A 144179-nucleotide genomic window follows, 5' to 3' on the forward strand; every position below is an offset into this window, starting at 1 on the left:
CAGGGAATCTCCCCTGCTGTCTTTAAAACAGCTGCTGTGGGTGGAGTGGTGGCGAAGGCGTAGTGTACCCAGCCCAATGTAGGGAGGCCTCAGTCCTCGGTGTAAGTCCAGGCCCATGGGCCTTTGTCGCATTTCTACTTCCTCTTTCTCACCCCCATTTCCTCTTAGCCTATCTTCAAATAAAGGCAACTAGTGCCATAAAAAATGAAATAAAAATTGCTTCTGGAGAAGAGAACTCTTGATCCCATTGCTTTATTAATTACAAACCTATACCTAACTTACTACTTTTGAGCAAAATATTAGAAAAGCTTTCTTAATTTTTTAAATATATTTTTATATTTTAATATAAATAAATATCTTTTTAAATGACACTGACAAAGTATCAATCTGGTTCTGGGATGAACCACAGCACAGAGACAGCCCTATAATATTGTTTATCATTTAAGACGTAATCTGGATTCACACGAGATTTCAGTCCTATTGCAGATAGGACATTTAAAACAGGCATGGATACATATGCCTCACGGACCCACGGTGTCCCCCAAGGCTTTATTTTAGGTCCCATACTTTTTCAATTGCACTTTCACAGCTATACTGTTGACACACAGCCATATGTCACTGTGTCTCCTGACCCCCAGCTATTTGATACACATTTTAATCGAATTTTAGAAATAAAAATGTGGATGTCAGAGAACTTTCACCAGCCCAACCAGGACAAAATTGAAGTTTTAATCATTGGACCTGAGACAGACAGAGAAAAAAAACCTTCAGAAATTACAAACCTCATCTTTTAATCCTTCCAAACAAATCAGAAACCCAGGATTCTTTTTTACTCTGAGTTTACATATATTCCACATATCAAGCATATAGTAAAACAGTATTTTATCATTCAAAGAACATAGCTAGAGTCCACGTTCTTCTCTCTCGGGCCAAATGCATGCTTTTGTTTCTAGCTGTTTAGATTATTGCGATGCCCTGCTTTCTGGTCTCTCTAAGGAACATATGTCCAGCCTTGAACTGCTACAAAGCAAAGCTACTTGTGTACTGATCAAAAACAGGAAGCATTCACATATCACACATTTAATAAAGTCCCTGCTTCGGATCCCCATTTGTTTCAGGATCCATTTTTAAGATTGTTAAAATGGTATTTAAAAGTCTTAATGGTCTTGGGCCTTCCTATCCTGCTGGGCTCATTGTGACTTATGAATCCCTGCAGACCCCGAGGTCCTCCAGCACTGGCCTGTTAACAGTCCCAAGAGTCGGAATACATACTTGCAGAGAGTCTTTCCAGTATTATGGAACCTATCTGTGCAAGGGTCTGCTACTAGTACCTGAGAGCCATGGATGATGCTGAGGTTTTTAAGAGCTGGCTCAAGACCCATCTATTTAGCAGTGTTTCCTGACCCCTCATTCTGTGCCTAGTCCACACATTTTACATGCATATTTATATTCTTTTATGTTTGGGAGGGGTGTGGGGTGACAGCGGGTTCATAGTTTTTAATTCTGTACAGTGCTTAGAGCTGCTTTTAGTATGACTCAGGTACAGTTTCTTCCCCAGAGCTGTGAAAGCAATTGCCCCCACGTAGTCAAACGCTCACTCCTCACACATGCACCCCCCAGGCCACCATCCAGCCACACACTCTCACCTTCTCGAACACATACACACGCACACCTCCTCAGACACACACACACACACACACACATACAGGAAAACACCCATGCTGATGATCAAAAACACCATCAGCCAATTTCATACACTGGATTTGCACTAACTGCACTTTATTTACATGTTACATTTCCATGGACATATTTTTTGTGTAACAGTGTTCATATTTTGTCTGGTCACATTATATGTGTGCCCTCAAAGCCGGAAGTGTGTAAAGGGCTCTTGACTGATTCTTGATTCTTGAAGGGTGCATCGTGTTAAAGGCGAAGCTAACGTTTACAAACAGCATCCTTGCCTCAGAACCAGGTTGTTCTCGATGTGGAGGGGGGCAATGGTGGCATTATCAGTTAATTTATTGGCTCTATAAGCAAACTGATGCTGGTCTAAATGAGGAGAAAGTGAGAATTTTACAGGTTGTAACACCAGGTTGTAATAAGCCAGCACCAGCATGACCAGAGCCTCTTTCTGATCTGGAGTGCCATTGACTTTGATGAATACCGTGCAATTTAAGGTCCATGTGGACTGTGTTTTATTTTTTATGTGTTTTTGTTTTAAAAAAGCTACAAACAGGAAAGTGGGAAAAAAAAGATCAAATCTTTACTCTGATACTCCTAAATAAAATCTGGTTCAACAATTACTGCCCAATATAATCTAATTAGTAAATAGAGTCAGTTATGTGTGATTAATGTTGTAATAAATTCAGCTCTTCCCCGAAGTCCTCAGAGGTTTGCTAGAGAACATTTGAAAACAAACAGCATCATGAAGATCAAGGAACACAGATAACAGGTCAGGGATAATCTGTTGAGACATGTCTACCATACCGGACTGCACCTACTAGGCTGGAAAATGAGGAAATTACACAGAATAGCTGGGAGGAATAAGTGGGAGCATATTCTGAAAGGTGTAAGAAATTGTAATTTATCAAATAGGCCACCGTACATTTCTATTATTCATTTATGTTTGTGTTTTATGTTGCTCAGTCAAACTTTACCAAAACTAGCCAGCCACGTACACTAATTTATGGCCGGCACTTGTGTGTTGCTTACATCTAAGTGGAATCCATCATTCCACTTAAATATAGGTTTTAAAACTGTGTGAAGAGAACAGATTTGTAAAAAAACAAAAACAAGCAAACAGACAACAATGAGAACAAGCCAACTCAAAACAGAAAGACCGCCAGAGGAAACACACAAATAAAGAATGAATCTTACTTTTAGGCAACAGTACAGTGTTAGTAGTCTGTTAATAATAAATATATTTATATTAGTTTATGTAGGGTTATGAGCTCAACATGGATCAGATAAAGATGGTAAAAGCTAGAATGGTTATTCAAACAAAGACAAATAGCAGTTTATGAGCTTGATTTTGCTTTAGAGGTCATTTAACACCACTCGATAAATAATTAAATATTAACTTTCCAAAAGGTAGTTATCAGACATAGTTGTTTAGAAATCTCCACAGAAGAGATGAGGTGACACAAGATTAATCTTAAAAATGAACGAGGAGAACCCCTGAAACTCATGTAGTTCCAGACCCCAAATAGAAGTAGGTCTCTGTTAGGGTAGGAACCCAACCAAAACAGGAACGACACCGTTGCATGATGGAAGCTCTCAGGAGCAGAAATAGAGCGTGCCAATACCAGTGATAATAAAAGGGTGTTGGTTTAGATTTGATCTTTGACTTCTTTGTCTTCTTTCTTTAACTTAAAGGGCAAGACAACAAGGGATGATGGAGAAAACTCACTCTGTTCAAGTCACAGCAGGTGTATTCTCACAGATAAAATCAGTAGCTTCTAATCTTCACAGTTATGCAAGCAAGTTGTATCCGTGTCACACACGTAAACATCTTAATGACTTTCATGTCAAAACACAGTTTTAGTTGATAAAGCTAAAATAATTTGCACATGAGACTTAAATTAAGGTTAAAAGTAAGGAGGGCAGCAGCATTTTTGAGTCATGGAAACTAAATATTGCAAAAAAACAAAAACAAGATACTGTGTGATATATAATCACAACAAAGACTTAAAAATCATGTGGTGTTTTGGCTTGGTATAATATTCAATGTTAGGCTGCATAAATATATATCTTTGTATATATAATTTTTTTTGCATAAATATATATCTATGTTTCAAGCCAGAATGATTGACTTCCATTCATAACATGAGCTGCATCACAGTAATAGCCCTTTGAATCGTCTTGTTACTGCAAAGTGCTATGTAAATAAACTTGGCTTGCCTGATATTATCTGAGTTTTTGACATGTTAAGGCATTTGCTGGGATTTTTAAAATGGTAGTTAAAATACATGGAGACTAATGGTTTAGAAGGATTTCCTGTTAAGACTGTCCCCTGTATTTTCTGCAGAAGTCACATAAATGTGTGTTGACATTCATATGCAGAAGGCATGCAAAATGACATCAATTTGAGGTCACAGCTGAGTGTCTCACTTATGTTAAATAAAACAGGCCTATGTAATTTCAAAAAAAATATTTTTACATCACCCATCTGGCTTAAATGGTGTAAAATGCCTCTAAAAAGGTTTGTGCTCAGGAAATGAATCATGAGACTTTGAACTGCAAGGATGATGTTTCTCCTTGTTCGACACACCAACCTTTTGACAAAGATTTATTCATCTCTGATTTAAAAGAACATTCCATTTCTACAAAGAAATCCGCACAATGGGCAACTTTTTCTGCTATAAGTGCCAGTGGGCTATTTGGTGTGTATGATTTATTGTATATGAAGAAGAATAGTAAGTAATCTACCACCATCACAGTTCATTTGATTATCTAATGGAAACTTCCATCTTACACATCTGTAAGAAGGAGGGATATTTTTTCCTGGTGTAAATGAACCCAGTCTGGTATGCCAAACCGGGTCAAGGCACAAGCGGACTAAGCGCTGGCTTAGGGCCCCAAAGCCACTAGGGGGCCCCCAAGAGCAATCAAAAAATATTTTTTTGTATTTTTTCCATGTATAAATGGTGTTATCTATATGATCAAAGATATTTTGCAAAAACACTATTTCAATTAGTACTGCCTAGTTATTCTTACTGCCTCTGTAACTAAAGCTTTTTTGCACAGGTGCCTCCTGCCAAGAAAAAAAGAAAAAAAAAAAGTGTACACCGGCTCCCGCCTCCAGACATGTGTACACACTGCACATCTAAAACACAGGTGGTTAGACGAAACAAAAAAGAACATATCCATCAGGGACAAAGAAAATAAAAAGGAAGGAAGGGGGGTAAAAATGCCAACATAAAGGTATGTTTGAATCTTGGCTTGCTTGGTAGGCTAATGATTATAAAAGAGATTTGTGTAGCCATGCTGTTAATGGCAAATTAGCTAGTTAAAAACAAGAGAAGTTTACTTAACAAACCATACTAACATGTTTGTATATGTGTAGCTTTACCTTTTGATTAAATTGCTTCTCGGGGTTGGCCCTATATATTGACTGAAATAGTGGGCCCAAAAAATTAAATATTGCTTAGGCCCCCATGGAGGCTTGGGCCGGCTCTGCTGGTATGTGTGCTGCCTCTTTTAATTGCTGTCTGTTCACTTAACTGAATCTGTCATGACCAGCAACTCCAAGGTACACTTTCAAGAGGTTAACACATGTGAAATATTTCATTTTATTTTATCTTATTTAGGCAAATACAGTACGTTATACACATGTGCAGTATGGAGTCTGTCCCACTTCAGGACTTCCTGCTCTTTAATAGCTCTGCCAGCAACAATCTGTTTCCCAGGATTCCCAAAATAAACATCACTGAACACAGAAAAGTAATGAACACCGCGTTAAAATCTGAATGCTCGTTGTGGTTGCTGTAATAGACGACAACAATTATATGGCCTTAAAATAAAGAATAGCTGTTATAGGCCTAGTTTAAATCTACATTGTCCTCCAAAACCTGTTTTTATCTGATGAATGTATAGCACTTTGGTGGTGAGGATTCTAAATCAATGGGGTCCCTATTGAGCACGTATCACAAAAAAAAATATCCAGGAATAATTCTAGACGCTCAGTTAAATATTAGGAGCCATGTTTACAAAATCAGCAAAACTGTTAGATCAAATATAAACTGCTATAAAATAATTAGAAATTGTTTAACACTTCATTGTGCTGAGATGTTTTTGAACTCTATGGTCCTCTCACATTTTTCCTATAGAGCTACGGTCTGGTCTCAGACTAGCCAAACTATACTCAAAACATTAGCAAGTCTTTATAATCGGGCTTTAAAGGTTTTATATCAAAAGCCAATCAGATTCCACCACTGTCACATTTTGGCAAAATTTGGCATTTTGGACTTTCCTAATGTTATAAATTACAATCTTTTAAAATAGATTTTCAAGTGTTTAAATGGACATGCACCTGCACCATAAGGTAATTGCATACAGAGATTGCAGGGCAATAGCAGATCCACTAGAGAGATGGAAACTGTAAGGTCCCCTTTCGAAGAACCACTTTTGCTCAAAGTGCTCTGTCCGTGAGAGGATCTGCAGTTTGGAACTCACTTCCTGTTGATTTAAAGTCTGTAACCAGTTTTAGTATGTTCAAAAAACAAACAAAACTCTGGTTATGTCAAAAACAGATCTGTGCCCATTTTTTATGTTTTTATGTTTCACTGTTTGTTTGTAGATATTGTCAATATTCTGTTTTGCTATTTTAAATGACTATTACTTTCATTTTTAGAGGTACTTTTTAAAAGCCCATCTAGGCACAAGTGCTGCGAATTAGCTGCTGCTATTGCACAAACATGGGACTGCTGTTTTGTTCAGTTTGTCCATGTCGATGTGTGTCTGTCCCTACCAAATAAACTTTAAAATGAAATTGAGAACATGGCAACTTTAGCTCTTGTAGTTGAATAAGTTTTGTTCTCGATCCAAATGGCTTCCTCGGTTCAAAGCTTGTGAGAGAGAAGTTTCAAGCTTTAAAGGTGAAAATCCTTGTGTCTCAGTAGGTTTTCCTCCAAACACAACATCCAGGTACATCCACAAAGCAGTGTGGCGTATATAGTTCCGTACAAGGAATGACCAGACCTCGAGGGAGAAACTAAACAACTTCTCCAGACACACATTTTTTTCAACACAGGAGAGCCAGCTCCAACACGATTCAGAACATTGCATTGTGAGCCAACATCCCTCAGTGAGACAGGCTAACAACACAGAGAACGGCCAATTTAGACGTGGATTTTTTTTGTGTGTCCCGTCTGGCAATGTGACAATAAGAATTGTTGTCTTAATGCCAAAAAGAGTCCAACAGATTTTACTTTCACAAGCGGAGCCTTACCGTTTTCGCCACAGTGCTCCGCTTGATTTATACATGCAAGAAGCTTAATTATAATATATGCAGGGAATATTTCATGTTATATGGACACTGAAACAAGGAAGTAGAAGAGAAATAAAGGAAAAACGGTGAAAGAGAAAGAGGAGAGAAAGGGAGAGAACGATACAACATCCTCAGTCTGCTTCTTCACCTGCAAAGAGAGATAAAAAAAGAACATCACCACCAGCCGATAAAGTATTTACAGGTACAATTAAGTAACACCTTGATACCATCACTGAAGAATATACATTATTAGTTAGTACAACAGCTGCAGATAATAATAGGGGTTTTCTGTTTAGATGTGAATCTGTACCTGGATCCAAGCACCTGTGTTTAGTGCGCTTGTGTATGTAAGGTTTGTCCTTGAGAAAAATGCTCAATAGAGGTTGTGAAGAGCCAAAGACCCACCCCCCAGAGCACAGAGGCAGACGGCAGGTGAACCAAGAACCAAGACCCCGGACCATGTGGCCCACTCCTCCTCCAGGCCCCAGATTCCAGGTGGAAATCGGAGAACAGAGGTGTGAAAAAGACCCCAAGCCTGCCTCCGCCTGATCAAATGTCGTGTTGTTGCATGTTGTTCTCTTAGATGTGGATGTAAATTTGCAGAGCTTCCCAAACAGCTCCAAATCTTGGAACTTCTCCCTCAGTAGCTTTGAACTGAGTAACCAATTTGAATAATAAGCAAAAAGTTTTAAACTACAAGAGCTGAAGTCTTTCTAATCTTTATAATATCTATCTGTTGCAGTTTTTGCCTCAGGCATTTGTAAGAAAACTGAAAATGCTGGTTTTGCGCAGTCTAACTGTGTAGTTTGGTGCCTGCCACACGGTGGTGCTATCTATGTTTTATATCAGGTCCTGCATCATTTGTTTGCAGCTGCACTGATCCCAGATTTTCTGTGGTGTTTTCTTTTGTTTTACCATCTCCCATTAGTGTCCCACTGTTCTCTGTCTTCCCATTTAGAATTGAGTATTCAGTGTTTGCAGATTCATAAAGTTTTTGTTTACATATTTTCCTTTACAATTTTAAGTTACACTTTCAACATAAAAGCATATCATGAAAATTAATGAATCCCCCCCCCCCCCTAAGAGAGGTCAGATCGGTGTAACTGCTATATCCATGCAACAAGTTTTTAACCCTTTCAAAGACAAAGAAATGGTGCACCTATTATTACGGTAGACAACATATTGGATTTTATTACACTAAAGTATTTTACAATAAGCTTAAAGCAATAAAACAAAAACCTAGCTAAAACTCAGAGCAGGAGGGGAAGACAGTGGAGACCTTAGTTTATTATAAGGTCAAACGACTCCTACACTGCATTCCATTTGCAGACGAAACTTGGAAATCCCAGCTTCAAATCGGAAAAATCAACTGTAACGGCCAATACAGGGCAAGTCTAGGCAAGATTATTTGTATAATAAACATTTCAGTAACAAGGTGCTGTACATGAACGGCATACAGCATACAGAGGAAAGGACATTGCAGTGCATTAATAGCGACAGGTCAAGACATGAGACAAGTTGGACAACACTAAAACATTAACATTCAAACAAATAGGTTTTTAACGTTAATTTAAAGGAACTCAGGTTTTCAGCACTTTCACAGTCTTCTGGGAGTTTGTACCAGATAAGTGGAGCATGGGAACTAAATGCTGCTTCTCCATGTTTGGTTCTGGTTCTGGTTCTAGGTATGCAGAGTAGATTTGAGCCAGACGACCTGAGTGGTCTGGATGGTTGATACACTGATAACAAGTCTGTGATGTATTTAGGTGCTAAGCCATTCAGGGATTTATAGACTAACAGAAGTATTTTAAAGTATATTATCTGAGATACAGGGAGCCAGAGAAAGGACTTTAGAACTGGGTTGATGTGCTCTACTTTCTTAGTCTTAGTGAGGATGCGGGCAGCAGCGTTCTGGATCAGCTGCAGCTGTCTGATCCACTTTTTAGGCAGACCTGTGAAAACACTGTTGCAGTAATCAATTCGACTAAAAATAAATGCATGGATTAGTTTTTCGAGATCCTGCTGAGATACTGGTCTTTTAATTCTAGAAATGTTCTTCAGGTGATAGAAAGCCGACCTTGTAATTATCTTTAGATGCTTTTGGAGGTTCAGGTCTGAGTCCATCACTACACCCAGATTTCGGGCCTGATCAGCGGTTCCTAGCTGAAGTGACAGAAGCTGTGTGCTAACTTTTGATCTCTCCTCTATTGGTCCAAAGATTATGACTTCAGTTTTGTTTTTATTCAACTGAAGAAAATGTTGACACATCATGCATTGATTTCTGCTAAACATTACTCAGTGCTTCAATGGGTTCATAGTCACTTGGTGACATGGTGATGTAGATCTATGTGTGGTCTGCATAGTCATAACTTATGTTGATGTTTTTTTATGATCTGAGCTAGAGGGAGCATGTAGATATTGAATAGGAAGGGACCTAAATTGATCACTTGGGGAACTCCGTATATATTTTTTGTGGCCTGTGAAGTTACCTACTGGCACAAAAAAGTCCCTGTCATTTAAACAGGATTTAAACCCGTTGAATGCTATACCAGAAAGGCCGACCCAGTTTTCCAAGCACTCGAACAGAACAGAATGGAGCTATCGACAATATTGAATGCTGCACTGAGGTCCAATAATACCAGCACTGTGGTTCTTCCACTGTCTGCAATTCTATGGATGTCATTAAACACCTTAAAAAGGGCAGTCTGATTACTGTGGTAAGCACGAAAACCTGACTGGAAAACGTCAAAGCAGCTGGTCATTGTTAAGAAGGTATTTAAACACAGCTTTTTCAATAATCTTATGGATAGTTTGTCCAAATTGTTGATTTTCAACAGTGGTTTGAAAAATAACTTTCCCCTCAAGAAGTGAGAGAATTTTTTTTGGCTGATTGTCGGATCCAATATGGCAGCTTCTCACATAAACAACAGTAAGCTGTGATTAAACATATTTATTTAACAAGACACAGCTGTAAAAGTGTGTCTAAAATCAATGTTACATGTCACAGCTGCAACTCTGAACTGAAAAAATGATAAGTGGTGTTTACATGTGGAAAGTACAGATTTAAAGGATATAAGAAGTACTACAAACAAAACAACATATTTCCTGGCTGTCACCATATTGGATACCTAACTTTTTAATTTTTTTATTTTGACTTCAACTTTTTTATCCTGACTTCAACTGTGTTAATTGGAACACTTTTTACTTGGGTTTACCCCATTCCCAGCTCCTTTTTTAATTTTCCGAGGCAAACGGAGTGCAATAACAGTCAGTGCTTAGCTACAAATACACTTAGGTCTTGTACATACATAGCTGGGTGTTAAGTAAAATAGATATCTCCCCCACATTATTTTTAAAAATAATATCATACACATGGGATCATCTTCAGAAAATGTTTTCATCCACACAAACCAACACAAATATGCCAGTGAGTGTTGTTTTAAACATACCAAACAAATCAAAGTTAAAACCTATATCAGCCAATCAGAATCCTTCAAAGAAAACACTTAGTGCTTCCATATTGGCAGGGTGTAAACCAGGGGTCTGTTCTTCGTACGTCGCTAACTGAGTTAGCAGGATTTGATTGTTGACGATTTAGCATGATCTTGGATCGTTTGGTTCTTTGAAACTGATCCTGGACTTGCTGTCATAGCAACATGTGCGCAAGCTTAAACCTGCTCGAGAGCAGGCTTATTTCAGGTTTTCTTTAAGAAATGTTTTCAAATGCAACACCATATCTGGCAAGAATTTCAGGTCCCTTGACAGCCAGGTAGTTGTATTGACAGTATTATGTAGGTTAAGATTATATCATCAGTTATGCATTGATCAAAGCTAACTAATATAAATGCAGAAAGTCAAGTTTTAATTTTCTTTAAAGAGTAAACACCAAAATGCAGAAGTTCAAAGACTTCTGCATTTATTTAGACAAACATTTAATTGATGCAACTTCTTTACCTTGAGTATAATTCTTTGGTCAGAGAAGTGAGTTTAAGTGAATGAATTTAACATTAAAAATGTCATGTGGAAACAACAAATAGCATTTCAATGTTATATTTATACAATAGGATTGCCTATCAAAGTCTAAAAGTACAGAGCCCTAGTTTTTAATGAAAGAGGAAATGTTATCTGTCAAAACCATTAAATTGTTTGAGTTTCAATTTCACACACTTATCCTAAACAACGAGGATTGTGTGAGAAAATCTTACTGTGGTGATTAAGGCACAGTTTTCTCCCTCCAACAAAAAATAGCTTGCTCATCAGTTTACCTTGTAATACCAAGTATGAGTATGAATTTTCAGACTTTTAGCAAGTAAAGACTAAGTTCAGTTAGCACTTATGCCAGTTCTGATTAAAATTAAAGAATTTAAGATTTGCCTGTAAAATAAAGAAGGCAAAAATAATGCAGCTAAACGTTTTTTTCTGACTTCCTGCTTTTGTTTTTGTTTTTTTTCAGAAACATTTTCTTTGCAACAACTGCAAAAGATTTGTTATTAAAAGGCACAAAAATGTTTTGTTTAATACAGTCAAAAAACTTTATTTGCAGTAATTCTAAAACCATGGACTGGGGAATATAGACGACGACAGCTGGATAGTGATGCCACTGAGCTTGAAGTCGGGAGAAACTGGGAAAACTCCCAAAAAGGTCGGCGAGGTTTATGGGCCACGCTCTCCAAGGTTAAATCAACTATTAGTGACCAGTTGAAAGGCTTTCATAGACACAGTCTATGATAGTAAAAATCACTTTAAACTATTTGATGTGTGTTTTAATTTTCCAGAAGTTATGCTAATGTTTACAAAAACAGTTAGGAGACGCCTCACAATCATGGCGCTGAAATGTAAAGTACAAAAACACCTCTTATGAAAATGTTAAAAACAAATCACACAAGATATTGAATATTTTCCTGGGTTCTTCATATTACATTGTTAAAATTTTAAGGTATGGGAGTCAGACAGAAGAAACATGTTCATTGGGCACCATGTTAGAAAACCGCTCTATCAGATGTCTTCGCCCACAAGTTTACTGCTTGATGCCGAAACTTAACATCCACCAGAACTAACAAAATGGGATTTAGGCAACAGTGTAAGTAACCCAAAGAAGAAGTCACTGTCAGAGCTTTGGCCATAGATGAATTTTCTGCACAGGTTACTGAACTGCTGAATTTAATTGTGTCTATCAAAAGTACCACATTAAATGGCGTCCAGCAGATAAAGAAAACTGCGACCACAGCTATTATGACTTTAAAAGGTCTCTGCTTTTGGAGGCTTTGGGAGCCACACTGCAGCTGCAACAGGATGCAGGAGTAGCAGAAAACCAGGACAGCTGAAGGAAACAAAAAGCCGACAGCATGGTATAGCCATCGAGCTGCCATTTTTAAGGTCTCGTCTTCTGCGTTTTGTGTAAATTTGGAATACTTCCGGGTGCACTCTTTCCTGCTTCGTCTGTCATCAAGCGTTTCTTCTAAAAAGATCCAGTCAGGGACGGAGAGGAGCAAGGAGAAGATCCAAACCAAGACGCAGCAAGCATGAACCACCCAGGGCTTCTTCTGCAGGAACATCTTGGTAGAATGGACGACAGATAGGTAGTAGTCCACACTGATGCAGGCCAGGAGATAACTTTTACAATAGAAACTGATCTGAAAAAAAAAAGAATACAAACACTGACAATGTCTTGTAATTTCCAGCATGTTTCTAACTGTATAGTTCTTACCGTGAAAACGCTCCCAGTGATCTTGCAGAAGGGTGTCCCAAACGCCCAACCATCACCACTGGCAGACTGTACAGCCCAGAAGGGCAGGGTCACCAACACCAGGATGTCTGCCCCAGCTAGGTGAAGCAGGAAGTTGTCTGTTTTGCTCCATGTCTTTCTGCTCTTTCCCATTACTGCCAGCAGCAATGCATTTCCCAGGATTCCCACAACGAACGCCACAGAGTACAGAGTTGGCAACAACACTGCTTCAAACATTGTGCTGTTGTTCAGATCGCAAATATCACCTCCACTGAAATCATCTTCATCATAGTTATAAGAAAAGTAATCACTGCCGTTTAGACCAAAGTACTCTCTTAAGTCATCCAAATATGAATCTCCTGGTAGATCTATGAATTGTTCCATCATTCACATCTGTAAGAAAGAAGGAAGTTTTTGATTCAGTTTTGTTTGTTCTTAGAGTTGTTCAGTTTGGATCCAGCCACATAGAGATGATGTCTGTCATGCACCATTCAGACCACAAATGTCTGCGTCACAGTCTTGATCATAGGAGTTGTTTCTCACGCTTTTAACACATTGCGAGATTTTAGAAATGGGAATCTATCAAGAGCTGCAAACTACAAAGGTGAATGCATAAATCATAACGTATGCCCTTTTAAAACAACATTCTGCTTTATCATTATCCCCCAGCAGCAACTTTTCTCTGAACATCGCATTATAAAACTACAAAATACAGTCAGATTTCAACACGCTAGATAAAAGTATGTTACTATGGCCTCATAATAAAGTAACATATGAAAGAATTAGTTGTGTAAACTGACTGAATTTAGTACTCATTAAAGATTAGATGAGACAAAGCTTTTTGCAGCGAACCGTGACAGTATGAGAGGTGGACAATAGTCACCTCACTAGTCCATTTTAAGACAGGTGATAGTCGCACACAAATACTGTGTATTTAAAAATACTAATCCATTTACCATAAATGTTTGGAACTGTGGTGAGAATCCGGAATATGAAGAAAAAAAAACACAGTTTCACAAAAATAACAAGCAAACTATGGACATAAAAACTTAACAAATAAAAAGACACAACATTAAGACCTTCCACCTGTAAAATGACACGGTGAGTTTTTCAAAACCTTTCCTGTAACTTACCAAGCAGTAATCTTCAGATGCTGGAGGTCACAAATCAACACAACAACACAACACAGTCCAGTTTCCCTTAAACAGCATTTAGGAACTCCACAAGGGAACTGAAAACAAGGCTGGCTCAAACTAGGATTCACCTCAGACAACCTTTTAGTACCACTTTATTGTTTCACTTTTTTTTCTCTACCCAAACAAAACGTTACATTTCAGATTTTATTTACATTAACAAGAAAGAGCTAGTTAAATGGAGGATGGTTAAACTTTAACAATAAGGTATCACAAGTCTTAAAATACGTGTGGCGCAATGAGTTAAAAAACAAGTCCCACTGGCTTTAGACAGTTTAACTTCCACACATATTAATGTGACCATAAGTAATCTGAACTTGTTGCTGTTTGGGAAATTCCAGTTTTTTCTCCTCTCTGTGGTCCTTGATTCTGGTTCTTTCCCCTTGTTTGAAACCCCCTAATAAATTTACCAGCAAGCACTGATTATAAGCAGTACTAAGCACCATAATAATAATGTGTTTCCCTCAATTAAGCTTGAACTCATCTGCAAAAGGAGGCAGACAATGAACAGATTAAATGGTTTTAGAAACGGAACATGTTCTTTCGTACATTAATACAGCTTGAGCTGGCCACAAGTTGCTTTGGGCCCTTAGCTCAATTTAATTTAGATTGGTTATTTATTTTCAACAAAGTTACTGTAATTATGTTGTGCCCTGAAAAGGGTTAAGAATATAGTTTTGGCTTAGCCCGGGTTTGTAAAAAGAAAAAAAAAGAAGGTTTTGAAGCTGTTCTTACATCAGTGATAAAAAGTAGATTATTTATGAGATTTACTCTTTTACTCTGACATATTAGATACTCATTATTTCAGTATGATTTTGGAAAATCATACTGAATGACATTTTGTGTCATTTTCTTAAACATTTTTTTTTAGAAAATGACTTGTTTAATACATCCAGCTCATGAGCCAAGATTAGAAACATACTTTTTGAGAAGCCTGAGATGCTTTTAAGATTTCACAAATCATAACCTGTGTTTTAAGTAATCTGGAATCAGTGTAGATTCCTAAACTCCAAATATTGCTGTTTTTACCAACCATGATTTGCTAGGACTCTTGGCAGATGTGCAAATTTGTGTGACCACGCTAACTCTGTGTCCCAAGAGCAACAACGCAATTCCTATTCAGAGGGTGGCAGCAAACACACAGCAGAGAAAGCAAATGGTGAGTCATATCATGAGCAAAAAAAATAAATAAAAAAATTCATGCTTGTTTTCTAGAAATATAGGGAGGTAAGGTCTGCTGTCTTTTCCATTTGGAAAATGTTGCTCTTAACAATAACATGGATACAAAAACCGGTAACACTTTATTTGAAGGGGTGTACATAAGACTGACATTACACTGTCATAAACATGACATAACACCTGTTATGAGCATAAATGACTCATTATGAATGTTTAGGACTGTTGTCATTAATTGTCATTTGGTAAATTATGACACTATTAAAGCAAAGTTGACATTATTTAACATGTCTTTCAATTGCTTTAGGAATGAAATTAAACTTTTTGAACAGCTATTTCTTGCTAGGATTGACTAATCACACTGCCACCACCAATCTGGGGTAAAAGTAGGTTTCATTTTCATGAAAATGGATTATGTAATAACAACAGGGACTCACTGTAGGCGTGTTCATCACGCTCATAGTTTGATTCAGAGAAGCTTCTTTTTAAAGTTTTAACGGAAATTTGTGGTTAAGGATGTGCTTTTTTTCATTGTTTCCTTTTCTTCAAAAACGTTTAAGGACTCCAACAGAAACTGCAATCGTCTTCTATTTTTGCTTATTCTTCCTTTTCCCCCCTCCAACTGGAAACATTTTCAAATGGGTGGAAACTTTAAGAACCTTCCAAACATGCATCTAATAAATTGTTCATTGTCTCTGATAATAAAAACTTACAAAACTATACAACTTTTGAAGTTTTGTTTTCCATCATTTCTTTAATAGCATTTAAAAGCAGGTTTCTATTATGTGTAAAATTTTGAACAGAAATAGGAAAACAGCTTTTTTGCTGCAAATGTCAACCATCTGCATTCACTTTGAAGTTTTAAATTTTGTAAACACAATGCAGACAGCCTCCCATTTTCTTTGTAATATCCACCATAAAATGGAAAAACAAAGATATAAATGTTTGATGTCGTGTGATAATTGGTTTCTTAAACATACATTTATAGACTTCTGCTAATGGGGTAAATTTCATGACTTTATTTGGTTAAGGACCCAGGCGCAGATGCAGCCAAAAATGATTTAATGATTTAAAATGATTTTACAAAAAACTTAGAGAGATGAATCAGTCTAGAAACTCAAAAAATACAGCCAGGAGAACTCGGGTAGGAACCATAAGTTGAGCAGTCGCACCAGCACTGAGTAAAAATAAAATGCCAGGATTATAAATACACAGGGTGGAATGAGCTGATGAGGCAGAAGCCAGGTGAAGAGGCAGATGTTATTGGGAAGAGGGGTGATCAATAAAGGTAGGGAACAGAGAGAGCAATGGGATGGCAGGGGACAAGCAGTAAAACAGAACCTTACCAGAATGCAAAACCTACACTGGATAAACAGACACTAAAAAAAAAACAACTGAAAACAAAATACAAGCATGCAAGCAAAGACCTAACAGGGACAAGAGTAAAGTATCTAAATCCATAAACAATGCAAAACTAAAGAAAACATGATCCCCAAAAATAACTAAATTCAAATACAAGCACCTGGGGATCATGACATTACACTTCCTATGCAAAAACTGGATGCACAATGGACAGAAATAAGGAACATTATGTGCTTGATGGATCTAAATCCTTACCTTTTTAGCTACCGTACATCTTCTGAGGGAGGCTGAAGGCAAGTTAAATCATTTTTAGTCAACCCCGACATTCTTTTATCTTAAACCTAGCAATAATAAAACACATTTATTCTCATGAATTTTGCATATAAAAACAATACAATACAAAATTACATTTAAACATAAAAAAAACGATATTAGATTTCCTCTAGATAGTGAAAATGCTGAAAACACTCTTAATCCTAATTTACCAACAATTACCCAGCTGACCAGAGAAATATTTTTTTTTGGTTTCTTTGTCATTTAGCAGGTGTAAATGTGAGGCAGCTTCTCACTGTTGCCTTTCATATTGCGATGGAGTTGAATGTGTCGGCTGACTCAGACCCAATGAAGCCCCTCCTGGGAAGAGATTCAGATTTCACACTCATTTTAAGCTTGAAGCCCATGGACCTGAAGATGTTCAGCAGCTGATATCGGAACTTCACACCCACAAAGGCGTACAGGATAGGATTGAGGCTGCAGTGAAGGTATCCCAAACTCTCAGACACTAACCGAGCTTTATGCAGAGATGTTCTAGTTCCACATGCCGTTACACCACTGTCGTTTTGGTGAATTGTGTCCACAATGAGTGTGATGTTAAGTGGAGTCCAGCAGAGAAAGAAAGCTGCCACCACGGCTATTATGACTTTAAATGCTCTCTGATTTCGGAGACCTTGGGTGCCATAACTCAGCTGCCATAGGATGCGGACGTAGCAGAAGATCAAAACAAATGAAGGTAAGAGGAAGCCTATAGTGTGGTACAGCCATCTTGTGGACATTTTTAAGGTATAAAAATATTCTGGGCTAAGTTTAAAGTAGTTATGAACACACTCTGTTCTCCTTTGTCGCACATCTTCCACGGCTTCTAAAAAGTACCAGTCAGGCAAGGAGAGGATCAGAGAGAAGAGCCACACCACCAAGCAGCTGGCATGAATCACACGAGGATTCCTGCGAGTGTACATCTTGGTAGAATGGACGACGAAGAGATAGCGGTCCACGCTGATGCAGGCCAGGAGGAAAATCCCACAATACAAGCTGATCTGAAATAAAAAAAAATGCAAACACTAAGACATATTTTCACTTTTAGGTAATATTTCTCGCTAATATTCCTCACTCTTCAGGTTTTTGTAGAAGAAAGTCTTTATCGAGCTACATGTATAACAACACTGATGCAAACTGACGCTCTGGTTTTGTAAGAGTTCACTGCTACCTTTGATATAGGTTATCACGCTGTTATCCTGTTTCATTTAGACTTCCATGTTAGTATACATGGCACAGCTTTGCAGCTGCTTACCTGCTACCTGGCAGAACTTTCTTCATAATAATCAATAACGCTTCCTCTTCTCTCTCTTGTGGGGTGCCACAGGGCTCCATTCTTTGCCCTCTTTTTTTCCTTATATGCCGCCTCTTGGATAAGTTATAACTCAGCAGCTGTCCTTTGATTGTTATGATTTACAGCTTTCCCTTTACTTGAAGCCAGGTCATCATAATGTTTTCCACTTTCTCCTTAACTGTATCACCAAAATGTGCTATTTTTAAATAGAAAAGACTAAATAAATTTTATTTAAAGACACGTTTTACTTTGAACTGTTCTTTTAAGAACTTAGTAGTAATATATATTAATGATTTCAAATGTCATAATGTAATAGACTGAGTGGCAAACTCAAGCTTTTACCTTATATAACTTTTGGCCAAAGTTAAACCTTTTCTAAATAGTCTGACATAGAGAACGCCATCCATGTCTTTATCATCTCCAGAATTGATTATTATAATTCCCTTTATTTCGGTCTCTCTCAGTCATCCCTCAATTGTCTTCAGCTTGTCCAGGATAAAGCAGAATGAATTCTAACCAACACCTTCAAACGTGATCCCATCACATCTATTATTTCCTTTATACACACGGTTCCTGCCCGTAATATATTTAAAACTTTTATCGTTTGTTTTTAAAGCAGTTAAAGTTTTGGTCCCACCTTATTTGTCTGAAATACTAACCTTTCGTGTCCCTGGTAGGTCTTTGAGGTCTTCAGATTTTTTTTATTAGATATACCAAGAACTAGGTCCAAACCAGCTTTTTTCGGGTGATAAAGCTTTATCAGTGCCAGCTAACTCCACCTATTCTCCACCACTAAGCTAAATATGTTTTTCAATCAAACCACATAACTTATTTATTCAGGGCAGCTTTTAATTGCAAGTAGCACACCTACATTCTATTCCTGATTTGAATCTCTTTAATGTCTGTTTCTTTGGTCTATACTTTGTTATCTCTGCTATTGTTTTAATTGTCAAACACTTTGGTTATCTACACTGGCTGTGTAAAGGGCTGTATAAATAAACGAGTGACAGCACAACTCTTACCGTAAAAACAGCTCCAGTGATCTTGCAGAGAGGGGTCCCGAATGTCCACCCGACCAGGCTAGCGGACTGTGCAGCCCAGAGCGGCAGCATCAGCAGCAGCAGGGTATCCGCCACAGCCAGGTGAAGGATGAAGGTATCCATCACGTTCCACATCTTCCTGCTTTTTAGTAGCACTAATATCAACAATACATTCCCCAGGATTCCAACAAAAAACACTACTGAGTACAGAACTGGGATGAACACTGCTTCAAAATTGATACCCGTAGTCAGGTCACAAACATCCGCATCCTCATAACTGATGTCTTCATAAAAAGAATAGTTGTCATAGCTCTCATATAAATCATCTACAAGATCGCTCCACCACAGACGTTCATCTGGTGACTGCACAGTAGCTTCCATCACTCACATCTGTAAGACAGCGAGATTGTTTTAGTTAGTTTTGGTTTGTTGATAGAGTTCTGAAGTGACAGTCCAGGCACATCATATATGAGAACTCCAAGTGGTCGCCCTGCCATAGGTTAATCTGATAAATTACAGCAAATCAGATCACAGTCCACTGACTGACGATTGTGTTTCACATGACAAATTCCATCTAAATAAAACACGCTTTTTCATGGAGACTGTACGCTAAGGGAAATGAGGGAGACCAAGGTTTAGAGACCGTTAAAATTAGCCTTCAGGATCAACAACTAAGATCCTTGAGGATCATGAAGAGAGTAAGATGGCCCCCAATGTCAGCCGGTTCTTCACATGGGCCAAGAAAGTGGCTGCCAGGGGAACCAACTACTAAAGGGAGCACTGCTGTTACAGCTAAGAAATATGAAATATGTAACAGCAACAATGACTTTTTCCATGCTTTGTATTTAGGATAAAAACCAAGAAAATATAAACAACTCCTCTCTCCATGCCTGATTCTGATGGACCTCCCACCGTTGTTAATCAGGGGAGCTGAATGAAAATGTAACCCTCCACTGTGTCCCAATCCACTGAGCCATCATAGGTAGGTTAGAAAATGTTTAAAATGTTTAAATTGTTTGATTTGATTGTTTTTTTATGAATCAGCCATTTGTCAGAGAGTGACTGCTAACCTTTCTGACATATTTCTTAAATTACAGTCCAGCTAAAAAAACACTTTCAGGCAAGTTCTGTTGTTATAAACTGAAGTTGGCACATGATTTATTCACAAGCGGGATTGAAAGCTTTTAATCAGAGATTAGCTTTAGTGTTCAGTTTTCCACCTGACAAAGTTGTGAACTGATCTAAGAGCAGCCTGATTAAAAAAAAAAAAAGTTTGTTGAACTGTGTCACCTTTGTGAATAGGCCCAGAGAGGACTCATCAGATCATGACGAGTAATTTATCTAAATAGATGTTAATATTTTAGTTATTTTAATAAAACTCATAAACTTCTTCTTATTCCAAATCAGATTGTTATTATTTATGGTCGGCATTATTTGTTGCCTCGAAAATCTAAAACTTTTATCATTTTAATTTTAAATTTATGTTGGCTTAAGAGTGAACACAAAATGGGTCTGCCAATTTTTTCCTAATAATTTGTCCTTCTACATATAAATATTCCCTCCACTGGAAACAATGAATCCATTTTTTAATTTATCCAAAAAGATTAAATATTTAGTTTTTTTCCATTCGTAGTCTTTAGAGAATAGGCTAACAAAGTGTTGAATGAAATTAAATTTTTTGCCCACATTAAATATTCTTCAGAAAATGGTTACTGGTTAAATTATTTGGTGGTTGCTTTATAGCTGGTGAAGAATAGAGCTGCTCTAAATGTTTTTTGGTAGGAATATCTCACTCCTTGTCTGAATTTTTTGTATATGTATGTGCATATTGTATTGCCTAATAATGCCACTATAGAATTTGAAGCAGTTGTGCAACCATATGTGGGTTGCAACCTCTTTTATTTTATAGATTCAGGATCCCAACTAGATAATTTCCTGTGATAAACAGGCCAAGTAGTCGCTCAGCTGCAGCTGTGTTTTCTAGTTGTGCTATTCAGTAATAAATAAACCTAGTCTACATCTGTCCTGGACAGACACAGTGAGGACTTTTTTGCCACATGTATCCACACATGTTCTAAGAGTCAAATTTTACATTGTTAGTAAAGTAATTAAACCGGCAACATGTTTTTAATCTACATACAGACATAAAAAAACAATGTGAAATGTTCTATTCATCACAGTTTTGCCACAAATCTGACCTTCTCGAAAGGAGTTCAATATAGAAAACCAACAGTATCCATTGTTAAAAACTATCTTTCAAATGTCCTTTATTTTGCTAGAAGTTGTGAAATAAAATATATTTGATGGTAAATATATCTTACACAGCAAACACAGACTGCAACCATGGATATTTAATAACATTTTTAAAATAGCAAAATAAGTAAAAATTGACAAAATTTAAATATCTTGTCACCATAATTAAACTTTTAATTCATACAGTTTCTATAGGTGGGAGCAAAGGGGCATGATTTCATCTAGAGCACTAAAATGGCTAGAGCTGACTTTGTTCCCCAATGACATCTACTAAATTTAACTACTGGAAAAAAAGATTTTGCTGAAAAATAAGTTTGGAAGAGATAGGGAAGTGAAAACAGCCTACAAATTAAAAAGAAAGTATGGGTGTCCACTGTTAACTGAGAAATGTAGAGCAGTATGATGACAACAAAAGTCCAATAAATGTTTGTTCCATTAAGCAAAACGGTATCATTATTTCACTGATGCAACTTTTTAATTGAATAGTGATGTACTGCCACACAAACAACTGAACAAGTTTCCATACATCTCCTACAATAAAATGTACTATAAACAAATCTCTTAAAAAATATTTTAAGATACAGGCTGGAAGCAACCTTCCCACAGAAAGACAGCACTGCAAAGATTCAAACCTGAACCTTGTTTTACCCCTGCAAAAACCGCCATTAAGATTCACTGAAGTGTTTTAGATAAAAAAAAAAAAAACAAGATTAAACAAAAAGGACACTTGATGTAAATTATCTTACCAAACAGTTGTTAGATGTTGCAGGTTACGCAATGACACCACCAATGTCACTGAAAGAATTCTGGGTTGCTTAAAGCAGAATCTAAGGAGGAACCAGAAGCCCTTTCTAAACCAAAAGGGGAATCCCACCCTCGACCAGGACTATTACCAGGGAAATGTCCTAGTTTTCTCATTCATTTAATTTCCCTTCTATTGCTGCAGCAAATCCATTTTCAGATTTTCTTATTTATATTGGAACGATTACATAAGAATATTACCCAGTCCACGGCCAGAAAAAGTAATAACATTTTTTTTTTAAATGTACTTGTCAGCATTCAATCTTCAAATATTTTTAACGGGAAGAGCTGTGAGTATTTTAGAAAACTAGTTGGAGCCAGACCTAAATGAGGAAATCGTTTCCTGGTTTGTCTATTGTTGTTCAAACCACAAAAAGCCCAGAGCCACTGTTGTGCTGTCAAAGGTGGCTATCCATAAATTTCCCCATGTATGTTTTGTGTTGCTTACCTTGGGACAAGCACAGAATCGCTTAAAATTAATCCCAAAAAAATTACCAAATAAATAGAGAGAATAAATTTTTTCCTCAACATTCATTACCACATCTCAGAAAACGATGGCGACTTCAATAATCAGAAGAGAGAGAAAAAGTTACAACAAGACAGACAGCGGTAATGAATATCCCTTTTATGTCAAAGCTTCTTGAAAAGTAATGGCAGAACAGTTATTGTAATGCCACAGACAGAACTCGAACATTGAGCCGAATAGAGAGAGTCTTTTAAAAGATTTATTAAAGAACGTTTTCTGGTGGGAAACAGGAAACTGCCTGGAGTACTCTCATGAACTAGTGAAAGGGAAAAAGAGAAGTTAGTGGCTGCAGATGATTTGAGTAATGATGAGAAGCAGGCATATATATATATATATATATATATATATATATATATATATATATATATATATATATATGTGTGTGTGTGTGTGTATAGCCCTTGGCCAAATAGTTGTCTGGTGCGTTACTATATTTATGCTTATATTATTCAGCTCTATTGGTTTTTCAGGTCTGATGAAAAAGCTAAGATATACGAGATGTTTTGAGTTATATCACAATTCTATTGGTTGATATGTAATTCTATATACTTTTCAGTCATTTTTTTATGTCTTCACTATGTTTCTGCTATGTCGAAAGTAATAAAAAATAAGTGTCCAAACATTTAACTGGTAGTGTATCTTCAACCTTCTGGAGCCGTATGCCCCTTGTTGCAGCTGGGATCCTCCAGTCAAAGCTGTTAATGGTTCCACAAATTAATTTTATGACTAGAGGTGATACATCCTTTAGAACTGTGGCCCAAAGATTGTATAAAGCATCACCTCCATCTTTTTGTTCTCTTGATTCTTTTAAAAACCAGCTGAGGACTTATTCATTCAGATAAGCCTTTAAAGGAGCAATAAGTAGGACATTTTCTGTAATATTTAACCAAATCTTTCTCATTTGTCACCCAAGATGGAAGTAACATTCCCTATAAACAATTGATTTTCTCCATCAACAATGTCTTAGTCAATTTGTTTCTCCTTTCAAACCTTAAGGTATGTAAAGTCTAGGTTCTTTTATTACGTTTTTTCCCTTTAGCTAGTTTAATGTTATTTAATGTTACATGTTTGTTGATAAGAATTGATTCTGTTGCGGTTCTCCCAGGTTCTTTACCTGAAAAAATGTGGTGTTCTCTAATTGTAGACTTCAGTGACTTCTGTAGTAATAAATAGAGTCTTGAAACAGAAACTTCACTTTAACGCATTTAATCTAACTAGTTAATCTTTAATCCCCAGGCGCCGCACAGTGGCAGCCCACTGCTCCCTAAGGGGATGGGTTGAAATGCAGAAGTGAATTTCTCCATTGTGAGATCAATAAAGTTCAATTATTATTATTACTAACAAGGCCTCTGCCTTGTTTACAGCTTCAGTACTGGTCTCTCATACACAAAACAATGCAAGACAGGCAGATTTCCGGGCACAAGAGAGAGTCAACCTCTGTTACATCAGTTTATATAGATCAGCAAAGACCTGCTGAGGTCCTATTGGTTTGCTCCCTGGGATATACATCACCGTTAGACTGAAAGAGCTTGGCTCCAGGGATATCCACGTGCCCATTCTGTCCCAAGATAATGGTCTGTTTGTTTATGCATGCTACAAGTCCTTGGCATCGTGAGTTATCTACTGTCTCTCTGGTAACTGCTTTTGCAGCTCCAGCTTCTGTTATCTCATAATCCTTAACATTTTTATCTTCTATCAAGTTATGTATGTGTGTTTAATATGTGTCACATTAGGCACTTCCATCACCATATTATCCTCAATAAGATGTGACTTTGAAGGTAAATCTGTTACTGCTTCTGCTTTGCTTATGGGTAAGTTGTCCAAATCACAGTATCCTTCATTAGTAATTAAACATTTGGTGAAGTGCAGCAAAACAGTGTAAATGGCAAACAAAAATAACAATATTGGTCAATTTCAACTTCAGATAAATTGTTTGTGGAAACAGACAGTTATCCACCTCATTCTGTTCTTTGTGACTTGTGAGAGGGTATTTTAAATATCTTCTATCTCTTACCATCTATAAATTGCTGAAGGGGACCCACTGCGGGGATTTTAGAGTCAAATAACAAAGTTAAAACAGAATATGTGATGTTTAACATGGTCCCTGTATGTTTTTCGCAGAGGTGTGAATGGAGCCATGGCACCCTGTGAAACATGCTTGTTTGGTTAATTGGTCTCTTTCTATTTCCCTTAGGTATGTATAAGTGTTTGGGGGCTTTGCTGTGCATCTCTGTGTTGCCCTATCTGCAAACAGTGTGCAAGGTTATATCAGGACTCTGATGTGAAACAAACCTCAAAGTTTGAGAGCGTTGAGAACCATCAACCCTTTGTTTTCAATTTCATCCAAGATTTCAGTTTGGGTCATTATTGACATATTTTAGAACTGAGGTATTTTTTTTATTGAAAAATCATTTAATCTGGGGACTTGAAAAAAGGTTCATATTATCCCATGTGAAGACAGAGTAATCTGGAAATACATACTTTTGGAATTTTACAATAAACTTTGGGTTTATGTTAGAAAACATGTTGAACTGAATGTTAACAAGTGACTTTTATCATAAACTAAAAATTCTTATAGAAATCTATGAATTTAAGTTTTTATACAGTGCCCAAATTGTTGAACAATCGTTAAATAACTTTTTGTTAAAAACGCATTGAATCTACAGCCATTGCAATGTTTTTTGACCAGATATAGACATGTTTATCTAAGAATAGTATTTTTCTGAAAAACAATGGATGTTTTATTGATTTTTTTTATTCCATTTCAATACAACCCTTAGGCAAAATGCATTGTAATGGCCAGATTTTAAGTAGTCAGCTCTGTCCAGCAAATTCCCAACATTGTGTAGAGCTGGCATGCAGGACTGATGATTAACTGGGAGGGGAGTGGTTGCTGGGTTTGGCTTAAAACCTATTAATAAATGTTTGCAACTCTAGTTTATTTTCAACTTTTCGTAATTAGCTATTCAGATTACTCTTCAGTAGTCTTCGTGGTAAAGTGTGTTGTAAAAAAAAAAAAAAACAATAATGAAAAAAGATTTATTCTGTTATTCAACATTCAATATGAAAATAATGCAATGAAAGAATATGCAACCTTTCTATCAAATATATACAAATACACTTGTTTTCCTGACACTTATCGAACATAATCCCAAATTATTGTTTCTCACACAGCTGCCTGGCTATTATAGATAACAAACACGAGCACACACACACACACACACACACACACATATTTTTTTATATACATACATACATATGTAATATTTATGATACCAGTCAAAAGATTGGGCTTTCTACATTGCAGATACATACTGAATACATCAATGCTATGACTCAAAAGTATTAAGAATTATAGCAAACAAAAATTGTGAAATAATTGCAAACATTTTTCTTAATACCCCCGTTTTGATTACTGATTTGGTCACTCTTGGCCTTCTCTCGATGAGCTTCATGATGTTAGTCACCTGGAATTGTTTTCCAACTGCTTTGAAGGAGTTTCCAGTGGTGGTAATTAAAATAAAGAAGAAATAATTGAATGAGAAGGTGAGTACAAACTTTTGACTGGTTGTGTACAGTATACTTCTGTCTCTCAGATTGCAATGGATTTGGACGTTTCTCCAGACTCAGACCAAATGGAGCTTCTCCTGTTAAATGACTCTAGTCTCATGCTTGTCTTCAGCTTGCAACCCATTGATCGCAGGATGTTCAGCAGCTGACGCCGGAACTTCACACCCACAAATGCATAGAGGATGGGATTGAGGCTGCAGTGAAGGTATCCCAATGAGGAAGTCACAGTCAGAGCTTTGTCCAGAGATGAATTTGTTTCACAGGTCATGGAATTGTTGGATTTTTGAAATGTGTCTGCCAAAAGTACCACGTTATATGGTGTCCAGCAGAAAAAGAAAACTGCCACCACGGCTATTATGACTTTGAAAGCTCTCTGCTTTTGGAGGCTGTGGGAGCCACACTGCAGCTGCAACAGGATGGAGGAGTAGCAGAAAACCAGGACAGCTGAAGGAAACAAAAAGCCGACAGCATGGTATAGCCACCGAGCTGCCATTTTTAAGGTCTCGTCTTCTGCGTTTTGTGTATATTTGGAATACTTCCGGGTGCACTCTTTCCTGCTTCGTCTGTCATCAAGCGTTTCTTCTAAAAAGATCCAGTCAGGGATGGAGAGGAGTATAGAGAGACACCATACCAATAAGCAGCTCATATGAACCATCCAGGACTTCCTGCGGGTGTACATCTGCGTAGCATGAACAATGGATAGATAACGATCCACACTGATGCAAGCCAGGAGAAAAATCCCAGAGTAGAAGTTGATCTGAAGGTATACAAAGGAGTTAGCTAAAGAGAAATCTTTGTATTTTATTTAAGCACATAACTCAAAGATAAAAGTCTTACCGTGAAAACACTTCCGGTAATCTTGCAAAGGTCAGTACCAAATTGCCATCCATCATGACTTGCGGCCTGTGAAGCCCACAGGGGCAGCGTCAACAACAGCAGGACGTCTGATACAGCAAGGTGAAGGATGAAGGTGTCTGTCACACTCCAGCTCTTCCTGCTCTGAAACAGGACTCCCAGCAGCAATCCATTCCCCACGACACCAATAACAAACGCCAATGAGTACAACGTTGGCAAGAACACTGCTTCAAACATTGTGCTGTTCTTCAGATCACAAACATCTCCTTCGTCATCACCATACTCAAAAGAGTCATTGCTATAGTTTGCACGAAAGTACTCGTTTAAGTCATCCAAAAATGAGCTATCTCCTGATAGATATACGGACCCTTCCATCATTCACATCTGTAAGAAAGAAGAAAAGAAGGAAGTTTATTTAATTTGGTTTGCTCAGAGAGTTGTTAAATTTGCATCCAGCCACATGGGGATGCTGTCTGTCAGCACCAGCCTAGTTATTTGCACACTGATTTTGACTTTTTTCTGCTTATGAGAAAAGGTCATTTCTCTTTTTATGAGACACAAAAAACAGAAGGCAACACTTATGCTTAGATTCATAAAGTATGCTTTATATATAATTTGGCGATCACCACAACTTTGATCAGGCAGAGATTGTTAAAATATTCATTACTCTGTATTCACAGAAATGTTCTCAGCACCTCTGAAACATTTTAAGTACAAAATAAAAAAAAGAATTCTGTCATTTATTTTCTAGGATATGTATTTTTAGTCTTATTTCAATTCATACAGTTCAGTTTCTTTATCACCGTATCCCTTACTGTCAAAATGATTAGTTGCCATATTTTTATAGGCTTTCACTCAAACACATCACAACTGTCTGGAAAAAAATAACAAAATCAGCTGGATCAAAACTCCGCTTACTGAGTTTTATTTTAAAACATGGTCAAACATAAAATTAATCAAGTCATGCCTGTTACGCTAATAAAATAAATGTGTGCTCGTGAATAGCTTTTTATTTATTAAAGGATAAGGTGCGACTATTCTGAATAAAGGATGTAAAATAACTTACCAGCTTGTGACAGATATTGTAGGTCTGACAGCTGCTCAGCAGAAATGAGCTTGGCATGATCCAGTGCCACTATTAACAGCAAGCACAGCCCCCACCGAGGAAATAAGAGAGAAGATGCTGAAGAAAGAAACACCACAGCACGCAGAAAGGTGTCAAATGTAACAACTTTCAAGAGATTGGGGAGCAGCTTTGACACGCAGAGAGTTTCATAGCTGTAGGGAGAGGATTTAGCAATCTTACTTCTTAATAATTAATGAACTTTGTGTATTACAAAAATCAGTTAAAAAAGTCTGAAAAACTGAGGTAATTTAAAAAAAAAAAAATCAGCAACAGAACAACTGGCAATAAAAGGTTGGCACAGCATGTTTGTCAAATGAGGTCAAAAACTTGCAACCCAAGACTAAAACGTCTGCAGACCCAGATCATACATTTCCCACGATTGCAGAGCATTGAGGACAACAAAGCCACAAAAATATCCATTCCTCAACTGTGTTTTTGTTTGTTGCACCTTGGCCAAGCAATGAAGCCAGGGCACATGAACTTTTCCCCAACTTAGTTTTGATATTTATTTATTTATTTTGGCAGATTGACCCAACCACGTCATGCTTCTTATAGCTCAGCAGACCTGTGGCTGAGAAAATAATAGTCAGACTCTTTATAGCATGATGTATAGACCACAATTATATTTAAGAAGTTAGAGGTTTTAGTCTTCTCGGCTTCTCAAATCAGACTCTTCACACTTTGTTGAATGCCAAATATTCTGTCTGATAAAAATTGTTTTATATAACTGATTTTTAAGTTATCTGTACATGCCATTGTCTTACCTTGACAAAGTGAAAGAAAGCGGTGTTTAGGTGAGAATACTTAATGTCATGGTATTTCCCAGAATGTTAATACACTCAACCTGAAATTGACTCATCAGTTTCATTTGCTAACAAACTGTGTTAGGCTCTGAATAAGTTTAAAAGAAATGTCTTGAAGAGAAATGCCAAGTCCTGTGTGCTGACATTGTAACAGGGCGACTTTGTTAATCATTCATCACAATTTATTCTAGACAGTGCCAGTGAGTGTTCCTTTTACATTTATTAAATCATTGGGCCAATTTTTATTTTTATTTAAACATATAAACTTCTTTAATTTTTTTGCATCTGAGACATATTGACTTCAAGACAGTGGACCAGTTTTATTTGCAATACTTTCTGGAAGTGTAGTGTGAAACAAATTAATACTTGACAAGCTCAGAGCATTTTGTGAAGAGTTCTGTCATAGGAACAGTTCCCTTTTTTGTTTACATAACATTCAAAGATTACATACTCATTCTGCAAGATCTCATTTCACATTTATGTTGACATGCCGCTCTTCCTTTGTAGAAGTCAAAGTTTAGCAAGTTGTCAGCTTTATGTTATCATTTGTCGATATTCAGCAGTGGTTCGGAGAAAATTACCTTAAGATAAAATTACATAAGAAACAATTGCTTATTTATCTGTTGGACAACATGATTGCACAAATAAAACAACAAATTGACTTTTTGGGTTTCAGCGTGCTGTCCCATGAAGGCAGATATAATTTTTTTTAAAAGATTTCTACTCAATCGTCTTTAGGTTTGTAACTCATTATAGTCAGAATAATTCCCATGTGGAGAATCGTCTACTCCACTACAATGAAGGAAGGAAGCGATCACAGGCCACCTCAGCCCAAAAAAGCCAAAGAGTGATGAAATCACGTTTGGGATGCCAAACTTGTGGCTTGGTGCAAAATGCAGTAACTCGAGAGGAGACAAGTGGTAGTACAACCCCCAACTCCAATTTCAGATGATTAAGAAAAGATTCATATGGTAATTAATCTAGTGAGAATGAGCAAGTCAGAAGAAATGTGACTTGAGAGCAGGAGCTAGAGATCTAACAAACCCTACCCAGGGATTTAAAAGCTTTCTGTGGCCCAGTCTGCTTGTAACTCACCACGAAAACGATTTACCACTTTTTGATGTAAACTTTTATTTAAAACGCTATAATCCTTGCAGCATTTAAGCAGAGGTTCTAATTCCTGCTCCCATTCTGACTGGCTTTGTTACTCTTATGCACATGAGTGTCTGTTCTCACTTCTCTCCCAAGCACTGTATCACCAGAATAGAATACTATTTTTGAGCCAGTGTTTTTTTTTTATACACATATAATCAGTCAGTGATTTACTTGTGAAAACGGCACTACTGCAACATTAATAGTCAAAGTTATGCTCTCATACCCTGTCAAGGCACTGAAGCTTTATAGGTCAGTCAGTAGTTAGTTTTCTCACAATATGTGATCTGGCCCTTAAAGTCAATTCCAGCCAAAACTCTCCATGTATAACCTTGCCTGCAAGAGGAATTCTCGCGGTATTTGTTCATTCACAAATACATGAGAATCCATTTTGTACTGCTCACGTTGTTTGTGTCCAAACGAAAATTGGTTCGGGCCAATCACGTTACAGTGTTGTGGTTTAAGGCGGGACATACCGTTGCGATGAAAGCAAGAGCTGACGAGCCCACAACCGAACCAACATAAACATGGCAGTGCAGGAGGAGGCACGATTATCTATAGCTATCACATGTGTTTTGTAAGAATACACAATTTCTTCTTTGATAGAAGAACAGCAAGAAGTGCCTTGACTAGCTTAACTTCTTGTGGATTCTTATGACGTCTGCTGCTTACGTTTAAATTGATACAGTGATTGGCTAAAACCGATCTTTAGTAGGCGGACACTAGGTTTCGCTTCACCCAATCAGCTCAGAGAGTTCTGCTGAAATTCCCTCCTTTCCCAAAATGAATTCAAATGGAGCAGTCCCAGATTGATAATGAGCAGAACTAGAGTGCTAAATATCAATCTGGCTAGCCAGGTTAAACCATGTAATAGATGAAGGAAAGTTAAAATGCTGATATACGGATAAAATCTTGCATACACATAAGTACAGCAAACATGAAAAATACATTAGTCATAATGAAACCTGTCTTCAATGAAACCTGAATTGCTCACAAAAGTTCCAATTTGAAAGAAAAATATATCACAGTAGGTAAGAAGAATATGCATGACTGCATGATTGTTGTTATGCTATTTATCACTTTATCTGTATGCTAAATGTTAAAACCTACACCTGTTAAATCAAGGACTGCCCATTTTGCTTGTTCAGCTCCCTGGTTTAACAATGAGCTGTGACTCATTAAAACCAGCTGCACATGTATTGACACACTTTTTTCTGAACTCACTTTCCGCAAACAGGCCTAGTACCGTGATCATCAACCTGCCTATGTGAATGCCCTTTGTGAAACATGCTCCAACTTCTATTCTACCATCATCAAAACAGTTGTAGTAACCTAAAGCAGCAGTCCTCTACAGTAAACCACCTCCTTGTATCTCAAACATTTTCACTCAAAGAAATTGCAAAAGAACACTGCAACAACTTAATGGATTTTTTCAGCACACAAAGTAAGACCATTTGGTCTGCTCTGACAAACACGCATCTTCCCCAACGCCCCCTTCCAGGCTCAGATTCCTCAGTCGCTCCACTGCTTCACATCAACTTCCCAGCATAAAGTCACTGACACCATCAGCCAGATCATATCTTCCACCTGTAGACACCTGATTCCACTGCTCTGCTAAAACAAACATTTATTTAATTAGTCCCTGGATCACATTCATCATCAGTATTTCCCTTCAGGCTGAAACTGTTCCACTAGCCTTGAAAACTGCCATTTTCAAACCTCTCCTCAAAAAGCCCACTCTAATTTAAAAGATCTTATCAACTATAGGCATATTGGTAACTTTTTTCCAAAACTTTAGACCTCCTGCGTAAAGTTCTAGAAAAAGTCATCGCAGCATCACCTTGCTCTCAATGATGTCTATTGAGATATTCCCTCCCTGGCTTCAACTCTGCTCAAGGCATGGATACGGCCTCCTTTAGGGTCACAAATTACCTCATAACGCCAGCAGATGCTGGCTCTCCCTCCCTGCTGATCCTGCAGCATTTGAAAAAGTGGACAATGGCATTCCTCTCCATCAGCCTCAAATGGACTGATTGACACTGCTCTGGGTTGCTTCTCCTCCTATTCTTTTTTTTTGAGTGACTGGAATATGTCTCCATTGGTGAAACCATGTCCAGTCAACTGTTGGGTCCCTGAAGGATTAAGTCCTTGGCACAATGCACTTCACCCATCCATTTTCCAAACCGCTTAATCCCTCATGGGGTCGCGGGGTTGCTGGTGCCTATCTCCAGCATTCACTGGGCGAGAGGTGGGGTACACCCTGGACAGGTTGCCAGGGCAACACAGAGAGACAAACAGGACAAACAAACATTGACACCTAAGGACAATTTGGAGAAGCCAATTAACCTAACAGTCATGTTATTGGACTGTGGGAAGAAGCCGGAGTACCTGGAGAGAACCCACGCATGCACAGGGAGAACATGCAAACTCCATGCAGAAACACCCAAGGGTGTACTTGAACTCAGGACCTTCTTGCTGCAAGGCAACAGCACTACCCACTGTGTTCACTGTGCCACTGTGCGGCTGCACAGTGGCACAGTGGGTAGCCCTTTACATACATTAAATGTTCTTTTAATCTTGCTGCTATTAGGACTTGATTAAATTTATTTTCTTTCACCTTTTCTGTCATGACATGGGGATTTGTTTGTTATTGGACTGTTTGGCTGATCAGTCTCCACTCCATGCTCCACCCTTCCCAGTCACCGGTCACTCACTCACCCATAATTAGTTCCACCTACTGCTGCTTCTAATCATCCCTAAGTCATCTCACCTGATTCACTGCTTACCATCCTGTAGACCTGTTCACGTTCTTCCCTCGCTAGTTGGCTTCACTAGCGTTTGTGTGCGCCGCCTAGCTCAGGTTGTTCCTGGGGATGCTGTGTCTCGCTCTGCTCACGCTAGGGACACATTGGTTGCTTCTGGTCATGTTTGTCACTACTTGCATCAATGGATCAAGTCATACTCTACCTCCATCACTTGGTCCAGTCTGACTCTGCATGCATCGTCTAACCAAGTCTGTCTCAGCCTGCATCACTTGGTCAGCCTGCATCTGTCGTTTTCCTGCCATTACCAGCCATTCATGCCTACATGTCATCTACATTCTCTTCAATAAGTCTTTTAAAATAAAACACAACCTCCGTGTCCAGCCTGAATCTCGGGTTCCCAGAGCACCACTCATTACATTCAAATACACAGTCAAATATAAACGAGTGAAATTTTAATAATGGAGGTTATCTTAAGCTGATCAGACTGAAAGTGCTATCAAAACCCTTTTAAACTATTTTTATACCTCTTATCTGTGTTGCATCTCTTTTTAAAATGGTTGTCATCTTGGGCCCTTTCAGAGAGGCTGTCAGTCTCTTCAAAACCTCAAATACATTATCACACCTTTTTTTTCTTAGTATTGCTTTCCCCGTCTGCAAAGCCACAGATGCATGCAGCACGACACCTGTAAGAGTTGTTCATTTAAATGTCCGTTTCCTCTTCACTCATCTTATGTGCAAATGGTTCCTGTTTTTTCACACCTTTTGTCTCCTTCTTTGCTCTGCAGTGTTTCTTCAGTTTGCGGTGAGAGAGGCAGGAGGAGACTAAGTATTTGTCTGTGACAGTCAAAGCAGTGTTTGATTTTTTTTTTCCCCAAAAAGGCTTATGACAAAAGTATTACATTGAAAAAACAACAGACACAATTTAAGACAGAGTTTGAGCAAGGCTCTTCATATCTTTGGTACCATCACAGCTTTCTGGTGTTAGAGGAAGGCTGATATCCTCTGTGTGGTTTTAGATGCAATCACTGAACTGAGCGGTTTATCAAGATATGCACTAAAGGGCTTTTGATGCACTATGATTGAACTTGTCACACATGATTAACTCCCAAGATGCTGAAGCCGCTGGACTGCCCTTTTGCATCTGTGCATTCCTGTGTCCAATAACGGCACATTACACCAAAACAAAAGAAAAATAATACAATTCATGTATCACCTTTTGAAATGTAATGAAATGTGTAAATCACAAGTGTGCTCGTGGATTAATGTTTTGTTTAAAAATGAAGTTATGAAACCATGAAAATTTATAGTAAGGAGGAAGTGAAAGTAAGCAAGGCACATGGTAGTTTTGTTTCCTAAAATTCTGTTTCGTTTTTAGTCATTTTAGCAAGGTTAAAAATAAACATCTTATTATACTAGATGCAGCAGATAAAATCAGTGTTGCTCACTTTTCCCTATTCAACTTTATGACAATTTGGGGTTACATAATCCTTACATAATGTGAAATTTGCTGGAGGATTCAGCTAATGCATGGGATAGAAACGTTTTAAAAGATAATGTTTATTGTGCTATTACAGTTATTGGCAAAAAGTTTGTGTTCAATCAGACAATGCTCTTAAAAAAAGCCGTTTTTGGAAAAGAAGTGACTACAACCACATGCAGGGTTAAAAGTTACTTAATGTTTAATAATTAATATTGTCCGGTAAATATCAGCCCAAGAGCTGATATCAGGACAATGGTTGAAAGGGATGATTCGAGCACTGGTGATCGTTCAACAGCAAACTCTACACACACAATGAATAAATAATTCAGTGAATCCTGGTTCACTACAGATCTGAGTAAAACAACCAAAGTTCATCTTAAAGAATGCGTTTTGAGGTTAAATTATCTTAACTAATTCAGAACAACATTTGGTATGTTTTCTAACCCATTCAGATTGCAAATCTCGAGTTACACAAAACATTATTTGACAAAATAACATTTTAAAGAGTTAAACAACCAAAGTTCATCTTAAAGAACATGGAATGAGCTTAAATTAGTTTAACTAGTTCAGAACAACATTTGGTATGTGTTTCAACCCATTCACAATGTGAATCCTGAGATAAACAAAACGTTATTTGACAAAATAACATTATAAATAAAGATTTTCTCAGTAAAATCATTAACTTTAGGGACGCTAGATTTTATTAATGCAATTATACTTCCGGGAGGCTAGGGGTCGCTGTAGCGATCGGTTGCTAATCCTAAAGTTAAACAAAACGCCTTTAAATCAACAATAATATTCTATATTAATGCGGTAATACAGCTCATAGCACCATCGAACGATGGCGGAGCGAAACGAAGCAAACCTTATGCTTGAACGAGCCATAGTTGAATATCTGGAAACCGGGAGCTGTTAGCGTTTATGCTAGCGGGCTTTCGGCAATAACTTTAAAAAAAACGTAGGCTTTATTAGTCATAATAATTGGACCGAATAACATGAACAGTAATATCCCATCAATGTATGAAACCCTTGTGGAGATGTTATAACCATGAAAAACACTCGAATCATATTGGCAATGGCCTTAATTGGAGAAGCAAACGAGAGCTACCCTGTAAGCTCCATGTGTTTAAAATCAAAAGGGTTCGGTTCACTTTGGCCATTCAAGGGAGAGCAGTGGAAAGGGGAAAACTTTGGTCATTTCAGAAGCAGACATATGGCTCTGCGGCTATAAGCTAACCAAAACGTGGTCAAGGGGAGGCCAGTCCGAGATCCCGCAGCGGTCTCTGACCCGGTTGCAGTCAAGTCCCCGCCATGCTGCAGGCGATTTCAGCAGCATTTGCCCTCAGCTTGGGGATGTGGCTCCTGTGCCGGCTTTCAGCTCCGTCTGGAGCCCGCTGGGGATGCAAAACAAAGCTGGCATAGACGGATTCGTTCATTTCGGCATCTATTTTAAGCAGAAGTGAGAGACCTATCTTTGATTCAGCTGGCAGTTTCTCCAATGCCAGCAGGAACTGAGTTTCAGAGACGCTCATTTTTACTCAGCTTGTGGGTCTTCCGGGCCCCATGAGGCCCCACGGTGTCTGGTCAGCGTGGCTGGCTTCCCCAGCCACCCTGTCCTTCAGATGTCCCGGGCAGAAGAATGGGAGACTGAATGCCATGTGGCTTGCGGGGGGGAGGGTGGGGGACTCCAGGAATTGAAGTCACTGATAGTCTGTGGAAGCAAAACTTTTGTAGCACTGATGGAACCCTTCTGAGGTACGGTGGCCATTTCCATAACACCAAAAATGAGGACCCTTTTCAAGACTCAGCAAAGCTAGGATAAAAACCTAAACATAATATTAAACCTATAACATAGTAAGACTCTGTTGTACTCACCAAAGATGTGAAGGTCTACTTCTTATATTTGTGGCCTTTCCTGGCTGCTTCCAATAGTTTTTTATTTGAGTGAAAAGTCCGGTACATGTCTGTGCACTCCAGTGTGAAGTTGACCAAAATTTGTAGCTCTGCTTTGACACTTTCCACATCGAGACGATTTCTCTCATTTCTCCATGCTGAGGAAATCATTGAAAAGACGCACTTTGTATGTGCATTGCTGCATGGAATGGAGAAGATGTAGGCACTGACTTTTTTTTGGTTTACCAGTGGGACATCAGCTTTGGAAAACAGTTTCAGATATCGCTCCTCACTGTGGCAACCTTCCACTTCTGGGGAGCTGAGAATAGCTTCCACCATGCCATATTCCTCATACAGTCATACAGGAAAAGGAAGTACATCTCAGACACTTCAGTGCTGTCCTCTGCAAAGCACCTACACAAAATCTTAGGACATTCTTCATCACCCAGCCTCTGAAAATAGCTGGTCAGAGGCTTCCAACACATAGGCATTCGGTCGATGGACGGCAACAGAGACAGCCACCTTGTGATGACGTGCCGGAGCAGGTTGCACTCATCCACTTCCACAAACTCGCAAAACTCTTTCAGCCGCGCTGTTCTTCTGGCTGAGATGCTAAAAAGGCTGTATACTTTTAACACAAGATTTTCGATGTCTAGATCAAAGTTGCCAGCCGCATATCTTGTTATATTGTGCAAAATACAGTTGGCAGGAAGCACGTCACTTTGAGCTGCTTTCAGCTTTTGATAAACACTGTTGTGTTTTCCATAGTTCATACTGGCCTTGTCTGCTGTATATGCTGACATTTTTTCCAAATCCAGACCAGACATCTGGAGTTTTATCATTAGCTGGGTTGTTATAGCTTCCGATGTCTCATTACTGTCGCTGTAGAAATCGAGCAAAGCATGTTGCGCGCCAGCCTTAAAGTGGAAATATCTCAATAGGATGGGGAAACACTTGATCGTACCTTTGTTTGACGCATCAGTCGCATGGGGAATGCAGGTCTTTTTCTTTTATGTAGTCCAAATGCGCTTGGATGGAGTAAGGTGCCAGAACATTTTCACACAGAGCTTTAGCTTTTGTTTTTCCACAGGTTACCCCTTTGGCTATTAATGAGTCGTTGTAGATTTCTCCGTCAACTTTTACTCCACAGTCTACACTCAGGTATGATTGGAGATGTTTGACAGCGTGATACACTTTACAAAGTTCTGCAGCAGATATTTTGTCATCCTGCGGAGACGTGGCTTCATGGAAAAAGGAAAAAAGTGAAGAGGTTGCTCCTGTGCTTGTCTGTGCTAGCATGTCGATCAATGGCACCTTTACTGCTTACATCCACGTCACATCGACACAGCATACAATATGCATAAAAATCATCCTTCCTGCTTTTGGATAGAAATCCATAGTCTTTTATCCATTCAGGATTAAATGTTGTCTTCCGTTTAGGCATTTTTGCGGCCTGCAAGTGCGCTCGGTTCCCTTGGCCTACCAGCTGCTGAGCTGACGTCAGCCACGTACACATTGCTGATTTGATTACTGTTCAGTACCGTTGACCAATAAAATGTCTCATATTTATTTAACAATTTCATCCAATAATCTGCCACAATGGATTACGATGGAATTAATTGTTTATTTAAGTGTATATAATTTTTCGATTTGAACCTAAATATACATACTTTTCACGCATGGGCGTCCGTCTCAAAGCAATGACGGATGACGGACAGATCTTTTAAAAACCGGACTGTCCGTCTTAAAGCCGGACATATGGCCACCCTATGCTGTGGGGGTGGGTCCTTGGTGCCTGTAAAACTTAATCTTGCTTCCAATCCAATCTGATTTTATTCTTCTCATCATAGCTTTAACATAATGGCACAACACACGTAAGTTTATTTAGTTTCTAAATGCTGTCCATCTTAGGAATTTGTGTTTGTGACTGAAAAATCCGGTTGGTTGACGACCCCCGCCACTGTGACTGTGACTGTGACAGCGGTGGAGCGTTGGCAAACAGCTGCATCGCGTGTTGCATCATGTGTTGCAGGTATGCAGGAAGCTAGTTGTCCGCTGAGGTACCACGGTATAAAGCTGGATCCCAGCCTCATATTCCTGTGTCACGGAGCGGCAGGGATCTCACTTCCATAATCAGTCGCAGCAAACTCCCCCGCCGCGCTGCGGTATATGTGGCTTTGTATTTTGGCCCCTCAATGTTGAATCGCTCCAACAACCAGTTTGTCCGACAACCTGCAACACAAACACCTCAACAAGCCATAAAATCCTAATGGATTTGTAACGGAGCGTTGCAGCGAGAAGGGAGGCGTGGACGGAGGGGGAAAGTGGTGTGTGTGTGTGTGAGGTGATATGGTTGTAGCCAGTCAGAGTTAAGTCAGCTTGGTAGAGCTGCATATCATTACTGCACCCAACGATTTTACTAAGAAGGGACATTTGGCCTGACAAAACAACAACATGACATTATTGAAAGTCTTTGGATAATTTGCATATGCAGAAATATCAACTATGAAATGGTTTATACAGTGATGTCATGGGACCTTTAAAGTAAAAGTTAGAATTTCGAAAACAACATTTAATGGGTGTTGAATTTAACAATTAAAAATTACTTTATTTAGTCTGGACTGCATCTAGCATCAAAGTGAACAGGCCACATTGAATAGTAGGCTGTGTTGGTAGGACCTTCAGCCATATTTGTGTGTGTGTGTGTGCGTGTGTGTGTGTGTGTGTGTGTGTGTGTGTGTGTGGTTGGGGGGGTGTGGGGGGGCTGGGTGGGCATGCGTACATGTAACTGTGCTCGTGTTGTGGCTCTTACAGCACTACGCAAACCTGTCAAGATGAAAGGCTTTTGTGATGATGAATCATTTCAGCTTTAAGAAAAAACAGACAGGTTTCATAACTCCGACCACTGTCAAAAAGAATAGAAAACCGTTCCACCTGAATGTCAGAGCAAGATGCTGCCACCACAGTATTTTACTGCATGGAAATCTTTTGGTTAAGAGCAGTGTTGTTTTGTGCCAAACCATTTGCATATATATCCCAAAAGCATATGTTTGGTTTCTCATAACAGCATATTTCCAGACAAGGTTCTAACCGTCAAAGCTAAACCTTATCAGGGATGAATGTGGATAATGACTGGGAGTAGAAATGGTAGAAATGAGAGATGAGTGAGATAAAAGAGGCAAACATTGACCTGAGTTGGCCTTAACAACTAACTTGTATTTTCAACTATCTATAGTATTGTAGATAACAGTGTAGTAGAGGCTTTTATGTGATTTTGTTGAATTGTAGCAAAACCTACAATGGTCAAAACAGAGCTGAAAGCAAATGTGTACACTCATTTTTTCCACTCCAAATCATCCTCATAGACATTGACAGTGTTTCGGGGTTTTTTCTATAAAACCACAATAATATCTACCATAAATCATAACACCTACATTAAAATTGTCCCTGGCAGTACATCCCCATGTTTAAAGCAACACTAGAGGAATAAAAACTGTAATTTGTAGAGCCTCGCAGAAAGAACCCACAGCCGCCCTGTGGATTTCCTGTGAGACATTTTGTTCTGTATTGACTGCAAAAAACATTTTAACACTTTGTTTTAGCAAACACAAACCTGCTCTGAACAACTATAGTGACATGACAGCAAAACACAAAAGCCTCTCTCACTGAGTATGTTTTGACACGTTACAGCCACGATCAGTGAATAGGACTGGGATTTTATGTGACATATCAACACAAAATAGTTCATAATTGTGAAGTGGAAGGAAAATTATTCATGGTCTTTCAGTTTTATTTTAAAAATAAAAATTTGAATAATGTGGCATGCATTTGAAATCAGTATTGTATTATTCTAATAATCCTAAATAAAATTCCGGGCAGAAAATTACTTAATTGTGCCTAAGTGTTGACAGAGTCCACCCGAATGTAATTTTTTCTTATCTGTTCTGTGAAGTTTAGAGGTATGCTAGAGAATATTTGTGAATAATCGACATCCTAAAGACCAAGGAAGTTGTCAGAAAGGTTGGAAATAAAGTTATTCTGAAGTTAAAAGCAGGATTATGGAAAAACAAAACGTATGAATATATGGCTGTCCAAGAAATTCAAGAAATATGATTGGTCATAAAATTTAAGGGATTTTGACATTTTCACAGCAGTCCATGACAGACAAGGCATCAGAATAAAGAGTCTGAGGATTTTGCTGGAATTAGATGATATATTGCTGTCAAGTCTTCTCTCCATCCATTTCTTCTGCTTATCTGGAGTCGGGTCGCAGGGGTAAGAGCCTAAGCAGGGAGGCCCAGACTTCCCTCACCCCAGCCACTTGGGCCAGCTTCTCTGGGGGGAACCCCAAGGCGTTCCCCAGCCAGCCGAAAAAGTCCCTCCAGCGTGTTCTGGGTCTTCCTTCCGGGCCTCCTCCCGGTGGGACATGCCCGGAACAGCTCACCAGGGAGGCATCCTAACAAGATGCCCAAGCCCCCTCAACTGGCTCCTCAAAGTCTACTCTACAAAAGAAAAAAAAAAAAAACATACATGGGCTCATCCTACCAGACAAGGAAACAGCATAGAAAATATTAATAATTTTATGGCGGACCTCAAGGCTTCCATTTTATGTGTCTCGTGATGATGTCTGCGTAAAGTGCAGTGGTGGGCATAGCTAACCCAAAAAGTTACACCAGCTTCACAAGCTCGTAATTCTACAAATGGAAAATATTAACTTCCCGACTGTAAAACTAATAAATATGGAAATGATAAATAAGGAAATTTAGGGAAGCTGACGCTAGCCACTAACCAAAGGCTGTCATCTAGTCTGTCACACATCTTGAGACAAAAGATGCTGCAGGCAGGCACATGGCGCATGACGAACATGGACAGTGCTGCATGTTTGAGCAGATAGCTGTTTAGTTCAGGATAAATTACTTTAAAGTTATAAGTTTTACACGGCAGTGGAAGCAAATCCAGCACGAGCAGACTTAGAAATAACTTCTTCGCTAAAGCTGTAAGAGCCATCGCCCCCTACTGAGGAGACTAAGTCTGTACACATTACAACATCTCCACTGTGAATGAATAGTATTTGCACACTCTTAACCATCAGGAATGTTTCATTACACAGTTTTTATTGCACATTTCTGAATATAAAGGTTTAAGTATATTGCACAAGATTTACTGCAGGCTTTACATGTTACAATATCACATGTATACTTCTCTTGCACACTCTTAACTCATAACTATGTTATTGCACAGTTCTGCATATCGGGTTTAAGAACATTGCACAAGATTCCCCAAAAGCTTGAATGTATAATCAAAGAAGCTTCAAGTGACCGATTCATCCAACACAATGAATCATGTTTAGGTCGGGCGGACTTTCACAAGTGATTGCGAGTACTAGCAGACCACAGAGATCTGAAAAGAAAAACCTGTACATATTGTTCTCTATGTTATTATTGTTTGTCGTCTGTGTCCCAAGCCGGAGTATGTCCTCAAAAAAAAATCTCCATGGCTCGCGGTGACAATGAAAACCTTCTTGATTCAAAAATAATATTCTATTCAACCCTTTGTGCCCAGCAAGCAGCATCTAAAAATATGGTGCGAGTGTCGGCTTGACGCCAGTGTTGACAGTTCTTGTGTGAGAAACAAGCAACAAGCTCTATGAAAACGAACAAGCCCGAAACAAGTTCAACAGGCAGCCCACCACACTATAATAGAGAGGCCACTTGTAAATAGTATAAATTAAGTACTAAATAAAATTTGGAAAAGTCCGATTGAGCCACTCGCTACTTAAAAGCCCAGCGCCGAGTCTAATCTCCTTCCACTTCATGCTTTGTCGAAAACAAACCCAGAAAGCTCGGCTACCGCACTAATTAAATACAACCACCATCAGACTTCTGTCTGAATCATTCAAAACCACAAAACAACGTGCATGTGCATATAACATGCGTCTCTGTGTTGTAGAGCAATGGGAGCTGTCAATATTTAGACCACATCATAACAAGAACAAGAAAAGTGAGAAGAAAACAGCACAGCTGTTAACGATTTGTTTTTGTTGAGCCATGAGTGCTATTGCTGTAGAGAAGTCTGTGTGGATGTGTAGTGAGAGTCAGGGCAGTGACATTCTCAGCAGATGAAGATCTTGTGAACGTTGTTAGCGTACGTACAGGTATCAAAACCCAATATAACAGAAGCTAACCACTCTGCAAAAACTTTCTAAATTTTTTAGATAGAACGCCATTACCAGAACGTTAATACTAAAAGTGAGAATGCTAATGTGATGAGTGAAAAGTGAGCTCCTCAATTCTCTGCTTGCAGATTAGGAAGATTGTGCCCATCACAGGTGAAGTGTCATATAATATATGAGAGTCGGACACAGATAAAATTATGTTTTCCTCTATGCTGAAAGTGGTTGCAGACTGCAGTGTGTAGCATACCCTCCTCTCATTGGTCAGGCACCGGTTTGTTTACATGCACCAGTGTGAGCTATTTAGCAAGATCTCAGGAGCCATGATCAAGGTTAAGAATACTTTCATGGAACAATTAAAATTAAAGCAAGAGAAAAGGCAAAAATCCAGAATAATTCGCAAAAAACGAGGCCCAGCATGTCAGCGGAAGAACATCGCGGTGCTTAACAGCAGGTATAACAGAGGAACCAGCACAGAAACTACTGGAGCTTAAGTAGCAGGGAACACAGGTGGGTGTCATAGGGCCAAATGAGAAGATACAGGTGAAAAGGATGTGCTTAATTACAGTGGCAGACAGGGAGGAGATAAAGGGAAAGCTCTAACAATATATGAGTAAATTAACTGATAAGGCATGAAATAAAACTTAAAACACCTACAGATCTATTCCAAAAAAGTAAAAAAAGTAAAATAAATAAATAAAAAATACAGCCTACAACCTACAGATCTAGTTCCAGATGCCAAAAGCTGTTAGAGGGGGACACCAAAATACTTGCAATTCATCATCAGCAGTGAAAGCTGGTTCTACAAGATATGGACTCAGGGGGTGGTGAATGAAAATAGTAGAAAAAGACAATTATAATTATATAATTTTTTGTTCTACTTCACAATGATGTGTTGATCTATTACATAAAATCCCAAATAAAATATGTTAAATGCTTTGTAACTTAAGAAAATGTGAAAAAGTCTCAGGTGTTTGAATACATTGCCAGACATCCATATTTTTTTTATTTAATTACCTCAATGTTCTCCGCATAGTTAGTCCTATTCTAGTACTCGTACTTGTGGAGAGCAGCTCTTTCTTTGTTGTGTAACGTGGCTATCCCAAAAGAGTTAACATTTCTGATTTACTTGTTTTTTCTTCTTCGAGCATCCTGATAAATTCTGATGCACTACCACATTTAGTCTTTCTGCCACTGATGAGCCATATTGTAGAAAGCATTTTAGGACATTGTTAACTTACTCCATAGCTAAAAATAAAAGTATTCTTTAGATCTTGATGTGGGCATTAAAGCTATTATGGTAATATTTAAAAATTAAGAGGAATGAGGGGAAAAAAACCTGGTCTCAGATTAATGCGTTGGTGTAGTTTTTGAATATTTGCTTAAACTCCGTTGCTCGCATTTGATAACGGAAAATAAGGGGGTGTACATTATTTTGTATCTTCCTGTCTTCCATAGATATTTGACATGAGGTTTAACACATGAGAAATTGAAACTGTCCAAATGCCACAATTATCATCCTGTTAGCAGTCTTCTGCACAAAATACTGACATCAATAAATAAAATGGCTTCAGTGAGTGTTGGGGTCCTTTTTAGTTCCTCCAACTTATGTTTGTATCATTCCATATGGGACAAAAACATCTAAAAAAAATAAGGAAGTATCTTCTTTTAAAAAAAATCTATAATTAGACTGACAGGAGCTCTGCAGAAGACTCATTTACTGTAAAACTATCTTTGCATGAATCATTGTTGTTATTCTCTTATGTTGCTCATCCAGGTTCAGCTGAGGTGTTTCAGTACAGCTGTGTTTCATGGCTGGTTGTCCTTAAGTCAGTCCATTTAAGAAGATGTATTGGCTCTGTCCACACTTTTATCCATTAAATTGTCTTCCAACTTATAGCCTTCCTCCTTCATTGCTCGTCTTTTACACTGCCCTGCTGGAACTTGCTCCTTAGATTTAAATAATTCTTATTAGTTAATGTCCTAATTATAACTAGTTAAATCTTTTTATATCTTCACCAACACTAATACATTTTCAGTTTTGGGGATCCTAGACTATGACTTTAACAAGCAGGCTCTGTTAGGGTTCTTTAATTTAAGTTCTCAGCATGCAGTTATATAAGGGAGGATTGGTAAGGCTGGTTTACAAAAGGTTAGATTTAGAAGTTTAGTTTAAGTGTTACAAACCTGGCTTTGAGTTTGGTAGGTTTAACATGGTAGATTGTAATGAGAGCAACATGCACACAGTGGGATTTACATGTCACCCTAAATTATGTACCCTGGCCGCGACCAAAAAAGAACCACAACCGCAAAAGTGACACCATATTTCAGGTGCAGTACTCTGAATGCACAGCACTGCAAACATTGCACCAAACTGCTCTTCAGTCATCTGGAATTCGGTTTTGAGATGAATGCAGCCATGCATCACATGAAATATAAAACACATTTATTGCATGAAGCAATATAGTAGAAGCAGGTCTACGGTGAAGATGGCGAAAAGGGAACTTCACATCTGTCTTTTGCTTAAAGTCCCAGTATGACTAAACCTGCCCCTTGTTTTCAGTACTAGCAAAGAGTGGAAAATGTGTTCTTCTCTGCTTCTCTTGTTACTGCAGCTGGAGATGAAAGATGGTGCATGTAGGTCATATCCTCTTTGGTTGACAGATAGCTTGAATTGGAACACTTCCCCACAAAGAAGAAAAAGCAAAACAGGAAAATTTAAGAATGTCCGTCAGCCATGTCACAGCCCCGAGTCATGCTTTGAAACTTGAACAGCGGCAGAGTTTTGATATTTGTTAAAAGGACTCTTTCCATCTGTTGAACCCATGAGTTTGGGGAAATTCTGTCTGATTGAGGTGATTAATATTAATTCTACAGATAGGGAAGCATTAAAAAACCCTTCAAAAAACCTAAAATAAATTAAGTCTTGTTTTTTAAAAAAATTTTATATAGGTCTTATGTCTGTAGCAGGAAATTCATCATACTTAACAGAATTAAAGATTGAAAACATCAGCCTGTGAGATAAATCTGTATAATGTGCTTCACTTAGTGAATTGAGTTACTAAAATCAAATACCTTTTCAATAATACTCTAATTTACTGGAAATGACTGAATATGTAGCAAATGTCAAAAGGCCACTTGAACTATTTTTGACTGCAACCACAAACTTTTGATGTATTTTCGTTCTGAGACGCTCTAAAATAAAATGTGACGTCGAAAGGAGATGAATAATGGGTTTCACTTTTTTTCACATTTGAATCTTAAAAGTTTGCGATGCATGTGCATTGCGTTGTCTTTAAGCTGATAACCCTAAACAAAGTCTAATGTAACCAATCACCTTCAAAGTCACCTCATTAGAATCCACCTATATGTGCAATTTAATCTCAGTATAAATTCAGTTGTTTTGTGAAGACCTCAGAGAATATTGGTGGAGGCAGCATCGTCATACTGGGGGGAGGCTTTTCTTCTGCAGGTAACAGAAGAGTTAGATGGAGAGCCTCTTTACTCAGATGATCCACTTCCAGTATGACTGTGCCTTAGCTGTGTCACAAAGAGGAATTGGCCAGAATTTCACTTTCTAGATGTGCAAAACATGTACAGACATACTCCAAATGTTTTGAAGCCAGAATTGCAGAGAAATGTGGGTCAGCAAAGTATCATTTCGGGGGTGCTGATAACGGGGCCGGGAAGAGGGGGGAGGGGTGGAATAGAAAGGCACACCACGCTTTTGGATTTTTATTTCTATAAATAAAAATGTAAAAATATGTTTTCTTTTCTTTTTACTTCATGATGATGTATTACTTTGTGTTTTTCTATTCCATTAGATTGCAGTATGATACACTGAAGGACCTGGGTGCACCTGCTGCGGCCTGCTGGTTTCTGCAGTCTCAGCTAGGCTGAGGGGTCCCCCGGTCCTTGGCACTGACTGCGCTCGCCTGGCCTGGGTGCTCCCATGCTTTTCCCACCTGGGGGTTTCCACCCTGGTGGGGTTCCTCTCTATAATAACCAGGGAGCTCTTGTGCCATTATCTCCTTTGTGGAGATAATGGCACAGAGCTGGGGCCGGTTGGGGAGCCGGTTCCAGGGGACTGCCAAGGCGGCAGCATAAATCTCCTATTCATGCTGCAGCCTTATTTGGCACATCTGCTCCCACCTAAAAATATGCAAGACAACAATAGGATCTTTGGGTGTGGTCTTATTTAACTTGCTGTTATGAAGGGAGTACCTGGCAGTAGCCCTGCTTTCTTTGTTCGGACACATCCTGCATGTCAGTTTTAATGCATTTGAGACACATAAGCCTTGTGGTGGTGGGTTGGTCACAGCCTTCTTTTGCTCCTGCCTCTGCGCCTGTACTGGCTTAGCACGGACAATTTATGTGGGTAAAACCTTGGGGGGCTCTGACAGTGGGACCCACCCTCCTGGGTTGCAAATGTTTGGCACTTGGCTGTTTATTTCTCTTTGGTGCTGGACAGTTCTGCCATGGGGGATTGTGCAGGCCCCTGACGGGCAGAATGGCAGGGTTTGGTACCCTGTATATCTCCGTGTGCCTTTTTCGGCCTGGGAGCTGCTGCGCCTGTGTTTCATTACACCCACGTCTGGTGTATGGAGCCTCTGTGGGGGGGTGCCTGGTGTTTGCCTGACTAGGCTTCAGCCTCCGGAAGCCAAGGCTACCTGCCCCTTGCTGCTCTTGGGCTGTGAGTGCTACACTCCTCATCATTGTAATGTATATATATATATATATATATATATATACATGTGTGTGTGTGTGTGTGTGTATGTATATTTCCTGTGGACAAACTAACACACACACCCACTCTACACAAACACACACCCATACAAATAACCCAAAAGGTTGAAGGTTACAAACACAGAATCAGATTTTATTAATGCAACCTGCATAGAAAATTTACATTTGGCAGGTTATAATTCTCCTTTTTTTGGCCATTTATTTCAGAACAGTGTGTAAATCTGACTAGTGTTAACAATTAAAATCAAACTCAAGCATGTAACAGATTTCCAGGAGAAGGATTTAACATCTCTTGCCACTACACAGTCCATAACGTGTTAGATCTTTTTATAATATACTGAGCAGTTTTGGTTCCTGTTTACTTGGTCATAAAGATCTTTAGAAACAGAAGGACACACATCGACCATTGTATGTATTAAGGTGTGAGGATGTCCTATAACATTTCTGCAATTTAAACCGGCTTCTCGCAGTATGGAATAGTTGGTGGCGCCATCTGCTGGTTATAGTGGGGTCAAAATAAGAGAGACTCCTAAGTTTCACAAAGGGGTCTGATTTACAAATGTGTACAAAATGTTTGCGGAAGTTATGGTAGTTCTAAATAGGTTTCCCATTGCACATAAAAACACACACACCACAAAGTTAACTGATATTTGCATTTTACCCCCACATTTTCTCTATTAATCATCCAAATATGACAGCACTCACATTGAAGAAGCCTCCGACATTTACAAATATCAACTACATTGCATGAATGTAGCATGTGGACGGATACATCCCAGCACAAAATGAGCTTGGGTTTACACAGGCTCCTAATAGATCTAAACATACTTGTACTTCATGAGCAAAGTTTGCTTGATGTGTATATGTGATGTACAGCGCACACATGCAACTGTCTTACGTTGCACACTTAGGAGTCTATTTTTGTGATGCTATATCTAAATCCAAGAAAATCGTACTTCCACCTTTTGTGGGTTTTACTACAAACATTTTTTATTTTATTTTTTGCCATTTGAACCACCTTAGGATGTGTAAAAGGAAATAATATAGAATAGAATCTGTCTGTCTGTCTGTCTGTCTGTCTGTCTGTCTGTCTGTCTGTCTGTCTGTCTGTCTTCTCTATGCAAATGCACCATTCACCCCATTGGCATTTAAAATTAGTTGATTGACAGTTTGCCTAATTTTAGTTACGGAACATACCTACAACTTCAAATAAGTACTATTTTTTTTCATTGTGAGGCTCTCTCTCACAATGTATATATATATATATATATATATATATATATATATATATATATATATATATATATATATATATATATATATACATATATATGTATATATGTACATATATATATATACATATATATGTATCAGATGACAATGTGGACCACAAGGTAGACTTGAAAGATGGGCGAGCAGTTTCAGAACAAGTGAAAATATGGTAGCTGTTAATATTTTGTTCAAATAAAATCATCCACCCCTGTGGACACCTCACCCCTATTTAACAGATGTCCCGGCAGCATAATTTCCAGTTGTGTATTCTGCAGCTCCATTTTTAGGTACTCTTTTTTTGATTACACGTGTTTCTGTTTTCTTGTAAGTACAGCTGTACACTCTTAAGGACCAAACCTCTGTAAGTGTCTGTGTCTGTTCCTTCTCTGTGGCAGTAGACAAGGTGTCTTCATCATCATCATCATCCTATAATGAAAGATACAAAATTGAGTTTACTTTAATCCATTATAAAACCACCTGTGAGATATTAAGACTACAACTGCATGCAGGAGTTTTGGGGCAGAAGGCTCCACAAGAGTCAGTAGACCATCCCCAACTAAAGTGAAAGACTGTTAAATTACACATTTATTTCCGTGGTTTTTGAGTTTTTTTGCTCCCCCCAACACTGTTAAGGCCACTTGACATTTCAGTTGTCATAATAAAAACCACAATTGGCAGAGGCAGATGGCAGGCCACACACACCGGTGCAATCTTGAGTCCTCACAGCGCATTTGACAGATTTGTAACATTGTTTTGAAGATAAACATTTGAGCTTACCATAACAAGTATGATGATTTTTGTATTTGCTGCAACTTTGCTGTCTACTGGCTTTTAGGCTACTCATAGAAACAGCTTTCTTTGTTTGCATGAACAGAAATGAGTAAAACTGCAACATGTTTTGGGGGGAAATGACAGGAGGTTAATGCATTTGTGTGTTTACTTTTCAACAACCTGAAAGGTGTACAGAATGTGTGCATATTTTCTCATTTTTCTTTTTTGATTTTATATAGAAGATGAAAGCATTTTCAATACTTGTCTTTGAATTACACATGTATGATTCAATGCAATAATAAAACTATTTAATAGGAAACAAATCATTCAAATTATTTTTTTTCTTACCTAACACCTGTCAGCCTTCATTACCTGTGGCTCCCTAAGCAATTAAGTTAAATAGCCCTGGTCTAAAGATACACTCATTTGAATTTGTTCTGGCAAAATGGAAGATTATATCTCAAAACTAAAGGATCTTTATGTACTAAACATGGAATTCATATAAACATAAGGAATCATATAGAATTTTCAAATTTAATAAAAAAAAGAGAGATCCACCTACCGCCAAAAATAAAAAATTTAAAAGATCCAATTTTACCATATTTTAAGTATCATTTTGTTTTACTTGCTATCATATTGTTGAACATTATCAAATTTATTATATAGTATGAATAAAACCTTTTAAAAACTGAGGTCAAAATGTAAATATGAGATTTTTTTTGTGGGTTCACATATTTGTACATCCGACTCCAGAGGTGTCAGTCACCACACATCACCCACATCATGGTGCTGCCTGTGACACCAGATCCACCGCTGCATGAACGCAAATACACATTTTTGATAACACATATCTGTCTGAATATACACATATTCATACACATACACATATCTTTTATACACAATCATACACATATTGCGTTATATATTTGAATTGAGAAAGCTTTCTGGATGGGAAGCGAAATGTCTTCAAACTCTGGGGGAAAAAAGTCCAGTTGTTTTTTTGTTTTTTTTACTTTTTTTGGAATTATCATGACCTGGATGACTGAGAATCTTTACCAGCAATCATACATGTATCATTCCTATGCAGTTTTATTCCCAGAGGTGGGCTGTTATGTCTTTAATTGGCTTTTTTGCTTAAATGAAGACCCATCTCAGACCTCCAGAACCACTAGGGGGCAGTGTTGTAAGAACAAACCCATGGATTTAGTTTTTTGACAGTCATGAAAACGCGGAAATAGACTTTGTGAAAGGTAAGAAAGTTGGTTCGTGTTAGAACATTAGTTGTATTTTTTCAATTTCTCTCTGTAATACTCGTTTTATTTTATTTTTTTTACAGAGGCGTGAGGTTGTTAGGCGTCATTTAGAGACAGCGGAGTGTGTCTGCGTGTCTTTTCTAACATCGAAAGCAGACTTAAAACTGAGACTCATGGCTGAGAACATGGAAGAGGACTCCCTCCCTCTCCGGGAGGACCTGACCTGCCCTGTATGTCAGGGGATCTTCAGGGACCCCGTCCTGCTGCCTTGTTCCCACAGCTTCTGTCGGGAATGTGAGCAGAGCAACTGGAAGTTCAGCAAGAACTGCCCTCTCTGCAGGGAGTCTTACGAGCAGAACCGGGTTGTCGGTAACCTGGCCCTCAAAAACACCTCGGAGAGCTTCCTCCGGCAGCTCAACCTGCTGACTGTCCAGAACCAGCCCAACGCCGAGCTCTGCAACCTGCACCTAAAGCCGCTGGATCTGTACTGCGAGAAGGACGAGGAGCCTGTCTGCGTGGACTGCGTCTCCCAGCACAGCATGCATAGGCTGTGGTCGGTGAGAGACGGCACAGCCATTTGCAAGGTAAAGCCACTCTTTAGGTTTGGATTGTCTTCTTTATTAAAGAGCAGGTCACATGGGTTCCAGGTCCGTGGATACATTACTGGAATATTTAGATTAATAATAAATGGAGATTTAAAAAGTGCCAATGGAGCAAAACTCTTGTTTGCATTTTTCTAAAGCCTCCCACTGTCCCCTTTTCTACGCCATCTAGAAAAGTTTATTATTTATTCTAGTTCCTTTCATATCTGACTGGCCAATAAGGATGGAAAACGAACATTGAACGCTCCAGACTCACACCTGATTATGCTGAGGGTCACAGATGAAGCCACAGATGAGAGAGAGAAAACAAAAAACAGGCAAATATTGCAACTGATATTATCGTCTCAACATTTACCAACAGGATCGCCATCACAGGGTTCATGAGGCTTCGCTTACACTGTAGTGATTTCGTTTTATTACTATAGACCAGAGGTCTATAGAGGTCACCAACATGGTGCCTGAGGGCACCAGGTAGCTCCTGAAGACCACATGTGGTGCCCACAAGCCTGTTCTTAAAAAAAAAAAAAAAAAAAAAAAAGCACAATCCACCAGTGAACTACATCTAAAACTTTGTTTTATTCCTTTACTCTTCCTGTTTATTCACACTTGCACTTATATAGATTTTAAAATGACGATGTATAACAAAGCATGTACAATGTGTTTATTTTAGCTAAAGTTAAGGTGAACTCTGACTTGTTCAAAGGTCAGTACTGGTAGTCCATAATGAAGTAGCTCTCGCTTTATATGGTGTGTGTAAGTATGGTGCTTTAATATAATACGACAATAGCTCCCACTCCTTTAAACAACATATCTGCATGAATTAAAATTTTTCTTTTGTTTCTCTATTTTTGTATCATTAGTTTCCTATTTGTATTTTAAGTCACTCAGGTCTAATTTAAACTTTATCAGTCTGCCTGCAGTGTTTTTTCTTAAGGTAAACACAACATTTATTCCTTTTCTAAATGTCTGCTGTTCTCATGCTTTTGCAGAAGGAGCTTGGCTTCAAAGTCCAGATTTTTGAAAAGAAGGTGAGCTCATACAAAAAGCTCACCAAGAAGATAAGCAATACAGTGGAGTACATTAAGGTAAGGTTACTGTCATTTCTCAGGGGGCTCATGTTGCATTTCATGGGTCTAATTTTTGGACAAGGATTAATGAGGCTTAGAGAAAGAGGATTTCATAACATGGGAAATAGACTGCAGGCTGATTGAAATCGGGTGATTTGTTATGTGTCTGTGCCGTTTTAATTTGTCTTTCCAACTGAACACAGCATCAGGCAGGAGAAACGGAGCAAAAAATCAAGGCAGAGTTTGAGAGGCTCCACCAGTGGCTTTACCAGGAAGAAACCAAGCGACTGGAAGCTCTGTCGCACGACGAGAAGGACAAGATCGACTACATGCATAGGGTCATTGAGATGACTAACAGTGACATCGCTACTATAACGGAGTATATTGAGACCTTAAAGAAGGAGATGGGCAACGAGGATCTGCTGCTCCTGAAGGTAAGGGAGGGCCGCACTCCCCAACTTGTCTGACGTTGAGTTTGTCCTGTAAAACCTGCTCCAAGGCTAATTACCAACACAAACTCTCTATCCCATCTTCTTTTTGTTGCAGAATTTCCAAAAAGTCAAGAGAGAGTAAGTCATTGCTCAGTGAATGTGAATGTCTGTACAGTAATATCAGCATGTAAACACAAATTAACTTGAGCGATCGTGATTGTGTTTCTTTGACTTGTCTTTGTTTCTGTTCTAGAACCGAGTGGATTGAACCCGAGCAAGGCTTTCCATATGATGCCCTAATAAATGTGGGCAAACACGTTGGTTCTCTGGGCTACAAGATCTGGAAGGACATGAAGGCTCATGTCAAATATTGTAAGTATATCAACATATCATGGAAGTAAAAAAAACATAACTGACCCAAAGGTCCCTGGTGCAAAACGCATGTTTTCTCCATTGTTGCTTCGAAGACCAGAGATTTAAAGAGAATTTGGTCACGGACCAGAATCAAATGGTTTCCAGCACCCTTATTGAGTGAAGCGTCAAACCTAAATTTTAAACACCTTGTGAAATTATGGGGATGCAAGAAGTTTTTTTTCCGTCTTCTGCATATCTCTGTAAAAGAGCAAGAGAAAGCAAGCCTTAATGCAGATAACAGGAAGGCTGAACTGTTCAGGTTATAAGTAGATAAGAGCTATACATTAACTGATGTGCTGAGCTTTCTCATTTTCCTCCTTTACTTTATTTATGGTTAACCTCGTATACCCGGCCAACAACGGGCCACAAGTCTCTTCCACAGTGAGTTTATGGGTTGAAACTCTGTTGACCAGATGTATCGATTTGACCACATTTTTCATTCCTGTCTCTGTGTCCCACACATTAAAACAATATCTCACATTTGACTGGGACAAATTCTGAAAAGTCTAAAAAAAAAATTCAACAGGCGCTTTTCTGAAATGTAAAAGGAAGCAGAGCTGCTGCCATCGTCAATGAGAGCTGCGTAGGCTGTAAATTAAAACATGCAGCTTCGCATCTTAAAAATGCTCGTAAGAATAAAACGAAAAGGATTTTGATGCCGTTAGATATCACATGAAGCTACAGGCTGTGTACAGGATATTAAGGAAGCTACAGCAAAGAGAAGAAAAATGCTGCTAAGAAAGTTTTTTTTTTTGGGGAAGTTTGTCAAGACACGCGGAGGAAAGCTCGTGAAGCGACACTAGAAGTGAGTGGCACAGGAAACGCACATTTAAAAAAGCCTCATGCCGATCTATGAGCTCATCTTTACTCAAACCCAAATATTTCTGCAACAGAGAAGGCAACAGCAGCCGTGATTAACTTAAACAATATTCAACTTTATGCAAAAGTCTGAAAAAGGTTAATAATGCTTTTTGTAAACCCGTGATAATTCATTGTTGTGCACTACCAGGCAAAGCAGAAATTAACTAGTATAATGTGTAATCTGTGTTAAATTACCATGTAGGATGTCATCACGGTTTTGGTAATGTGTCCTGCATCGTCCCTCATAAGCATCCTGTTGTCCCACATTTGGCTTTTTTAAATTTGGTCACCATAGATGGAACGAAAAACCTTTTGCGTGTCACCGCTCTAGGGAATGCCCGCAGTCTGCCGCTCATCGTTAATATAAGTAACAAAAGTTAGTTAAATATCTAATCAAATATATATTTAATGCTGTTTGTTTATATCTTCCTATGCTTTTAAAGCAAAATTAGTTTTGGCCAAAGTCCGTCTCAGCAGATCTAAGCTCGACATAAACCCGAGATCCAAAGTTGGCAACACAACTCTGATCTACGCGCTTGTTTAAAGCTTTACTTTCTTAAAAGGCTGTTTTGCGTAATCTCTCAGAAGGTTGGATTATATGTTGTTTGTGGTCCGTGCAGACCCAGTGGTGCTCGACCCGGCCACAGCCTCTCCATGGCTCGAGTTGAGCCCCGACCTCACCAGCATGAAGGAGAGCCCGGAGCGGCTGGTGGTGCCCGACAACCGAGAGCGTTTTGATCCCATCGTCTTCGTCATGGGGGCGGAGGGATACAAAACTGGCAAATACAAATGGGACGTCACCGTCGGCGACAACCCCAAGTGGGTCCTGGGAGTGTGCAGAGGAGACGTGGCCCGGAAGAAGAAGTTCACCGTGTCGCCGAGTCGCGGCGTGTGGGCTATAGGGCTGAGTAAAGGGGTGTACACCGCCCACAGTGACGAGCGTGCCGATCTAAACGTGACGCACGTCCTTGAAAAAATACGCATCAAGCTAAATATGGATAAGGGAGAGGTGTCGTTTTGGGACGGGGGGAGGGAAAAGCATTTGATCACCTTTACGCACAACTTTGATACAAGAATTTTCCCTATTTTCGGCCCTGGCCTCCATTCTACTCCCATGGTTCTGGCTCCTGGAAAAATAGCTGTTCACACATCGTAAATGATCCTCCCAAATATTACAGAAAGGTTGATGTTAACCAGTTATGCATGATTTGAATCGCTGAGGGAAAAAAAATGCTTTTATTGCAAAGTGATGTTTGAAACCCTATACCAAACGAGATCGGCTTTAGGCCTAATATTTTGTGGAGGAGAATAAGAAAAACCAAAAATATGATGAATTTTAATTTACAGTTGCTGCAAGAAGTGCTTTAAATTGTGTTAGACATCTTTCAAGTCCATTTAGCTCTATAAAACATAACAGCATTAGAGTTTTCTTGATTTCTTGTTTCAGAATTATTTTTAGAAATGATTTGTGCTCACAGTAAGACTTTGGCTGTTTTGGGATCAGTGTTATGAATGAGAAGCAGTTTTTTTTTTTATACCTGTGTGCCTTTTGTTAAAGCAACTGAGTCTACTGCAAAAAGAGAATTGTGTTGGATTATTGGAAGTTTCAGAAGAGGAGCAAATTGCCCTGTTAATTCTGATCATAGCACAGCAAATTATTTGCTCTAAATATCTGTTAAAATTGTTTGTTTCTTTACTTTTTTTACTTGTCTTGGTGGGCTAATAGTTAGAGCAGGGCGCAGACTTTTAGCCCCGGAATGCCCCCACACACACACTTTTCTTTTCTAAATGTTGGTGTTAAGTCTGTGGTAGCTGTCCTTCACTTTATTTCCAAACTGACGACAATGTAGACTTTACTTAAAGTTGTGTGAACTGAACCAAGGCACTTGTCCAAACGTCAATAAAATTGGTTGCAGTCACTACACCCATTGTGATGTTATATTTCTGGAGATGCTCCTGAAACATGAGTTTTGTTTCATAAGTATTAGAAAAACACAGATATGATTATAGATTATCAAATTCTTCATAGTCTTTTATGCAGTGCGTTCCGAAAACAGCGTGTTACATGTTTTAATTGGATTATTTTCAGATGGATTTGTTTTCATTTCATTCCCTTAAACTGTAAATATAAGCTGTACCTCACAATTCTCGATGCCCTTTTGTGGACATGACTTTTTTTTTTTTTTTACAAACTGCTATGTCTCTAAGGCTTTCACTGTTGATTTTTTATTTATTTTTTTAACTTTGATGAATCAAAGATATCCATTCATTCATCATCTATACTGGATTATCCATGCTGGTGCCTATGCAGCGGACTAGAGGTGGGAGTAAACCCTGGACACGTCTTTCTCAGGGGGACGCAGCTCAAACAACAATGTACGAACAGACTACCTAAGAGCATTTTCAGAACGGCTGAATAATCAACGCGTGATTATCTTTAGACTGCGGGAGGAAGCTGGAGTCCCTGGAGAGAACCCATGCATGCACAGAATGTTCCGCTTGACAAAAAGTTATGCCTTGCAAGAAGTACTCCCATAAAGTGTCCTTTTGTTGGCGCAACAAACTACAGTATCTTGGGATTTTATGTGACAGACCAACACAAAGCAGTAAATGATTCTGGAAAGGAAGGAAAATGTTTTTTTGACATTTGTTCTACAAATACGAATTTGCAAAATGTGGCTGTTTGGTATCCAGTTTGTAGAGACACCTTTCGCCGCAATTACAGGTGCAAGTCTTCAGAGATATGTCTCTAACCAGCTTTGCACATCTGGAGACTGCATTTTGAAGAGTCTTTGCAAAAACTGATGCATATGTTGTGGCGTTTCTAAGGCTTATAACATATTCTCAATTTGCTTTAGGTCTAAACTTAGACCTGCCAATTCGTTCTTTTTCTTTTTTTATAAAATTTTCTAAAGGTGAGTCATGTAGAGTTACTCGGAAACTTTAGTTCAGACTGTTTAACATATAAATTATTACAATGATGTAAAGACGTTTATGGGTGTTAGTTACATGATGTATAAAAATAAAAAGAACTACTGTATTTTTCGGCCAATAAACCATGTAGGTTTAAGGTCATTACTGCTGGACAGTAAATCTCCACCTGACCACATGTTTGCTGTTTTCCATAAATATCTACATTGTTTGATGGAAAAAGGAGTTCTTATTATTGCTTTTTTTATCTAACACCTGTTTATAAAGGGAATTCAATGAGAGATTCAACTACAGTCAAATATCATAATTCGGGGTTTTTGGAGGCAAAAGCGGTATATTTATCTGTGGGTATAAAAGGAGGTTAAAACAAATGCAGGCTTGATTTCTACAAGAAAGGACCTACATGTTGGTTAAACAGCTGAGTTAGGGGCCAATGCAGAGAGCCAGGCCTCTGCACAGATGTTTAAACGCCGTCCTCCATCTCCGCTGGATGGCGGTGCTGCTGTTGCAAGCAACCTGCGGCTCAGTCTTTTGTGTTGGCAAACCTATGGTTACAGCTAGCCAGCCATAAACACCAAAAAACAAGGACGCTGGGGGTCTCTAACATGGGACTGCGCGAGTAAAGGCGTCCAAAACCTATAGCGGGTTCCCGCTTGGCATGTAACATCGCCGGACGACAGGTTTTCCTCGCAGAGCAGCACCGAGGAACGCCGTAATTATTCCTCCGAGGGATGATTTGTCGTGGTTCTCTGCGGCCACTGACGCATCTGGATTTAGCAGAGCTCCGTGTTGCAGCCTCTCGCCATCCGCAGGGAGTTCGACTGCGGCTAGCTAGCGGAGCTAGCTGTCAGGTTACCCCGAAAGGATAAGCCGACCCATGCGGTTGCTGGCCTTACGATAGCCGTCGACCATGTAAATTATTATGCGACCAAAGAGACGGGAATCGGTAAGTGTGGACATGAAATGAGATAAAGGAAGCAACATGACGGCCGCTGGAAGTTAACGGTCTCCCGTCAGCTAGCTTAGCAACTCCTCCCCGTTAGCTTTGTTATGCTAGCCTGCTGAGTCCCCCTTATTTATAAACCATTCTCTTTCGCCTTCTTCTGATTCCCTTAAAAACAAAAAACACATGCAGCGTAATACATTTAAGCGGTTATCATTGCATATGTATGAATTTATTTATTTAAATCCGAAATCAGATTCGTTACAGCTGTTGTATTAGCACGTAGCTACATGAAAATGTGTTATTTCTCTAGAGCCTATAGCCTGTACATCTTAAAGTGCAAAACGAGCGTCTGTCCGCTTCTGGGGCTGTTTATGTGAATGTCAGTGTAATAACCAGAGTTGAGACCAAACTGAAATCCTGCAGGCATAATAAGCCAAATAGAAATTGCGCAATCACGTAGGTGTATTTTGAGGAACCTTCATGAAATAACCAATCATGTTATTTCAGAACTCCTCATATTAGACTATCGACTATTTAATTAATGTCCATCACAAATCAGGTGATGCTTCTTGTGGGTATAAACCCTCTTTTAAATTTATGGTAGATGATGTAGTTGATTAGGGAAATGTAAAAAAAAAAAAACACGCCTGAACTGGTTTATGAATGATCATGTTTTGGTTAGGTCTAACACATGTGAACCTTTTGCCTCCTGTTATTAGGCAGTGCCAGAGATGGCCTCCCCTCTCCCTGTCTCCGTTGTCATTCTGGTGGTCCTGCTGTCAGCCCAGTTAGCCATGTGCCAGGCAGGGGACTGCAAGGGCCACAGGCAGGTGCTGAGGGGACCTCCAGGTTATGTCACAGACGGACCCGGAAACTACTCTGTTAATGGGAACTGCGAGTGGCTTATCAAAGGTAGGTTTATTCCATCCTGCGCTCATGTTTCACACTTTACACTCCTTTGCAAAGGTCATTTTAGGCCTCAAACGTTTTCACTAGGGGTGTGCAAAAATAATTGTCATGACGATGCATCGCGATTCTAATATTCGCGATCCAATGCATCGATTCTTGACGCCAAGTGTCGATTATTCATTTAAAAAAATTAATAAATAAAATTGCATGAATGCTTGGCGAACATCAGCCAACCATTCATGTGGAACAAGTGGAATACAACTTCCAGTCCAGTAGATGTCGCTGCGGATGTGTTGACGCCCGCTGCCTTGTGTCACAAGCATTTCCGTGCACGGGATACTGCGACGAGTCGTTCATAAACAAAACATGGAAGAGACTGAGAAAATTCGCCCGGCTCCATCACATGTTAAGGCAGATGTTTGGACGCATTTGGCTTTAAAAACAATGAAGGTATAAACAAAATTTGTATGACGCACGCAATTTGCAAACACTGTTACATCGTAATGAAATACTGTGGGAACACAACAAACTTAAAAGGCACACATGCTGAGGCGCCATCCAGAAAAAACAAGAGCCGCCAGCACCGCAAGCACTGATTTAACAAACAACATTCGATTGCAAGCTAGCCCCAACATCTACACGCGCAAACATTTGAATGTTTTCATTTCATTGGTTTAAAAGGACCACTGAGGCCATGTAAACTGCACTGATTATCGTTATTTTAAGTTTTATAAATCCTAAGCACTTTTTGTCAGTGCGTCCACTCCAGTAATAGTAATATTTGTGTCCATTAACAGTAATGTTTATTTTCAATAGCAATCCCTCCAAAAGTGGTTTCAATAAATACAGCTAAATACAGCTATGTATAAATTCAGCTGCTTTCAGTGATGTATCAATTGAAGACACTATCCAGATCATACACAGCCGGTCAGCCACTGGTAATGGCTGTATTTTAGTGTTCAGTGAAAATATCACAATGCATTGCGATGCATCGCAATAATTCAAGTATCGTGATGAATCGTGATACAAATCGAATCGTGACTTCTTTAGCAATACCCACCACTAGTTTTCACATTTTGTGACGTTGCCGCGGAACGCTTCAACGCATTTAACTGAGATTTAATGTGATAGACCTACACAAAAGTCATTTATGAATGTGGAGTAGGAGGAGAATAACACAGGGTATGGAGGTTTTTATTGCAAATAATATCTGAAAGGTATGGCATGCATTTATGCGTCCATCCAATTAGCATTAATTCCTTGTAAGCATAGAGCTGTTCTGCACAGGCACCAGAGGTTTGTTAGAGAACCTTAGTGAACAGACAGCATCATAAAGACTAGACAATACAGTAGACAGGACAGGGATAAACTTGTGAAGGAGTTTAAAGCATAGTTAAAACAACGTTCCAAACTTTGAACTTTTAATACAGCACTTTTGAAACCATTTTCTGTAAATGCAAAGACTATGGCATAACTGCAAATCTGCTAATACATGGCTTGCCACCTGGTAACCCTGGGGGAGCTGGAGAGAGCCATAAAACAGATTGAAACTACTAGTTGTGCACTCTCCAAATCTAGCATTTGTGAAGCTGTGGTTATAAGATTGGTTATAAGATGGCCGTTGTTTAAAGAAATATGTAAAAGGTCCAATTTGCAGTGTGAATCAGGGGAGACCAAAATCAAACTTTTGAGGCCTAAATGCTAAACCTTATTGTGTGGTGGAATGGGTGGCAGTCTTATGCTGTGGGGATGTCTTTTCTTCATCACCTTTCTCAGGGACGGGGTAGCTGGATGGGAAGATGGATGTTAAGAGTCTTCAAAAGACTAAAGATCGGGGCTGAGGTTGAACTTCCAGCAGGAAAACATACAGTCATATTCACTAAATTAGAATAAGAGGCTTGTTTGTCCAATTAAAAGTACCATTTGAAAAAAATAATAATGTTAAACCGGTGGTAAACATGCTTTTCATTAAGCCCCCATTTCTGCATGAAGAATTTGGGTTTTTTATTGGTCTGATGCAAGAATACAGTTTTAAATCCTGCGTTTTTTATTAGCTGGAGGTGGGGAAAATTCACAACAGAAATAAAGGCTTAAAAACATTACCAGTCTGTTTATCTATATAATCTGCTTCCCTTACTGAATATAGTTACTGAAATAAATTAACTTTTCAATAATCTAATTTATTGAGTATGTCTGTATAGCCAGAGCTACAATGTAATAGTTTAGATCAAAGCCTATTTATGTGTTAAAATGACTCAGTCATGGTCAATAACTGAATCCAATTGAGAATCTGTCATGTTCTGTACACGTGCAGGCCAGACTTTTCGGATTTTAATTTGTACAAACTATGCACTACTTTCTGTTGGTCTATTACAAAAAAGAAAAAAAAAACAACAACCCACAAATAAACAGGAAAGTTTGTGGCTGTGGGTTTTTGGGTTGTGGGCAGCTTGTAGATGAAAATATGGAAGGTGTATTTAGGGTTTCTAGGTGAACCATTTTTCCTACGGTAGTGAATATAAAACGGAGCGTAATTACAACAATATTTTCTCCTATCTTTCAGCTCCCAGCAGCAGTCATCGAATTGTGTTGAACTTCACCTTCATGGAAACCGAGTGTACCTATGACTACGTGTTTGTGTACGATGGCGACTCCTACCAAAGCCCACTTCTTGCCAGCCTGAGTGGCAACTCGTTGCCTGAATCCATTGAAGCCAAGTCTGGCAAGGTAACCAAACAGAAATAATACCTTACTTATTGTATCTTTTCCAGACATAGCAGATGATCCCATATCTTTTTTTTTTTTCTTCCAGATGCTTATTCACCTATTCAGTGATGCTAATTACAACCTGTTGGGCTTCAATGCAACATACACCTTCTCTGTTTGCCCTGGAGCCTGTGGCGGTCACGGCCGTTGTGATTCCTCCACATCCAAGTGCCACTGTCACCAGGGTTGGGGAGGAGCATCTTGTACGACTCCTCTGTGTTCCCAGGCTTGTTCCCTGAATGGACAATGCGACAAGGTAAGCAGGATTATTTTATGGCCACTCTAAGCAACCTGTTGTTAGTCAATTCTTCTATTATGCGTTTTATTGTAATTGGGTTTTATGACTGTTCCGTCTTCAAATGCGTAACTTGTTGTGTTTCAGAGAGGAGAACGCTGCCAGTGTAACCCGGGCTTCCTCGGCTACAGCTGTCAGCTTGGTCTCCGGAACGATGACGGGGCAGGGCAGTGGTGGCGTGTAAGTGAGGGAAACCCCAACGCACCTCCGAGGACAGCTTCTGCTGGCGTGTACCTGTCCTCAACTGGAGCCATGTACTTGTTTGGAGGTGGGTGTAATCCACTGTTGACGTTCATTAATAGGATTTCAGTTTTCAGAGAACAAATTCAGTCTTTACCCACAGACTTAAGTTACGTGCTGTTCCCTTTTCAATCAGTCTTAGCTTTGTTAAAGTTCCATTGTGAGCACAGATTATGACTTGCGTTGGGCTATATGTGTTGTAATATTCAAACTGTGTTTTATCTGTTGTCCCCGTTTGACTGATATTTTGTAGTTTTTGTTCTTTTTTTATCATTAGCAATGACATAAAATAACGTTTCTCTTGTATGTGCAGGATTTGATCTGAACAGAGCTCTTGGTGACTTAATCAAGTACAATTTCACATCCAACCAATGGGAAAGCAGGTCTTATGGTCACTCCCCTGTAAGTGTATTTATTTATTTATTTATTCATTTCAAAAGAGGCTAGTTATCACTAAGGGTCTAAATGTGGTATTTTATGTTTTGAAATATGACCCTGTTCAGACCCATCATTAACATGCACCCTGGGCTTATTCAGATACAAGTGAACAGCTTTAAGTAAGAGTTTAACGGCTTTAAGTAGGAGTTTTCATCCTTGGCAGTGAAATCTGTCCTAAATGATCACTTTGTATTTACTCTATGCAAATTAACATGTCGCCACATGATACAGTAGAATGTCAGCTGACGAACAAATACCATCAGCAGATTTACTGATGTTTCAGTAAAATTCACTTTGACATGAAATCGTCTGAACTGTGCCAACAGATTTGTCTCAATTATATTTTGATGAAACTTGACAATGTAACCTGCAAGTACAGAATATTTATGTGAAGTAGACATTCCCTACATATAGTTACTGATTGCAGAGGCTAAACACTTTGTAAATGTATGTGGACATGTGGAAAACAGCTAGAGTCATACCCGTGACGGCGGTCATTTTGTGATATAGTGGCCATAGCAGATACAGTTGGCTCCTAGAATCAGAACGCCGTTTCTGTTAGCTAGACTTGCATCGTTCAATTTAGTGAAACTTTTGGCTAAAAAAAATCTCAAAAGTTCAGCCCCTGTTGTATTGAACAGAGTCTTTTTTTTAACCTTGAGTTATCCAGGTAATAACTCTGCTTGCCTGAGCTGAGTCATATCAGCTCATTCTGGAGCTCTTAAGTGGATTCTAGCACAGTTTATATTCAGAGAGCTCTATTCCTCTTAAGTTTGTTAATAAAGGCTGTATGTTGCGCTGTACATTTGTAAGCAATTCACCCAGTATAGATATTAATGCCAGGTCGGCATAGGGCCTTTGTTGAAAATGATGGCTTACAACTTCTGCCAGAAGCTGCAGCAGCAGGAATCAGCCCAGGAAGCCCAGGACCGCGCACTCGCCTCTCACACTAGACTTGTGACCCCATGATCTGGGATACAAGATGATAGGTGGACACTTTAAATTCCTGAACTCTTTTCTCCTTTATTCGTCATCTCTTATGTAAGGTGGCTCGCCACTCCCACACCGCTGTACAGTACATGGGTAATATGGTTATCTTCGGAGGAGAGCTAGCTAATGGATCCTTGGCCAGCGACGTCTGGATGTACAGGCCTGTCCAGGATGACTGGCAGCAGCTCGGCTTTTTCCACTCGCGCGGTGCACCCAAACTGGCCAATCATGCTGCAGCGGTGGTGGACAGCTATCTCTATGTCTTTGGAGGTGAGCTTCACATCGCAATATCCCGTCGCCGGCTCTGTTAAAATTGCGATTACATTTGGAGAGCAAAATCTTGACCTCTGCTTATGCACCAGGTCGCACTGAGGAGGATATGTTTTCCTCGACCCTCTACCGCTTCGGCTTGCACGGTTCAGGACGGTGGGAGACAGTTCAGCCCACTGGTGGGAAGCCCTCTGCCTCTGCTGGCCACTCCATGGTGTTCCACAGCCCGTCCAGGACCCTGCTGGTCTATGGAGGTCACAGGCCTACTACTGCCAGGTACACACCTCGTACTTCCTTAGTATTACTGTTCACATATCAATAAGAGGGAGTAAGAGAAAAGTAGCTGCATACGACCGTGGTAGATATTGCAGCTAGTCTTCGACATATATTTAGTCAATAAATTAAAGTGAAAAAAAGATAAGCCTTGCATTAAAAGCTAATATTAATTATAAAATAAAGTAATGAACTGAAATTAAGCCAGAAAAAAGTTGTTTAATCTTTGGGAACTTTTTGAAGGTTTAGCGTGCGGGTGAACAACACGGACGTCTTCCACGTGGACAAGCGGTTCTGGACATCCTTTCGTTCCCGTTTTCCAACGACCGGGCCCAGAGAGAGAGCTTTCCACACCGCCACTGTCATCGGGAACTACATGGTGGTCTTCGGTGAGAACGAGCAACATTAGATAAACGGGAAATGGTCCTATTCAAACTGTTTACGCCTACATCTGTTTGGCTTCTGTCCTTTTTCTACCAGGTGGAAATGTGCATAACCATTACCTGGAAGAGAAATGCTACGACGAGGACATTTTCTTCTATCATCTGGGATGCCACCAGTGGGTGTCTTCTGGGGAGTCCAGTCAGTAGCTCGGTTTTAGTTTTCTCTTTATTAGCTTTTATTCCCTGCGAACGTTTAATGCATTCGGTTCTCCTCTTTGTTTGGAAGACGGTCAAGCTGTGAGGGGGCGGTATTCGCATGTCGCGGCAGTGATGGAGGGACGTGTGCTGCTGGTTGCCGGCGGTTACAGTGGCGTTGCCCGTGGCGATCTTGTGGCGTACAAAGTGCCGTTGTTTGTTAGCAGCGATCAAGGCGACCGGGTGAGTCACCGTCTTGGCAGCGGCAGAATAGAGCTGTATAAAGATGAGGCTGGTGAGACATAGAATGAAAAGAAAGACACCTTAAAACAATGACTTCCTTCTTTATTTAGGACGCTGTTTGTGCTGAGGCGCTTGATGAAAGCATGTGCCTGAAGAACCCAGAATGCAGCTGGTGTGAAGGCCGCTGTCGAGAGTATCAGCCCACCAACCCGGTAAGGCTTCCCCCAGAACAATCTTTTCACCATTTTGTTTTTAACGGATTTGATTTGTAGGCGGCGTGAGTTTCGCAATGGTTTTACATCAACTCTTTTTCTCAAACATCAGAAAGTAGTGCTGCCAGAGATAAGAATTAGACACGTCTAGTTTGCTATGGTTTGGTGATGAGCAGGTCAAATGCTAAAAAAAAATTCCAAATGTTCATTAGGGGGATCAAAACTAAGAACTCACATAATTCAATATCAGTAACTGCATCACGATAAACTCTGCATGCCTTCTAATTCACTTTTTGAGTTTAATTAAAGGTTTATTGCCACGTTATATGCTCAAAAAAAGACCAAAAACTGTTTGATCATGATAAAATAAGGTTATATACAACAAGCCTCCATCCTGATAGTGTTTTGATCGTCCTTTTTTGTGGATAAAAATAGCTTCTTGAGTAATCGGCAGGTTTAGCATCTTCTTCAGTGAACACCAACGTTCATACTGTATTCCCAATGACATTCCAGACTTTTCCCTCTTGGAATCATATTTTTTTTGTCTTTTCTTTTTTTTTTTTTTTTTTTTTTTTCATGGGATCTTGCAACATTTTTCATTGTTTCGCCTGGAGTTGCTAATAGCCATTAGCTGCATCCTTGTTTTAACCCCCTGCTACACATGCGCAGTACGTACTTCCGTTAAAATTGTGAATAAACTCAAAAGACTTTATTTACTAACAAATTGAGCAAAAACACAGCATAAAACACCAAAATAACAACTAATGTGCCAACAGAACGTGATAATCTTTCATAAAAACTTTGTATGCAACCAGAGTGAGCTACGGATGTATAAATAATAAAAAGTCAAATAACATGGCTATATGCACCTTTAAGTTTATTTAGATTCAGATAAGAGATAGGAACATACAGTATGATGATGGAAACAGTCTCTGAGATAATCTCTTCATATTCTTAGATTCAAAACTACCAGCTTTATCAAAGGACCTTCAGCCTATTCTTTTATGTCTTATAGTCCTTATAATAAAATATCGGAAGTGGTTAGAACCATAGCCAGACCTCAAAGGAACCAAAAAAATTGGCATTGGTCAAGAAAAGCCTTACTGATGCTGCATCGCGCCCCAAAAACAAAATGTCTTTTCTGTGTGAACGTTTGTCCAGATTCCCTCTGTATGACATCAGATTTCTGTTTACAGTGTGGCAGCACTGGCTGCTTGGGCCTGGCCCGCTTCCTGTCAGACTGCCAGTCCTGCCTGGTCTTCAGCGGCACCCCGGAGTCCCTCGCGCGAGCCCCCGGTGAATTCGGCTGGTGTGTCCAGAACGAGTCCTGCCTGCCAGTTTCAGGTGAGACGTAAGGAGGGAGGAAGGAGGGCAGAAGAGAAGGAACAAAGAGATGTTGGGAGTTGACGTGGGAGGGACTAGACTTCTGTGTGATCGTGCGTTTCTGGCGGAGTTCAGTGACTTGACTGCACCCAGCTGTGATTGGCCAGGCAGCTCAGACCCTGATTTTGCTTGTCTGTCCAATCACGTTCTTTCTGGGCTCATGTCACTTTACTCCCTGAGAGCGCAAAACACACAAAAGTCACAGATTACATGTCAGTACAGTGCTGGTGAAGATTCTCAGTCATCCAGGTCATGGTCATTCCAAAAAAAGTAAAAAAACAAAGCAACTAGACTTGTTTTCCGTAGTTGAAGACATTTCGCTTCCTCTCCAGGAAGCTTTCTCAATTCAAAAAGTCTGGAGTAATGTGGAGTAACAAGCTTCATACCATTGCCAAACAAAGGCCCTGTAATGGCTTAGATAACATGCAAATTCAACTGAAACATGTCCACCCCTTAGTAATGGGCGGTCGTTAAAGCCATTAAGCCAGCAGATTGGACCAAAACTGGTTCAAACTGCAAAAACAGAACTAAAAATAAGTGAAATTGTCTTGAAATGGATGTAATTGCCCTTGATCTGAGCAGGTAAATGAGATTATTTGCCAATGGAATGAGTATTTTTTTACCTCTAAAATAAGATAATTAGATATACTGCACTGGAAATAAGATGATGGAGATGAATTTTTCCTATTTTAAGTGCAAAAATCTTCTTCTATTGGCAAATAATCTAATTTTCCTGCTCAAATCAAGGGCAAATACATTAATTTCAAGAAAATTTTACTTATTTATAGTTCTATTTTTGCAGTGCACTCCTCTGTAACGAGGAGTCGTTGGGGTTGTTATTGGCTATTAAGGCTTTTCCTTTTCCTGTCATTGGCTATGTTAGCCAATAACAACCCCAACGACTCCTCGTTACAGAGGGGTGAACCAGTTTCGGTCCAATCTGCTGGCTTAATGGCTTTAACGACCGCCCATTACTAAGGGGTGGACCTGTTTCGGTTGAATTTGCATGTTATCTAAGCCATTACAAGGCTTTTGTTTGGCAATGGTATGAAGCTTGTTACTCCATATTACTCCAGACTTTTTGAATTGCGAAAGCTTCCGGGAGAGGAAGCGAAACGTCTTCAACTACGAAAAAAACAAGTCCAGTTGCTTTGTTTTTTACTTTTTTTGGGAATGTCAGTACAGTAGTATGCTGTAAGGAACTGCTGTATAATAAAAGTCTTTCAGAGGTCAGATGTGTTACTTGTGTGCTGACCTCTCCCTCTCGGTCTCACAGACCGAAGTGCGTGCCGCGTGGACCAGATCTCAGGGGCGTACGGATGGTGGGGGGAGCGTACCCGTTTCCTAACCTCCCTCCACTCCTGTCGCACCGAGAACTATGTCCCGGGACTGCACCTGCTCACCTTCCAGCACCCCCGCAACGACTCCCAGCCTGACAAGGTACGGAGTCCAAATCTCAACTGCTCACTGTTCTGGTTGTGGTTGTAACTCCTTCCCTCTCTGTTCATACCTAATCCTCCTTCCTTCCTTTGAGGCTTTGACTAAACCCCCTCTTCTCCAACTTCTTTGGTTGATTTAATGAGTATTTTATCTGCGATCTGTAGTTTTCTTATTTATTGACTTAAACTCAGCTCATGTTTTTTTTCCTTTTTTTTTTTCTCTGTTTTGTATAGACATGATATTGTCCCTCCAAGTAGTTACAAACATGTGGAGCAGTTTGTAGAGAATAGTGCTCCTGTTGATGTGTTTCCACTTCCACCCACCCCTCCACTATCCTCCATCCACTTCACTCCACCAGGTATCCATCCTCCGCAGCACCAACATCATTCTTAGCCCCACCACAGAAATGGATGTGGCCCTGCAGTTCAAGGGCTTCATCCACCCTTTATGGGGAGGGCCTCCACCCGCGCCTCCTCCCACAGAGACCATCTTCGTATGGGCTCGTATCCAGAGGTTCCACTTTGAGGCTCGAATGGCTTCAGGACCCAACTCCACCCAAATGGTGAGGAGCATTTCTAATTTTAATAAAGTTAAATTCAGACGTATTCATAAAACATTTTTGGGCCCAGTTTCATCCCCGACCCCGTCAGACTTCTACAAATTAGATAGGGCTAGGCGAAGTGGACCAAAAATAATATCTTGATATTTTTAAGCTGAATGCTGATATATATCTCAATATGATTTTATTTTTCATAAAATAATTATAAAAAGGCATCTCTGAATCAGAACTTTATCCCAAATGTCTCACAGGCACATTTTTTAACAAACAGCTGTCGATAAATATGACAAACAGCTGAAAAAATAACTTAATGGAATACATAAAAGTATAATTATAATGCAATGTGGATATAAACGATATAGTCCCATCTTATATTTCTTTAAAACATTTTTTTATATTTTTTCGAATCTTGATATATTGCCCAGTCCTAAAATTAAACATTTTATATCAAACTCAGTTGTTCAGGTGATTTAAAGGCTACAAAGTCAGATTTGCCTGCATGTATGTTCAGTGTAGCACCTTTGGTGAACAAATGTACAGAGCTGTGCAAAAGTATTCACACCCCTTGAACTTTTCCACATTTTGTCACGTTACAACTTCAAGCTTTGATGTGTTTTACAATTATGCACAACATTGTGCCGACCTATCACAGAAAATATCAATTCACTGAAGTCAGAGTGGAACAAAATATCAAAAGTTTAAGGGTACATGAATGTTGAATATGATTTAAATAACTACCTTGTCATTAAATTTAAGGAGGTGGTGGGTCGCTGGGCAGCCCAGCAGGAAAAGGAGCTGAAAGTGCTGGTCCGACCAGATGGAAGCAGACTCTTCTCCAACCTGACCAGGGGGAACCATTACCTCGTTCAAGCTGAAGGCTACCTTAACAACTCGGGCTCGGGACAAACGAGTGAAATGGCCCTGATCTGGAACAGAACATTGGCACGAGGGAGTGTAAGTACTGATAATAGTTAGACTTTTATAGAGCAGTAATGGTATAAAACATGCCAGTAGTAGTAAGAAATATTATGTTAACTTCTGCACGAATAAATTCCCCAAAGTGTAGTACTAAAACCGAATAAGAAACACTTTCCCTTTCCCTCAAGGAGATCTCTTACTTCTTCCTGGAGCCCTACCGCTCGGGTTCCTGCTCGGGTTACATGTCGTGTCTAGCCTGCCTGTCTGACCAGTCGTGTGGCTGGTGCCCGTCTCTGTCCCGCTGCCTGCTGCGAGACAGCCCAGACCCAGAATACTGTCCTGAGATAGACGTGGTTGACGAGAAAGGAGACGGACAGCGCCATCTGCTGTTGGCACCGCAGCACTGCACTCTGTGTGAGGAGTACAGAGATTGCTCTGCGTGCACTCAGGTACGAAACAAATGCCGCCTTAAAGAAAATTGATGTTGTGGACCAGTCCACTGCAAATATTATGTATGTACTGTAGATGATTCAGAAAGCGCTATAATCTTAACCGATTCAAAGCTAACTTTGGTCAACAGGATCCTTACTGTGAGTGGCAGATAAACTCCAGCAAGAAAGGTGACTTTCAGTGCAGTCGGCGGGGAAGGTTGGAAGGATCCATCCGTGACCCAAAGGGGTGTCCTAAAGTCTGCAACCAGTGAGCTGGAAAACTATTTCATAAACCTTGATAATACAGGATTTTTAGTGGAATCTGTGAGTCATCCTTAATGTTTTGTGTTAAAGGAGAAAGACGTGCAGCGAGTGCCTCTCCAACTCCAGTCAGTGTGCATGGTGTGAATCTGCCCAGGCTTGCTTCTATTTTGCTGCCTATCTCACAAAGTATCCCTACGGAGAGTGCAGGGACTGGTATGACAGGTAAAACTGGGGTACTTTTTTAAATAGGTGTTACACATTAGAGCACTATTAGGTTAAAAAAAGCTGTTCAAATCTTAAGCACATAAAGAGTTGCAATTAGGGATGCAAGTTATCAATTGAGTTGATCTAAAGTTAATTGAACCCATCGATCGACTAAATATTAATTGATAAGTGGCTATTTTCTTAAAACCCTCAGTTTTCTCTTATATCAAGAGGATCTTTCCTTAACATGAAAGGCTGTTTTTTTTTTTTTTACGATATGATGAATTTAAAAAGCGGCACATTATTATATTTTAACAATTTATTGTGCCACCTCTATTAAATACTCACTGAATAAGCAACAATATTAAACTAAGACATATTTATAAAATATGAGAAAACAGGAACCTATAAGGTTACTGACTGGAAAACAAATAAGATGAATAGAATAAAATATGTGAAACACTTAAAATCCTCATGAAAGCCCTGCTTTACGCATCATGTCTTGTTCTACCACTTTGTTTTGCGTAATGTCCTTCGCTAATCTATCCAGCCCCTGCAGCACGGCTGGATGGGAGCAATGGGGTACCGCGCGCGAGCTATTTTTAGAAAGACAACGTCACGATGACGTCACATCACGTGGTACACAGTGGGGCAAACTCCGGAAACCCGCCGCTGTTTTGCTGTAACAGACGTGCGTTAGCCTAGGTTTTACTCGGTAAACGACTGCTTTTTCCAAATCTAAGACCATGGTTTTTAAACATTGTTGCTATGGAACGTGCAACAGCGACTCGAGGTACGCTGATCGGCCGCATATGAAGGATGTTTTCTTCAAGACTGCCAAGGAGAAATGTGTACGCTTGGAACACCGGGGCGGTCGGCCTACACAACAATTCAACCCGGAAAAAGTTACCAAATTCAAGTACATATGTAGCAAGCATTTTGTCGGAGGAAAAGGCACAACCGAAGAACATCCTGACCCAATTCCAGCGACATCAAGTCAAGGTAAGAGTATTTTGGTGGCCGACATGTTAATAAAGTAGCGCCTGCTACCATGACAGCATATAGGCTATCATGGTAGCAGGCGCTAACATGATAGCCTGCTACCAGGATAGCGTACTCAAAAACATTTCAAATGAGACAAACATTAAACATATACCCATTCCTGGACGGTGATTGCAAACAACAACAAAAAAAACGGCCGACGCTGCCATGATCGCCGCGCAGGAAAAAAAACAAAGCTTACCGTTCGATCAACTCGGCCCGTTTTCCAGTCTTTTTAAACCCTCGACACTCAAGCCATCGTTTGAGCTGAAGGTTGGTGTGTTCTTCGACAGTGTGACCAGTAATCCGTGTGCCTGGGACATCGTCTTGGGAAAGTTTAACGGCTATAAAGTCGGTCATTTTGCTGTTTCTGTTGCGTGTAGTGGCTGGTGGCTATGGGCGTTCTCTCCTGTATGCCCTACCTAAGCGGCAAAAGGGGCGTTGCTCTTGAGACGGTGACGTCACGTGCGCGGTACCCCATTTAGGTTGTAACTTAAGGAACTTGTTGAGTGTTTATATATTTAAAACAGAGCTGCATAAAGTGCATTTTGCCTCTTTGTTGTCATCAAACAGTGAAAAAAAAATCCCACAGCAGACTCTGTTTGGACCACTTAACGTTGCCTCCGCTGTCACTACCCGATCTGTACCGGTAGCACGATCCGTACCATCAGCTCCTTTGTGCATGCACAACAGAATAACTTCCGGGTCGCCGCTGAATGCGCTTTATTAGTTAAAACGGGACCAGAAAGTTCACTTTATAACAGCTGTCATTATTTGTACGAAAAATATATTGTATTAGAAAATAACTTGAGTGAGCTGTAACACATTAATGCTGTCAATGCGCCCTCTGGTGGACCCATCACAGACAAAAGACGGCATTGTTGTTATGGTAGCCTCGTTTATTTCTTGAAAAAAACACAACTGCGGGTGACGAAAGACTGCAAACGGATTCCATTCTGTGATCAACACTGTTGGAGTGGACAGAGTAAAACAACTATCCAAATGAATTTAAATTTTCGCTCTGTGTGACGTGATCGTTGCGCATGCTCAGAGCAGTGAAAGCGTTAAAATGCGATTTAACCATTTTTTTCCTGTATTTTTGTTATTCCCTTTAAATCATGAAATATTCACTCAATTACAACGAAATACAAAAAGAAACATCTCACCAAAAACAAGATAATAGAAGAAATAATTAAGAAAAACGAAAAATTATTATTATTCTGTTTGCACACGTGCAAAAGAGCCGAAGATCTTGCTTTCGTACAGATCGGTAGTGACTTCTGCCATGATTATTTTTTTGTTTTACAACTACTGTGGTCTCGCTCCACATTAGACTGAGGTGCATGGCCCTCTTCTGGTTGGTGGCCTTACTACAACACTAAAAGAAAGTCAGTAAGCGGACCTTATCAGGTAATCGGATGGAACAAACTTTAATCTAATAAACCATTAATCGACAATTAGTCGTAAATCGATCATTTGTTTGCATCCCTAGTTGCAATTCTAGGATTTATCACACACTTGACACACACAAATTATACTTATTTATCATTTCTGATTGAACAAAAATAGCGTATTTACATCTCTTAAATAGAGGTCTGTATAAATTTGTGTGTGAGGTTAACTCTTGTGTTTACTGTTCTCTTTTGTCCGTCTTCAGTGTCCATTCAGTTCCTCAGTGTAAGCAGTGTTCAGCTTTAAACACATGTACAGAGTGCCTGAGAACATTTCAGTGTGGCTGGTGTGGCGACTACAACAATCCCACAATTGGAAAGTAAGTGTGGCAAATCATAAATAAGAATCGTGTTGTGCCATTCAATGATAAAAAAAAACTTAAAAATGTAAAAAATATTTCTTGGCTTTAACAAAAGTGTGTGAAAAGCCATGTTTTTTTCTTCTTCTTTGTTTTAGGTGTTTGAGGGGAGACTGGGCAGGAATGGATGATCCATCTGTATATAACTGCAGTGTGGCCGTGGCAGAAGCTCGGGCTGCAAAGTAAAATAATTAATTGTGCTGAGATGATTCATGTCTTTAAACCTATAAATATCCTTCACACTGTAGAGTGTGATGTGAAATATATTGATAGCATTCATTACTATCTATCAGGGATTTGTAATTATTAACAGCCTACTGTAGTTGTGTTTGAAAGCAGTGAAAACCAATTTCTGGCCATTTATATAAACAACTCTTTCTGTTGCTTTAGCCCGGAACCTCAGACCTCGGCCCCACCCAGACCTCTGGAAATGGAGCTGGAGCTGGAGATCTTCGATGACGAGGAGAAAGATGCGGTCTGGTCTTACCCCACATGTCCTGACGTGGAGGAGTGCAGGCTAGGCCTCCACAACTGTCACCCTTTTGCCACTTGCATCAACACCCCCACCTCGTACGAGTGCCACTGTGAGAGAGGATACACGGGCGACGGCACGCTGCACTGCAACCAGACGTAAGCGTTTTCTGCAGACTTGTTTTGCCTTTGACTTTGTTTTTCTCTTTTATTGGGATTGGTTATTCTCAATGATGATTTTGTTTGTCATCCTAATGGCAATCTAAATTTCTTTACCCCTTTTAAAGTTGTTACAATGAGTGCCGTGAGGGCTCGTGTAGCGGCAGCCCACGGTTTGAGTGTGAATGTTCCCTGGGCTGGACATCTGACCCCGCCACGCTGGTTCTGAGTGGCGTCGAATGTGACGTGGACTGTGGCTGCAACTTCCACTCCACCTGCATCACCGCTCCTGGGATCTGTGATGAATGCCAGGGTGAAGCCATTATGGATTTGATTTGGCGCTTTCAGCAGTCGCCCGTATCGTCAAATGCCAAATGCATCATCGCACCATTTTGTGGGTTCATACTTTGTTCACCATATTTCTTCGCTCGTCTTTCAGATTGGACGACAGGACCTCACTGTGAGCACTGCCGTCCCGGTAGCTTCGGTTCCGCCCTGGCTGGAGGCGGCGGCTGTGTCCCTTGCGAGTGCAACGGACACGGCGACCCGCTCCAAGGTTACTGTCACAACCAGACCGGCCAGTGCTACTGCACTCACAACACTCAGGGACCGCACTGTGAGTCCTGCCTCCCTGGCTACTACGGAGACCCTAGGTAAGAATCTGCCTACTTTTGATTGCTTTCTCTAAACTAAGTCCAGTGTTTTTAAGGAAAAAAAGAGAGATTTGATTGAATTATCGTTCTGACAAACAGAAACAACGGCACGTGTTACCGCCAGTGCCAGGGTCGCTCCGTCCTGCTCTCCCCCTCCTCCTCCACCTCAACTATCCCCTTGTCGTCTTCCTTGGGATGGCGGAGTGGCACAGAAGGGAAGGGAGGACTTTCTCACTGTCTTTGGGTCTTGTCTGTCACTGAGAAGCTTGGACCTTGCAAGCCCAAACAGCTCTGCCCCCCAGTAGCGCTCACCTTACACCCAGACTCTCACACTTACTGTAAAGTAAGTGTCCAGTGTTGCTTTGCAAAAGATGCAAGTTGATGTCAGAGCTGCTCTGTGCCTGACAACAATGTCATCACTCCATTAGTAGATTAATTAATTACATTGGTGTTTTGCAGAGCTCTTATGTTTATGTATTCGATGGCCTCCCTCGCTTTCTGGCCAATGGAGTCGTACATTCTGATCACAACCTTATCGGAGCGTTTTGCGGCACAACAAGGACTCAGCCAATCACGGTTGAGGCCACCTCAGGTAGATGTCACACATCCCCGATCTGTAATTTTTCATGTCTCAGTTACAGTAAGCGTCTTTAATGCATTCAGAATTCACAATTTAACGTCTTTTTTTTTTTTCTTCACTAGGTGTGATCTCAGTCTACTTTGAAGCCAACGTCTCTTCAAATAAACCCCAAGGCTTCAATGCGTCTTTCTGGGTGCGTCGGTGTCAGCAGAGCTCTGACGAGGATGAAGAGGGCTCAGCTATGTGTGCGGGCGGAGCCCAGTGCGAGAGGGGGCTGTGCAAGTGTCCTCAGGGATATGGGGGACCATACTGTGACCGACCCATGTGCCCCCAGGACTGTGGAGCAACAGAAGGAAGAGGAAATTGCAATAGGGTAACATAAAAAGTCTACTAAGTCTTAAGACTGGAAAATGTAGTTTTGGCTTAATTTATTTTGGGAAAACTGTACTTAAATTAGTTTTTACAATTTAAATCGCGTTTTCAGAACCTTTAAAGTTAATGTATCTGTGTTTCCAGTAGAATTTTCTCACATTGAAAAATGAAGGAAATTTCAGGCCAGAATTTGAATACATTTATCAATTAAGGGGGAAAAAACTCCTACTTAAAAATATGTTTATATTTTTTTTTTACAAATCATTGTGGCATAATTACCTGTCCCCCCCTGCTGATCATACTTTGTACAACCCTTTCTTTTACTTGATCTCTCAAATTTCACAAGATTGGAGCAGACACAGAGAGAAAACGGGTTTTGTTTTCGTATTTCTGGCATCACTCCCCAGTAACCGTTTGGTGTTTAGATGCCACCTGAGGGTTCTTATGGGCAGTCTTGGTGACCCCAAGATGCCACCCTTCGCTGCAGTTTTCTAGCAGAGCGGTTTGGAGGATTTTTTTATTTTCTTTTTTTTTTTTACCTCCCTTACTATGTTTTTCACTGTGCATGAGATAAATATGGATCCCCATCCAGCCTAGCAGCCAGTGGCTAAAATAACTTTATCTCTGTGTCAGGTCATATTTATGTCCCTGGGAAAACAAAAGTTTGTGTGCATTATTAATTAAACATTTCTAGAACTCTGATAAACATAAAAAAGTAAGAGCATGAGTTAAAAAAAAACTTCAGTTATGTTTAGCTTAAAGGAAATATTAGGCTGGCAGTAATTGTGCCATCAGGGATTTAGTTAAACACAATTATTTCTCCACATTCGATAAGTTCCCCACTAATTAAATTTAGTTAAATTAAAGATTGTTTTTTTTTTCTAAAGATTTTCAGTTAATTGCTTATCAATGTCCATCTTTACCAGGTGTGACAAACACAATAGTCCTGATCGGTGCTTATGGATATGTAACTGTTAATACTTGCTATGTTTTAGACTCTGGGAGTTTGCGTGTGCTCTGAAAGCTGGGCCGGCTCAGACTGCTCAGTCGTCCGGGACTCCAACAGCTTGATTTGGGAGACTCTGCTAGACACACAGCTGACAATGGTAGGTTCTAAACAAATATAAGCAAAATACATTACATTTATCAATTGTGAAATCAGTAAATCCCAAATCCACCTTGATAGAGGTGGAAAATGGGGGTCTAGCGGTTAGAGAGCTGTGAGTTTGTGTCCCGGAGAGGCTGCAAAGTTCCTGGTTCTGCTCCCACACACTGCTCCCTGATACTGCACGGTGGCAGCCCATTGCTCCCTAAAGGATGGTTTAATGCAGAGGACAAATTTCATTGGAATGTATGTTGCAATGACAAATAGAGATGACTATTTCTAATCACTTCTGTTTTACAGAAACAGGCTCATAGGTTCCTCCAAAGGATGGGTCACTCTCTGGTATCTGGACCTCAGGGCAACCTTTGGATGTATGGAGGGCTTTCTCTCTCAGATGGCATTCTTGGAAACGTGTACAGGTAGGGGGGAATAATCTGAGATTGAAACAGTTTTGGCCGCAGGACCCAGAAAGGTTTAAGGTGGGAGATTTTAAGGCACTTTCCTCCTGACGCAGTTTGTGTCCTTCTGGTTGGTTTAGATATTCTGTGTTGGAGTGTTGTTGGACCCAAATGTTGACAAGTTCTCTGGACGAACAGGCAACGCCCAGCCCTCGCTACCACCATGCCGCTGCACTGCTAAACACTTACGAGCTGGACTCTGGAAGCCACGAGGGGGGTCACAGCTTCATGTTGGTGGTCGGGGGTGTCACTCAAAGTGGTGTTGCCATGGATACCTGGACTCTTAATCTCAGCAGCTTGGTCTGGAGAGAGCACAAAGTGAGTGGTTGTTGTAGTGTGGATTTAGAATATATTTGGGGGGGGGGAAAATCAACTTTTAAGTTATGCCTAAATTATCCAATGTTCCAATGTTTGACAGAGCTCAGTGCTGCCCCCGGTGGCCGGTCACACTTTAACCGTCCGTCGAGACATCTCAGTGCTTCTGATTGGAGGTTACTCTCCGGAAAACGGCTTCAACCATCACCTGCTGGAGTTCAGCCCTCATACGGGGAACTGGACAATCGTCCCTCACACTGGAACACCACCTACAGGTTCTATAGCTTTTCTTTTGTCGCAATAAACAATATTTTTTTCGCTGATAAACCTTTGCTTTAAAACCAGAACAGTCACATTTTGAAAGTGCATAGAATAGGCAAGAGAAATATAAAGGGATGCTGCTGCGTATTTTTTCCTGCTCAGAAATGTGATGCTATCCCCTTCTGTCAGGTTTATACGGCCACTCGGCAGTGTACCATGAGCAAACCGACGCCATCTATGTGTTTGGAGGATATCGTTTTCATGTGGAGACGGTGGAGCCATCGGGCGAGCTCTATAGTCTGTATTACCCCAACCTTACCTGGTCTCTCCTGGTTCCTTCACAGGGTAAAAAGGTAAGCAGTCGGCCTTGTTTCTATGTTTTTTTTTTTATATATGCTTTTTGACAATTGTATATAGATGATTTATTTAATGTTGTATTATGTCTTTGCTTTACAGCCTCTGTCCCGTTTCTTCCATGCTGCTGCTTTAATCAAAGACACCATGATCGTCGTTGGTGGGAGAACAGAAGCAGAAGACTACAGTAACTCTGTGTCTCTGTACCAGATCAACTGCAACACCTGGATACAGCCTGGTGACTCTCTTAATCATTAGCTGCTGATTTAATTTCAAAACATAATATTCCCCAAGCAAGTAATCATCCCTCTTTTCCTTCAGTTTCAGCCGTAGGGGATCCAGTCAATCGCTCAGTGTCTCTTGCGATGACGAGCTGGGATGGCCGCCTTTTCCTGTCAGGTGGCTTTAATGGCGTCACACTGGGTAGACTCCTGACTCTGACGGTGCCCTCTGACCCCTGCGCCCTCCTGCCGACACCAGAGGCCTGCAACGCCACCACAGGCAGCTGTGTGTGGTGTAGCGGTACCTGTGCGTCTTCTGATGCTGCAGAGAGGTAACGCAGATTATTAGCTTGTGGAAGGTATCTGCAGCTACTTTATTTAACAGGGTTCCCACGGGTCCTTGAAATCCTTGAAAGTTTGTGAATCTGAAAAAATAAATTCAAGGCCCTTAAAAGTTCTTGAAAACAGCCAAAACAACACCTTGTCCTTGAAAGTCCTTGAATTTTTTTGTAGGGTTGAAAGTTCCCACGGATGACGACTCATGTGTCATTATTTTACTGCCACACGATCTTTTAAAATGATGTTGATTCCGCAGACTTTTAATTTGCAAAAGTACGTTCGCTCTTCTTCGTTAGTTGGTAGGCTACGGTTTAGGCCTACGTGTGTCCAATAGGTTACATTCACGCAGTGTTGCCAACTCAGCGACTTTGTCGCTATATTTAGCTACTTTTCAGAGTCAAAGTCAAAAACTAGCTTAATCAAAGATGAAAGTAAGTGAAACAAATTGATATAATTCTGAACATCTCAGTGCTGCATTTTTTCCATAAAATTCCATGAAACGGTAGACTAATGTACATCTTATATGTAATGTAGTATGGCATAGCCATGTACTGTGGATATAAATGTAGGCTATGAATATGATCAATATCAATGTAGGCTATAAGTTAAGTCCACTTTCTTGCATTGCTTCTGACCCAACAACTTCTATGCCGTTTAGTCTTTTATTGAATTTGCATTGTATTAAAATATGATAACCTATTCAGCGGTCACAGTAGGTAAATGCCGCCACGTGTGGTCCTTGAATTTGAGGAAATTGGTCCTGGAAAGTCCTTGAAAGGTCCTTGAATTTGATGTTCACCAAGGTGTGGGAACCCTGATTTAATGCCGCTAACCTGAGACATTGATTCCCCACCCAGAATGGGCTGCCTCTTTGGGCATTCCACCTGCTCCCCGACTCCTCGTCAACCAGATCAGTGCCGCAGACTTAAGACCTGCAGCGAATGCCTTGCTCGGCACCCTAAAACCTTTTCCACTCCATCTCAGGTAAGGTCATTTCATTTTAGCGTACCACATTTACAAAAATATTCAGCAAACTACAATCTCTTGTCTCCCCCCCCCCCCCCAGCCTGCTTTACAGTGCAAGTGGTGCACAAACTGCCCAGAAGGGGCTTGTATCAGCAGCTCTGTCAGCTGTACATCAGAACATGACTGTCGGATCAACCAGAGAGAAATTTTCCTGTCCAGCAACTGCACTGAGACCAGCTGCGAAGCTTCAGACTGCCCCAAGTGTACCGCTTCTGGAAAATGCATGTGGACTCGCCAGTTCAAGCGTACAGGTGCACAAGTTCATTCAGAAAAGTGTTCAGAATAAATTCTGAATAAATTGTTGAATTGTGTTTACTACTGTGTAAAGTAGCAGTTTTTGTGTGGGCTTTATGGTTTTGGGGGAGCATTAGTATTCTGTGGAGGAAAAAAAAACTTTTTAGATGCGCTTGGAAGAAGTTTTCTTTTTTCATGAACAATCAGTGGTGAATGGGCACCAACCCTAATATCTTACGGTAAACTCTGTAAGAAAATCCTGCCATTGAAGTATCTGACTCACAGCTTCTTCTCAGGGATAAGCTAGAAGCGTATTTTTGTTTTCCTAAAGAAGCAGGTGTCCATTTGACCATATAGGCCTACAGCTCAAAACTTAAATACGTAGATCAGGGGTGTTCAAAGTTGACATTGTGAGTCATTTATCGCCCTTGGAATTCAAGAACGGTAGAAATTTGGCTCGCCACCATCAGCAGTTCATGACGATGGACACTTTTACATTTTCTGGGGGGAGAGATTTCCACTGACTAAAGTTTTCTGAAAATTAAAATTTTTAGGTACAACACAAATTATTCTGCATTATTGTTATATATTCCCTCTGCTGTCTGTTTCCATTTTTGATTTTACAACTATCCTGCAACTTTTGAGCAAAATCTGACTCGGGAGCATCCAAATTATTAAACCTGAATAAACACCACGGCCATTTAAAAAAAGTGCTGCTGATAATTGACTACACCCATTTTCTAGACCAAGAAAATAAATAAAACTATTATATTTTTGGCCCACATGGCAAAATGGTTAACTCCACTGGCTTAAGCTGATCCAACCTCAACTGGGTTGTGAGTCTTTAAAACACAATTTAAGATTCTTGACACCTTTTTATTTTGCTTGGAAAAACACAAAAAGGCATGTATAGACAGTTTGTGAAGCTTTTACTCTATTTGTAAAAAAAAAAAATAAAAGGTTCTGTGTACAATACAAGCTCCGCCACTGATTGTGTAGATAAATATCTGTAGCTGATTAAGATTTAAGGCATTTAGTTGATGTTTCACCAAAACGCTGCATGCATTTTTCCTCCTTCAGGTGAAACGAGGCGAATCCTGAGCGTGAACCCCACTTACGACTGGACATGTTTCAGCTACGCGCTGCTCAACGTCTCACCCATGCAGGTGGAGTCGTCCCCCCCTCTCCCGTGTCCCGCTCCCTGTCACACTCTGCACAACTGCAGCCTCTGTCTGGGCTCCAGGGGCTCTGATGGGGGCTGGCAGCACTGTGTGTGGAGTATGGCTCTGCAGCAGGTAAAACCAAACAGCTTCATGCACGCTTTGTTGGATTGTGTTTAAACGATCCTAATGTCCGACAAAACTCTCTTCCCATGTTTCAGTGCATGAGTCCGTCTTTCGTGCCCCTTCGCTGTGAAGCGGGTCAGTGTGGCCGGCTTCTCTCTGGGGGAGACTCCTGCTCTCCAAAGTGCTCCCAGCTCACCCAGTGCTCCCAGTGCATTGCCAGGCCTCAGTGCGGCTGGTGTGCTACCGGCGGAGGCAATGGAGCTGGGCGCTGCTTACAAGGGGGAGTTGATGGTGAGAAACGTCTTCACTTGGAAGACTTAAATAAGCAGTCTTTCAGGATGTTTGAAAATCAGAGCTGTATGATTGCGTTTGTCTAAATCAGGGGTGTCAAACTCATTTTGGTTGAGGGGCCGCATACAGCTTAATCTGATCTCAAGAGGGCCACACGAGTAAACTCATTGCAAGATTAAATAGAACTAATAAATGTGGACTTGTTGATTTTTATATTAAGTTAATTTCACTTTTACACAATATATTATGAATAACCTCAGCGTTTTTAAGAAAAGTATGTGCAATTTCAACAATACTTTTACTCAGTTAAACATTTACTTGTGCATTATGCATAAGAACTGATCACAGTGATTATACAACGTTGAAAAAACATTTATTCACATTTTTTGGAACTGAAAAACACTGTCCTGCATGACAAAATACATCAAACAGATAAAAAAAGAAATGATTTGAATTTTTCTACACCTGAAGCTTAATCTGCTAATTAAAACACAGCGCCCCTCGTTGACAATATAGGAACTGCATATTTTCAATTAAACAAAGTACATGTTTTTTTTTCAATAATTGTTTTATCATTCTCTTCCTTTTATCTTGTCCACTTGTGAAAGTCAACTCTGATGAGCTCTTTGTGGCATCTTATTGCCACATTGCCAGACAGGACACTGGAAAAAAAAAAAAAATATATATATTTTTTTTTATAATGATAATGCATTTAGCCACAGGGCCGGACTAAATTGTTCGGCAGGCCGGATCCGGCCCGCGGGCCGTATGTTTGATACCCCTGGTCTAAATGGTGTGTGATTGGTGACGTTGCTCTCTCGTTCCAGGCGTGAGTGAGGGTGTTTGCCCTGTGAGAAACAGCAGCTGGTCCTTCCTGCATTGTCCGGAGGAGGATGAGTGTGCCAACGGCCATCATCACTGCAACAGCACTCAGGACTGCCATGACTTACCTGAGGGTTACCACTGCACGTGCAAGCAGGGTTACATACTTAACAGGTAATCAACAGTTGTCAGTAAAGCTGCTCTCGCACGGTTTCTTATCCTGCCACTTATGATGGCACATCTAAAAAGGCGTTTTTTATGCAGGTTAAAAGAAAAATGCATTTTACAAAGCATCAATTGCTGTCATGTCAGACAAATTTGCATTACATATGATGCGTTTCTGTTTTATATAATGTGCCGGTATTAGGATGTACAGTCTGCTACTGCGTTGGGACAGAGGAAGTTATTTTAGCTGTCACGCCATTTTGTCGATTTTTGTCCAATACTTAATGATAGCCTGACCAACTTGGGATGAACGTTCAAGACTCTATACAGAGTCTGTGAATCCTCCTCAGCGGACAGATGTTGAATTAATGAGAAACTAGGTCAGGCTGCGCTGCTGTTAAAGTCAGTTCAAGCATCTGGCATGCAGGGGTGAGTATTCATCAGTGCAGATAGCAAAACAGGACCTTAATTAAGGTTACTGGTCTGTTGCTGCAACATTTAAGTAGCACTTGTTTAAATTCTGCTGCAGTGGAGCAAATGTGCAGAATGCTACAATTTGTTTCTCTCCCTTAGCTGGAAATCAAATTGTGCGTAACACGGTGTGAGCCCTGGAGCATTATTTACTTAAGGTTGCACACAGTGGGCCACACGGTGTCGCAGTGGTTAGCACTCTTGCCTCACAGCAAGAAGGTCCCGGGTTCCAGTTCCAGGCTCTGCAGGGGGCATTTCTGTGTGGAGTTTTGCATGTTCTCCCCATGTCTGCGCAGGTTTCATTCAGGCGCTCCGGTTTCCCCTACCACTAAAGACATGCCGGTCATTTCGGCCATTAGTGGCGGCGCGCTTAGGCTCACCCTCCATCCCTCTCTGTAATTTCGTCGTATGTACCTTGTATTAATGACAAATAAAGAACCTTACATTGTTTTACACTACTGAACCACAAGACAGATACACAAATGTATGACTGGGTTATTGGGTACCACAGTTTGCCTTATAGTAATGTTAAATGTTTCACCAGATCTCAATCTGCTGTGTTCCTTCTCTTCAGCGTTTCTGGTCAGTGTGAGCCGGTGTGTGCCCAGGGCTGCGTGAACGGCACCTGCGTGTCCCCGGGAGTTTGCCAGTGTCACTTTGGCTTTGTCGGGGATAACTGCTCCTCTGAGTGCAAATGCAACAAACACAGCAACTGCGCCAGCGTTGACAAACCCGATGTTTGTCTGGAGTGCCGCAACAACACCAAAGTAAGTGTTGATAAAAGTCCTGCGTCTTCTCACTGTGAAGTTTTTTTTTTATTCATATACAGGAGTATTTAGTCCTTTTACTTGAATTCTAGGGTAAGCACTGCGAGAAGTGCAAGCCTTTGTTTGTGGGCTCCGCCATAGATGGCGGCACCTGTCGTCCATGTCGGGACTTTTGCAGGGGAAACGGCATGGTGTGTCTGTCCCGGGATGAATATAACAAGGCCATCGAGAACCCTCGTCTCTTCCCTCTGGACCCCATAGTTGTAAGTTTCTGAAGCACTTCCTGGCCTTCTCTTGTCAGTCGCTAAAAACAAACACACCAGTGAGTTTGCTTACGATTTCCATCTTTTCATGTCCTTTAATCAGATTCTGAGCTGGGTGTCTGAAGGTCCCACAGAAAATACTGCAGTGTGTGTGAATTGCCAAAACAACAGTGTTGGGGACAAGTGCGAGGGCTGCCGTCGTGGCTACTTCTTACTGAATGGGAAATGTGAAAAGTGAGTAATGCTTGTTGCTCCGAAGGCAACAGACTCCCTGTGAGCTAATATTAAAAAAGCTTTATACAGCTTTATTTATACAGCATTTGGATAAGGTATGAATACCCTACCCTTCAACCTTTTCACATTTTGTGACATTTCTCACATTGTTGTGTTTTAGCAGAAGGTTTTAAAATAGACCAACACACATGTGTCCATGCCTGGGCTGTAGAATATAAAGAATCGCTTTGTACAATTGTTTAAAGCATTTTCTTTTTTTTTTACAATTAAAAAAGTGACACTTTTCCTGCTGAAGAACACTTCTTTAAATGTCTTAACGACCATTCTTGTGTTCCTTCATCTTCATGATATGATTTGAACGGTTATATGAGATTAGATTACATACAAGGTGACCCTACTAATTAGGTAACTTCTGAAGGCAGTAGTAGATTTTTTTTTTTTATTTCAGGTATCAGAGCTGGGACTAAATGTGGGCCACCTTTGATTTATTTCTATTTTTTTATCCATGATTTTCTATTATGCGGTACTTGTTGTTGGTCCGGCATGTAAAATCCTAGTAAGTAAACAGTACAGTTAATGGCTGTAACATGACAACATGTAAAACATTCAAGGGTATAAATCATTTTTGCAAGAACTTTTATTATACCTCCAAAAAGTGTATAATAAACAATGCACAATCACTGTTATTAACAGTGAGCATAATGCTGGGTCTGTCAGGCATAAACATAGCCTGTAATGCATCAAACAGAGATTTTTTTTTTTTTTTTTACAGCGCAATTAGGGCTATTTTTCTATCTGACCTAAGTGCAACAAAAAGCCAACAAGACAACAAATCTTTCGCTTACCTAAAGACGTGAAAGCTGACATGCAAATGTAGAAACACAGACTATTGATACGTGTTGCAAATGCTTTTGATCCTTCAGATGCTAGGGTTTGGTTTTCATTGCAGATGTCAGTGTAACGGTCATGCAGACACTTGTGAGCCTGATGGCAGCGGCTGCCCCTGCCAAAACAACACAGAGACCTCCTCCTGCCTCAGCAGCCCTCAGAACGACCGAAAAGACTGCTACAGGCAACAAGTATGATGAACGTACTTTTATACAAGAAGATTAGGATCTCTGCCACATTCTCCCTTGTTTTACTAAAATTAATTTATAAGTAGTATAATATTTGCTGTTATTTTTTTTCTCAAATTATGTGTGTTTTAATCTCCCCTTTAGTGTGCCAAATGCAAAGACTCCTTCAACGGCAACCCGGTGAACGGGCGTCAGTGCTACCGTCAGTTTAACGTGGACTCGGAGTTCTGCTTTGATCCCACGTCCCAAACGAACTGCTTCCACGATCCCACCATTCGCAACCTGCCCAAGGGTCGCACCGTCTTCTTCGCCGCGCAGCCGAAGTTCACGAACGTGGACATCCGGGTCACCATCGACGTCACCTTTGGAGAAGTGGAGGTTTATGTCTCCAACTCGCACGACACCTTCATAGTGGATGTGGACCGCCACACGGGGATCCACACCATTAAGATAGAGGACGAGTCTGCGAGTCGCGGGACCGCTGCAGCAGCGGAAAAGGATTCTCCTCCGTCCCCGATGAAAGTGTTCGCCAACGCCTCGTCCAACGCGGGAGGTCCCGCGCTCGCCCACAATCCCTTGCAGCTGCAAGCCAAACCGCCGGGGGCAGAGAGAGAAATCCGAGTGGAGCGGGCTGAGGGACTCATCTCCTACATAACCGTAGGGAAGCCCCAGACGGTGCTGATTGTCCGAGGAGTTCGGGACCGCGTGGTCATCACCTTCCCGCACGAGGTGCACTCCCTGAAATCCAGCCGCTTTTACATCGCTCTCAGAGGCGTGGGACAGGGCGAGTCGCAGGGCCTGCTGTTCGTGCGGCAGGACCAGGCCCACATAGACCTCTTCGTCTTCTTCTCTGTTTTCTTCTCCTGCTTTTTCCTCTTTCTGTCTGTCTGCGTGCTCTTGTGGAAGGTCAAGCAATTCCTGGACTTCCGGCGGGAGCAGCGTCGCCACATTCAGGAGATGACCAAGATGGCGTCCCGGCCGTTTGCCAAACTCACCATATACCTTGAGCCGGAGGAGCCTCAGCTCATCTATCTGCCGTCGGCCGGCGGAGGGGTGGGGGGCAGCACTGTATCGATCGCTCACGCCCGCACGGGCAAGCTGAGCGGAGTGGTCGTGGGCCAGAGGGGCAGAGCGGGACCGGTCTATAAACACGACCAGGGCTCCGGACCCACAGCGCACCACCACCACCACCATCATCACCTCACCCTGAGTGGGGGAGGCAACAGCGGACAGCATCTACCGCTGCACTACTTAAACACACATCACTACGCCAGCACCACAGCAGGCACCCAGTCCTCTCATCACCACCACCCATCCACGTACTCTGGCTACCAGCAGTTCTGCCGCTCCGACCCGTTCCTCTCGCAGCTCATGGGCTTCTCCTACTCCTCCTTCAAGGTGGGGCCCATCACCCTGGAGCCCACGGAGGACGGCATGGCCGGGGTGGCCACCGTCCTCTTCCAGCTGCCCGGCGGCGTCCTGGCACCAAACCGGGCCTGCTTGGGCTCGGCGCTGGTCACCCTGCGCCAGAATCTGCAGGAATACTGCGGCCACGGCAGCGGAGGCGGGCACCCGGGGGCGGGGGCGGGGCGCAAGGGTCTGCATCAGCACCTGACCACAATGGCTATGTAGGAAGGCGAGCAACAGATAGGAACGAAAAGGTATAGACAGATGTAAAAAGCCTGTAAAGTGCTTGGAATATTATAAATTTAAATTTTTGAAAGTATGCCAGCTGAAAGGCAAAGTCCAAAAGAACGTTACTGTGCACGCAGTAAAATTAGCTTTTTGAACCCAAATGTACATACACTGTATAATGAAATAAGTGTCTTATATTGTATGATGTACTGCTCTGTGATAATTCAGCGCCACACATGACCAAGTCAGCTGTCTCTGCAATGCACTACAAATGGCTACGCTACAAAATAAACGCGCCTGTGATCCCTAAAGCGGTAGGACCACATTAAAGGTGGACTTAAATGGTATTCACCAAACCATGGTGTATAAGCAAAATGAGGAAAGAAATGCACGCTTTGGAACCGACATGTGCTTTATACGTTACAAAGCTGACAATCAGTGTTAAATTGTATTGCAAAGAAGAAACTTTAATTGGTAAAACATTATGTGCATAATGGTAATTGTCAGCCCAGTGCAGAAACAGTGTTGCTTGTGAGATTGTTATTTATCAGTCGATATTAGTGATTTCTAACTGTAACTCAATATGCGGCAGGCTTCTAAGCTACCCGTTTCTGTTAAACAAACACTTAGTATTTTTTTTTTTTTTTTTTGCATATTCAGCCACATTTTCTGTTACTTCGTCTTACCTGACTTCACTTTATGCCTTTTCTGCGAGTCAGCAGGCTTACACTTGAAACTTTTCTGGTAAATGTGTCTGGTGAAGAAAGTTAACGTCCTACATTTCCTGTCTGGTTTTGTTCTTTTAAAGAAATGACAAAAAAAAAAAGTTGTGGTTTTTGACACTAGTATTCTGTATTCTCTGGAGCTGCTCTAAAATTATTTATCAAACACTACAGGACTAGTCGAAAATAGATGACAACATATTGTTGAAGCCTCTGTTTTGCTTTCAAGATGTCAGTCTGTGACTGGTTACACAAAATGATTGTAATCGTAAAGTATGACTAGAGTTCAAAATGTATCAGGAAACGAGATTTGAGAACTCTTGAGAAGGTCTGAGTGCATTTTGAGACAGAATCACTCAACTGTGTTGCGTTGGCTTTAGTATTTCCTTTCCTTTCTGTTGCTCTCTTTGCACTGCATGGAGCCAGCGACCTCCTGACCAACATAAACCCATTCTCCAGTGGCACACATTGTTAAAAAAAATAAAAAATTAACTAACAGTGATGCTGCTGGATTCTTATCAGATTAAACAAAAAGTGTTTGTTTCTTTTTATCAGTTGCAAAATAATGAAGCAAAACTAAATCTCAAGCTGAGACTGTCTTTATTTATACCAGCCCGTCGCTAATAAGCATTTTTTTTAATCTTGTATCTTTGCGCATGAATTATTATTTTTTTTGTTGTTGTTTACATGCTTTGTTTTTGTACATAACCTCCGTTGTGTTTGTTCTTTTGTTTTCAAAGAAAGGGAACAGTATTGTGAAAAACGACTGAGTAAAGATTCAGTGTCCTGAGTCAGCTGAAATAAAGTCTGTGGAACCTGCTGCATTTTGTGTTTATTGTATTTAATAAGTTGGCTGGTGAACAGTCCTGTGCAGAAGCTCTACAATCCTTCCTCATTTTGTCACTTTTTTATGAGCAGAAAGTCCAGTTTATGTGTTGGAACTCAATGTGATAGAGCAACACAGAAGCAGTTTATTGTGAAGGAAACAAAAAAATGGTTCAGGGTTTTCAAACTCATTTACATATAAAAATCTGAACCTTTGGCATATATTTATATTTATCCAGTAGAACCACCTTTTGCTGCCGAACAAGTGTAGTCCGATGGAATGCAGAGTGTCTCTGATTGTCAATGTTGACATCTGGGCAAGATTCCCTATAGCATTTAGGTCTGGACTTTGACTAGGCCATTCCAGGATAAAAATATTCTTGAATCAACAGTCAACCGTAGTCCTACAGATTATCTTCTCATATTTTCCCTCTATTTATCTCCAATCTTCCAAACATCTCTGACCAGCTTCCCCATAACCACTGCATGATGGTGACACCACCATGTTGAGACCAGTCGAGGAAACTGCGGTTCAGTGGGAAGAGTCATCTTGTGATCAGAAAGTTGTGGGTTGGATTCCAGCTTCCCCTCTGCCACATGTCGCTGTGCCCATGGGCAAAATGCTTAACCTCAAGTTACCTAGCAACGCCACCATACCGCTGTATGAATGTGTTGTGAGTGTGATTGGTTGGGCGTGGCTGCAATATAAAGCACAAGTGGTAATTTAGACCCGGAAAGCATGAGATTAATTCTGTTCATTTATTATGTTAAATGGCTTGTAACAAACTGCAAACAGGACGTTTTATTATGTTTCAACAATGACTTATTTATTGCTGCTCCTTCATAAAAGGCAGATGTGTGGAGTACACTGTTTTCTTTTTTTTTTTTTTTTTTTTTTTTTTTTTTTTTCCCAGTGTCCTGTCTAGCACTATGGCAATAGGAATTGATATCTCAATGCCAGATGGAGCTCGACAGATTTTGCTTTTACAAGTGGAGCAAACAGCTTTCGCCATAGTGCTCCACTTGATTTATGCTTGTAAATAGCTTTATTATGATTCCTGCAAGGAGAATTTCAAATTATATGGACATGACAATGGGAGAGTAAAGGAAGAACAAAAAGTGAAAGAAAAGAAAAAAAAAAGAGTAGAGGTGAAAGAAAGAGGAGATAAAAGGAAGAGAATGATAAAATGTCCTCTGTCTGCTCCATCACCTGGAAAGAGACACAAAAAGAACAGCACAACCAACAGACATAAAGCAACAGATACACTCGAATAACACCTAGATGCCATTGCTAAATCATATATATTATTATGTAAGCTGACATGTGTAATGTGATATTTGAAAAAAGAAAGTGACACAACATAAATAAATAAATAAATAAATTATAAGATTACTGTATATAAGTGAACACTTAATACCTGGGACCCAGCACCAGTGGGAGATGTGAAAGTGCACTAGTTTAGGTGAAGATTATCCAGAAATAGCTTGATAGTGATTGTGGAGAACCAAAGACCCACCTTCCCCGAGCACAGAGGCAGGCGTCAGGGGACCCGTAACCCCGGACTCCCAAAGGGGTCCCTAAAGCAGGTCGCCCAGGAGGGGCCGACACAGGATATCTGCAACCCCCCCCCAAGGAAGGAGCAGAGACGACCCCGAGGAAATCCCCCAGCCACCGCAATGCCGACGCCCTCAAGAGCCGCGGAGACGAGCCCGTGGGCTCCGCCGACAGCCAGCCCCGCTGAAGTGGTCCCGGCCATGGGCCCTGAGGGCCAGAGGCCCCAGGGGCGCCCCGCCCCCGCGACGAGGGCCCCGGCCGCCCCCCGGGGGGCCAGGCCCCGCGAAGAGGCCGCCAGGAGTGGGCAGGCGCCCGCCCGGGAACGCGGGCGGGCGCCGGCACTGTTTGTACACTGTTTGTACACTGTTTGTACACTGTTTTCAACAAATTATCCTTCCTGATCTTTGCAGCCCCTCAGAGTTCCCATGGGCCTCTTTGTTGCCTGCTGAGATTTTTTTTTTTTTTTTTTTGTCAGTTTGGCTAGATGTTGGTAGGTTTACTGTTGTGCCATAGTCTATTTTCAAATGATTGGTTGAACAATGTTCAACTTTTGAAGTATTCTTTTGAACTTATGCTACTTTAAACTACTACTCAGCTCTATTGATGGGGATCAAATTACTGTATTTTACAAATTTAGACTTTTTAGATTTAGGATTATTAGAATCTTTTTTACGGGTACCAGAGGTCTGGGGCCATATTACTTATATCAGACCTTTATTTTATATATATCTATTTATATATATATAGATATAGATATATCCATCCATCCATTTTCCTACAGGCTTATCCCTGTTGGGGTCGCGAGGGGTGCAGGTGCCCATCTCCAGCTATGGGTGAGAGACGGTACATCCTGGAAAGGTCATATATATATATATATATATATATATATATATATATATATATATATATATATATATATATATATATAGTTTTTATTATTATTAAAAAACCTTGTGCAAACTATGCAGAAAAAAATTAAAAACATTCCCACACACACCATGATTCTGCCACCGCTATGTTTCACTATCGAGTTCCTGATAACATTATTGCCTGTAGATTGATCTTTGACACCATTGTTTTCTCCTTGCTGTGTCCTTGACATGCCTTGTGCAAATAGGACGCACATTTACAGATCTATATTGGCAACAAACAAAAAAGAAAAAACAATATTTTCAATTCATAACTAAGCACTACTGTGTGGTTGAAATGTGACAAAAATGTGGAAAATTTCAAGAGGCATAGATGTATGAATGAGGTCTCATGGATTGGGGTGAACCTCGCTGGTCTTTTTCTCGCCCAAAACTTTATTCGTCGTCTCTCAGCTGACAGACATAAAGCCTCATTGGTCAGAGCTGTTTGGTCACAAAGGAAGTAGGTCCTGCTCCTTTCCTGTGTTGTTGCTGCTGCTGTATTTTCGCTGCTCGCTTGAACACTAATGTAACCTTTAACCGGTGCGGGCTAGCTCGTGTAGCTTTACAAAAAAAAAACAGCCTTGCCTTAATTATTTATTATTATTTACTGTAAACCGTCGTCTTTGCGGTCGAGCAAACGCGGAGCGCCGCGGCAGCCACAACAAAGCGGCGCCTCTGCGGTTAATTCACTGCTGCTGATTGTGTTAGCTTAGCTCCGATGCTAACGGCTGCTAACAAATCAGAGCCGCTCATCACGGCGCTTGTTTACAGGGTCGTTTAGCCTCCTTTTGCAAGTCGTTGCTGCCCAGGGTACTCGCCGCCGAGGTGAAAATGGGATGCTAATTGTTATAAAATGAAGGGAAAGTCTGTCATGGCGAACGAGGAGGGGGAAGAAGAAGAGTACAACGTGATAACTGTCAAAACAGAGTCGGACTCGGAGCAGCAGACCTCATCCCCCGAGGAAGATGAAGACGAAGAACACGCTACCAATGGATGCGGTCTGAACGTTTTGATAAAGGAGGAGCCCCGTCTGCTGGAGATCGGCGAGGATTACTGCGAGGACACGTCGAGCTGCTTAGACGCCGAGTCCGACGCGGCCACCGGTCGCTACCACCCGGTAGGACGCGTCAAAGCCGAGTCTGACTTTGACCTTCCTTTCGTTTGCGGCTCCGACGGAGCTGCCGTCAAGGAGGAGGCGAGATCCTGGTTTAAAGAGGAGAGGGAGAGTGAAGATGAGGATGGAGAGGAGGAGGAGGAGGAAGAAGACGATCTGGGGAACAGCCAGGAGGAGTTTGAGGAAGGAGAGGGTGTCTGCACAGGTATAATTAAGCATGTAGCTGGAAAAAAAGAGAAAAACACACTTACACAATACCCGTGTGGGTCATTCCAAATAAAATCTAAAAGCGCCTTGCAAAATTATTCATGCTTCAAAGCGGATCTTATTGGGATTGTAGGTGATAGTCTGCAGCCTCTACAACCCAGAGAGCCGATTTTACCTTCAGTGCAGCCAAATAAAACTTTTAGAGCCGCAAAAGTTTGAAAATTTTTTGGAAAAAAGACAACCTATATATTTTTTTTTGGATAAATATCTACTGCGTTAATGTTTAATAGACTGGAAAATGAGGTCTGAAGAGGATGGTGTGTCAGGTTAAAACCTTTTGAAAATAAGTAGGTGTTAAATATATTTTTCATTTGTGTATTAAAAATGTCTTTTAGAGATCTGATCTTTATGCTTAATTGCTCTTTTTTTATTAGCTGTATCTGAGCATCAACATTGGCAGAAATAAAGCCTTGAAAAGACCAGTTTGTGTGTAATGAATCTAAATAGTCTTTCACTTAATTAATTTCAGCAGCTCAATTTACTATCTTTTCAATAATCTAATTTATTGAATACAAATCTGTTATGTTTTAACCCCTATGCATTTATTTCTATTTCAAGCTTTCAAAATAAGGGGAAATATAAGTATTTAGCTAAAAGATGAATACCTTTTGTGATGTTTTTATTTCTGGAAAATTATGTTTTTCTATAAAAAGCAGTTTCCTATGTAATGAGAATAAAAATACATCTAAAATGATTAATACTTTTAGTATCATTCTGAATTTGCAATGCAGTTATTCCATGAAAAACAGCTAAAACTGGCATCTGGTATCCGGTTTATATTGCAAAACAACAGCTGGTTCTTTATCGTTTTTAGACAAAGTTACTCAGAGCTGTTGAGGGAGGTCCAAAGAAGATCCACCTGGACCCCTGTTACAGACCAACACAGACTAGTGCATTATTAGAAGGTGGAAGAAGACTGAGTTTTTCAAAAGTCTATGTGGATAAAAATCTTCAAAGTGCGGTGTGCATTTGTAATCAGTTCCTAGTAGTGGTTTGAACCACTTTTCTATGCAGTTACAAATATAAAACACTTGGGGTATGTCTCTTCCTGCTTTACACAAATAGAGACAATATTTCTGTGCCCATTCTTCTTTCTAAAATACATAAATCAGTCAGATTAGATGGAAAGCGTCTGTCAACGTGTTCGAAGTGTGGCCCAGTTGGATTTAGGTCTGAACTTTGGGCCATTCTGACATATGAATATGCTTTGGTTTAAACCATTCATGCCCGGAGTAGCTGATTGATCGGATTGCACTACAGTCTAGTGTAATCCAATCAATCAAAGCTTCATTTAGATTGTTCCGGGGGGGCGGCTTGGGTTTTATTGAACCAACATTACAGATTACAGACTGACTCACGTTCACCCATACAGTAAATATTAAAACAACAGAACACAGAAATAAAAAGAGATGTCATGTCAGAACAACACAGCCAAAATAATAAAACTGTGATAGCTCTAAAACTGCATAAAGGCTCTAATATTGAACAATATTTGAATAATCATTAAAACAAATGGGACCTGTTTCTGAATCTCTGTGCACTATACTTATCAGATGAGACCAGCTGAAACCAAGTGAAGAGGGGATATGTGTGATCTTGTAACATTTTCTCTGCACATTCTAAATACCTACTTACTTATGTAGCTTTAAACAGGTTTCCTTTCAGATTTGCCTTGTATTTAGTGGCATCTATCCAGCTTGTTTCTTCTCCCTGCTGAAGAAAAACCTTCCCCACAGTATGATACTGCCGCCACCACCGTGGTTCGCTGTGGAGACCGTGTGTTCAAGGTGAAGTGTGGTGTCAGTTTTCCTCGTATTCTATAAGGTCAGGTCTTATGATGTACAGGGCAGACTGCCACCTGAGCTGTGGGACCCTGTAGCTCCTCCAGAGATTAAATGGAGCCTCATGGCTGCTTGTTTGAATAATGGGCTCTTTGCTCAGCTCGTCTGTTAAGGTGGACGGCAATGTAGTGGTAGGTTTAGAGTAGGGAAGGGTACTTGTATCGTTTCTGGGTAAAAATGTGAATTAGCTTGATGAAAATAAACTCTAGAATGTAACAGTGTGGCTGAGATTATTTTTGTTGCTTTTTCCAATCTTTTATAACTACAATGGATAGATGCACTTTTGAAAATATGATTGAATGCAGTTATGTGCTGTTGGGTGATACAATGCACCACTTAATGTAACTGTACTGAAGTACCTTTGCTATTAATGAATGAGTTTAATTCCCAGAGGCAATATGTGTGGCAGAGAAGCTTGGCCTTTATGCAGTAACAGATGTATAACCAAAAAAATAATTTTCCACTTTTTACACTCATTTTTGTTGTTAATACAATAAACACAAAATATAGATAATTTAATTGGAATACATTTTTCCTTAAACTTATCTATGCACTACTTGGTGTTGGCCTGTCGCTTAAAATCCCGATAAAATACAGTCAAGATTTTGCTTGTAAAATGACAAAATGTGAACGTATTCAAGGAGTGAATTACTTTGCAAGGCGCTGAAGCTGATTGTTTTGCTGTTTAACCCTGTCCCCACATCATGTGGTGGTTTTATCTCTTTCGCCTTTTGTTGGAAAATAAAAAATATATATTTTTAAATATCCAAAAATACCCAATGCTTAGGGGCGAGGGGAGCTGTGGAAGCAAACGACTGGAAGTGGTTTTAAACCACAGCAAAGTTCAGCAAGTTGCGCTATCATTTAACGAGAGGATTTCCCAACCTGTTCAAAATAGTCCGTGATCCATGATGGAAGATGAAATTCCAAGAAATATTGAAATACATCCAGAGAAAGCTTCTGACTTGTTGCAACACCCCAAAGTCCTCTACTGAGCCTTCATTGCCGGTTGTGCGGTGTTTAGAGTCTGTGACACTATTGCAGAAGGAAAAATGTTCAGCCATATTTGTTATTCTCAGTCTACATTCAGAGTTCTTGTTTCATCGGCATTAAGGAACCCACTCACTGACTTGTCCACCTCTTTTAAGTAGGATCTTTCACTACACTAGTTATTGAATCCCCCCGCCGTTGTATCACCGGCAGACATAATGAGCTTGTTGTTTGTGCTGAATATTTTTCAGCAGATCGGAGGACTGAGCACCTGAGAGGCCCCTGAGGTTAGTTTGCTGGTGCTGCTGACATAAATGTATTTTTATCCTAGAAAGTCTAAACTCCAGTTAAAGATTACACTTTCACTCCGGAGCTGTAAATGGCCTTTATTAAGTAAAGTTGATTAGGAGGCATGTGGCAGTTTTTTATTAATTTTCTTTGGACTTGTAGGAGTTCCAGAGGAGGTGAAAGGCTGGTTTAAATGTGGCCCTTGGCTACTCCTCCAAAGCACTTTATTATGACAGGGGTCAGCGCAGCAGATCGGCAGTCAGACGGTTTGCAATATTTCCTTAGGAACAGCTATGATGATAGCAGGTAAATATTTCCCCATAAACACCTGCAAACTTAGCAATACAGCTGTTTAATGTGCAGGCTAAGTTATTATCAGCTTTATGTCTACACAGCTTCAGAAACACGTAAAACTAAATGTTAGGATAAAATTAACCAACCTAAATGAGACCTTAAGACATGTTTAACTTGTACTTATATAAACAGTACAAAGTTAGATAAGTTAATTATCTTTTTTGTAAAAAAAAAAAAAAAGGTAGTAATAAATATTTTTAAATGTTTCACTTTTGTCGTTACATCATGTTGAAAAACGAACATATCTGTTTTGCAATAAAATTATGTGAACATAAAAAAGCTAATCTTGACAAATGAAATCCTTCATTTTTAGCTTTCTAGCCGAGACCTGAATGTGTCACAGCAGGCTATTATTTAATACAGGTCATTTCATTGTGTGACAAAAGCCCTAGTTTCATCTGTAAAAAAAAAAAAGGAAAAAAAGGAGTTTTGGGCAAAATGCTTTGGTTTTTCACAATTTCATGGGTAATTTTAGCCAAGTCTTGATGTTTCTTTGATTAAAAAAAAAAAACATTTCACTCTTTTTCTGACTGGTACCTGATATTTATAGATTTTGGCTGTAGGATGCAAATGCCTAGAGGACCCTGCTCAGATAGCTGAATTTTATTTTGTATTCGTCTGATTGACATTCATTGATGGCCGTTGGAAACCCAAAGAGACACATTATCTTGATAAGTGCTATAACTTAATCGCAGAGTATGCAAACCAGTTATTTTATCTTTCATTTTATATAAGAGATATAAAAAAGTCAAACTTAAATGTTTCAGATCAAGAGAATTGGATCTTTAGTAAATTGATAAGCAGGGTTTAAGTGAGGAGTTTAGTTGTTAAGGGAAATAAAAGTTGTCTAATATACTGAGAACCACCACCTGCTGCATGTGTGTCTGCAGTTTATTGCAGGCAATAAAGATTTTCTTTACTAGAGTGAATGCTGGTTTCCAGTATTTTGGACTTTCTCTTAGGGTGAATTCACAACTTTGGTCCGCTTTAAACGGACCAGAATTTGTTTCCCCTCCCGGTCTGGACCTTTTGTGCAGGTTTGAATATGCTCAAGGGATCCCTGGTCCAGACCAAACAACTCCAATCCATTTCATAACAGACGCTGGTGTGGTTTCCTTCTGGCGTGAATATGAAACGGCTTCAGTCCGGCCCAACTAATGGAAACGTACATTTCCTTGGAATTAACAAGCCACTGTAGCAGTAAATGTACTGAAACCAGACCTGAACCAAACCTGCATTGAATGAGCTGCTCTTGACACAGTGATGCTGTAGCTGTAATAACAGCAGAAATAGGCTAAACTGGAGCTGCACGCAGGGTTTTTATAATAGTTTTCCTCTATATCAAAGCCTGTGCTACGTCCCACTATTTCTGTCCAATGGGAGCAGCGATCGTTACAAGCGTTTACAAGTTATAGTTCATTTGTAGAAAGTACAATGAAAGCGCTAAGGACTTTCCCGGTGTGGGAACCCTGAAAAATTGTACTTATCATGTTTAAACTTTGGAGTTGTGTGCACTGAACATCCTCAAAAGTCAATCTACCTGTTTGAGACAAACTAATTCCCCCCTAAACCTTGTAACTAGTTTTGCGGCCCTTGATTGCAACCCTCAGTTGCAACGACTGACATCAAGCCTTTTACATCGTTTGTAGAACTTCTCTTGCCTACTCTTCCTTGTAAAATAGCTTAAATTAAAAAATAAGACCAACGTTTCTTTACTTTTTCCTTTTAATTTTTCTTTTCTGGAGAAAGGAAACGAGGTAATAGAAAATACGTCTATTCTGTTAACACACTTTTCTGTCTGTGTTTGTCTCTCCTTAGAGCTGTCCTCAGACTTTTTTCCTTGTCCCCACTGCACCATCTCCTTCACTGACCTGGACTATCTGGAGAAACATGTCAAGTGGGTCCATCAGAAAGAGTACCTGGCTAACCTCAAAAAGAGCCTCCCAAACCACACCCTAAGCTTCAACCCAAAACACACTTGCTCTGTCTGCGGCTGCAACTTAAAATCCAAAGTCCACCTCAGCATCCATATGCGGCAGGCCCACCCCACTGCTCCTCCCCGCAGGCTTCATCCATGCCCGACGTGTGCACGTAGCTTCCAGTACCTGAAGAACCTGAAGAACCACTGCACCCGCTGGCACAACATGTCTGTAGTCATCCGAGGGGGGCACCTCAGTTGCGCCGACTGCGGAAAGAGTTTCAAGGCCACCTGGGGCCAAGGCCGCCATATGTGTCACGAACCAAATGTTGAATCTGAGGATAAGCCGATCTGTCTGGATACCGGTTTGCCCTGTCCAGAGTGTGGCAAGAAGCTGCGTACGCCCCAGAGCCTGGGGGACCACATGCGGACCCACACTGGGGACCGGCCGTTCGTCTGCAAGGACTGCGGGAGGAGGTTTGGGGAGCGTAGCAGCTGGCGTCAACACATGAAGATACACCTCGGCGACAAGCCATTTAAATGTGATGTGTGTGGCAAGGCCTTCATAAGGTCACACCACCTGAAGTCCCACCTAACCACACACTCGGGGAAGAAGGAATACTCTTGCCTCGAGTGTGGAAAGGAGTTTGGGTTCAAGTCAAGTCTGGATCTTCATGTGAGGACGCATTCCAGTGAGAGGCCTTTCCACTGCAACGTTTGCGGAAAGAGCTTCAACACGCGGAGAAACCTGAGGGTTCACTCCAAACTTCACAACAACGGGAAGGCTCACCAGTGTGGGGAGTGCGGGACTGGAGATCAGAGATCTTGGAGCTTTGAAAGTCCACTTACGGACGCACACCGGGGAGAGGCCTTACCACTGCACAGTGTGCGGCAACAGGTTCATTCGCCTCTCGCATCTGAGAAACCACCAACGCACCCACACTGGCGAGAGACCCTACAAATGCACCGAATGCGACAAGAGTTTCGTTCAGTCCGGTGACTTGGTGAAGCACAAGAGGACCCACTCCGGGGAAAAGCCCTTTGAATGTCCAGAGTGCCACCGCTGCTATACTTCCTCCGGCGACCTGGGCAAACACAGGAGGAGCCACACTAACCTGCGCCCCTACACGTGCAAGGACTGCGGCAAAACCTTTCGCTTGTCGGGCCATTTGAAAACGCATATGCTAACCCATACGGGGGAAAAGCCGTACTCCTGCCCAAACTGCCTCCGTAGGTTTGCGCGCTCTCACCATCTTTCTGGGCATGTAGCTAAATGTCGCTGAGCTCTTCTGAGAAGAATGCAAATGAGACGACCGCGGTTTGAAATAAAGAAAATCTCTGCTGCATTCAATCCGATGGTACGTTCACACCGAACTCGAATGAGGCGACCTGAGCAGGTGATTTATCCCTATGCAAAAAGGCGTGTTCAATTCAATTCAATTTTATTTATATAGCGCCAATTCATGAAACATGTCATCTCGAGGCACTTTACAAAGTCAGAATCAATCATATTATGCAGATTGGTCAAAAAAATTCCTATATAAGGGAACCAGTTGATTGCTTCAAAGTCCCGACAAGCAGCATTCACTCCTGAAGAAGCGTAGAGCCACAGGGAGAGTCGTCTGCATTGTCCATGGCTTTGCAGCAATTCCTCATACTGAGCAAGCATGAAGCGACAGTGGAAAGAAAAACCACCCATTAGCGGGAAGGAAAAACCTCCAGCAGAACCGGGCTCAGTGTGAACGGTCATCTGCCTCGATCGACTGGGGGTTAGAGAAGACAGAGCAGAGACATCAGGAGTGATGAGGCGGCCGGCGATGCGATCCGCACGATTAGAGTGATGTGATCTGCGCGGAGCGGAACCCGTGATGAAATTCCCTGGAGTTAAAAAAAATCTGAACTTTTTTGTCAATTCATGTCAGCCAATCAGGCTAGTTGTTGTTGTGGCATACGGTGAAGGACTGCAGTGGAGACAAAGCTTTGGGTAGCGCTGTTGCCATGCAGCAAGAAGGTCCTGGGTTCAAGTCTTACCCTTGCCCTGGGTCTTTCTGCATGGAGGTTGCATGTTCTCCCTGTGCATGCGTGGCTTCTCTCCGGGTCCTCCGGCTTCCTCCCACAGTCCAAAAACATGACTGTTAGGTCAATTGGCCTCTCTAAATTCTCCTTAGGTGTGAGTGTGTGCGTGCCCTGCGATAGACTGCTGACCTGTCCAGGTTGTACCCCGCCTCTCGCCCATTGACAGCTGGATATAGGCACCAGCACCCGCCGTGACCCCACAAGGGATAAACGTGTTAGAAAATGGATGGATGGGATGAAGTAAGGAATGCTTTTTAGAGGTTTGTGGGTGGCTTTGAAAAAAAAAAAGCCATTTTAATTTAGCCCTTAAAAGGACTGTTAAATCATTCGTCCTCCTCTTGTAGATCCAGCTGCTCCCAGACAGCTGCTGCCTCTGCCGGCTCTGGTGCTCTCTTTTCCCGGCCCCTTGCTTTGGTCTCTAGCTGTCTTTACCTCTGTTGTACAGGTGATCGTCCACAAAGTGGGGAAATATTTTCGGAAGTAAAATCCCGGTCTGCCCTATTAATTTGAACAGACAACAGGCAAGTGGATAGACGCTCCTCTTATTTGATGACGCGGGGAAGCTAGCGAGGTCGCTGTCACCTGTTTATGTACACAGTGACCAGCGGCACGCGATTCAGGTAGAAATTTAGCAGAAATCGGGTTCGGTGTGAACGCTCCATAAAACTACGTTTTGATAAATGTGAGAACATTTCAACTTGTTATTAATTATTTATAAAACACTGTTAAACTCTGAAAACACTAGAAATGACTGAATTGACTAACCCCACTGCATGACACTTTTAACAGAACTGCCTGGAGCCTTCTCTCTTCTCTCTCCAGAATAGTTTGGAAGATGTTTTGTAAGACACTATTTCAAGAAGGCTTCTGGATATGTTATGAAATAGAGTCCTTTAGGATGTCCAGATCTGTTGTTTTGTCTGTTGAGGTATCTGTAAGACTAAAATAAATTATTCGGTAAAAGCATGAACCCTGTGTCATTTTACTGCTCAGATACCTGCATCTGTAATTAATACTGAAAAACAGCAGAAACTAGCTATTTATAATTAACTGGGAAAGCAAGTAAATACAGTATAAGCACTGTGACAATAAAAAGTGTCCCTTACAGGTAACAACGAAGCATCAACTAAAAGTGTGTTTGAATCCTTTCAGGACAAAGTGTTACTAATCAATCAATAAATACCAGTCCAACTTGTGTTTGATACGAAGCCCAACCCCGTCTCAGTTCAAACTACATTCAAAAGTTGGCAGTGCATGTTTGCAACTTTAAAGTGGGGTGTTCATCTGCAAAGAAGGTTTTGATTTATTTTGTCAAACAGCTGAAACAAAGCAGACTAATTTCAGGAAAATGGCTGCTAATGCTAGCCAACAACCAGACTCAAACTCAGTTTTTAAAAAGTACTTTAAGCTACATCTAAACCACACATAAACTTAGTTTGATATGTTTTCTGCTTAAAGCTGCGTATTGATGTTGCTGGACGGTGGAAAAGTTCCTAGGGTTCCAGTTGGTAAAGCTCACTTTCAACTTCTTTGTTTATGCCAAGGTTCGGCAGGACATATATATTAATATTAAGTGTTTCACCTGACATCGGCATGAAAAAAAAGGTGTCCATGGATATCCAGTGGTTGCAGGGCGTATATTGGTTACTTTATATATCCATGAGAAGTCAAATACGAAACAAACCGAAGTGCCATTGAGCTGTCGGGTAGCGTTTCGTACCCCCATGCTCTCTGTTGGACGTTTTGTACTCTGAAAGCCCATTATATTCCTATTCTCAGTAGATAAATATCCAGCAGCATGATGCTGCTCATACTTATTTTTGTCATATACATGAGATAACTGATTCAAACAGGAATCAAATCCGATCCCTAATCAATTAAGTATTATATAAATCTATCTAATATAACCTACGGCAAAACTACATGCACAATTCACACATTTCTTCAAATATTTGTGATTTTAATCGATGATTTAAAAATACTTCCATGTGAAATCCAGCAATGCAGCTAACAACAACAACTAAACCAGTGAAAAAAAATTACAAAGGGGAGTTAAAGAAGATTCCAATGTAAAGAAATATGCACAACAACAACTTAACAACAAAAGACAGTGTACCTGAGAGCCATCAACTACAAACAAAGTGGATGTAACACTGAGGGCCATGATTACTGGAAACAAGAGCAGGAAAACATGAGCCAGAGTGAATGTCCAAGCAGCTGAATGTCAACATTTTTGGGGGAGCATATTATGTATTAAAAAAAACTGCATATTATTCGATGCACATTAACACATTTTACTTTGCTTGGGAAAGCTTGCGATGCACAAAAGAGGCAATCCATGCACACCAGAAGTGATAACGATAGAAAAAGAGTATAACGTCTCTGTTAGACAAAAACCCTGTATGTCAACACAGGAAATGAAAATAATGGTTCTTTGTAATGTAAATTTATATTGTTTAAACCGACTCACATGCTGTTTTTGATGCTTCTCAATACATTTGTCACAAAAAAACTAGTTTCAAACATAAAGGGTAATTCTTAGAGTTGATTTTCACAAGAATACAAAAATTGATAGAGTGGAGATACAAGATTACTTTCTTACCGCAGAGATAATCCTTTATCACTACAACACTGAGTTACGTATGTTGCTTCAGGTAAAATTAGAGCTGAATGTATAACATTTTCAGCGATTATCAACTGCTCATCAAACCACTTTCATGTTTTTCAGATACAGATAAGTGAGGAAGTAATTGTCCATGGTGGAAACTGAGGCTTGTTTCAATGCAATCTAGACAATTACAAACGTAAAACATTTTGTAGAAAATTTGCTCTTTTATTGGTTTTCTAGGTTTTTGTTTTCTGCTTTATTGTATTGTTTCGGGCAGCTGGGTGGCTTTGTCTGGATCTTCACTGACATCGTCAAGTCAAGCCCAATGAGAATGACTCAGCTGACAGATTTTAAGCTCTCATTTCTCTTTATAGGTAGTTTCTGACAACTGTCTCAACAATGTATGTTAGCATCTGCAAGCAGCAGCTTCACTGATTAGACTACATAATTATTTTGTTTATAAGTGTTATCATGTTCAGAGATCATGTGGCTTCGACATGTATGGCACTCCTGGTAAAAAAAAAAAGGAGAAAAAAAAGCCTAGAAATAAATGACTTTTAGTTCTGCAACAATCCAGGTAGTCATGCTGAGATGAAAAAGTAAATGTATTTTTTGGGGAAAGAGCAGGAAATTATACCAAGAGGAACTTACAAAAGATTGCATAGCCCCAGAGGTTTATACGCTTGGAGAGAGATCACTGAAGCAAGGAACTGGTGGGACTGATTCCCAGAGTGGAAGCAGCTGGGAGGACAGGACAAGGTTTGAGGTAACAGATGGAGACTGGCAAGGGGCAATAACAGAATAGGTAGGCAGAGGAAACAGAAGGACCCAAAAACCTCGTCCTTTCCCATCCTCCTGTTATTCTCACAGAGCTGTGTGCAGATCGGTGCGTGCCTCTCTCTTCTCTGCTGGGTGTGACTAGCAGGTGTGGTCCTTCAGCTTGTTGCTCGTGAGGACTAATCAGGAGGAATGTAAAAAGGAGCAGAGAACCCAGGCAGAGACGCCAGATTGTTAGCTCTTCCAGCTTGGTAATCAGGCCTTCATTCTTAAGCATTAAGTTTATTTTTGCCCAAAACTTTTTCTTCAATACCAGGATCGTGCCTCGGCTCAAGGTTTAGTGCAAATGAACTAAAGCCTGTTGATCAGTTCCAAGCTCAGTGAATCTTTGGGGATAAACTCTGTGTGAGTCCCGTTAGCCTCTCCACTGCTCCTGTAAATGACCTGAGAACAGCAGCTTACCTCCCGCTCACCTGCCTGCCCACGCTCCAACACCAACCGCCCCACCAACCGCCCCACCACACGCTCATTCCTGGAAACAAGAAAGAGACGTTCGACACTAACAAGCCACCAAACACCACTGCCTGTCAGCCGCAGTCTCTGCGCGTTGCTCACCTTTCCCAGAAAAGTCCCTTTCTCCCACAAAAGTAAGGGAACATATGCTTCTCTTCGTCAAAAACTCGCCCATCTTCTTCAGTGCCCAGAAAGACCCCGACGAGAGTCCAGACGCCCACCTGCCGTTTTCAATGAACCTGTTGTTCAGTGTCTGGAACTGTTGCCTGCTCCAGAGTCAATTATTTAACAAACATGCCACCTCTTCACTCTGATAACAGAACAAACTTGTCTTGAACTTTTTAATTGCTGGAAGCATGAGCAGCTTTAAGCAAGTAGTCATTTACTTGCAGCCTTTTTTTTTGACTAATGAAAATCAACACAACCTTACTTTAATGTCATGTTTTCTTTCCTTTCCTGTTTTGAAGCGTAAATAGAAGCTGTTGTGTCATTTCAAGAAGTCATGAGTGACTAAAAGTTCCAAGACTATTCAGAGGTAGATTATGCTTTAAAATGCTTCAGCAACACATTTTGTAGGAATTGTTAGAGGTTTCATAAATTGTGGTATTTGTGATAATGTCATGCTTGTATGTGACCCTTGTGCAGCCAGTGTCTATAGAAAGCAAAGGTAAGTTTTCAATGGTTTATTGACAAGTGAAGCTATTCTTTCTGGGGTCACGGGAGGATGCCAGGACGGCACTATGGAGGAGTCAGAGAGGTTAGTGGCTGTTGGAGGAAAGAGATATTAGATCATTTGTGAAGAAAGGGACTGTGGTGGAGATGGTGGAGTTTCCTGGGAGGATGTGAGTAGAGGCCAAGCTTTGGCAAGTTGTGGTGAATGGTGCAGGCTGTTGATGGTGTTTGTTTCTTCCAGGAGAAGATAGAGATGGCAGTGGAGCATTGGAAGGTGGACAGGCAGGTGAGTGATGGTGAAGGTGTGCAGGAGTCCAGACAACAAATCCAGGGGTGGTGGGGGGGCATTCAGAAGAGTGGTGAGAATATTTACAGAGGGGGTTCTTGAGGAGAGTTCTCCAACAAACTCTGAGAACAAAGAGGCAGAGGACTGGAACCTAAAAATGGACTGTAAGACTGAAAAGGGGTACGTTTTGAACAAGAGAGAGTGTATGAGCAACAACGTAGTGGAGGCCTGGTTAACACTCGTTGAGTAAGAACAATCTGGTGTCTGCCTCATGGAATCTCTCCTCCTGATTGGACTTGATGAGGTCCAGGTGACAGGAAGCACCTGCTGGTTCTGCAATCAGAGGAGGTGAGACACACATACCCACACCTGCACACAACCCTGTGGGCATGACAGTTAAGTCTCTAATCATACTGATAATGTAGCAAATAAGGCAGAGATATGTAGTTTGGGGGACAGACATCAAAAATGTATGTTCAATTCTGCCTCATAAATGTGTGTTTTTCTCAATGCTAGTGTAAATGCTGATTCTCCAGCTCTTTCAGAGCTGGGATAAATGCCAGCTGCTTTAGATTTGCTTTAACTTTTCCCTGGCTGGGTGTAAAAGTCTAAAAGTGTGCAGCATTTTTACATATTCTTGGAATTTGTTTTGGTATATATTGTATTTTGAAAGAGCCATTATCTTACAGTTCTTAATTTTGTCTTTTGTCAGCTATTCTTTCAAAAAAGATTAAAAAGGCGACCATGAATAGATATGTACTCTTTAGCTTTCACACGAGTCCACATTGAATCTGTTAAAAAACAAAACAAAAAAAACAGCTCCAAACAAATTGTGTTTTCTACATGACTAAAGAAACTCTGGGGGGTTTATTGAATTTAAGATGAAACCCTTTCCCACCGTCTTCTTAGACGGAAACTCAATCTGTAAACAACACGTGGGAAACCAGAAGGGGGAAGATTAATTGCTTATTCAGTGATTTTCAATTACTTTTAAAGGGCTTTGTTGTGTTACCTTTTCATTTGTCACATCTGTAACACTGGATGGGGACATATACCTGCCTCATTGGTCAGTAATCATTGGAAAACCTTACTAACGTTCACATACACACAGAATATGCATCACTCGGACAAGGCATGCGACTAAACCTGTCTCAGTCAATTCAGTGGGAATTGCTCTATTATTTTTATGTCCGCAATTACAGGGACAGAGCAGTAACTACGACTCCAGCACAGATAACAAAGATATATTTAGGAGTAAATAATATTGACTGTACCTTTGTTTAAAGCTGGAATCAATACTTCTTAAAGTGTGTCCATTTTTCATTTAGCCGCGTCATGTCTGTGCTGGGAGGAGGGGCGGGGAGATGAATGGGTGGATTCTCTAATTCCCCCCGTTGCAGTTATCATAATTGTTGAACAACCACGGTTTTTAAAGATCGGGCCCGGGGAGAGGCAGGCCACACAAAGAAAGTTAATAGATTTGGAAAATTGAGATGGATTGCTCAGAAGCCAGTTTTGGAGCGTTCCAGTAGCGTGGCAGGCAGATGGACAAATATGATCCAGGGACGAGGAGGTGGGGAGACTGCTGCGGCGCACAAACCAGCGCAGGTTAGCAGAGAGAGAGAGAGAGAGAGAGATCTGGTAAAAAGGAGATCTCAATAAATTACAACGTCGTTAAAAGTTGATTTATTTAGGTAATTCAATTCAAAAAGTGAAACTCATAAATAAAACTTAGCACAAACAGCAATGAAATGTGCGTTTGGTTAATTATTTTTGGTTTCAGCAATGTTTCTGGGCAATAAATCTAAAAGCCAGTTTATGTCATATAAACGGTGCCACATTTGGAAGGCAGATGCGTTTGTGTCTTGAGCAGCAGAGTTGACCCCATCGTGGAGAACTTGCTAAATCTTTGCTGCCACAAAAAAGCTTATTCTGCTATTTGTTTGGTTTAGTTTTTTTATGGGATTCCTACTGGTTGTAGAATCTACTCTAGATTTCTCTTCACTTTGAGGCTGCCTCCAGTGATCACAAACCCTGTTTTTCCATTAAGGTAAATGCCGCCCTTCTGCAGCATAGTGCCTCTACCAAAGGCTGCTGACAGGTTTCCCGTTGCCACATCCACATACAATACGTTTCTGTGTGAATCCTTTGTAACTTAAAGGAAAATAAACAGGATTCACTGCCAAGAAGCACCCTTAAAACAACACAATTAACCAGGCACACATTTCTTTACTTTTTCTGCAAAGTTCAGATGCTACCTATATACAGAGGGATGCATTTCAAGTATTAATCTCTAGTATTCTTGATGATTATAAATTACAGCTTAAAAAGACAAGTCAGTTTCTTGAAAAAGTAGAATTTTACGTAAGTTACGTGAGTTTAAGTATTTTTAATACATAAATGTGATGTTATGGCCTACACAATAATGGGGAAAACTTCAGACTTCGCTGTCCAGCATTCAGTCACCAACATCCACCAGCAATGGCCACAAACACCCATCGCTAAAGAAGCTGTCTCTTCAGAGTGCTACAAAGTCTTCTAAGGAGATTCACAAGGTGTGAATAGTGGCTAAAGTCTGTTTAGAGAGCTGCCATACACACACATAATGTATCCATAGCATGGCCTACAAGCCCTTATGGAAAAACATGACCGAACAGCTGTTAAGTGCCTCAAAGTCATATTTTTTAAATTAAAATATATGTAGCATATTTTAAAAAACAATGTTTCAGATTTGGAAAAGGGTATATTTTGGGGAGCCTTGTCATCTGATGGTGTTGGTCCACTGGGTTTTATCAAGTCCAAAGCCAGTTCTGCCATCTTTCAGCACTGCAAAAACAGAACTAAAAATAAGTTAAATTTTCTTAAAATAAGTGTATTTGTCCTTGATTTGAGCAGGTAAATAAGACTATTTGCCAATGGAATAAGATTTTTCCTCTTAAAATAGGAACAATTCATCTCCATCATCTTATTTCAAGTGCAGGATGTCTAATTATCTTATTTTAGGGGTAAAGATACTCATTCCGTAAAGATACGTACGGACGGACGGACGGACAGACAGATACTCATTCCGTTGGCAGATAATCTTATTTACTGGCTCAAATCGAGGACAAGTAGACTAACTTTTAAGAACATTTTACTTGTTTTTGCATCCGTTTTTGCAGTGAGAAGATTTTAGAGCGCTTTCTGCTTTTTCCAGCAGGGCTTGGCCCTCCCACACTACCAACAGTACCAACACCTGCTCTAGTGACCGTGGTGTCACTGTGCTCGATTGGTCCGCAAACTCTCCTGACCTGAACCCTGTAGAGAACATATGGAATAATGTCAAGAGGAAGATGAGCGAGACCAGACTTAACAATGCTGTCGAGCTGAAGGCCACAATCATGCCACTCCACATTGATGTGAGGATTCATGAGAAAAGGAGCTTCAAGCATTGAGTGCAAACGGTAAAGTAAACAAACCACAGTTCATTCAGTCGCCTAAATTATTGTGTTAAAAATTATGGTTTATTTATCTTATGTAATATTAAAATTTTCTTTGGCTGCAGGCAGAAATTAACTCTGTCAATGAGTTCCTCTGTGTGTAATGAATCCATGCGACCAAAGGGGCCCGATTAAACGGCAGTAGTTCCTCTCTTGTGGCACCAGGGGGAAATGGATAGCTGTGGAAGGGATGCTTCAGGGAATAGTGAACCTCAGGAAACATCTCTCATTTCAAAGTTAAACCTGTGAAAGAGAATAGGCCTGCAGAGAGCACTGCATGTAGGAGATATTTTCATGTCTCCTCATAAATAGTGCTCCTCTGGCTGATATAGTGTATCCAGTGTGGGACCTCTGACCCCCTCATTTGTCTGCTTTTAGGATGTTTCACAGCGGTTATTTATCCACAGGGCCATACATTTATTTCCATCCGTTTTGATATCGGTCATTGTTTTCACATTTTCTGTGCTCCTAAGAAAATCTTCCCCCATATCCAATTTTCGCCTATCCTGCGTCCAATTTTCCCTAATAATCAGATGATTACAGTGTGATGCTTTCCTTCCCTCCTTTTTGGTGTTCCACTCTTTTTTCCTCCCTCTCTCTCTCTCCTGCTCCTGCCCCCACCTTTCTCTTTCATTTGTCTTCATAGGATAAAGCGCACGCTTGCATTATGTGAACGTGGGCCAAGGCTCTACCACGCATCACCAACAAATCAAAACATACATGTATTTAGCCTTCCTCTTCTCAAAGCAGTGAAAGAAAAGGAAAAAAAAAGCAATTTTCAATTTGCTCCCTTTGACAGACAGTCGGTGGCGTTTTAGGGTTGCAGGCTGAGGATTAAATTATCGAATCTTATAAAAGTCCAGTTGAGAGGATTTTCTTTTCGCAATGTAATTTAAGCCGTCCAATTTTCCTCGTATTTACTGTCTATATTTTGCCAATTGTGCGGAGGAACACATCGTGCGCACTTGGCCCCCGGTGTCACCGGTGTCGCCACGCTACAGTGGCTTTGGTGTACGCTGGCCTCCGAGGTCAGCGTGTGGGAAGAGACGGTGGCTCTGCGGGGCTCATGCCCCGTCCCTTTGGGCTCCTATAGGTCCCACATCCACTCCTCTCATTCGCGGGAGAGGGGGGGGGGGGTCAGCACACGGGTCAATACGCACAGTTTGACTTGCTGTAGCGCGCTGGTGTGAGTGGGCGTAGATGAAGCTGGGAATGTTTTTGGGAGGGCCCTTTGGTAAAGCTGCAGCTTACTTCTCTCCCTCTCATGTCCAAATGTGCCTAAAAGCACGCCTCGCACAAAGGACAGAGATAGAGAGAAAACGCTGCTAAATTGTGCTGCACTGAGTGCTTAGAGTGGGCGGCCAAAGTTGCACATAAAAAGGAGGGAAAGGCACTGCTTATTCCCCGATTAGGATCATTGCATTGACAGGTTGGTCAAGAGGTAAGGAAGATTTCTCGCTCTCCCTCAGCCGACTCAAACAAACTTAAGCGGTCTGGACTTTTTCCACTCTGAGCCGGCTGAAAACCTTGGTGACTGTGGCCTCCCTCCTCTTCTCATCCCACGGTAACCTCTTGCTCTTTCTGTCTCTTTAGTGGAGGGATAGAGATGTGGAGGGCAAGAGAGACTGACAGTGTGTGCTCCTCTGCTCAGTAAATATGAACTGCAGCCAGCAGACAGACTCATTCATCACAGGGGAAAGAGGGGGAACTGAGGATGGAGAGGCAAACCGAAAAGACTAAGAGAAATGTCCAAAAGACGGAGAGGGAAAGAGGGAGAGAGAGAGAGAGAGAGGGAAGCTGAGGAAAGGTGGGAGGAATATAGGAAGCAGATGGAAAGAGGATGGAAGAAGGGAAAGTGTTCTGGGTGAGAGGAGTGGGAAGAAGAAATAACAGGCTCGAAAAAGGAGGGAGAGAGCGTTGGATGACTGAAGGATATATATATATATATATATATATATATATATATATATATATATAAAGCATGGTGGATGTGCATGAGGAAGAAAAATCTCAAAACAAGGGACAACTGATGAGATAGTGAGGGGCATTTTCTATTTCATCACCAAGGGATCTTGTGTTCTGATCACCAGCCTTAAGCATCTTGTTTCAGCAGCCGTATTAGTTTTGCAGCCCTGCAGCCTGAATGTCTCACGCTGATGTGTCGCCGCTCATATTTTGACCTTGAATATGCACTTCAAGGGATGTGATCAGGAAGAATTTTGTTGATTTTTATTTTTTTACTTTTACAAAATACGTTTTTTTTTAGCATTTTGAATTCACATTGCAAATCAAACATCTATTTGGAAATGTAATTACCATCTGAAACTATAGCAGTGCACTGATCAGTCGACAAACCATTGGAATTTGATGATTTATTTCTAAACCGCTTCAAATTGCGTAGGTTCCTATCCTTGTCCAATTCACTACAAGCATCAGAACTACGAACTCTCTGTAATTCTGGTCCCCTGCACTTTCTAGAAACATTTCTCCTGAGCAAGCATGTGGTGACAGTGAACAGGAACAACACCCTGCACGAGTTTCATGAATGAAAAGGTTGCCAGCAGCTGTAGGCAAGCAATCAGTCTGGTTTCAGTCACTGGACGGGACCTGTTGATTACAACAAAAATTACATTAATGGTCCAAATATCAGTGCGAACATTATACAACATGTTCTGGAAAGGATTTCAAAACAGATGCGGCAGTCATTTAGGCCGTCATTTAAATTTATCAATTATCCCTTGACTGATCACTGATTCGGAGGTCAGGCACCAAGTTTCTTTTCTCTCTTTATGCAAAGCATCATACCTGAAAACTCTCTCTTAATTTACCTTGCAAACAGATCAAATGATTGCATGCTTCTTTTACTTTGTTTTTACATCTGACAACAATTTGAAAATCAAGAATCTTTATTGTTGATAAGGTTATATTTATTTTTCCTTCATTTTTTTGTTAGATTCAAAAGTACTCCCAGAAGTACTCAAAATACCAGAAGCACATTTTTTTTTTTTTATCATTGAAGGTCAATGTTTGATATATTTACCTGTTGTAAAGTTTGTGCAGAAGACTTGGTATATGTTAAGCGTCTTTAGAAAGAAAATGAGAATAAGCCACTAAGACCCGGTGCATTCCCATAAGAAAGAACCGTTTGTCTTTTTGCCAAAAACAGATGAAAAAGAAAACAATAAAATAACTGAAATTTCAAATATTTAACATTTGAAAAGAAATGTATCTGTCCTTAACCTGACAATTTCCTAACAAAAGATGCACCAAATTTTTGAGATTCACAATGTTTATACAGGGAATTAATTGTTCTCTTGTTCCTAATAAGGAACAAGGAACAATATTCTTGTTCCTTGTTCCTAATTGTTGTATGCACAGTCATCATGTAATGCAATTGATGACAAACACGGCAGACAGACTTTATTTAACAGAACTTTTAATTCATCGTTTCCCCGTTCTATGTGGCAATGGAGCTAAAACGTAGTTTGTCTGCATCCTCAGGTTTACTAATTCATTTCAGATGTTCAGATCAACAGACCTCCAGTCACTTGACAACCGAATTATCCTGATTCCTTTTTATTAGTATTTAGTAACCTACTTTTTTATGTATCGACCAGATCTTCAGGTGAACTTACTAAACATCCCACAGTCCTGGATTTTCATATAAACTTGCCGGTTTTCACTCTTCCCAGTACCAGCCCCTCTTCATCTTTTTTCTTCTCCAGAGAAAGACAGGAGAGAGAGAAGATGATGTGTGACAGACGCTATATTTCGACTTTCTGTCCAGGAGATTAATATTGACACAGTGTGCTTCTTACCAAGGGCTTGTTGACTGTGTGTTGGACTTTGATTTCATTATCCTCTGCTCGGCCACTTTTTTCTTAAGAATCAGACAATAACAGATGTGGTGACTGAAATGGAGGCACTGGTGTTGGAGGGGCTGAGTGAACAAGTCATATTGGGTGCATCGGTCATCACTCCTGTTGTTTGCTGTGCCGCCCCCCCGGAGGGCTCCCAGAGTGCAAGGACCTCTTACTTTACCAGCCCTTTCAGTTCATTGTGGATGCAAAAGCTGGTTAAACACCTATCAGTTTGGACGTTTTGTTAAATCAGTGTGGCAGGTGCCGTTTTACAGTTGTTGGGCAAATAAAACAGCTATCCTATCAAGTACTATAGGTTTCAGGAGCAAATAGTCTTCTGTTTTCAGCTGTGGCTCCATGGTGGAGCAGCGTTTAACACTGTTGATCAAAGCAATTGGGTCCTGGGATTTGAGTGGAGAATGCATGTTCTCCCTGTACATGTGTTGGGTTTCTCCGGGTAATCTGCCATCTTCTCAAATATCAAAAACACACATTAGATTAAACAGGAGATTCTAAATAGGCTTTTTGTTAAAATTAAGTCTGTTTCCTGGCAAAGTGATGCATTTTCAACCTATAGGTAATTAATGAATATATACATTCAAGAGATATTTGTTGACTTTCAATGATTTAAAGCTAAAAACTAATTAGATGATGAGATAAAGGCTTTATTGGGACAATTATGATGAAAACTTGACTAAGACGGGTGTGCCAGTGAAAAAATTATGACATTTGTCGATAGCACTAAGTGAAGTAAATCTCATATTTGTAATACAGAACCCTTAAATCTTTACATTTATAATCCAGAAGCAACCAACCTGGAAATGTAAGGATATCATAACATTTGATCATGTAGCATTTTCACAATATGACCAATTAAAATAAAATTCTCAAGCATACTTTTGGCAAAGTGTGTCAAATCTAATGTGGGTAGACATTTACAAAGTTATAGTTGCCAGTAACTCCTGTTAGGTTGTAGACAGGTTTGGAGTATGCTCGTCTTTCAAGAAAGACCGTGGTATTGGATGGGCTGAATAAACAATCACTTTACAATATTTAACAACACTCCCAGCTACAGAATACCTTGGAATGCATAGTTCAAACCGGGGATCTTCAATTCTGGTCCATGAGGTCCGGTGTCCTGCAGCTTTTAGATGTGTCCCTGCTTCGACACACCTCAGTCAAAAAATCTGGTCATTAGCAGGACTCTGGAGAATTCGACTGCATGCGTGTGTTGGACCAGGGTCACTTCTTAAAGCTGCAGGACACTGGACCTCGAGGACCGGAATTGAAGACCCCTGGTTTAATCCACATATTTACACCTGTTGCATAAAAAGCCACATACCCATCTGCCCACAGTAAGATTACTGCCTTTGAACAATTTGTGAGAGTCGTGCTGATGATGGCTTTGTAAGGTTCTGATAGCTTAATTCACAACATTCAAGTTAAAAATTGGCACACTGCTTCCTTGTGGGACCTCTGGATGACAGTGGTGCAAGAGCTTGGAGTTGATCGGTTCAAACCCACACTCCGTCCGTCTCAGTCTTTGTGTCCTTGGGTTAGACACTTTACCCACTTTGCCTGCTGTTGGTGGTCAGAGGGCCCGGTGGTGCCAACGGTATGGCGGCCCCGCTTCTGTCAGTCTGTCCCGGGGCTGCTGTGGCTGCGTTGTACCTTACTACCGCCAGAATGTGAGTGAATGGGTGATTGACTGAATGTAGTACAAAGTGCTTCGGGGTCTGTGGACTTGATAAAGTACTAGACAAGTACAGGTCATTTACCATTTGCCATCATGGAAACTCAGAGAGGAAGAGGTCATTATTCCAAAAGCCAGGTTACAGTTTTCAAATGCACTCAGCGCCAAAGAATATACCTTTAGTTTTGGAGATATGACATGTAGTCTAACAAAACTAAAGTTGAAGCGTTTGGCTATGGCAACCATAGTTTCATTTGGAGGAAAAGGGGAATGCCATGCCAACTTTGCAGCAGGATGCATTGCTGCATTTCACCAGATATTATCAAAATAAATGACATGTAGTAATTGAGGCAATATATCAAGACATCAACCATAATGTTAAAACTTGAGCACAGATCGATGTCTCTGCCAAATCAGCAATGACCCTCTTAGTTACACTGCCAGATTAGTTGCAAAGAAGCTTAAGAACAACAAAGTTGTAGTGACTATGACAGAACTCTGATCTTAATTTCATAGGAACTTTGTGGGCAAACCTGATTTCTTTAGACCAATTTTTTTTTGAGTGGATTGACCAAAACTCCAGCAAACTACTCTGGAAGGGAAATGTTGACAAAATCTGCGGAAAGTTTTAAAATACTCTTTCTTTCATTATTCGAGCGTTAACCTCTTAAGACCCAATAACTTTAGTCTACACATAGACTTGTTGATGCCTAATAATGAGCAGTTTCTCTTCAATTATATTTCTTTCTTTCTCCTGACAGATCTGTAAATAAGCTTGACAGTCGATCAAACATATTAACCTTGAAGAGAAAATGATCTTTTTCAGCCTTTTTTCAGGTGTCCAAAATCCTGTATTTGAACCCAAGTTCTCAGATCTTAAAAGGTGAAGCAAAGCGAGTGTCCTCCGTCTGCACCGTAAACTTGAGTATGTTAAAACAACTCTGGGAAACAATCTAATTGTGTTCCCACACAAAGTTGGAACAAGTAAGCTTTTATTCTGTAATTTTCCCCACTGTTCCCCAGCATTCGACAAAAATGGCCGATTGGGGTGGAGTGGAAGATTGGATGGGGGCGGATGTAAGATGCCTCCTTTAGATTTAAAGAGACGGCACCAAAACGAGTTGCTCTCAGACGCACCTCAGAACAGGGGTAAAAAGGGAAGATGTGGGCGTAAACTAGAGCAGAATTAAAACCAAAAGCATTGCAGTTTCACTTTATATAGACTACAGATAAATTATTAAGGTAAGAACTGAAACCCGTATGTCCTCTTTAATGTGTAGTTTTGGGATATAAAGTTAAATGTCTTAGTTATTGTGGAATTTGTTGGATTTAACCTTCAGTCAGATGCTCAACCTGTTTCACTCCTTTAATTGTTAATGCACCTCTTTAATGCCTTAGCCTATATGCACATTTGTAATATGTTCATGTATGCACCGAAGTGTAATAAAATTTAATGATCTCACTTTAATTCCATTTTTGATTCGAGCATGGCAAAATTTTTCCCAGCCTAACATCACAGGGCCTTCATTTCCAGCCCGTTAGCCTCTGTGAATTTTTTTCCACGCTTATCGAAACGTTTCAGAGATGGATACAAGAGTTGGATCCAACAGCTTCCTGATTTTGTAATTTCAAAGTGCGGGGCTCGCTGTTAGTGGGAGAATAAAATCAATAGGCTTCCCCGGAGAGGAGCAGGTATCGGCTCGTACTCCTATGATACGGGAGAGGATCCGACACAGGAAACGTAGGCGAAGAAGGAGGAAATGGGGAGGAGCGAAGTAGCTTCATTGAATAAGCAAATAGAAAGCAAAAACAAGAGGGATAATGCAAGAAGGAGACGAGAGGCCGGTGGGGGAAACAGTTGTCGCCAGAGACTTTTATTGACTTTTTCCCCCCACCTCCTCGGTCCACGTGACTACCAGATAAATTCACACAGAGAGGGAGAAGGGTAGTGAGGGGAGAGGGAGAAAAATGAGAAAATAAATTACTCTGGAAAGATATGACGATAGGCTACACGCGGCTTTAAATCTAAAAGGGAATTCGCGACACACTCGACCAATTTGTCACTGGGCTTTTTGCCTCTTTTCATTTCTTTTTTGATACTTTGCCCCCCTATTATTTTTCACCCCCTCTATACCCCGATGCCCCTAATTTACCCCACTTTTCCCATCTAGGCCTGTCCAATTCTTCTTCACTATGTGTTTTTTCCAAATCTTCTTCAAGAGATGACATTGCTTTGCGCTTTTATTTTTTTTTTGTCTTCTTTATACCTGAAAATGTATTTCCTTTGCGTGGCGAATGTGTAAACTCGCCTTTTAGTGGGTGCTCCTTCATCACTAACCAGAGTCAGATCCGTGCCTCCTTCTCTGCAAACGTGGGTTTGTCAGAATCTGAGAGAAAGAAGGAAATGAGATGCATCGCAAGAGGAATGAGGGTCCTACGGTAAAGGATGGCAGGAAAAGAGGTGGAAAAATGGAATGGAAAAGAGAAAAGAAAGAAAACGCAGACTTAAAGTATACCCCCCTCTCTTTTATTTAATTTAGACGCCAGGCGAAAATCGATCCTGCCATTCGATACGCAATCCGAATCAAGGCGAATTAAGCGGGCGGAAATTAACTCTGAAAATATTTTTGATGGAGTGGCTTGTAGTCTCTCGGCCAAATGGACTGCAAAGTGGAACAAATGACAGGGGCCTAGTGGTGGAGACAGCGCCGCTCCATCTTCCATTAGGCCGTAATGGGATAGGTCCAGCCCCCTAGCTCGACTCGGCTGCATTAATCAAAACAGCCGCTATATGAAGATTTATGGTTCTCCACTCCAGCGAAGCCGCGGTGCCGGAGCCAGTTCTCAGTGTATGTTTGAAGGAGGGGGTCGGGGAGTCTCTCTTTCCCTCCTGTCTCTCCATCCATCCTGTAGACTTTGCTCCTACCTGTGGGCCTGTACACAGAATGCGTGTCGCGCCTTCACGCACACACACACACCTTTAATCCGGAGACTGTGTAATCGCATCCTGTCATCTATTGTCAACATTCGTGTCAAGCCCTGACTCTTTGCTTGACTCTGAAATAAACTCGTAATAGCCGGTCTATATGCATATGAGCATGCTACTTAATCAAAGATTATGATAAGTGATGTTGTGGAAAATATAAATGGCTCCATATGACCTTCAGGCAACACATGGAAAATCATAAATAAGAAACTGCTGGCTATAAGTGTATTCCCTTTTCTCATATGTGCAAAAGTCTTGAGTCAACCTTCCTGTTTGGATATTTGGCTAAAAAAAAAAAAAAAAAAAAAAAGATTTTCATCTTGTCTTTTAACCTGGTCTTAATCTGTAGTTCCCAGGGCTTTATATAATAAATCTTACTTTTTTTTTTTCTTTTTGTTGTATCTTGGTTATCAGTCAAGTACCTGCCCATCTTCAGATGGATGTTTTTGGTCTTAGCTCTGACTGAATCATTCAGGCATCATAATGCTTCTGTACTCAAAGTATGAACCAATCTTGTGCCAACCTCTAACATACAACTTAGGAAAGGACTAATTTTAAATTATATTCTTTTAAACATCATCATAGACAACCTGTCCTAAAGACACTATTTGTTGCCGTTGCTTTGTTGAATCTATGAAAAGTACCTTATAACCTAGTTTTGATAGACATAAATATTCTAATGCAGTCATCTCAGATCCCGTGTCAAATCATGGCTGGATATTTTTTTGCCTTTCAGACTGAAAGACATATCTTTAACAAACTTAAGGTTTCAAATGCTGTTAATTAGCAAGGCAGTATCATTAAACAAAAAATTCTAGTTCTTTCTAGAGATGTCTAATTGGATTTAAGTTTTAGCTTGACCACTGAATGACATTCACTGACTGCAGGACATCTGGTCAGCTTTCTAAACAACAGTCTTCTTCCCTGATTACTCATTTTGGTCAGGCGGTCAGATCTGGGGAAGGGGTTGGTGGTTCTGTGTTGCTTCCAGTTCAAAATTATGTTAGCCACAAAGAATTGTTTAATTCTGGCAAGATTATTATTTTTTTGTATCCTTCCCCAGTTTTGTGCTTTGATTCAATCCAATCTCTCAGGCATTTCCTCTGACCCCATTGCTTGGTTTCTGTTCTGATATGCATAGTGAACTTTACATAAACCATTCCAAACCAGTCAACTGAGCTCACCACGGTTGGACTTCTGGTTGTAGAAACATCTAAAGCATGACTGGTGGAAGTCAGATGTTCTTATGTGTTTTTTATATTAAGTCAACATAATTTTGAAACAAATTTTTTTCATTTTGTCTTTTTCATTTTGTATTCTGTGAAGAGTTATGGGGAGAATTTTTAATTTGTTTTGGAATAAGACTGTAACATAAAATCTAGAAAAGTTAAGGCTCTGTGAATACTTCCAATATTCCAGTACACTATGGGAAATTGTTTACAGAACGTTTGCAGAATTATAAGTCAATGCGTATGATTGTGTCTAAGCTGGTGTCACATTTAATGAACATCGTCTTTAAGTTGATAAATAAGTATTTCCCTCTTTTCCGTGGTGGTTCACAAATGCAACATCATTTTTATTGCGACTCAGCTAAGTTTGCATGGAGCCTGCTCAGTGTACACAACTACAAAATATCACATTAGTAATTCAGGGAAATAAAAAAGTCATTTTTATCCACCATGGTCACTTTTAAAAGTGTATTTGGACATCGCCACACAATCTAGTCCTATTCTATTGATGGCCTTTTTCAAGGAGCTTGATAAATCAAGGAGAAGTGGTGAACCGGTGGCTTGTTGTTGCAGGCAGGTGTAGAAGACTGGCCCATGTGGCCCGATCCAGCAGATGAGTAACTGTAGATCAGATTGCTGAGGAAAGTATTGTTGGTACACAGTTTATTGCACATCTGGCAGCCAGAGGTTTGTACCTGAACATCCAAACAGGACAACAAAGCAATGAAAGAAGGTGTCCGATGTTTACATTGTGTTTACACCGTGGTCACATGTGTGTATGTCACTTACCAGAGGAAGACTGGGCACCAAGGTGCACTATGGGAAGAAGCCAAAAACGGCAGTGGCAGTGTGATACTTTGGGCAATGCTCTGTAGAACCTCTCATACGGTAATCATTGTGGATATTACTTTGACATGTACCACCTACCTCAGCATTTTTTACATTAACACACTTTCATGGAAACAACATTAGCTTATGGCTGTGACATATTTTAACGGGATATCCTGTCACAAACCAGAACTGTTTCCCAGAATGGGTTCAGGATCACAAGAATGACTTGACCTGTTGACTGGTCATCAAATCCCCCAGATTTCAAATTTGAATGTGGTTCTGTGAGAAGCGCTGAAGAAACTAGTCTGATCTATGAAGACATTCACTTTTCGGCAATTTTGTTAAGTTATAATAAAATGTTAATGATATCTAATTTTATCCCTTGTGTTACTGTAAAGCGTATCTCTATATAAACATTTGTAGTCATTTAAATTCGAGACATTTCTGCTGCTCCTTTGGTATTTAGTGTATTGGCTATTGCCAGCATCCCTGACTAGCTTCCATCTTGTCTTTATAATAATTTAGAAGAAATATTTGGCAATGTTGCTCTTGTCCCACAATTTATCCAATTTCTGATGACTGTCTTCAATGTGCCATAGGATAGGAGCTATTATGCAGCACTTGTACTCAACTCCAACTGATACCTTTGTACAACATTTTTTGGAGCATTTGTAACATTTCCTCCAAGCTATGGCTGTAGCTAAAGCATGTCTTTCAGAATATGAATCAAATTTATTCACCAACTTTGTGGGTACTAACAAGGAATTTGAGTTTTGATTCCAACACGTGTCGTGTAAAAAGCAGATAGACAAGCAGAATAGCAAACTACAATCTGTAACAGAAAAAAAAAACATTTTACAGGAAAAGGTAAGAACAGGGGTAGTATGTACAAGAGTTTTTATTTATTTATTTTGCATACATACAGATATGTAAGTGAGCGTGTATATGCATCTGTACATGTATACTTACTAAGGGTAAAAAAAACCCTGCTGAGTTAGTGCAGATATGCTTATTACGGTATTTATTTATTTTTCTGCAGAGTTATTGGCTACCCTGACTGTAAGGTGTTCATTAGACACAGCCCGGGGATAGAAACTGGCTCTGTGTCGGCTCATTTTACTCATTAACACTCTATAGCACCGACCTGAAGGGTTAAAGTCACAATAACCTGTGACCAGGGTGAGTTGGGTCGACAGCTATTTTAGCAGCCCTTTTACTGGTCCTAGACCTGTACAGATCATGAATGGATGGAAGGTCATAGGGTGTTCCTTTTGTCCTTAGTAGTCAGGATTCTTGACCTCCGGCTTGGAAAATGTAACTGGAACAGCCCCTAAAGTCGATATGACAAGTCGGTAAGTCAGCGCAACAGGATGATTCCCGTCTTCTGTATTCATGATGGCTGCTACTCGCAGCAACATTGAGTAACACCTCATACTTTGACTGTTTGTAGCAGCTCTCTATTATTTATGTGACATTTAGTCGTATAGGTGCTACCTTTCAGTGTTTGGACAGGATGTTTCAGCTCTGTTTATTTGCACAAAATACCGCCTAGAACAACATTATTTTCATTCTTATTGTTTTAACAAAATTGTGAGCATCCATGTTTTTTCCTACTGTCTGACAAGAAGAAAACTGTAACGCAAAAAGGCAGAGATGCCGTAATCTGAGACTTGTTGGGTCTGACCTCCAAGGCAAAAGGAACGTGCCATCAGTCCTGATGATCCTCTCTGCAGATGTAATTGCTTGTTGCAGTTTGGACCAGTCAACTTTTGTGGATGAACTGATCCACACAGAGATGGATGAGCACAAGAGAAACGGAATGATAGCAACGTAGAAGTGATCAGTAACTCCTGGGCAAGGTTGTACTTCTTAAGCTGCCATGGAAAGTCCAGTTGCTCTTGGGCCTTCTTTCTGCTGATGTCACTGTGTGGGGACTCGGGTCCCGAGAAAGGATGGTTCCTAGGAATAGGAAGTGATCCACTGTAAACACAGAATTTTTGAGGATAGTGAGGGACAGAGTGTGTGTGTGGGGGGGTTTCTCCTGAAGTTCACTATCATCTCTGACATCTTTCACAGGTTTAGCTCCAGGTGGTTCTGGGCACACCAGTGGACCAGCTGATCCGCCTCCAGTCTGTACGCAGACTCATCACCGTCCTGGATCAGGTCAATGACAGTGATGAAATTTGAAAACATCAGGAGTTTCACAGCAGAAATGCTCTACAGAGAGAAGAGGAGAGGGGAGAGGACACAGCCCTGAGGAGTGCCAGTGTTGATTGTTCTTGAGCCGGAGATGATGCTCCCCAGCTTCCCCTGCTCCTGGCAGTCGGTGGGGAAGCTGGTTATCCACTGACAGGTGGCAATGTGAGCAGGGTGAGCTTCTGGTGGAAGATGTCAGGGTTGATGGTGTTCAAGGCTGAGCTGAAGTCCACAAACAGGATCCTGGTATATGTCCCTGGATGGTTGAGGTGGTGCAGGATGAGGTGTAGACCCAGGTTGAAAGAATCCTCTGCTCATGTGTTTGCCTGGTGCGCAAACTGTAAGAGGTCCAGCAGGGGGCCTGTGATGTCTTTTAGATGCTTCAGCACCAGGCGCTCAAAGGATTTCATTACCACAGATGAACAATACGTCTGTAGTCATTTCATCCTGTGATGGTCGATTTGGACAGGGATGATAATAGTCGTGGACAACAAGGGGAGGAAAAGCTAACAAAGCTCAACTAAAATTCTATTCAGTTAATTTCATTTCAATTAAACATACTTGATTAATTCCAAAGGAAAATTAAACAACACCTTTGGAGTATCATCGTACAGTTTATCGATAAAGAACAATTTCTGAGAAGAAATCAGCTTCTTCAAAACAAAGTCCGTCCTTATTGGAAAACCAACTTCATCCTGCTGAGCACTTGATTCCCTTGAGGTGGTGAGCGCAGTCCTGTGCTTTTCACTCTGACAACTAACCGTCCATCCAAACATGAGGAAAATCTGACCATCACATCTGGAGATGACACAGTGACTGATTCATGAGAATGATGAATCATTGTACGGGGAGAAGGCGTACAGCTAAACGGCTGCTGCAGAGATAACAACCTTGTGCTCAGTGCGGATAAAATGAAGCAGATGATCAGTGAATTCCAGGGGTTACGCCCCTCAGCATTGGCAACTTTGCAGTAGACACAACGGACAACATCAGAGAACCGACCTCTCATCTAGTGTTTGGTTGAAGAACACCACAGGGGTCATGAAACATGCCCCGGCAGAAGTGGGACTTTCTGAGTAAACTGAAACAAGCATCAATCCCTTCCACTATCCTCTCAGCATTGTACAGAGCTGTAGACAGTGTGTTACCGCATGCATCTCAGTGTGATACTCCATCTGCAGCACGGCAGACAAGAGGGGCCTGCAGAAGATGGTGAGGGGAGCTGAGAAGGTCACTGGATTGTCGGAGCTCTCTGTCCAGGATCTGTTTCAGAGCCGCTGCAGGAAGAGGGCTCCAGATGGTCTAAAACTCCTCACAACTTTTGAGTGAACTTTTAGAACTGCTGCCTTCACACGAACACCGTGGCCACATCCAAAGTAGATCCAACCCACTACTGCAGAGTCTCCTGCCTCCTTTTTTTTTTTTTTTTTTTTTTAACTGAACTGCTACCAGTATTATGCACATATTATTGTACTCAGTTGTCTAATCTTTCGGGTTCTTTTTATCTGTGCATTTCTATTTTATCTAACTAATATTTTTCGCTCTGTTTCAACCTCTCTGAAAAAAACAAAAACAAATGAATGCTATTTTCTGCACAATCAAATGAAAACAAGTTGATTTGATTCAAAGTGTAAAGAATTGAAGATTGATTGATTGTTATATGATAACATGCATTGGATGGTAACAGTTTTGTCAAACATCTACCAGAAAAAATAATCCATCATGATAATTACATTTCTATTCACCTGTTTTATTCCTAAGCGTTTGATTAACTTATGTTATGCTCTCTCGTTTTACATGAAATCGACTCATTCTCATCCGCCATAACCAGCAGTGGACTTAAATGAGCGTGAGCGGCGGGGTCTGTTGTTGCAAAGCCCATGCTGCTGCAGCTCCTCTCCTCGTGGCAGCCGATTAGGAGTGCACAGTCCAGGGAGCAGGCCGCTGCTGTGACGAGCCGCAGGGACAGACAGGGGGAGACAGTGTGACGGAGAAGACTGTGGAGGCCTGAGCAGATTGGTTGCTGGGAACCATCCAAAAAAAAAACTTTGGCCAAGTTTTGATGAGACTTATCGGACCCGGTGCCGAGAGAGACCCTCTGTTCTTTCTTTTTCTTCTCTCTTTCTTTCCAGAGGGAGGATGGATGAAGTCTTCACATCAGATGGATTGCACCTCCCATCTCTTCACACACAAATTTCTCCATTACCTAACTTTCACAGCTCTTTCCTATTCTCCCCTCCCTTAACCTGTGTATCTTGTCAGTGTTTTCCCTCCATTATGTGTGTCCCCTCTCTTTCCCCTCTATCTAGGTCCCCATCTTATTCCATTTCAATCTCTATATTCCTCCATTCCCCGTCCTCTGGCCTCTAACTCTCCCATGCGGATAGCCAAACCTACATGGAGACATCTCTATCTCCACCTTTCTATCTCTGCTTTCCTTTTGCCACCTCTTTATTCTCCCTCTTTTTCTTTTTCTTTATGTGAGCAAAGGGGAAGCTCGCTGCCAGTTTCAGTCTGCCAAAGGGTTTATTTAAATTAGAAACGCTCCAGTCTCCTCACCCCTGTGCACGCTCTCTCTCTCTCTCTCTCTCTCTCTCTCTCTCGCTCACCTTATTCCCTTTCTTACCTCCTCTTCTCAGCTGGGTATGACTTCCTCCTTTGCTTGCCAAAGGCCTCGAGGGTCCCGTCAATGCCAGGCAACTTTGTTTTGTACATGGTGTTGGTGGGAAGAATGGTTTGGAAGGGGAGAGGAAATGAGCAAGAGGGAAAGTAAGTGCAGAAGAGTTGGAAAGGGGTCAGGAGAGACCTGCTAGTCTGTCGGCTCCTGTTTCTTCTTCCCTCTATACAGCTCGTTCCAACCAGAATGGGACCTTTTAAAAATCTTTAAGCCACTTTATGGTTTCAGGGATAACATTTTATGTGTTTATTATCTCCTTTGTCTGGAAAAATCTTTTTCTAATTCCTTTACACCTAACTCTATTACCACATTTCTCCTATTTGTGGCAAAGAAAGGTCAGCCATCGCACCTAATAATCTCCTCTGTTAACAATGGACCGTCTCCTTTATAATCCCTCCTCTTGTTCCCTTGGCTCTAATCCCCCCCATTCCCCCAACCTGCCTCTTCACCCATTAACACACAATTATTTTAGGGGGTCTGAGCCGGGGGGGGTCGCGGTGTGGAAAACACAGCGACTCTGTCTCTCTAATGGCTCACTGACACCAGACGAGCTCATAGATCATGGCAATTATTAATACCACTGTTAAACAGCCTATTCATGGGGCCACCACCAGCATCATCCACACATCCACAACCCCCGCCCCCTTGTCCTGTTCATATTTCATTCCCAGTGCACGTCTTCATACGAGCTGTCATTCATGCTTGGTGAATCGGCATCAATTTCATTTGAGTCATTTAAACAATGCCTGGTGCTCATTACACCATGCGCTTTGAAGGGTAGAATCAGATTTACTATTACAACTCTCTTTGGCAGCGCGGGCTATTACTCGCGGGGTTGCTTCCTTGTGATTTGCCTCCTGCAGTATTTCTAATGATAGTAATTCCAGGTTTGATTTGATTATTGTGTATACAGTGAGGTGAGATATTCACTGTGACTCACCAGTAATGACCAGGGAAATGTGGCCTTTATGCGCCAGTGGGGGCCCATCTAAGTAGAGGAGATTGAACGGTGGGCGAAGTGTGCGTGTGTGTGTGTGTGTGTGTGTGTGTGTGTGTGTGTGTGTCAATGACCTGTCCGTTTAACCAGTGGGGTTGCAGAGAGATGACGGGGGTGGGGGTGGGGGGGTGCAGGCATCCCCAGAGAGCAGGGTCTGGGGAAATCACACTCTCACTTTCAACTAAACAAGCTAGAGGCTGCATGGCAGCTGGCAGCAGCCAACACACACATACTCCCACTCTCCATATACTATAGTTTATATGCAAAGAGACCCCCCTGATGCACTGGATCGAAGAGTTTGACCTGTATAGAAAAATAAATAAATAAATGAATAAATCAGAACATAGTTAGGATTCATTCAAAGAGTTCATTCCAAGTATTCATATCCCTTGAACATTTCTGACCATTAACTTAAATATTATTTTTTTTTGTGTGATGGTGCATGCATTTTTGCATTCAGTCCCCAATTACTGCGATAACACTAAATAAAATCCAGTGCAAACAATCGACAGCAAGAATCTTCTGGTGAATAACTTCCATCTTTGTAATTTAATCTCTGTGTAATTACAGCTGTTCAGTGAAAAACCCCGAGGACTGTTAGCAAATATTAGTGAACAAACACCAGGGAACACAAGTTGGGGGGAAAGCCATTTTGACCACTGGGGACGGACCAAAACATAAAAAAGGCAACACAGCAGAAGACAGGACGGTAGGAAAAGGCAGCAAGGTCAAATAACACAGAAACTGAACTTTCTGACCAACACGTTAAACAAAATAAAGCTAACACTACACATCATCCTGTAAAATACCATCCCCATAAAGAAACATGGAAGTGCTGTGAATATGCTTTTTATTTTGCAGGTCAGGGTAAACTAGGAAGATTTGACAAGTAAATGGATGGAGCTAAAGATTTGTTAAATGCTGCATAAGACTTGAGATCAACACAGCAGTTCAACTTCCAGCAGTAATTTCCCTCTGGGATTATTAAAGTGTTTCTGATTCTGATTCTGATTCTGAAGCCAGCAAACTTAAACATACGGCCAGACCTGCAATGTTATGATTTAGATCAAAGCATGTGCTGTGATGTGTCATTTTCACATGACAGTCAAAGTCCATTAAGAATCTGTGGTAAGGCTTGGAAATTTTTGCATAGATTAAGGGTTTAAAAATGTTTGGATAATTTTTCAGACTTCAAACCACTTCATAGTTTTTCTCTACTTTGTGTTGCCCTGTAATTATAAGTCTAAATAGTTTCAGCTTTCAATATGATAATTTATCAAGTCCAAGTTCAAGTGTAAATACCTTTTTTATGACACTATAATGCTGCATCACATATGTATTGCAGCATTTTTGAGAACCTTTTTATTTGTGGGGCATAATTGTTTTCCAGCATCTCAAACTTTCAGAGATCTTAAAGTTTTACCTGCATGACCGAGACAAAAAAAAAAAAAGAAAAGAAAGAAAACAAGTAAAAGCTGGCTTGTAAACGCTTACTTTAGTGTTCTCTTGCTCCATTAGCTGATCCCTGGTCTCCATGTGAGCTCTACTAGTGCCAGCTCATTGATTCCTTAACTAATCACTCTAATTAAAATGCCTTTTATTCATTCCGTGGTTTACATACTGGCCTACTACTTCCATTTAAGGATCAATCACAGCACAAATACTCAGAATTGCCGTATTGCCTTTGATGACTGTCGACATTTGTACAGATTTATGCCTTTTTTACTTCAAAAGGGATAATTCCCATTCTGTTAAGCGAGCTGTAGCAGATCTGAGCCAGTTGAAGGCCCTCGGAGTGTGCAAACTACCCATGCTGACTGTTCCTTGGAATAGTTTGTCACCTGAGGAAATTGGTTTCCTGTTTATGCCGCATGTTATAAATCGCTCTGATCGTCTCTGGATGATTCAGGCAGAACGAATTTATATCCTCATTATTTGAAGAAATTAGAATAGTATAGTCATTAAATAATTAAATTATACTGCCAAAGAATTATACATTGTCACAGGCTGTCTCGGCTTGATGGATGTCTGTTTATGAGTCGTTCCGCTTAGAAATTCCTACAACATTTCTTTCCTGATAATATATCAATTTATCAGCAGAGATTTTTATGTTAATTTCCTCCCCTCCCCTTCCCTCCTCCTCTTTAAAACAAAGTATCTCGCTCTCAAACGATCTTGAACTAATTAAGCAGGCGTTAATTAAAAATTCAGGAGAGGATGAACGCGCTCACATTGTTATGGAAACGTTGGAGTTAATCAAGCTTCCAAATTATTGATAACATCCTTAGTACAATGATCGATCGGGAAGAGATTAGGTGGCAAAATGAAGCGGCAGCATTCAGATTTGATGGGTGCGCAAAAACAATTAGGTCCATAATGCATAATATTAGTCCGCGTGACAAATAGGATATATTTTGTGTCATTCTGCATATATACGTACATGCTCGTGCTCGTCCGCGCGTGGACGTGTGAGCATTTTTTTTTCTTTGGATGCAAGGGATCTCCTTTTGACACCGATCGCCCTTAATCAAATGTGCGCATTTGGAGACTGAAATATTGACTTGCGCTGACATGAATATATCCTCTGTTTTGCGCCTATTTTAAAAGAAGCGTGCTTTCCGTGTGTGTTTGCATGCCCCCCCCCCCCCTCTCCTGTTTACGCCGGTGTCAGAGCCTGTGTGGCGTGCACTTACAAGGCGCTTCATCATTCCCACCAGCGATAGGAGCAATTCACCCATAAAGTGGGTCTTTCGCCCATAAATAATATTCAAGTCGCTCTATTGTTAAGTGAAAAGTTGACTGGTGTTTGATTTTTTTTCTTATTTTTTTTTTCTTCTTCTTCTTTTCCGCGGCGACCTCGGGTTAGGACTCATACATCACGGGATGACAGCTATAGAAAGGCCCTAAATTAGCAACTAAATCGAATATTGATCAGCTATGTGCGGCCCTGCGAGTCGCGCCTCCTTGCCGGTTTTTTTTTTCTGGAGAGAAAGAGAGGAGGGGGGGGGAGTTGGGGGTTGAGGGGGGTGAAAAGGAGAGATACAAGGGGGAAAGAGGGGCGCGGTGAAATGTGCTTCTCTCCTCTCTTTCTCTCGGTTTGAGTTTAAGTGTGTGTGCGCGTGTTGTTACTTGAATAAAGGCTTCTGTTTGGAAATTGGCCATATATGTGTTATTTTACTATGGAATGGTTCTACATCCCCAAACAGGTGACAATACAATAACGCCGATCTCTGTAGAAATCTGCCCGCATTGCCAACTTAAACTGTCCATCCATCAAGGTTACAACCTCCACGCTGTCCCCTTAGCGAGGCAAACATCGCTCCCCGCTGTTTACATAAAGTTCAAATGAAGTCCCTCATTACCCGCTCGCCGATTGGCTCTTGTTTATGGATCATTGGCTTGGCTGGCGCTGTTGCATCGACTTCCCCTCTCATCCCCGGCGCTGCCGGGACGCGTGGGGAGGTCGGCAGCGGTGTGCGCACGCTCCGGCAGCAGCGCGGGGACGGGGCGTTTGATGAAACGATCAAGCGGACTCTTTTGTCTCTCCCGGGAAACGTTCTGTGTCCGGGGCGGCGATGAGCCAAGCCCAAGGCCGGGGGGGAGTGGGTGGCCAAGGTTGCGTCGGGTCAGTGAGATTAGCCCCTGCGCTGAAGCTGTGTAACAAAGGGGAGCCCGGATCGCCAGGTGCCGAGGAGTCTGGATCAAAGTGTCGGGCGCAGGAACAAGTGGGGCGTCGGGCAGGGATGAGCGCAGGATTACAGCGGGCTAATTGGAATGGACACTTTTCAGGCTGTTGCTCCAACACAGCCCAGGGTGTGTGACCATATGGATTTTCGTCAGTTTGCGCAAATATTTTGATCGTGTCAAACAAACACATAGTTTAGAATCCCAGGATGGCGCGGTCTCTATATGGTTGTTTGATTTCTGCCCAACGCCCTGAACTGGTCAAAGTTAACCAAAGAAACTAGTCCATCAATATGTAGATATTTTATGTCGGCTAGATTTTAATCAAGGTCTATGTTTAAAATATAAGTTTAATACCTCTAACACACTCGATTTTATTAGATACATTTTAACCAGTGCAGTACATTTACTTAATCAACATAATTAGTTTATTTTGAATTAACAATTAAAATGTCTTTATTCAAATTGGTTTGTTACACGAATAAAGTTAGTTTCCAAATATTTTTGCTTTATATTGGCCTAATCTTTAAGACAACAGTCCATTTATATTTCATCTATCAATGGTAAGTACAGACCATTTGCACATTCAATCAACAGTTCTTTAACCACATGATAATAATAGCATGGCGTTCTCAAACCAGAATGAAATTTCTTGTTTCGCCTTTCCAAACCCAGAAGTTCAGAGTGTTTGATGCCAGAAGCATCTGGTTACGAAGGAGAAAAAAGTTTTGCTGTGGCATTCAGTGCTTTAGTGCAAACAAGTCGTATGAATTTAGAGGATCCTCTTTGTCAGAATAGACAGTTTTGCTGGGTTATTAGCAGTAGAATCATGACAGACAATCAGCTTCACTCTTACTTCGTGAAGTCACCTGGTTTGCCGTCTACGTTAAAAATAAAATAGTAATTAATTAAAATGCTGAAATGGTAATATTTTAAAACAAGAAAAAAACATAAAATTAAAAATGTATTCGAACAAGGGTGTAAACCCTTTCCCCTCACAGCCACAGGTAAGTTGAGTTTTTTTCATTGACAACATCTCCCTCAGGGTTAAGTAGCTCGTTCTGCTTCACCTTAACATTAGCACTGTTGCTAAACTACTGGAGAAGAACTTACATTCATAACCACACGTCTAATGGCAATTTTTAACTTCAACTAAGTACACATTTATTGATATTTCAAGCCATTAAACATATAAGTCTTGCTGTCATCTGTCGGATAACAGCCTATTGGAACCGAAGTTAACTTAACCATCATCTTAGTAAAATTTCAGTCAAACACTTTACGTAGGAGTTGTTATCAAAACAAAACAAAGTACCATTGTTGTTTGAATACAACAAACATAATTAAATATTGCATGGACAACGCAATATGCTTGATTTAAACTTAAATAATTGTGATTACTAATATTTAATACTTTCTTATTTTCATTTTAATAGTACACCACAAGCAGTGTGGTTTCGCTGTCCATGGTACTGAAACAATTTATCGTTATTTCCCCCTCCCTCCCTCCCTCCCTCCTTTTACGCTCCTCAGGATAAGAGGCTTTACATTTGCAACAAACACACACTTTTTACACTTTTGCAAGTGACTGTTAATTATAATAGACTGTCAGTGACCATGATGATTGCTTATTATTGTCTGGAAGATTCCAGACAATAATAAATCGACCAACCCTTATTCTAGGATAGCTTACATTTTCCTTCCAATAAGCAACTCTTCACTCTTCACTTAATATTTAACTTTTTGATTTGGGATTTGTGCATGTTACTTGAAAAACAATTGCTACACTGCTTCATAGATAAAAGTTTAATAATTTGAGTTTTGACAGACAGACTATTGTTCAATAGATATATATTATCTTCAGATTATCTGAATGAAATGTCAATTTTAAAATAAATCAAACTAAAATATTTCTTGAAAAGTACAAGACGAAAACACTTTGAAGCCAAAACAACAGCAAAGTTGATCTAAAGGATTGCTTTGCTTATTAGTGGAAATTTTATCTTTTTATTGGCACTGATAGACGCAGTAAAAAGGCTCCAACGTTGGTGTGATGTTTACACAAAGATGGTAGACAGCCTCATTCAACATCAAGTTTGTTTTGCATTTATTCTGTTGTTACCACCCAGCCTGTTATTACAGCACAGATAGCAAAGAGTAATTAACCCCTGTGCAACAGATAACTTTTTACTTATAAAGATGTAAAAAGTAAAGCAAAGCAAATAAAACTCCATCTAGGTGCCATTTGTTGCCATTTAGGAGCTCTGCCTGATGTTCTAATTATATGTAGCCATTCTGTGGAACCCTAATGGGGAAGGAAGGCAGGGAGCTTCGGGTTAGGCGGATGAAGTGAAGTTGTCGGTGAGACACCACATGCCCCTCCCCTCCTTCACGCGCCTCTCGGGCCTCTCGCGGCTCCTCAGAAGTCTGCTCGAGGACATTCCGGGAACCATCTGTTTCCGGCAGAGTGCTGCACGCGGGGCATGCAGGAAGCGAGGCTCACAAATTTGCGAGGAAAGGTTGTTGTCTGCCAATGCTCTCACTGAGAAATATCGCCCTCTCTCCTTGTTCCCTCCTCCTCCTCCTGCGCTATAATCCTTTTTCTGTCTTGTTATACACCTAACACAAGAAATGAAGTGCTGCGATGCAGAACGGAATATCAAGCTAATAACTCTAAGGGAGGAGACAACATTTTGTATAATGCAATGCCAAAGACATCACTTGGAATCTCTTAGCTGACACAGTTTACTATTAGTGTTCATAATAGTTAAGATGGGTTCAATTTTAATGACAGACCCAGTGAAAGGTTTTCCTTGGATTACACTTCTTGACCATAGGTAAATGTAATCATTGTTGTACAAAACATACCTACTGCAGGTAAAGACTGCCTGTCAGTCAGGTATTTAAGAAACATATAAAATAAGAACTGAAACAGGAACTGAGAAATTGATCATCCATCTGATAATCTACCGGTTCAAATTAAGAACTCTTTGGGAAGCACTTTGTTTTATCTCTGTCAAATGTTAGGTTTATGTAAAGATTTGTATAAAGAGACAGAAGGGAAACACATTTTGCCACAATACAATCACAATCTGCAATATATTGCTTTTCCTTTATTGTGAAATGGATGGAAAATTAAATATGGTACAGAATTTTTAAAACAAAAGAAAAAAAAAATGAAAATGGTTAGGAACTGAACCAAAAATATGTGGAAAATGGCTCAAGACAAATTTCAAGGATTCTAACACACCCAGGAACCCAAATAGGAAAGAAACAATATCACACTTGAGATTTTTGTACACTATAGCACATAATCTCTCAACATATTTGTTCTGGCTCATTCTAAATAATACATTTGGAGGAGATCAGACATAAATGGGCATTACTACACCCACAAATGAGTTAAAACTTACATTTTAGATAAGATCCATGTAGCAACATACCCTTAAGACCTTAAAGATACTTTTGGTTTAACTTGACATGTGAAATCTCTGTTTTCTCTCACTTTTGAAGTATTTGCTCCTACAGCTACAAAAGGTGTGATGATATGACCTGTTGAAGCATCCCCGGATATGAAAGGCACCACAGACACCTAACAGTGAGAGGGAAGCGTTAACAGGATCATAGCCTGAGGCCGATGAAGAGGTTTTAGTTCAAGTGCATTGTACAGAAATCCATTGTCCATTTTGTACATCGCATGTTTTTATCACTGTGTTGCTGTTTTATGATCTGACAGCCCACTGGTAAATTTGTAAAAATGTTTGTTAGATATGGCTTTCTGAAGGCAGCAATGTAAATTCCCTCCCTTATATTTCAACATGTTTGCATTTTCATCTGTGCTTCCAAACTGCAGGGTATCTACAAAGTAGCACCAGCTAATTATGAAGGAGACTAACAAAAGCATCTTTAAATAACTTAATTCCAATTATAAACATTGCAACTAGGTACAATGCCAATTAGCAGCAGTCTTCGGCTACAAAACAGCTCTGGCAATTAACGCTTTCTGTAAGTTCTCATAGTAACATAAGACAACTAACAGAACTCAAAATAAGGCAAAGTGTAATTGGAAAAAGTTTTAGAAAAAAAACATTCAAATTGATTTAATTGTCTCAGATGAAAAGTAATGTATATATGAACAGGTGGTTGAACATGGGTGAACTGTCATAAATTGTGAGGTAGAAGCAGGACCAGCATGAAGACACAAACTCAGAAGCAGCCAAGTGAAGAGAAGGATTTAGTAATAAGATATAAAACTTACAGTCAGGCTAAAAAACAGAAGTAACTGGCAAAGGAAAAGAGGCAACAGAGAATTAGACATTTAACACAATAATCCAGCTGGGATTATTGCGTTAAATGTATATATATACATACAGTGCAGTTAGACTGAGAAAGAGAGCCTTAATAACATGAGTAGGACTAAACTCAGATGCAAAGAAACTATCTAACCAAGCAGGGAAAGAATCTAACATGTAACATAAATTATACTGGATGTGCAAACAGAACGCAAAGATAAACTAAAAAACTGAAACCAAAGCAATTACTAATATGACAGAACCTGTGCAACCGATTTAAAACAATGGGAATAATAAAGGCACAAACCAAACAGAAACCCAAACCCTAAACCCTGGGATAATGATGAGCAAGGTAACCATAAACAGCCCTACCTACTCACATCTTTTGTATTTTCTTATGGGTTTTTCATTTTGTTTTTGTTTTTTTGCTTCAAATTCTTTGATGATAAATTGGTGGTTATTTTTCTAACTCAAGCATTCACTCACAGGTATAATGCATTTTTCTCTTAGACATATTGCGGCAGCTCAGAGAAGAATGTTATCACATTTGGAGAGTGATATTGATTAATGAGAATCTTGTTGTCACACATTGATGATACGGGCGACTGATTGCTAAAGATCAAAACAAAGGAGAACACCAGGTAAGAACAAACATGGAGGAACGGTAAGTAAAGCTGACAATTGTAGGCGCAATGCTGTTTGCCAGAATATCACAGGTAAAGAATAGGAAAAAGGAGAAATAAAATAATTTAACAATGTGAAGTGGAGCGTCATACATTGTAGAGAAGGGCAGAGAGGAAGGAAGGGGAAAGGAATGGATGGATGAGGGATAATTGCATTAGAAAGAAGAGAAGGCCAAAAGGAAGGAAATGATTAGAGGAGAAGGGACTGATATCCAATAGAAAGGAGGGGAGATGGAGGAAGGAGTGGGTGGGAGAGGAGGGTACACTTACTGCCCGCCGTTCAATACATACTGACACCCTCTCTGTGTGTCAATACACAACGTGTGTGTGTTTCTGTGTGGTCTGGTGGAAGTCTGATAATCCAAGCATCCCATTGTAGTGTTTATCATATTCCAGTAACGTTAAGGTCAAGCTTTTTTTTTTTTCCGTCCTTGGATTTCCTGAACTTTCAAATCGTCTTCTGTTTTGCTTATTTGTTCATATTGATAAAGTACAATTCTTTGCTAAGGTATATACGTACATTTGAACTTTTCCAGACTTTGGTCTATTAGGACAACAAAGGTTCGTCTATTTTATCAGAATTTTATATGATGGACTGATGCAAATATTTATGTATGTAAAGAACAAGGAGGTATGTTTTTTCCCCCTAATCTTAATAATAAGACTAGTGTAGATCACCCATTTAAAACTTTGCAGCTATAATTATTGCTGAATCTCTTTTGGGTATGTCTCTACCAGTGTTGCACTAAATACAAAATATTTTTGCCCATTCTTCAAAATAACCTTTTTTTTTTTTTCAGTTGCACTAAGTTTGACACATTGACTCGTTCATTGCATCACACGAATTGTTGTGATCTGAAACTATTTTTTGCAGTTCTGATGGTTAAGACTACTGTCCTGCAGGACAGTAAACTTCTGTCCCAGTCTCATGTCCAAGAGATTTTATTTTAAAGATTTGTCCTATCTTTAGCATTGATTAGCTTCCCTGACCCTGCAGAAGAAACGCATCCCCACAGGATGATGCTACCATCACCATGTTTCTCCATATGGTGTGTTCTGGGTAATGTTCAGTCTTGGTTTTCAACTACTTTTAAACCAGACTTAGCATTTTACTTGGGATCTGGATCTTGAAGCTCTTCCAGAATTGGTTGATTTACTGTTTAGTGCTCCTTTGGCTACGCCTGTTGGTTCAGGTGAACAGCTGTGTCTTGGTAGGTTTGAAATGGATTGAATACTTTTGCAAGGCACTGTAAAATGAGTTTAGCTTGTTTAGCCTTTTACAAAATATTCATAAATAACTAAATATTGCATTGCTTGGTCTTGTGGATGTCCTCTTTTTAAAACCTTTGAATGTGTGTTTTTTTATTTCATTAATTACCACATCAGTCCAACATGCTCTTTCAGTGTTTTTTCTTTCACCTTTTTTATCTTTTGGTCTCAAAGTTTTATTATCTTGCTGTATATCTCCTGTGCCTCCCCATCTATCACTCTTTTTCAGTCCTTTCACTCGTTCCTCTCTCAAGCTCCCTCTTTCCAGGGAGCTTACCTTTTTGTCATTGACCCCTGCCCCTGTGTGTCTGGGCATTGACTGGCTATCCTCATGTCACCGGAGCTCCCTGTCAATACTTACCATGTTTGTTCACCCTCTACGCGGTGGTCAGAGAGTTGTATAAGAGAGCGAGGTACTCCAGATGCTTTCCAACAGTGAGAGATTAAATAAAAGAGAAGACATGTAAAATAGAGCCAAACATCAGGAATACTGGGGGAATGTGTAAAGAGCAAGTCATGTGTGAAACAGTTGTTCAACAGCCTTTTAAGAGACTAACTGCTTTGAATAATAGTAAAAGTATTATTAGGAGCCCGTATGCCTGTTTACCTGCTTTGAAGACTCCAGGTGATAGATATTAGCACATACTCAGCACTGTGTCACCTTTGAAGTTGTTTTAATAAAAGGCTTTACAGTGAAAATAAATACACTAACGTCTCCAAAAATCAGCAAAAAAAGTAAACTGTCAGTATAAATTGGTATTAGGTCAAATTGGCTACAAATTTATCTTCTCACTAGAAAGGGCCAAAAGCATTTGCACCAATTTCCATGCTGTTCTACTATTATTTTGCCAGTGCCCTGTATATTGTTCAGGGTTTCCTGACAAATACAAAGCAGATAATCTAGTTGTTTACTATCAATCATGTTATAATTTGTATACATACTTAAGCACAGCATAAAAAAAATTCTTCAGGATACAACAAGGTGTACACTCGCTGGCCACTTTACGAGGTACACCTGCTTAACACAGATAACAATCACATGGCAGCAGCTCACTGTATTTAGGCATCTATAAGTGGTGAAGATGGCTTTCAAATGAAGTTCAAAGTGAGCATCGTAATATGGGTGAAGGGGGATTTAAGTGAGCATGGTTGTTGGTTTCGGATGGGCTGGTCTGAGTAGTAAAGAAACTGATGATGTGCTGTGATTTTCACACATCACCATCTTCTGGGTTTACAGAGATTAATCCAAAAAGGAGAAAATATGTTGGTTGTGTGGACAAAAAAGTTTTATTTATATCAAAGGTAACAGAAGAATAGGTAAAGTGGACCAATAAACAGAAAAGCAACAGTAGCTCAAATGGTGGAATGGAAGATTTGCATCATAGATGTGCATCCAACCAATCTGGATTAACTCAATGATGTCATCTTATCAGTATAAAACAAAGTCTCTCAGTAATGTTAACTGTACATTAATAAGCATATTTCAAACAGAATTAAAACTGAAGGCAAATGTTAAAAATAAGCAAAAATCCATCTATGAGCCCTATCAAAAGAGGGATACAATTATTAAAGGCCCTTTTTTTGTTGCTACACAATACGAGTGTATTCTTGTAACCAGAAGAGACCAAGTATTAGTCAGCAGTTATTCAAACAATTGCCCTTTAGCCCTGGATGAGAAAAGCATCTTTTGTGATGGATCCCATTTTTTTTTCTTCATTCATCAATATTTAAAAATAAAAAATTACTATATTAACAACTCCCCCAAGAGTGCTCTGAAATGTATCAGGCATTTATTTGGGTTCTGGTGGAAATTCTTCCCCTACCTGATCCACAGCATGCATAGGCCCCCACTTCTCCTCCGCCAAACCACCCCAGCAGTCACTTTATTCTGACCCGCAGCATCAGACAGACAGGTACTGTCAGTGGTTATGGAATCCCAGCATTTGATTGGTGCAAAATTAAACACAATACTTAACATTATTGCACAACAGAAAACATTTGGCACTCAAGAAATCTGTGATTTCAAGCCTCATCCAGCTGTTTACTGACAAAAAGGAGGAGAGATACAGATGGCTGTAGCAGACAGGGAATTTAAAGGCTGTTTTACAAATTAGACCTGTTCACTTTTTTGTTTAATGTAAAAACTTAATTGGTTTTTTATGTTAAAGCAATTAAAAAAAGAAAACTATAATCACCATTATTTTGTTGGAGAATGTCAAGAAACTTTTACAATAAAGGGTTGAAAGAAGAATCAAACAATATTTTATAATTACAGCATCCTGGCCAAAACTCTGTTTTGTATGGAAAAAGTCACCTCTAATAGAGGATTTCTTCTCACGCTAACATGTACATATACTTCAAGAAATGAAGAATATTTTTTTAGCCAATTAGCATTACAAACTAAAATATGTAGAAGGCTAAACATGACGGTCTATGATATGGAACAACATACAAAATTGATTACTAAATACAAACATTTTTACTTGGCTATCCATTTGATCTTATTAGCTTTATAATAGGCTCATTGTTAACATTAACAACCCAAAGTAGGTTTCTGATTTGAAATGAAAGGATGGTCTTAAATTGAGCTACATGGCAGTCTGGTGAGGTATATTGATATTAGTGATGTTATATAATTAGTCTATGCTTCAACTCTGACAGAAAACAATCAAATAATATTCTGTGTTCTCAGCTTTATAGAAAAATCAGTAACTTACTCTTGATTATAATGCAAGGCATTGGTTTATTTAATTTAACAATTTTAACACTGTAATGCCAAGAAAAGAGAGGCTACAGAAGCATAACTATATCCTGTTGTGGGGGATTTTTCTGTTTGAGGTAGAGCACCTGCCCCCAAAGATGTCTGCACACCTGGTTGTTAGTCAGCATTAAGCCCAGTCCCATTACTCGTGCTCCACCCTACACCCCTCTATGAAGTGTGTACTTGGTAGAAGTGCACGTAAGGGTTTCAGTGTGCAGGTTAGAAACATGCAAAATTGGAGACTTGCGCCTCATTGTTGGAACTGCGACTGCAACATCAAAAATGACGGAACCGTCACTGTTTTTGCAGTCTTCACTGTTAAAAATGGCATGGCAGAGCGGGTAATGCCACAAATGAAAAATGAACCGGAAAGTAATATTGTTAAAACATATACCCAAACAAAATCTAAAGCAGCAAGAAATAAATAAATCTGTTGTATGCCTTAATTAAGGATAGCACGTTGTTGTGACATTGTTTTTTCTTACAAAAAAATAGATAAAATATCTGTATGTGTATATATGTATGACATTTGATATTTGTATCAAATGCATTCATTCATTCATTGTATTTTTCATAGCTTCATCAGAAGCTGTTGTGAAGTAAAAAATCAACAGAGTAGACAGGAAGTGTAACTGATTGCTTATTTTTTCAGAAACACAGCCACTTTCAGATAAAACAAACTCAACAAAACAAATAGACATTTAAAACATCACTTTCTACTTTAATTTAACTTGCAAGACATTTTAAAGTGCAAATACATTAAACCAATTCGACAAAGCAGATAGAATAAAAGTAAACCAGCTGCTTACTATTTGGGGAACACCTCTATTTTTCTTTTTTTGGTAAAGTGGTCAACAAATCTCCCAAACAGATCAAGCATTTTTTACATTTGTCCCAGACAATTGTCCAGCTAGACTCTGTTCCAGTCATCTTTCTCTCTTTGCCTCCTTTCCGTTTTCCCACACCTTTCCCTAAGGTCCTCTTCTGCGCTCATTTTCTTTCTTTTACCTCCAATTCCATAATTTTTTACTATTTCACTGCAAGAGAAATACATATATTAGATATACACTTAAAATGTATTGCTTTATGCTTACTTAAAATACGTTTCAGTTGTTTACAGATGTTAAGTCACTCATAGCCTTGGTGGAGGCATATTGTGCCCAGTGAACGGATAATGTTAGCCCAAGTTCTAAATTGTCATTTCATCCGTCACAGTAAAAGAAAATATTGAAATTGTTATAAGTAAAAATAACTACCATATGCATTTTTAAGAAACAGTCATTTATTTAAGGTGGCAGTATGATTTTAATTGTAGAGTATGGGTCTTTTTACACTCAAAACTAAAACAAATATGTTGTTTTATGATTTGTATATTTGCCATATTTTTATCCTTTTGCTCAAAATGTGTAGCAATGATTTGTGCATCATATACTTCGGCAGAGTCTGCATTTATGCCTTGCCGAAGTGTGGGTCGAGGGCGCAAAGGGGGCAGGGTGAGTGATCTGGAGAATCGGGACACATTACGCACTCAAAACCTCAGCGGGAATGCACAATTGAGGGACACAAAGGTAACCTGGCCAGCCCTGTTGATAATGTGTAGCACTCTCTGTGCTGCAGATTCTCATGTGTTTGTGAATACTGCGAGACTTCAGCTTGCAGGCAAGGTTAACACAAAGGTGGAAGTACAAGTATTGGGACCAGGCCCTAGTTTCACTCTGGGGAAAAAAGAACTAGGAAAGAAAGCTCAGATTTGGGTGTAATTTGATACATATGCAGGCAGAGAGCATCCTGCTCATGTTGGCCTCATGAGTGGAACTATAATGTCAGAGGCAGTTCCTTTTAACAGTCAGACAAAACAGTAAATTAAGGTATTCAGGAATAGAGAACGTATCTCAGGGATCAATGCAAGTCTACATATTGGTCTACTTTATGCCTGGTGGTGGCAACTGTCTACCATGTGGAACAAGGTCTACAGTGAAAGGAACCAATAGCTAAGTTGGAGCAACCAAAGACATAGTGGTGGTATTCATCTCTAATGAACAGCCATACAACAAGAATGTAATCATACTTTGCTCCCTAACTTATTCTTAACATGATTGGATTCTGTTCAACATTGTTTTATCACATACAGCAACTTCACAATGAAGGGGTGAAGGGACAGTTGTCTGCTTCCGTTCGTTTGGCAAGAAAATGATTTCCACTTTGTGGTTGACGAACCTGCTGGTGTGTAACGCGCTGTGGTTTCTGAAAGAGTAAACTAATTGTAGATGTAATTTGATCGTCTACAAAAGCTACAATGTTCTAGAGAGCCAGAGTGGTTGGAGTCCTGTTTGGATATTTGGGTAAAGCCAATGTCTAATTGTTAAGGACGCATTAGCCAAAGTGGAAGTGCGTCAGCGGTCACCATGATAAGTGTTGTCTGAATAGTGCCGTCAGTCAGGAAGGAGGTAGGAAATGGAGCCTGTATGCTTCCCATCAGAGTTCCTTTACCATGAGGAGCCTGCGATGTCCCTTACTGGTGCTAACCTTGAGTTTAAGAGCCTTTTTAGGCCTAAATGAGTCATCGCTTTGAACTGAGCTCCTCTGAAAACTAGAAACATATAAATTAGGAAAGACTGAAGACTTTTGCACAGTACTGCAGAGCACAACTTCAAAGCAAATGGAGAGAACATTCTAAACAAGGATATGGTATACAGTTTGTAAAAAAAACAATGTGCTGATAGCTGATGCATTAATAAAGATACTTTGTGCAATCATTTCAAAGCGTCAGGTAAACCGCGTCAGGTGTTTGTGATATTCTGCGTTGCCCATTATGTTGATGTAAATGCATGCTCCCACATTCAGAATTAATACACTCACACTTACAAACCATGTGGGCATCACGGCCTATTTTACAGTCTACTCCATCTGCTGCACGCCCGGCCTCCCATTCCCTCTTCCCCTCTTTCCTCTTTACTCTTTTCATTTCCTCTAATCTCTCACTCCCCCTTGCTCTACCTCTCTGTCACTTTGATTTCCCTATCCACTGGCCTGTGGGATGTGCCCGTGTGCCCGTGTGTGCGTGCATGTGTGTGTGCGTGCGTGTGCATTGTCCGTTAAAAGAGCATGACTTAATTGTGTAAAACTGTTTCACAATTGTAAGTGAATCAGTGGACGTGTCTTTTAGCAGATCAGCGGACGTGGCATTGGAATTACATGGAGTATCTCGTGTGATTCATGCACCTCAGAATCACGCGTCTTCTCTTTTGGTTGCTGATATCTCGATGCATTCCCTTCTTTGGATGAAAACGGCCTGTCGCGCCCCAGTTTGCAGCTGTCAAAGAATATGTTTTATATGCATGTCTTTGTTTTTGGGCGCGTGTGTGCACGGCAAAATAAGTAGAAATGTGTTTTTCTACTCGTGGGCACGTGTGTGCGCATGCCCTTGCGTCTGGTTGGATATACGCGTCTATATGAGAGTAGACAGTGTGTGCGAGGAGAGCAGGGGAGTGAGAAGGACGTGGCGGCTGTTGGGGTGGGGGGGAGAAGCAGCACCAGGCCGAGGGGCCCCCCTCTCGTAGACAGTTTGACTGATGACATGCATTAAACAGTTAATCTGTCTGATTGAATGTTTGCTTCCTCCAAATTGAAACATTAAACAACAAGGCGAGAGTGAGAGGGAGGGGAGAGCCCGAAGAAGAGAGAGGGATATGGCTTCATCTATTGCCCAAATCATGCAAAGCATGAGACTGGAATATATAATACTGTCCTGTGAGCCAGAGAGAGGGGTTGCGAAAGGAGGAGAGAGATTGGAAGGGACAGAGCGAGGAGTGTGAATGAGGGAAAGAGAAAACGAGTGAGGGAGAGAGTGATGAGAATAGAAAGGTTCGGGGTGGATGAAGAAAATGTGTGTGTGTGTTGGGGGGGGGGAGTCAGCGAGATGCAGACAAATATGCTCATAGAGAAAGACCTTTTAAAAAAACAAACTTTTTTTTTTTTAATCCAACGGTCTGCAAAAACATCCAAAACAAGATTAAACAGTACATTTTCAATTGGACTATATAATCGTCTTTAAAGAAAAAGGTTTTCTCCCAAAAAAGTCATGATAAACCTTTTTTTTTTTTTTGGCCAAAGTTTACTTCTTATCTACCCAAATTGCAATCACCATTTTCTGTGTTTTTTTTAACACGCGCTAGTTTGTTACCTTTCTCAAATATTTTGTAAGATTCTCAAAGAATAATTTCTGAAGATGGGTTCTCTAGGCGCTACTATAAGCGGTCACTTCCCTCATGTAGGCAAAGAGGTAAGCGACTGTCAAGAACAGAGGTATTTTATGAACAAAATCAGGTTTTGAAATATGATTTCCTGCACAATTCAACCAAATAACACACAAATCTATTTAGTGAAAACATGTATAGTCAAAAAGGCGCAATTACCTGTTTCATAACTTCTGACACCTTTAAAATAATACTTTGCTGGAACGTTTTTAACTTCGTTTTCACCATTCGGTCTTCTTTATTCAGAGTCAACATGTTTCATCTTTATTTGACAATATTTGTTCATTCTATCTTGCAAAGGTTCTCCGAATTTATCACCACAACAAGGTTGGGAGGACACCGCTTGTTGACAAACTGCTGGCCAGTAATTCCTGCAGCTCCCTGGCTCCCAGTTTTTGTTGTGTCGTTTCATCACTTTTAGAAAACTTTCCAATTGTACAGACTGCCATTGCTGCTAAGTCGGTTTTACCCGATTATCTATGAATGTCTTCACTATACGTATCTGCTTTGTGTTAATCTATTTGCTGTATTTCTGAACAGAGCGCATTTGGTCATTTGGTATAAATTTTAACAACAGCGTGTCCTGAGTGTAAAACTAGGGCAACGCAGACACATAAATGATATGTTGGCTTTTAACTGAACTGCTGCCACTGAAATGCTGGTAGCAAATTGGGAGAAATTGGATGACCTCTTGCTGTTAATGTGATATGTCATTTAGCCTTAGCTCGACCCCGTCCCCTCGCAGGGCTCGGCGCCGTCACCACCCTCCAAATGGTCTTCCCTTCCCTTTGTCTCAAGTGCATATTCTTCTCAGTCAAAATGACCATCATTTTCTCCGCCGGCTGATTCTGGTGCGGCTCTAAGTCTGCAAAATAATTGCAAAAACGGACACCCACCAGGCGTTGATGAGCACATGAGCTTAAAGCCACTTACCACCAAGCAGTCTGCAGCCAGAGACAAGGGAGGGAGAAAAAAAAAACAGTGCAAGATGAAAACATTAATGGATAGGTTGCAGGATGGACGGATAAATTGATAGATCTTTTAGAGAAGGTCAAACTTCTGTGCCCACATGCGGGACCATCATGAAGAGAAGAGAAATTGATTGCCGCTCACAAAGGCGCTGAAATGACTTGAGAAATTATTTTCTGGGCAATGAACATTCTGGGAGGTGCAGAGGGGGAAGGAGAGACGTCTGAGGGAGAGTGCAAAGCTTTCTCAAAGGGTACAAAATGGCTCATGCAAGCTGCTGTCAAGTGCAGTTGTTGGTGAAAAAGCTCATCGAGTGGATCTTCAGGTAGATCCCCCGCCAAGCAGGCTGAGGCGTTGTTAGAGCACGTAATGCTGGGGATGTGTGCATGACTGAGGGATTCATGTGTGTTTGTGCACAGCGATGTGCGGTCTCACATTGCAAAAGAAACTTTTAATCAAAAAAAAAATAAAATCCAACTAGCAGCAGGCCCTTCTAAATCAGCTGCACAGTTAGTGTCACGTGACAACACACAGTCATAAAAGAACCGTCAGCACGTTTGTGGAGAGAAAGTTTCAAAACTCTTACGTGAAAGTTTATCTACTTAGTTTTATATTACCAGACCATTTATGTGGCATTTTAAAAACAATACTTGGATGAACCAAAGTGTTGCCCGACAAATAAAATACAAGACAGAAATAAATCAAAATAATCAATTAAGAAAAAAATATTGATAATTAATACAGCACAATAAAATTAGACTAAAATGACTGACAGCATTGTTTGGATAAAAATAACTATGGTGTATCTTTAAGGATTTAATGGCAGGTTTTATATGTTTTTTTTTTTTTTCTCCATCTGACTACTTTTCTCAAGTCACAATTAGGTACAAATATTGTAGTGAAGTACAAGTACAAAATTTGCAAAAGTCCAGAAACCAACAGACCTTTAGAGAGTTGGGTGAACTAGTGATTAAAACTAGTAAAATAAAAAATAATTATAGCTTTCCCTAAAAGCAACGTGTAAAGATATTAAATGAACTTATATAGTGCTTTTTTCAGTCATACTGACCACTCAAAGCACTGTACACTAGAGCCACATTCAGCCAATCACACTCACTGATGCACGCATATTTATACACCGATACACAGCTCGGGGTTAAGTGGCTTGCCCAGGGGCACATTGACATGTGACAAGGGGAAGCTGGAATTGAACTCACAACCTTCCTATTGCAAGACAACTGGTCAACCCATCAAGCCACAGTCACCCATGACATTAACACTTGTCAAATACGGGAAAAAAAACTTTGTTGAAGTGCTGCTATTCCTGATTCCACAAACACTATCAGTATAGTATCAGCATTATTGTAATAGAATATTCACATTAGACAGAAAACATCACTTTTATGTTTGCATTTTAATAATTCACTCCTTTACACATTTGTATGAATTATTGTATTTCCCCTTTGAGCTCATCTGTCTTTGGCAATGTTTAGAGTTTTGCACCAAACCCTGGGAATGCTATTGCTCTTGTATATGCATTGATCGATCTACCTGCGTTGAAGTTTTTAATTGGTTCGTTTGTAGTTGCTGTTCTTTTTGTCTTGATTCTTGATCTATTTAAATTATGACCGCTGGACGTGTGAGAGGAGAAGATGCAGTAGAAAGGGATTGATGGAGACAGATGCCTCACTGTGGCGACCCCTGAAAGTGAAAAGACTTTGGTTTCTGCTATTTAGCTATGGAGGTCAAAGTCCTTCTGGACTGTCTGAATCATCCTGTTTCTGATCTAAGGATTTTCTTCCTACACTTGACCAAATCTCCATTAAAAAACTGTTCAATTTCTGCTTCCTTGGTAGTTCAGAACCAGCAGAACCTGCCTCAAGGTATTTCTGACTGGAATGAGGAGGTAAAATCCAGCTCTTCAGAAAAAGGGAAATCTTTCTATAATGTATAGCGTGGAAAAAGTAGCATGTTAATAAAAATCCGGAGGCATCAGTA

At 40.4% G+C, this 144179-nt stretch overlaps 6 protein-coding genes across 7 annotated transcripts; 3 read left to right on the forward strand and 3 right to left on the reverse strand.

Annotated features, from left to right (window-relative positions):
* Nucleotides 1-11725: 11725 nt before the first annotated feature.
* LOC105939647 (C-X-C chemokine receptor type 3) lies at nucleotides 11726-13247 on the reverse strand. The gene is made up of 2 exons (XM_036135210.1): nucleotides 12696-13247; nucleotides 11726-12621 (listed from the first exon to the last, which is right to left on the reverse strand). Exons 1-2 carry the CDS (start codon nucleotides 13098-13100, stop codon nucleotides 11968-11970), a joined length of 1059 nt encoding a protein of 352 aa, XP_035991103.1. The 5' UTR covers nucleotides 13101-13247; the 3' UTR covers nucleotides 11726-11967.
* A 2880-nt stretch (nucleotides 13248-16127) lies between these two features.
* On the reverse strand, nucleotides 16128-32860 carry LOC105939684 (C-X-C chemokine receptor type 3). Of its 2 annotated transcripts, none has more exons than XM_036135208.1 (3): nucleotides 32794-32860; nucleotides 19073-19480; nucleotides 16128-17757 (listed from the first exon to the last, which is right to left on the reverse strand). In XM_036135208.1, the coding sequence occupies exons 2-3, from the start codon at nucleotides 19469-19471 to the stop codon at nucleotides 17023-17025; spliced, it is 1134 nt and encodes a 377-aa protein (XP_035991101.1). In that variant the 5' UTR covers nucleotides 19472-19480; nucleotides 32794-32860; the 3' UTR covers nucleotides 16128-17022. The 2 variants fall into 2 exon arrangements, with proteins under 2 accessions (XP_035991101.1, XP_012737408.2); XM_012881954.3 differs by lacking the exon at nucleotides 32794-32860 and adding an exon at nucleotides 22090-22119.
* Nucleotides 25696-28296, reverse strand: LOC105939685 (C-X-C chemokine receptor type 3). The gene is made up of 3 exons (XM_012881955.3): nucleotides 28162-28296; nucleotides 27078-27479; nucleotides 25696-26997 (listed from the first exon to the last, which is right to left on the reverse strand). The coding sequence occupies exons 2-3, from the start codon at nucleotides 27471-27473 to the stop codon at nucleotides 26263-26265; spliced, it is 1131 nt and encodes a 376-aa protein (XP_012737409.2). The 5' UTR covers nucleotides 27474-27479; nucleotides 28162-28296; the 3' UTR covers nucleotides 25696-26262.
* Nucleotides 32861-50436: 17576 nt separating the features above from the next.
* On the forward strand, nucleotides 50437-55827 carry trim35-28 (tripartite motif containing 35-28). The gene is made up of 7 exons (XM_036135203.1): nucleotides 50437-50525; nucleotides 50612-51112; nucleotides 52120-52215; nucleotides 52401-52631; nucleotides 52744-52766; nucleotides 52882-53000; nucleotides 54524-55827. The coding sequence occupies exons 2-7, from the start codon at nucleotides 50702-50704 to the stop codon at nucleotides 55057-55059; spliced, it is 1416 nt and encodes a 471-aa protein (XP_035991096.1). The 5' UTR covers nucleotides 50437-50525; nucleotides 50612-50701; the 3' UTR covers nucleotides 55060-55827.
* A 1521-nt stretch (nucleotides 55828-57348) lies between these two features.
* megf8 (multiple EGF-like-domains 8) lies at nucleotides 57349-88144 on the forward strand. The gene is made up of 44 exons (XM_012881926.3): nucleotides 57349-57780; nucleotides 58500-58692; nucleotides 61253-61416; nucleotides 61502-61711; nucleotides 61838-62018; nucleotides 62304-62392; nucleotides 63475-63688; nucleotides 63781-63964; nucleotides 64205-64350; nucleotides 64442-64543; nucleotides 64631-64782; nucleotides 64893-64994; nucleotides 66191-66338; nucleotides 67654-67817; nucleotides 68176-68379; nucleotides 69133-69330; nucleotides 69483-69743; nucleotides 69875-69993; nucleotides 70080-70211; nucleotides 72892-73005; nucleotides 73143-73226; nucleotides 73435-73674; nucleotides 73803-73987; nucleotides 74114-74327; nucleotides 74427-74670; nucleotides 74787-74919; nucleotides 75030-75280; nucleotides 76275-76385; nucleotides 76685-76803; nucleotides 76923-77160; nucleotides 77261-77432; nucleotides 77608-77771; nucleotides 77875-78010; nucleotides 78094-78325; nucleotides 79190-79316; nucleotides 79399-79609; nucleotides 80673-80887; nucleotides 80974-81169; nucleotides 81997-82165; nucleotides 83202-83394; nucleotides 83487-83657; nucleotides 83761-83891; nucleotides 84841-84970; nucleotides 85112-88144. Exons 1-44 carry the CDS (start codon nucleotides 57757-57759, stop codon nucleotides 86597-86599), a joined length of 8655 nt encoding a protein of 2884 aa, XP_012737380.2. The 5' UTR covers nucleotides 57349-57756; the 3' UTR covers nucleotides 86600-88144.
* Nucleotides 88145-91064: 2920 nt separating this feature from the next.
* Nucleotides 91065-98854, forward strand: LOC105939691 (oocyte zinc finger protein XlCOF22). The gene is given in 3 exon segments (XM_012881959.3): nucleotides 91065-91934; nucleotides 97288-98192; nucleotides 98194-98854. Coding segments are annotated over 3 exon segments (1848 nt in total). The 5' UTR covers nucleotides 91065-91468; the 3' UTR covers nucleotides 98671-98854.
* The last annotated feature ends 45325 nt before the right edge of the window (nucleotides 98855-144179 follow it).

Source organism: Fundulus heteroclitus, chromosome 3 (genome assembly GCF_011125445.2).
Source record: "Fundulus heteroclitus isolate FHET01 chromosome 3, MU-UCD_Fhet_4.1, whole genome shotgun sequence".
Taxonomy (NCBI): Eukaryota; Metazoa; Chordata; class Actinopteri; order Cyprinodontiformes; family Fundulidae; genus Fundulus; species Fundulus heteroclitus.

What these genes read in the sequence shown, in the direction of transcription:
- LOC105939647 (XM_036135210.1), bottom strand. Translation starts at nt 13,100, where the DNA reads ATGATGGAACAATTCATAGATCTACCAGGAGATTCATATTTGGATGAC. An exon ending in TCACTGGGAGCGTTTTCACG is followed by an intron (nt 12,622 to 12,695) that starts GTAAGAACTATA and finishes TTTTTTTTTCAG; the next exon opens with ATCAGTTTCTATTGTAAAAG.
- LOC105939684 (XM_036135208.1), bottom strand. Translation starts at nt 19,471, where the DNA reads ATGGAAGCTACTGTGCAGTCACCAGATGAACGTCTGTGGTGGAGCGAT. An exon ending in TCACTGGAGCTGTTTTTACG is followed by an intron (nt 17,758 to 19,072) that starts GTAAGAGTTGTG and finishes TTTTTATTTCAG; the next exon opens with ATCAGCTTGTATTGTGGGAT.
- LOC105939685 (XM_012881955.3), bottom strand. Translation starts at nt 27,473, where the DNA reads ATGATGGAAGGGTCCGTATATCTATCAGGAGATAGCTCATTTTTGGAT. An exon ending in TTACCGGAAGTGTTTTCACG is followed by an intron (nt 26,998 to 27,077) that starts GTAAGACTTTTA and finishes GTATACCTTCAG; the next exon opens with ATCAACTTCTACTCTGGGAT.
- trim35-28 (XM_036135203.1), top strand. Translation starts at nt 50,702, where the DNA reads ATGGCTGAGAACATGGAAGAGGACTCCCTCCCTCTCCGGGAGGACCTG. An exon ending in TTCCAAAAAGTCAAGAGAGA is followed by an intron (nt 52,767 to 52,881) that starts GTAAGTCATTGC and finishes TTTCTGTTCTAG; the next exon opens with AACCGAGTGGATTGAACCCG. An exon ending in GAAGGCTCATGTCAAATATT is followed by an intron (nt 53,001 to 54,523) that starts GTAAGTATATCA and finishes TGGTCCGTGCAG; the next exon opens with ACCCAGTGGTGCTCGACCCG.
- megf8 (XM_012881926.3), top strand. Translation starts at nt 57,757, where the DNA reads ATGCGACCAAAGAGACGGGAATCG. An exon ending in GAACTACATGGTGGTCTTCG is followed by an intron (nt 64,351 to 64,441) that starts GTGAGAACGAGC and finishes TTTTTCTACCAG; the next exon opens with GTGGAAATGTGCATAACCAT. An exon ending in TGTCCTAAAGTCTGCAACCA is followed by an intron (nt 69,994 to 70,079) that starts GTGAGCTGGAAA and finishes TTTGTGTTAAAG; the next exon opens with GAGAAAGACGTGCAGCGAGT.